The sequence below is a fragment of the Sciurus carolinensis genome, chromosome 16, assembly GCF_902686445.1.
Source record: "Sciurus carolinensis chromosome 16, mSciCar1.2, whole genome shotgun sequence".
Classification (NCBI taxonomy): Eukaryota; Metazoa; Chordata; class Mammalia; order Rodentia; family Sciuridae; genus Sciurus; species Sciurus carolinensis.
This window is the reverse complement of record NC_062228.1, coordinates 33,105,267-33,249,445: the sequence shown is the minus strand read 5'-3', so window position 1 is coordinate 33,249,445 and position 144,179 is coordinate 33,105,267. Positions and strand designations below refer to the sequence as shown.

Sequence of the window (144,179 nt, the reverse complement as noted above, 5' to 3'; positions counted from 1 at the left end):
TTAAATGTATCCTATGGTATTTAAAGATGAGATGCAGCTGGATGTGGCACGTGCTTGTAATCCCACCAACTCAGGAGGCTGAAGCAGGAGGACCATGAGTTCAAGGCCAGCCTCCGCAATGTAGTGAGGCCCTAAGCAACTTAGCAGGACCTGTCTCAAAATAAAAAATAAAAAGGCCTAGGGATGTGGTTTAGTGGTTAACCCCCTAAGTTCAATCTCTGGTAGCAAAAGAAGAAGAAGAAGGAGGCGGAGGAGGAAGAGGAGGAGGAGGAGGAGGAGTAACATTAATTATTGAATCTAGATACAGGAAGTATGGATGTTCACTCTACTACTTACTCAAATTCTTTCATTCCTTCTTTTTCTTTCTCTTTTTCTTTTTTGGGGCACCCAGCATGATGCTGTACCACAGAGCTATATCCCCAGCCCTTTTTATTTTATTTTGAGACAGGGTCTTGCTTTGTTCAAATTTCTTTATGTTGAAAATGCTTCCTAATAAAAGACAAGACTATAATAAAATAAAAAAAGGAGCTACAACACAGTATGGTACACAGAATAGGATCCTGGGACAGAGAAATGACATTAATGGGAAAATCAGTGGAGTCTAACTGCAATATAGTTAATATTACTGAACTAACATTCACTTCCTAGTTTTAACAGAGGTACCATGGTAGGTGTGGTGGCACATGCTCATAATCCCAATGACTTAGGAGGATGAGGCAGGAGGATCTCAAGTTCTGAGTCAGACTAGACAAGACCCTGTCTCAGAAAAAAGTTATGGGGAGGGATCTGCTGAGGATGTAGCTCTGTGGTAAACTGCCCCTGGGTTCAATTCCCAGGACTACAAAGAAAAAAAGAAAGACAGGAAGAAAAGATGATAACGATCAAGCAAAGCTGGGTAAAGAAAACTTCCTGTACTATCTCTGCAAATTTTCTATAATCCTAAAATTACTTTAGATTTGCATAAACCTAAAATCTTTTATAAATCTGAAAAGAAATTTAAAAAAATTTGTTTAGTTGTCAATGGACCTTTATTTATATGTGATGCTGAGAATCAAACGCAGTGCCTCACACGTGCTAGGCAAGTGCTCTACCCCTGAGCCACAACCCCAGCCCCTAAAAAGAAAAAAAATTTTTTCTGGTACCAGGGATTGAACCCAGGGGCACCCAACCACTGAGTCACATCCCCCGCCCCATTCTGTATTTTATTTAGAGACGGGGTCTCACTGAGTTGCTTAGGGCCTCGCTAAGTTGCTGAGGCTGGCTTCGAACTCCTCCTGTCTAAGCTCCTGAGCTGCTGGGATTACAGGCGTGTGCCACTGCATCTGGCTAAAAGAAATTTTTAATAAGGGACAACCAGTATGTAAAAGCTAGAACTTTTAAATGTTTTAATACTCATGGCATTGAATAACTTTAAGGTCCAATGTCTACAACAATGACCTCCCATGAATATCTAGTTTGACAACAAGAGATCACAAAGGTAAAAAAGTCTCCGTTGGATCCTGTAGAAGAGGGAAGCCACATTTGCCCCAGGGCTTCAGTGCTGCAGGCCAGGGAGAGGACTTGATCCTTGGAGGAGGGCGAAGATACCATCTGGGTCGCAGCAGGTTGTTCTCCAGGCTCAGCGGCTCCTCCCTTAGTCCAGCAAAGACCCAGGTTGAACTGCCCTCTTGTGCAGCCCAGACTGCTAAAGAAGAGTAAAGAGGAAGAGGAACACAGCAGGGTTACTTCCTGTACCAGCAGCCAGTTGGATCCAAGTAGTGAGCCACACCAGTCTTTTCATGTGGAATGGGATTCACCCAGTTCCAGCACTAGCAGACAGGTATCTGTGTAATTCTTGGAGTCTAAAATATTCTCATCATATTTTCTCATTTAATCCTGGGTGACAGACCTCATTTTACAGAGGAGGAACATGGGACATCCTTCCCAACCCTACCTTCAATGAGTCACAAACACTTCTCCTGCAGGTTCCTCCCTAAAAGTGGATCATGGTGCCTCTCCCCTCCAGTTCCTGAACGCTTGACTTCCCGCGAAGCTGGCTCTTGCATTAGCTTCTGCAGCTTCACCTAGACCCATGCTAACTAGGATTGTTTTAGTCAGCTTTTTTGTTGCTGTGACCAAAAGACCTGACAAGAACAACGTAGAAGAGGAAAAGTTTATTTTGGCTCCAGGCTTCCCAGGTTCCGTCCATGGTCGGTGACTCCATTCCTCTGTGCCAGAGGTGAGGCTGAACATGGAGGAGGAAGGGCATGGAGGAGGACAGCAGCTCAGGACGTGGCAACAGGAAGCAGAGAGAGCTGTGCTCACCAAGGGCAAAATATAAACTCCAAAGTCACGGCCAGTGACCTGCTTTTTCCAGTCACACCCTACCCACCTTCAGTATCCACCCAGCTAATCCATATCAGTGGATTAATCCACTGATTAGGTTACACCTTCCATGATCTAATCACTTCATATCTGAAAATTCTTGCATCGTCTCACATGAGCTCTGGGGGGACCCCTCATATCTAAGCCATAACAATGACCACTCCCTCCAGTCCTTATGCTGTGACGTATCAGAGAAGGTGACTGAGGTGAAGGTGCCTTGGGTCTTCAGTCAAAGTGATTGGAAGGATATGAACGAAACCCAAGCAAAAATCTAAGTTCTTCCTTGTAAGTAAAACCAACTGAATGACATTTATGTACCACAGGGACTGTGTGGTGACTAAGAGCACAGGGACATGGTCCTGGCCCCACCAGGTACTTCTGTGTGACCGTGGTCAGATTGATACTTCTGTGACTGGGGCCTCTAGAAATGGAGGTGATCGTGGTTCCTAGCTCACAGAGCTGTCGTGAGTGCCAGGTGCACCACAAGATTCAATGCACGCTAGCGATGACGAGTGTGTCTTGTCCCAGTAGCTTCTTTCTTTCTTTCTTTCTTTCTTTCTTTCTTTCTTTCTTTCTTTCTTTCTTTCTTTCTTTCTTTCTCTTTCTTTCTCTCTCTCTCTCTCTCTCTCTCTCTCTCTCTCTCTCTCTCTCTCTCTCTCTCTTTCTTTCTTTCTTCTTTTCCCCCAACTATTAGTCCTGGAATTTGCAGGGTTCGAGGATACTTCAGAAACCACAGAGACCCATCTTAGGGGTAAGAAAAGTCTTTCAAATTTTCCTGAAGGTCACTCTAGTCTGACCGATGAGGACCTTCTGAATGGCAGGGATTCTCTGGGTCCCCGGAAGGGTGGGAGTCGCTAACCTGTGCTCGTTCTGGGTCTTGTCACCATTCTGTGAATGCACACCCTTTAAGTCAATCTGTATCTCACAGAAGAACATTTGACTACAAAGTAGAACTTAAGACTTCAAAATAGCATTAAATATCATGAAAAATATGTCACTTGCACAAAAAACAGAGAGCTACAAAGGCCCCCTTTCCACGGCATGCAGTGGCACACTCCTGTGACCCCAGCCACTTGGAAGGCTGAGGCAGGAGGATTCCTAGTTTAAAGTCAACCTCAGCAATTTAGCAAGGCCCTAAGCAACTCCACAAAAATTTGTCTCAAAATAAAAATTAAAAAACAGACTGGGAATGTGTCTCAGTGGTTAAACACCCCTGGATTCAATCCTTGGTACCCAAACAAAACAAACAAAAACACAAAAGAAACAAAGAGGAACGCCGGGCAGGACCTTCATCCAGGCTTTGCAGGCGCAAGCCACTAGAAATGAAGTCCGTGAAACACCTGCTGTTCGCCTCCCACCCCCCACGCAGGAGAACCCCTCAAGCTCCAGCCCACCACCCTGGGCCACCACCAAGGAAGCTCGGTCCTGTGCCTTGGGGCAGCCTGGAGGCCTGAGGTCCATTTCTGCACTGAGTACAGAAGAGAGCTGCCAGGTCCCCACCAGGACGGGAGAAGTGAGGCAGCCTCTGCCTCTGTGCCAGCTGTGCTCCAGGACCAGTGGGGACAGGCAGCACCTTCAGTATGACAGAGCGGACCCCGTCCACCTGCCAGGCAGGAGGGGCATTGGGCTGAGTCAGGCACACTTGCTGAGCACTTCAGGATCCACAGACCCAGGGCTCAAAGATACTGCCCTTGCCAGCCCTCTCAGTCCTTCAGAATAGGTCCAGGAGAGGGTTTCTAGTAGGGTTAGTGTGCCACCAACATCCCCTGATCCATAGTAATCACCCCTCTCTTTTTCTTCTGCACAGTATGGTGATGGAACCTAGGGATGCTCTACCACTGAGCTACACCCTAAATTGTGCAGGCTGGCCTCCATCCTCCAGTCTCAGCCTCCCAAATTGCTGGGATTATAGGAGTGGGCCATGGTCCCAGCAGTAATCCCCATTTTATTCAGGGGTGTGCAAGCCTTATGTGACTGAGGCAGGTAATGGTATCTGGCAAGAATTTGCTAACATTGGTGTGTGTGTGTGTGTGGTTTCCTTCTATTTTATAGCAATTAGCAATGACATCCATTTATGAAAGAGGGATAATATTTTCTTCTCAAGTACATTTGCAACTTTAAAAAAGAAGCCAGGGGGTGGAAAAGATTAAGAAAGAATAGATTTTTCTCTGATGAAAACGTAACATGCCTTTGTGTACTTTGCTACCGCTCCTGATGCCTTGATGGCCTCCGACTGTGCTGTTATGGCCGCCATTGGCACAGGTGACCCTGGTCATTCAAATGAACTAAAATTAAGTGAAATTAAAAATCCAGATCCTCGGTCACATTAGCCTCATTCAAGTGCCCGATAGCCACACGTGGCTGCTGGCTGCTGTGCTGGGGGTGCAGCCACAGACTGTCTCCTTCGTCACGGCAAGTCCTAGGAACAGCGCTGGCGGAAGCACTCACAGCTCACCCAGCACCTCCCTCGGCAGTGGGGCTTAAAGACCTGGCTTTGCCCATGTAGCGGACACCAGGCAGGCACGGGGAGGTGGACATCCCAAAGCAGCAGGCCTCTTGGAGGGGACTTCTTGGAGCAGGGGAGGGGGAAAGGAATGGGGTTGACCAGTCCTGCAGAGAACAAACCCAAAACACAAGCAGGAAGACACAGGATGAACCCAGTTCTAGTTGCCCTCCCCAGGGTGATCTTTCCTAACCTTCAGAAAGAGGCGAGGCAAGGAGTAACCTGCCACTCCCCCGGCCCAACCTGGGCTCCAAAAACCTCTACCGAGTCTTCTTTGGATCTGAGTACTTCCTCAATGGCCTAGTTCAAGGCTTAGCACACAGAGACCAAACAGGTCTGCTGTCAGGTGGTGGCCAGCTAAGAATGATTTCCCATTTTTAAATGGTTATGTTTTAAACAGTTATATAAGTATGTACATAATATCCTGAATTTTCCTTCTTGGCCTACAAAGCCTAAGATACTTACTATCTGAACTTTTAAAAAGAAGTTTGCAAACCCCGGTCTAGTCGAGGACTGTTCCAGTGTCCTGGTCCTCTACCCTCCCCTTCTCATAAGCGGGTTTTGTTCTAAATGTTCTGCTTTGAAGCTATTTTGACACTTGGAAAACATTCTTAAACATCCAAAGCAGCGAGGTTCCCAGCAGGTCACAAAGGCTGACCCAAAACATACCTGAAGCACTGCATCCCTGAGAAGCTCACATCCATCCATCCGTCCGTCCATCCACTGTCCTCAGTGGCCTGGCACACTGTCCAGCACCTGTAGCCACCCCTCTTGGACAGCAGGCCGTCCTGCAAGCCCTCACCTTGCTGCACAGGAGGCTTCCGGAGAGCTCATGCCAAGGCCCTGAATAGCAGCGAGCCCTTGGTGAGGGTCTGGGAGGGTCCGTTTTATACGTGTGGTGAGACGGGAAGTCAGTCAGAGGGCAGAGATTTCCTCCCATTTCCCATAAGAACTCTGGCAGCCACACTGGGTTTGTGGGTGAACCAAGAAGGGGTCTGAGGGCTGGGGAGATAGCTCAGCTGGTAGAGTGCTTGCCTTGCAAGCACAAGGCCCTGAGTTCGATCCCCAGTACCGAAAAAAAAAAAAAAAAAAAAGAAAAAAAGAAGGGGTCTGAGGAAGCAGATACACCCACGCTGAGGGAGTTCTGGAATCCACTGGGAGTCAGGAGGCTGGGCTTTGGGGCGCTGGGGGAGAGGCTGAGCACAGCAGAGAAAGGGAGGTGCAGTGTGGAAGCACATGCTGTGGGGAGAACAGGGAGGTGGACCGAGGCTCTCGCTCATCCTGAAAGTCAGGGAGGGAGGGAGGCCTAGAAATGTGCACCCTAGGGAAATGGATCTTCCCTACAGACCCACCCTGCTGATAAAAGACATGCACATGTAGCTTCCAGAAAAAGAGGCCTCGCTCCCTGTATTTCTATCTACAATAATAGTGAAGGTAGAAATGCAGGCATAGGAAAGAATGTTTTGGCTAAAATAATCCCTGCTCACAAAAGGTCAAAACAATATTAGACTCTTATGCACAAAGGTATCCCCAGGGGGCCGAGGGTGCGGCTCAGCGGTACAGCATCCGCCCAGCACGTACAAGGCCCTGAGTTCCAGCCCCAGCACCATTAAAAACCAACAAACAAAAAGACACCCCCAAATTTAAATTTTATTTACGTTCTGGGTGAGAGGCTACCTTTGCACCAAGACTTCTTTGGCAACTTCCTTTTTAACATGGCAGGTCGAAAAACATGCTCTGGTTGGCCTTCCCCACTCCCACTACAGGAGAGGCTCTGAGGGTTAAGAGGCCAACAAGTTTTAGGAGACGGAAGCCCAGAGGGAACACTGACCAAGAAGAGGAAACTGCTGGGCATCTACAGGGGGCAGCAGAAACTCTACCCGCAAGGGCCAGGAAAGACTCAGTCGCCGGGCAAACCAGGTCCCACAGGGTGCAAGTGAGGCTCAGGGCTGAAACTGGGCTTGATTGACCGCTGGACCCCAGGTGGTCGTACTTCACCCAGGCCTCCTCCCAGAGGGCAGACGTGGGGGTCTGAGACACCCATTTGAGCAACCGGATCCAGTTAGGCCTCAAGTCAGCCAACTCAGAATTTCCAGTTCTGTGAGCCAATCCAGTCTCTTGTTTTAAGCCAACTTGATTCGAGCTCCTGTCGCTTACAACAGAAAAAGTCCGTGGTAACACAACCTCATTTTAGGCAGATGTAACTAATCAGGAAAAAAGTCTCAAAAACCACTGGATTAGGGCTGGGGAGATAGCTCAGTTGGTAGAGTGCTTGCCTTGCAAGCACAAGATCCTGGGTTCAATCCCCAGCACCGCAAACAAAACAAAACAAAACCCACTGGCTTCTGGAGGCACAAATTGAGAACTGAGTTTAAGTGATTCAAACCATGGCCACAACCCTGAGTAAAGGGTTCCTGGAAGTATTTCCCGGCTATAAAACTCAGGAGGGCTGGGCACCTGCCTGAAATCCCAGCAGCCCAGAAGGCTGAGGCAGGAGGATCGCGAGTTCAAAGCCAGCCTCAGCAATTAATGAGGCCCTAAGCAACTCAACAAGACCCTGTCTCTAAATAAAATATAAAAAGGTCTGGGGATGTGGCTCAGTGGTCAAGTGCCCCTGGGCTTAATCCCTGGTGCCGTAAATAAAGAAATAAAAACCCAGGCAGTTCATGCAAGGGGGCTGGCACTGCTGAAAGGGAAAATTTGTCACTTCTGTCCTCTGAGATTGGAACATTCATTAAAACTGCGATAAGGGGCTGGGGGTGTGGCTCAGTAGTGACAAGACACACTGCCACTGCCCCAAACTGTCCCGCTGGCTCAGAGAGCACCAGAGGAGCACCGAGCTGCTGGGCTGTCTTATTCCTAGAGGCAAGAACTGACCAGGTGGTGGAAGGTGTTTCCCCCTACCTGACACCTCACAACAGGGACTTTGCCCGATCTCAGGAAGCTGCACCCAGGAAGGATTCTCAGCAGGGGCTGGAAGAAGAGGAGGCAGCTTGGCCCCAGGGGACGGTCCTGCTTTGAAATGAGGCAGGATCTCAGCTGGCAGAAGGTTCCAGAGGCTCACAGCCTGGAGAAGTGGACAGTGGTCAGCAGAGCCTGTAATTGAGGCCAGAGAGCTACACAGAGACTGCCTCGGGCTCTTCAAGAAGGAGCTTCACTTTAACTTGTTTCAGAAAGATCTTTTCCCTTTTACTGACTTAGAAGGTTCTATAATCAAAACGAAACTAGACTTGTGTTTTAAGTTCATAGGTTCCTCCCTGCCACCCGCTGCCCAGGAAAAGAGTATAATAAGTGTACAAAAATAAAACACGTTCTATAGTTTGTAAGATGAATGCTTTCTTTAAAGCTTCAACATATCTTAGGTGTGTTACACAGTCTGCTACTTTTTCCTTAAAGGCACAAGCGGTTGATTATTCTTTAGTCTCACCTTCTTCTCTCAAAACAAGCAATTGCAAAAGTCACTTTTTTAGGAGTTAGGTTTGTTCCTGGAATGCTCTTTAAAATCTTCAAGATGAAGAACTGCTTCTTCAACTCACCATACACTTAAAAAGCAATCTTACAAATGTTTCAACTAACAACAACAACAACAAGAAGTTAAAACTAGAACCAGGAAAGTAAGCTAGCAGAAAGTTGGAATATTTCCTATACATCTGTCTGTGTACAGAGGTCATTCTATTGACTTATTAAAAACCTGATTCAAAAGAAAATTTAGAGCGAGGCGTGGTGGTGTACATTTGTAATCCCAGCAACTTGGGATGTTGAGACAGGAGGATCACAAGTTCAAGACCAGCCTCTGCAACTAAGTGAGACCTTGTCTCAAAAAATAAGGACTAGAGGGGCTGAGGTTGTAGCTCAGTGGTACAGCACTCGCCTAACACGTGTGAGGTACTGGGTTTAATCCTTAGCACCACATATAAATAAATAAAATAAAGGTATTATATCCATCTATGACTAAAAAAATATTTTTTAAAAAAGGACTAGAGATTTAGGTCAATGGTAGAGCAGCCCCCTGAGTTCAATCCCTAGTCAGAAAAAGGAAGGAAGGAAGGAAGATGGAAGGAAGGAAAGAAGGAAGGAAGGAAAGAAAGAAAGGAAATCTAACCTTATAAGAAGCACATTAGTTTATAAAGGTTGAAAGTTAATGTGGTGTATTCGTATCTAAACATGTTCAAATCAGTTACTTTTGATTGCAGACATATTACAGATGCATAAACTCTCACTAAATAAAAATATGTAGTTTTCATTTATACACAAATTTGCAGAAAAAGGATTACCTGGGATTTAAAATGGAGAAGGAAAAGGGACAGTGCCCAATGCTTTCCAGGTGTTCCTTCCTGGCCTTCAGGTCATCTGTGATCAGGTTCAACTGGTCCCTAAACACACTCTCTATGTCACTTAACAGGAAGAGAAGACATCGAATGCCGGAAGGCCCAGGGTGGCTAGGCCAGGAAGTCATCTACCAGGTTAGCAGCCCTCTGAGAAATTCTAGAGCTTCTTCAGTGAAAAGTCTCTTAAATTCTTTAGCCACTAACCCGAGTGCATCCTCTAGGGGCATGTGACTCTGATATACTAGTGACAAGAAAGAGCCTGCTTTATCACACAAGTGCTCTGAGTTTTAAAGAAACATATTTACAGGAAGATAAGGAAAGGCCATCAGAAAACTGTTAATCTAACTGTGAGTCGTTGAAGCTGGTCTCAGCTTTCCGTACAGAAGTGATTGACTGTTGATCTGAGTGACTAGAACCCTCTACAGCAGGAGTTCCATTGGATTTCAAAAATCAAACATTACTTCCTGTTTCAAAACTACAATGGGCGGTAGGAGGGGTTGCAGAGGAAGATGGGATACATAGGTGTCAACCAAAAGTCCTAGGTCTAAAGAAGGACGCGACGTCATTTCAAGTAACAAGAACAAAACAAAATAAAAAACTCTAACGGCAAAGGTGTTTTATTTGGCTCCAGCATCAGGGTGCATGACAGGGACCAACAATGATTGACAAAGAAACAGTCATGGATGTGGAAGCCTTTGGAACGGAGCAGGGTTTAGGAAAAGGAGCACCAAGGAGCTGCTGGTCTCCATTGCAAACTTGCTGGGCTAACTCTCTTTTGAGGGTTTTTTTTTTATTTCTTTCTTTCTTGGTGGTATTGGGGATGCCAGCCAGGGCTTTTTTTTTTTTTTTTTTTTTTTTTTTTTTTGGTACGGGGGATTGAATCCAGGGGCACTCAACCACTGAGCCACACCCCCAGCCCTTTTTTATATTTTATTTAGAGACAGGGTCTCACTGAATTGCTTGTGGCCTTGCTCAATTGTTGAGGCTGACTTTGATCTCTTGATCCTCTTGCTTCAGCCTCCAGAAATCAAGCAAGTGCTCTACCACTGAGCTACATCCCCAGCCCTCATTTCTTTGACTCTGTATGTGCACTGCACTGAGAAGACACAGGACAGACACGCTGGCACCCAGGGCTTCCAGGATCTGCTGCTGCTGGGGAGATAGCTCAGCTGGTAGAGTGCTTGCCTTGCAAGCACAAGGCTCTGAGTTCGATCCCCAGTACCGCAAAAAAACAAAACAAACAAACAAACAAACAAAAAAAACAGGATCTGCTGCTGCTGAGCTTAAGGAGTAACCTACATCCTCTGTGCGGGTCTGCTGTCTTCAGCCAGGCTCTGCAGAATCTTAAACACTATCCTATAAAAAGCCTTTCTGGATCAGGTCAGGAGCGTTCCAGGTATGAAATGTTGCATAGAAAACAAATTCTAGACACCAAGAGCGGCTTTCCCATGACTTCATGGATGTAGTCAATGCGCAGATGTCTTCTTATTTCTCCCAGGTCTAGCTGCTGAGAATAAGACTTAATAAAAGTTTAATCTTAGATGGGAGCCCCCCTACCCTGCTTCACCATATATTGTCAGGCTCTGAACAAATTCAGAACCCAGGGGGCTTTATGGAGATGCAATGGAGATGACGGCATTTGGCTAAATCTTAAGCTGTGTTTATTAAGGTTACGTTTAGGAGAAAGTACGAATATATATTTGCCTTCAGGCTCTGAAGTTTCATTGTTTGACTATTTTAAATATTTGTCTCGGCACAGAAGCAGCTCCATATACTTCTGAATAAAGGCTGCTCACAAAGAATGAAATGAACTGTTGGCTAGAAAGCATCGTGAGAGCACAGCTAAGACTAAATTTGCTCAAACAGATGTAGCTTATAGGAGAAACGAAAGTATTCTTTTTATTTATTAGCTGAATTCGATAATTAAATTCATGGATAACAAATGAAATCTGTCCCTATTAAAACCATTCTGGACATGAAAAAGAAACTATTTTCTGAATTTGTACTACGTTCAAAATAGATTACAACCTTTTTTTAGAGTGCTGCTTTTTAAAGGTATATTAGTATTCAACAAATTATTCAACCTACTTCTTTTAGTGATGATTTCCGAAATGATCTTGCATGAATGTAAACACTTAACTAGATGTAATTAGTCCTTCCCACAAATGGTTCAAATGAAACTGGTCCCCTCCCCCACCCCAGGAGATTGAGATTTGTAATTATTTTAAGTATGTGTTCTTTTACACTCTGAGAATTTATGTCCTACATAAATGTGTTTAGGCTTAGACATTAGTCACTTATTGGCTTAGAAAAACCATAACTTCACTCTTGAGTGTGGCATTGAGGTGGGTGTGGGGCCAGGTAGAAACAAAACACACAAAATGGTCAGAATCAAGGTGCCCTGGCTTTCCCAAGATGACGGGAAGCAAGCGCCCATCACTTTTCTCTTTTCAGACCCAATGTGGTAGCTGGCTTTAGAGTATCAGGCCTGTATTCATTTCTCTGCGGGCTCTAGAAGCTATAGGCATGAAATAAATTCAGCGACTAGTGCTCCATGGGTCTCTGCTCAAGAGAAAGTTCTCCCAAGTTAGCCATGAGCATCCAGTGCTGCTGGGATTGATGGCCCAGGCCCGGTGCAGAAGGCTGACAGTCTGCCTGCTGCTTAGCCGGGCAGGGGAAGGAAGCAGGGTTCACCTGAAACCTTGCACGGAGCCTGGCACGCAGGAGGCAACGTGCCTGGACTGGACAGGACCATACCAGGAGCTTGTGGAAAGCAGAGGGGACTAGGAAACTCATGCTGGTCTGAGTGAGGGCAGATGCAAAGCTGGCTCTCTGCCAGGCAGCCCCCGCCCCCCTTGGTTCAAGTGCCTAGAGCTGGGAAGGATGCCGTGGAAGGAAGAACGGAAACCGCCAATCCAATCCTGAGGAAAAGAGGAAGGGAGGGCTCAGATGTATGCCCGATTCTGTCATTCTAGGCAGAAAGAGACTGTTCATTTTTGTGCATTCTCATGAACCTAAGAATAAGGAAGTGAATGAGACAACATAGGAATGGCAACATTTATTTAAAAGAAAAAGAAAAAGGAGTGTGAAAAAAAGGTTTGGAAAAGTGTCCCCCAAAGGCCCATGTGCTAAATGTTTGGTCCCAGCCTTGTGGTATTGGGAGACAGAGGAACCTTTAACAGGGGGGTCTAGTGGGAGGGAGCTCTGTCACTAGGAGTATGCCTTTGAAAGAGACATTGGGACCTTGACACTTCTCTCTCTCTCTCTCTCTCTCTCTCTCTCTCTCTCTCTCTCTCTCTCTCTTCCTGGCTGCCATGAAGTGACAGCACCCTCTGACACATGCTTCCACCCTGATATGCTGCCTCACCATGAAACCAAAAGCAAAGGAATCACCTGAACCAGGACAGAAACCTCCAAAACTATGAGCCAAAATAAACCTTTTCTCTTTTTAATTTGATTATCTCAGGTATTTTGTCATACTAATGGAAAGATGACTATCATCAAGTCTAAGAGAACATGGGGAAGGATGAAGATAGTCTTTGAGATTTACCATCAAGGGTACAAAAGCTAGTGGTGAAATTTGGTCATAAACTCCATAGAAGAGAACAGAATAGGTTCTACATATTTTGGGTGAGATGTGATTGATTTTTGAGGCAGGGTCTCCCACACTGTTGCCCAGGTTGGTCTCAAACTCCTGGGCTCAGGCAATCCCCCCAAGTAGTGGGACACTGGGTGTTTACCATGGCACCTGGCTGTGTTTTAGAGTCTTAAGAGGTGATGAAGATGATTAAGGTTTCCATTGTTGATGATACACAGGAGAGCACATTGTGATGCCAATTCAACTGGATTCAGTTTGTTATTGACAAATATGATCCTTCAGAGTGTGTCTACAGAGAAAAACATGTTTCAAGCAGTATCTACTTGAAGCAGTCTCCAGTGATAGGTCTAGATCAATCTACTCTTTTTTTAGAATTTATTTATTTATTTATTTATTTATTTATTTATTTATTTATGGTGGTGCTGGGGATTGAACCCAGGGCCTTAGGCATGCTAGGCAAGCACTCTACCAACTGAGCTATATCCTCAGCCCCCTCAATCTGCTCTTACTTTTGACGGACTCATGAAGCAGGATTATGGTCCAAGAGGAACGTTTTACAATGGACTGTTTGATGAGAATATGAAATGGAGAACCATTATCTTTAACTTCCTGCAGTGCACAGTGAGGCCTGACTCAGGGTGATCATTTCCAACGCGAGGCCCTGATCTCACAAGTGATGACCTATGGCTGCTGCATATTCCTGTAAACACACATGGGCACAGGCACGCACACACAAGAAAAAGGCAGGTTACTTTCAATCAATAAAAGAAACAAAACCTATGTCACCAATTAGCTGCTATGTAGATACCATTTGGTTTTGGGTTTTGGTACTGGGTATTGAACCCGGAAACAGTTTACCACTAAGCAACATGACCAGCCCATTTAATTTTTTGTTCTGAGACAGGGTCTCACTGAGTTGCTGAGGTTGGTCTCGAACTTGCAATCCTCCTGCCTTAGCTTCCCGTGTTGCTGGGAATACAGGCATGTGCTGGTATGCCCCACCTGTTACTTTAAGGCACCACAGATTTAAGTAAGTAAAGAGTAAGGTAGTATTTTTACTGTATTTAGGTAAGTAAAGTACAAGCTGCTATATATATATATCTCTTTAAATCATTCAAGTCCCACTCAGACATGTCAAAAACCTTGTATACTAGGTTATTTGTCTAATGGAATCAGTTAAGAGAAACTGGAGAAAATGCTGACAAAGAGGAATTTTGCTTTTGACAAGCTGTAGCGTCCACATATGGTTGAACATGGACAGACTGTCATGCAGAGGCAGGGCGCGTTTTGTTGGGCACCACACACTGGGTGAGCACCATGAAGGTCTTTTTCGAGATGGAACATTCCAGAGCTATCGGTTGAAGTCATTTGAATTGAAAGACCACAGGAAAAAAATGCAAAGTCATTTTAAAGATGAGACAGTTACGTTCTGAAAACTGAGAAGGTGCTCACCTCCAGGGGGTTTCTAGGAGAGACCCACACTTGTGTCACTGCCACCAAGATGCCTCCCTTCGACTGACAGTTGGATGACACTGGAGTTAGCCAGCATCGACCCTTCTATAAGTGATCTTGGATCAAAACCTGAAGTCATCTCATGTCATTTCCTCAGTCCTCCAGTCTCGGGAACCTCCCTAGGACTCTCCGTTGGGCTGAGCTGCCACACCCGCCCCATGCTGGCTTCAAGGCTGAAAGCCCTCCACCGTGTCTTCCGTCCTGCTCTTCTTCCCAAACACTAATCCATCCCCTCCAGTCTCTGAGTAATCTTATTAAAAGTATTACTTCCCAAAATGCCAGAGTAACTGCTCAGCATCCTAAACTCCTTACTCTAGCGTTCATAATCCTGGCAAGACCCCTTGGCTTCAGTCTATCTTAATAGGCTCTGCGACTTACTGCACTTCAAAAATCCAATTCTCTTGCCAAATGTGATTTCTTGTGATCCCTGGACAATCGACTTTCCCCACACTTTTCTTCCAGGTGTTTGTTATCCACTTACCAGTCCTCACCTTAAACCCCCAACTCAAGAGACATCCTTCCCTGGAACCTCCCTGACTCATCTCCTGGGACCCCAAATTAGGATAATCCACTCTTCATACGGATAGTCCACTTACAGTGGGAAAACCTCTTAACATGTTCAGTCTTCCACTTGTTATTTATGTACGTGTTTTATTTCATCAGACTGCATGTCCTACAAATAGGAGCTGGCGCTCCGTTATGTGCTTTACTGTGTCTAGCACTGAGCTTCCCATCTAACAAGCGCATGTTAATTGCATGGCTGAGATTGAAAAATCAACATGATGACAGGAAAATATGGATGACTTCAGAAAACAAACCCGAGAGGAAAATGAGAAAAACAAGACATGGCTCATAGTTACTGAGTGACAGCCCATGATTCAAAATCATTACAAAAATAATTCACATTGGATGACATGATTTGAAAATTAATTACTGTATTGCAGCATAAAGGAATGTGTTAGCAACCAATTTATCACCGTGGATCTTTTCTACATCAAAGTGAAGACAGAGCAAGCCGCACGCCTGGGTTGTGGAACCCCCGGCAGCTGCAGATTGCACAGTGGCTGAGGCGCCCTGGTGACTCCACTCTACAGTCCTGATCCGGCGCTCGCTGCCAGAACTGACTCACTAGGCAAGGCTGGACGGCAGCTGCAGGGTAGTTTCTATGTGCCACCCCAGATGGAGGGGAGAAGAAATGCAGTCTCCGCCACTCCTGTCCACTACCAAAGAGTGCCCTCCGATGGATGCCAGTTGGCCTGACTTTGGAGATGGGAAGGGGCAAGGGCATCCGGGTGGTGTACGTCCAGCGGCAACTGGAGTCCATCACCATTCCAAAAGAAGCACGAGACGCTACTGGTCAGATGTGATGCTCGCTAGGAGTTTTGAGAAAGCTAATCTATGCAAAGATTAATGCAGTGACCCCAGCTGATGCAGGGGATTGTATCAAATGCCAAGGAAATAGGTTCCTATGCATGCTGAGTTTTTACTGTCTCTGGGTTCAAAATCAGTTTAAATTACTACATGATCAAATTAATCCAGGGCATGTCTAGATGTCTTTCAATTATTGAAGGGAAATTCCATCATTCTGTACCGTAAAAGGAACTGTCCTCTTCTCCCTTCTCAATGCTGTGGCTGACCTCATTTCTTCTAGTACTAGTCTCCCAAGGTCCAACCCAAATATCCTCCAAATGAGATGGAGTATCATTTTGCTTTCCAGAACTCTTAGAGAAAAGATGTTACTGGCAACCTAAGCAGACTTTCGTAAAGGGGATAGTGCTGGATAAATATTTTGAGTCATCTTATGATTACAGATTCTCATTTAAAAAAAAATTGAGAAAGCCCAATGCTGCTTTAAAGCACCATGTTTTGCGCGTGCCTGGGCTCCGACGCTGGAGTCCTCAGTTCTCTTTGCATCTGGTCACTCAGTGTGCACCTAACTCGGAGGAAGTGTACCGCCTCCCACCAACCGTGTGTCTACCTGCAGACTCTGCCAAGTGCTAGGAAACCTGACCGAATCCAGAGGTGCAGTTAGTCTCGCACATGACGTCTCTGCCTGTCCTCAAGATGGAGAGAGAAGCAAATCAGCAATCTAGCCCCACACTGTAAGTGCCAGCTAAGGGTGTGTGAAACTGGGGCACCATGTGGGGACTGACAGAGGAGCAGGCACAATCTGAAGGGCAGGAGCTGTAGGGAATGACTCCCAGGGGACCAGGCTACCAGTGGATGGAAGCAGCCCGCATGAGGTGGGTAGGTGGGGAAGAGGGAGGAGACGTTCCAGACAGGAGGGAGAAGCAGCCCAGACCAGGACTGATGGGAATTGAAGAAGTAGGTAAGAAATGACAGGACCCTTCTCTAGAGGGTCAGTGAAGCCAGCACAGAACATTAGGCTCTCAGCACCCGGAGACAGGGCTTTTCTCTCCTCTGTTCACTGAGGCATCCCCAGAACCTAGAACTGTACCCAGCTCTGCGTGAACATAGTACCCACTTCCCACCCCCAAAATATCTTCCCCCACCCCTGGTTATAAAATTGATACACATTCATTATAAAAAAAATAAATAAATAAGCAATAGAGAAAAGCTGAAGAAGAAAATGACCCTTAGAAATGTCACCTCTAAGTGGGCGAATAGCTCATCCAGAAATGTCACCTCTAAGCCAAGTATGGTGGTGCATGCCTGTAATCCCAGCAACTAGGGAGGCTGAGGCAGGAGGATTGTGAGTTCAAAGCCAGCCTCAGCAATTTAGCGAGGCTCTACACAACTCAGTGAGAACCTGTCTCTAAACAAAGTACAAACAATAGGTTTGGGGAGGTGGCTCAGTGGTTGAGTGCTCCTGAGTTCAATCCCCAGCATAAAAAAAAAAAAAGAGAGATGTCACCTCTGGAGCCAAGGTTGTAACTCAGTGGTGGAGCTCTTGCCTCACACGTGTGAGGCACTGGGTTTGATCCTCAGCACCACATAAAAATAAATTAAATAAAAATAAAAGGTATTGTGACCATCTACAACTACATACATCTACATATGTATATATGTATGTATGTATGTATGTATGTAAAATGTCACCTCTGCCTCCGGTGTGGACAACCCGACAGCGTTGTTCTTGCAGTTCCCAATACAAGACGTTAACAGCACTTCTGGCGTCCCAGATCTCAGGGACTTACTTACTGAAGACTGAACTCTTAGTTACTTGCTCTGTCTGTGCACAGTTTCATTCAAGGAGCTAAAAAGAAATAAAGCTACTTCTGCTTTTTGTCGGTGGAGACAATAATGCAATCCGAAATCCTCTCTTGATTCTACACTTTCTGAAGCATTTGATGAGAAAGTGCTAGAAAAACTCCTCTTTCCGGGCCTCCCTGCCTCTGGCACCCTCTGAAGAACGTTGGTGTTGTGCTTTTGCACAGCGGAACAGCTGAGAAGCACTGAAGGCTTTCAGGGTCTGCTTCCTAAAAGGTAAAAGACAGCACTTCTACAAGAACAGACAGGAAACGCCAAGTAGAATCTTGACAGAACTCTCACCTGACACTGCTGGGAGCGCTCACGCCTGCCTTTGTCCCCTCTTCAGTTATCGGCCACCTCCCACCACAATTCTTCAATGCTGTTGGAAGCATAAAAATATTTTCTCAAATATTATGCAGCTCTATTTTCCTTCTGATTGTGCCCCCCAAGGCCAGAAATCAAATATCAGATCATGTGACACAAGCTACATCTGAGGTCTCCTAAAAGGAAGACTGTCACTCAGTAATCTGTTCTCATTTTAGAAAATTATTCTAGAATTTTCTGCCCTTTCCCATTCATTTCTCCTTGAGTGCTATGATCAAAAGTACAAATGGAGTCACTGACACTTGTCAAGTAAGTCTCTGAGAGAGACAGACAGACAAAATAGACTCTTATTTAAGAATATTAGAAAACTTTATCGGAAGTGTTCATCTTTAAAAGAAGGGTGCTCATTTCTGAAGGCCTTCATTATGCTCTCTTTTCTGCAGTACTGGGAGTTGAACACAGGGTGTCCTGCATGCCAGGCAAGTTTTCTACCACCGAGCTACACCCCCAACCCAGGCCTTCATTATAAATAGGTAAAACTGAATCCACGGGATCTGTTCCCTTTAGTCCTAAACACTCCTCCGTGCCTGTGAGCAAGCAATTTTCCCTTGGCAAAGGCATGCAAAATAGCGCACAGATGCTGGGTAATCTATTAGCCATCTAAAGTAGTCCCCTTTGCTGTGATTTAACAGGAGAAAGAGGGAATGAGATGCACTCTGTCCCCTAAATCAGGCATTTTTACGGCAGCTCCCCAGTATCTAGACACCAATGCTTCTGTCCACAAGGAACGTCCTGTCAGGGAGAGAAGCACCTCGGCAGGAAGCAATTAGCTGGGTTCCACAAGAGGCCTCGTGCTGCGTGGTGAAGGGCCACAGAAGCTACTTTGTCAAACCGAAACTAGCAAGCTGCCAGCGAGCATCAATCCCTTGGCTTCCCCTTCCTGATTTCTGTTCGGGTTCTGGTCCGCATGCACCCTCCTGGCAGACTTTCCTGTGCAACACTTTTGCCTGCATCCGTGGCTCCCCCTCCTCTCTGAGGATCCTGAGCTCCGCGGGGCACCGCCCTCTCCCACGTGGGCTGTCCCCTTGTCTACCTCTTTGCCGGACACTGGCCATGGGTTCCAGTGGCCACTCTTTGAGCAACCAGCTTCCTATAACCCTTGCTATGCTTCGTTCTTGCTGGCTTTCCTCCTACCTTCTATTCTTTGTTTCTTTAGTGCTGGGGATGAGTGCCAGGGGCTCATGCATGACAGGCAGGGGACCTTGAATGCATTGCTTAAACATCGTCATGCCTCAGTTTCCTCATTCTTGTTTTTTTTTTTTTTTTGGGGGGGGTGCTGGGGATCGAACCCAGGGCCTTGTGCTTACAAGGCAAGCACTCTACCGTCTGAGCTATCTCCCCAGGCCCTCAGTTTCCTCATTTTTAAAATGGGGATTAATAATAGAACCCAACACTTGGTGTTGCTAAAAAGGATTCAGGGAATTAATACAGGTGAAGAAGCCCGTAGAAGGGTGGGCGCCTGCTGCAGAGTAGCCCTCAATGGATGCCTGCCATTATTATCCGTCTCTGCCTTGCGGTTTCTTTCAGACCAGGACGAAGAAAATCTCTCCTTGAGAAGATCACCTAGAGGGGCAGGCATACTAGTCTCATTTTCAGGAAATGTTACCTGAGAGAAACTAACCTCCATTAACAGTCACTCCTGAATTCTATATTTCCATGAGCTTCCGCCGTTGAGGAAAGCATTTTTCAATTCTGAATTATTAATTTAATCTGACACAAATCTCATCTTTAATGCAGGCAAGAGGGAGGCCCTGTCAAGGCTCATATATAGAAAAATCAATTCAAATACATTTCAAGGAAAACTGCTTTTACCAAAACTACAGAGAAAGATCCAAGGCGAGGGGCTCGAACTGCCACGTTGATTTACCTATTCAGTCACTTAGAAGAACGCTGCTGAATGTAAACGTAAATGAAATACAGCAGCCTTCCAAAGTGATGTCCTCGCTCTGGAATACCACACAGTGGTTAAGAACAACGAAGCAGAATAATCCTCCATGACATACTGTTAAGTGAAAGAAACACATTCCAGAACAATATGTCAGTGTGAGTTAAAAACCAAACTAAAAAAAAAAAAAAAAAAAAAAAAAAAACCAAAAAACCCAGGAGAAATGGCACCCACCGTGGTCCCAGTGAATGGGGAAGTTTAGATGGGAGGATCCCTTGAGCCCAGGAGTTCAAGGCCAGCTGGGCAACATAGTGAGAACTCAAACCAAAAAAAGAACACCATAGCCAGTCAAGGTGGTGCATGCCTGTAATCCCAGGGGCTGGGGGCAGCGGGTGGGGGATTGAGGCAGGAGGTTGGAAGGTTCAAAGCCCGCCTCAGCAACTTAGCGAGGCTGTAAGCAACCTAGTGAGACCCTGTCTCAAAATAAAAAATCAGAAGTGTTGGGATGTGGCTTGGTGGTAAAGTGCCTTTAGGTTCAATCCCTGGAATCAATCAATCAATCAATCAATCAATAAATGCCATCAAACACAACAACGAAACAAAAGAAGAGGAAAACCCGGAAGAATCTGAAAAGGATTTTCCCATAATTGCTACATACTTTCACAGGTCATTTTTTAAATGACTGATATTTATATTTGGCTCCAAAGGACTGATTTGTTTTGTAATAAAATATATTTGCATGATTAGATGATGACACAAAAGAATGTGTGGAAGAAGGAGGTCAGGGGCCTCCCCCAATGTAAGAACACACAACGGGGGTTTCTCCCCAAGAGCAGCTAAAAAACTCCCCAGAGGAAGGCTGGTGGCGAAGCCCTTCTATCCAGAGGTCTCTATTAGTTACTAGAGTCCAAATGACTAGACAAAGGCAGAAGTTAAAGCAGAGGGACTTAATGCAATGGACTTGACCTGAGGGATTTCCCAAAAGCAAATAATAATAACACCAATTTCAGCAAACATCTATGTCTGCACAGTAAGAATGCATTTGCATTACTATGAAAGCTTTTAGCAAATTGAGCCACGACAATAAAATCTTACCTTAGCAGGTCTTCACCTTCCTTTAAGTAGCCCTCTTGGGGAGAATAAGAAGTTGGCAGAAAAGGTTTATATGACTTATTGCTAAAAAAAAAAAAAAAAAAGGAAGAAATAAAAAAAAAAGATAGAAAGAAAACAGACAAAATTACACTTAAGAAGAAATTATTTCTCATAGTTCATACATTAGTTTCCACAGCTCTGCTATACTCAAAGGTGATTAAATCTTCAGTTAAACTGAGGTTTCAAAAACTCGAACAATGACTTTCTTCGATTTTTTTTTTCCAGGACCTCTACTCTACTTTGTAATACCTATTTCTATTTTTGCTCAGTGTTTGGCTCCAATTGCTTTTGTAGAGGTGACAACTGAAGGAACAGCTTTGTCACAGGAAAAGACCATTCACCAATAGAAGGAACTTCTGCATAGTGAACCCGATTTGCCCCATTGAACTGAACTAAACCTAGAAGCACATATGTAATGCTGGCGATATTTGGCAATTATAAAAACAAGAAGCACTGGTTTTATTTGAAACTTCTTCTAAACAGATGCTCCACCAACCTCACCACAGATTTCTGTGAGTTACCTGCCATATTTTACCTTTATCCGATACTGACCCCATAAGGAGCTTGTGAAAAAAAAATCCTCGATGATCTGTGTGCATCAATCCCAAGCGCTAAGCATCCTCGAGTAAGACCACTGTTGTACTAAATATTAACACACCAAATACACCTGGATGCTCCTCATTTCAGCACTGTGTGATTAATGTAGGTCGAAATCTTAGACAAAAAGAAGAGAGAACCTAAGAAGAAACCCTCTACTCCAAATCGTTAGCTGGAGCAAGAGGGGGCTGAACAAGATGGGTTGCTAGGAATCTGGGCCGAGAGGGTTAAGGAGTTAGTAAAAGCTTTCCATTTCCAAAAAGGATGAGCGCAGATGCTCCACTCGACCCTCTTCTCAATGATCCTAGCCAAGTTTGAAGGCCATGAGAAGGAATGGCAGATGGTTCAATGTGAGTGAGTCAAAAGGAAGTTGCATTTGCCTTATTCAGCTTCCTAGCAACTAAACTAAATGATGCCAAGAAAGCCAGCCGGCTCTGAGGAGCAACACGGCAGGGTATTGGAAACCCAGCGGTCAGGCAGAGCAGAGAAGCCTCAAGACCCCCACCCCGCAAAACAGTCCTGTGCCCACCAACACCCGCCCTTCCTGTCCCCGCCTGGTTCCAGCGCCAGCATACCTGACCGTACTGATGCCAATCACCTGGCTGCTCATTTCAGGATAACCTTTCGAATTCCAGTGACATCCATTGAACAGTATCCTGGCCCAGTATCAAAGAATAACGCCCCCTGCTCCCTGGGAGAAGGCCCACGCTGTCCAACACACTTGAGCCAGTTGGACGAAGGACTCCGCAAGTCAAAAGGCAGCCTCCTTGCCACCTAAGGTCAAACTCGGCGGCCCAAACGGTGGCACACACTGGCCTGGACACCAGAAGCCTGGCATCCCTCTTGGAGCCATGCTGTGTTCCTGTTCTCCTGCTTTAAAACAAATGAAGCGGCCACTGAGGAGCCTGGGGATTCCCGATAGGCCGCACCAAGGAGTCACACCGCGGTGGGTGCTGCCCTGGTGGGGGCATGTGGACACGCACGTGGATACCCCCCACTACAGCCAAGTGGTCAAGCCAGCGTCACCCTGTGCCTGGGAATGCCTCTGGATTTTGCCACATTATCATGAATCCCTTCTAAGGGATGGCGCCAGTAAAACTTCAGTTCCTCTCCTCCTCCTCACGGTGGGCCAATCCCCGTCCAGGAGAAAACAGAACTTACAGTCACAAATCTAACTTGGGAGATGAACGCATCATCCCAGGTGCACGGTGGATGGAGATGTTTCGATGCATTATACTTAAGCATTATAACAACAGCGCAAGTCGGGCAATCTCAACATCTCCACACACTTTTTAAAGGCAGATGAGGAAACCCAGTGATCTCCCACATAGCTAAGGTGTCAAGCCCAGATTCAAACCCAGGTGGGTCTGACTCTAAAACCTTGGATCCCTTTAACACCAGACAGTCCAGAAACTCTGGGCTTTACCCAGGGAAAAGCAGTGAAAGAAAGAAAATAAGAGCCAGGCACAGTGGCACACATGTGTACTCCCAGCAGCTCGGGAGGCTGAGGCAGGAGGATCACAAGTTCAAGGCCAGCCTCAGCAATTTAGTGAGACCCTGTCTCAAAATAAAAATTAAATAAGTTTAAAAAATATAGGCTGGGGATGTGACTCAGTGGTTAAGCACCCCTGAGTTTAATCCCTGGTATGAAAATAAATACAACAAAATAAGAGGGAGAAGGTACTGTCATTCTAAATTTTATGAAAAATGAGTGTATGCAGGCATAAAAAAATTCTCACCTGAAAAGCCTGAGGGAGGTCTCCAGAGTGACCCGGTACCCATTCATGCCTCTCCTGGCCACATTATAGCAAGTGATGAGACTTCTGGCCAACACCTCAGTAAGAGCAACTCGAAATTCAGGCCTCAAGACTGAGATGGAGGACATGGAACTTTGGGGCTTCTGGTGGGAACAAAATATGCTACCATCACCTCAGAAAAGTTCAGCAATTTCTTAAAAAGTAAAACATACACTTACTAGTCAGTCCACCCCTAGGTACTTACCCAATAAAAACAAAAGCTTGTTTTCTCTTTACTGTAATGAAATACTGGAGGCTAGGTAACTTCATAAAGAAAAGAGATTTATTTAGCTCAGTTTGAAAAGCTGAAAGTTCAACAGCATAGCTCCATGGCAAGGATCCCATAATAAATGGCAGGAGTAAGAGATCCTATGGTCCAAAGGGAATCCAGGGAGAGAGAGAGAGAGAGAGTCAAGGTTGAGCTCTAGCTCTCAGAACATCTTGCTTTTACCAGCATGCACTCCAGGAGAGTGCCGCCAGTGACCCAAGGGCTTCCCACCGAACCCCTTCCCTTGAGGATTCCACCTTCCAACATTGCCACCCGGGGAACCAAGCTTCCCACTCTTGAACCTTTGGGAGGCCCTCAAGCCATAGCCAAACCACAGCAAACATGCCACTCAGAGGCTGGGACGCGCCTGTGCTCAGCAGCTTTATTTGCAGGAGGCAAGACTGGAGAAAACACCCAGAATGTCCATCAACAGGTGAATGAAAAGACAAAGCATAGCGTATCCAGGTCCTGGTTGGCTCGGGCTGCCAAAACAAACACCGTAGACAGCGGCTTGAAAAACAGAAGTCCGTTTTCTCAGGATGCTGGTGAGGGCTGTGTTCCTGGTTTCTCACTGTGTCCTCACAGAGCAAAAGGATCTCTCTCTCTCTCTCTCCCTCTCCCCCTATCCTCCCCCATTTCTGATAAGGCCACCGATCCTGTAGGATTAGGACCCAACTTTATGACTTAATTCAATCTTAATTATCTCCTAAAATCCCTATCTCCAAATACAGTCACAGTGGGGATCAGGGGTAGGGGTAGGGGTGGGATGGGGACACAATTCAGTCCCTAATACTCCATCATGGAATACTACTCAGCCATAAAGAAGGGGACTGATTCACCCAACTTTATGGAGGAACCTCAAAATAATTATGCTGAAAGAAGCCAAGAACTACTCCCAAGAATATTGTCTGTAATATTTCATTTATATATTTTCAATAAAATGATATCTAATGTATATATAGATGTAAATTTACATGAAATTCTATAAAATGCAAACTAATTTTGTTGGGGGCTGTGCCAGCCAGAACGGCACCTGATCACATCGGCAGTGAGGAGGTTAATTGAAATAAGCGCACTCAGGTGATTTATCACTGGCCATATTCAGTTAAGTCCACGGCGCACAACGCGCACACAGGTGTACCTGAGCGTGCCTGCTTGGGTCTGCTCATTTTAACCCTTGCCGTGATGGGGCAGCTGGCTCCTCGCCTGATCACAACTGGCGTGGCCCGGCCCTCCGCCTCCTGGAGGGAATATAAGTGGGCGGAGGGCAGGGGCGCGAGAGTAAGAAAGTAAGTAAGGCGCGACAGTGAGGAGCAGCAGCAGACAGAGACAAGTGGCAAGGAGTAAGGCGCGACAGTAAGTAAGTAAGGAGCAAAAGTAAGGAGCACCAGCAAGCAGAGTAAGAGCAGCAGAAAGAAGCAGAGAAGCCATTAGCAGAAAGGAAGAAGAAGCGGCAAGCAGAAGCAGCGAGTAGGGGCAGCGGCGGAAGGCATATCGCAGAGCGGAGAATTGAAAATGCACCTTTAAGCAGAAGTAGCTATACTAAGAAGACATGGATTTCTGAAAGTGTAGTCTTTCTCTCTTAAGCAGAGTCTCTTTCTCTCCAATAAGCGAAGCCTCCTCTCTCTCTCTCTCTCTCTCTCTCTCTCTCTAAGAAAAGCCTTTCTTCCTCAATAGCCCAGGGAATAAGCGAATAAGCGAGAAAGCAGCCCACTTAAAGAAAGATAGAAGCAGTTCGTTTCCAGTCCACCACCGATAAAGACCCGCGCAAATTGTTGCTGCAGGCGGTGACAAATACCCACAGATTTGGCACTGCAAAGAGCCAGTGACAAATTTAAAGTGATAGAAGCAACAGATCAGTTGTGGTCTGGGGCTGGGGCAAGGAGAAGCTGGATTACACAGAGGTCCAAGGAAACTCTCCGAGGTGACAGATGTCCATTATCTTGATTGGAAAGATAGTTTTAACATCCAGAGGCCAAAACTCAAATTGGACATTTTAACATGCATGTCTTATTACTACAGAACCCTATCACAGAACAATAATTATAAAATTATAATTTTATAATTTAAAATTATAAAAAATAAAACTGAAAAAAACCCCACTCAAACCTCTTTCCTATTCTATTTTTTCCCTCCTTTGACATCAGTAATAGGTTTGAATGTGTTTCAATCTTTAATGATGGTCAGAAATAATTTAGATTCTGATGCAGTTACATGGAAAGAACCTTAGGTATCTCTGGAAAGAGAGTTCACTGAAACACTTCTCACAATTTCAAATTAAATGTACACGTCATTCCCAAAGCCTCCAGGAATGCTCGTATGATTATTTTTAACTTTTTGCTGTTGTATCTCAATTACTTCAACTTCTAAGACAGCTGATCTATTAAATTCTCAGGGTAGGACTCTCTGGGGATCCATTGAAAATTAAAAAGATTTTTAAGGATCTACTCTTAGAAGTTCCATCATAATTTCAAATTTCACTGAAAACAATTTGAATTTTAACACTCCTCTAGAGAAATTTCAGTCAAGCCTCCAGAAATAGCAAAGAGTATCATGGAACTGCCAAAGGGACACAGACCAAAGGAAGCCACAGGTTCCTGCCATAATCTAGAAAGCTGGGACTGGGACCCAGCTAAACAGTCATACCACCATGCCAGTTCCACTCCTAGGTATTTACCCAGTGGATGTATAAACTTATATCTGAAAAAAAATTTTTGCAAAACTAATTTTTGTAGCAGCTTTATTCATATGCAGAAACTAGAAGCAACCAACATACCCTTCAATGGGTGAAAGAATAAACAAACTGTGGTATATCCATTCAGTGGAATATTATGGACTGAAAAAGAAATGAGCTATATGCCACAAAAATGTTTTTAGTGCATGCTATAAAGTGAAAGAGGCCAATCCAAACAGACTACATATGATTCCAATCATACTGTATGATTCCAATTAGATGACAGTCTGGAAAAAGTAAAACTGTAAAGATGGGGGGAAGAGCAGTAAGTGGCTGCGGGGACTTGAGGGGAAGGAGAGGAATTGAATGGGTGTAATGGTTAATTTGAATTGTCATCTTGATTGGATTAAGAGATGCCAATGATTAAGAGGCTTCTGGGTGTGTCAATGAGGGCGTGTCTAGGAATGATTGGCATGTGGGATAGTGAACTGAAGTGGAGACCTCCCTAAGTGTGGGGAGCAACTGCCCAATAGGATGGTGGCTTGGATGGAATAAAAGTTGGAAGAACAAGGAAGTAGCAGCAGATGCAAGCTCGGCTCTTCTTGAACGGGTTCTTGATCGCTGCTTCGATTGCCTGAGGATATGGGACTCTCGCTTTTTCACTCTTCCAAAGCAGACTCTGCCAGTGATTCTCCAGGGAGTTTCCAGAAGCAGTCAGTCTCAGACTAGGGTAACACCGTTTATCCCTATTGTTCTGGGGCCTCTGCCTCTTGGACTGCACAGCTACTGGTTCCTCCAGCTCTCTAGCCTGAAGATGGCCATTGTGGACTATCCAGCATCTGGTCGTGTAAGCCAATTTAATAAATCCCCTTTTAATAATCATATGTCCTGTTGATTCTGTTCCTCTAGAGAACCCTGACTAATACAAATGGGTGAAGCACAGGGCTGTGGTTTGGATTTGCTTTGGGTGTGTCCTAAAAGGTTCATGTGTTGGGAGCCTGGTCTCCAGTGTGGCCCTGCTAACAGGGAGTGAGACCTTGAAAAGGTGGAACCTGGTGGGGCGTCCTTAGGTCACTGGTGGATTCAGGTAGCACTATGGGACTTCCAAGTTCCCAAGAGAGAGCTGTTTTAAGAGCAACCCCAACCACCGAATTTCTCTCTGGCTTCGATTACCTGAGGATATCGGACTCTCTTCTTGCCACCACCTGCCACCTGGGTTTTGTTTATTTGTTTGAGGTGCAAGGGATGGAACTCAGGGCCCTGCACGTGCTAGGCAAGAGTTCTACCCCTGAACTATACCCCGAGCCCTGCCATGAGGTCCTTAAGAGAGCCTCCATAACTATGAGCTAAATAAACCTCTTTTCTTTACTGTTAGTCTGCCTTAGGCATTTCATTATAGTAATAGAAAATGGACTCTAAACACAGGAATTTTTTAGGGTGATGAAATTATTCTGCAGGATGCAGCAATGATGGGCACGTGACACTATGCTGTTGCCAAGGCCCATTGACCTTTATAGCACAAAGACTGAATCTTGATGTATGTGAATTTTTTAAAAGTCATTTAGGAAATTAGGAGGATCCCAGGACAGAGAAATGAATGTGCAAAACAATTACAAAGTGTATTACAGATGTACGAAACAATCTCTGAGCAGGTGCAGGGAGGCGGGTGCTTCGCACACCTTTGTAGAAAAACCGACAGCAGGAGTTGGCCCAGAGGTGTAGTTTCCGGGCCTCTGCTTCAAAGCCCAACAATGTCCTCTGGTGATAACCTTCAGAAGCCTGTGAAAGGCGGGCTCTGGTGACCTGGGCTGTGCACCACAGGAAGAAGACCAGACCCACGACTTGGCCAGCATCTGACCCAAATGCCCAAGTCCTCAGGACGCAGACGGTTCCCGATGATCTGAAGCCTTGGTCCACCCTCAACCTTCACAAAAGCCACCTCTCTGACCTAATTCCCTGCCTTGACCTCACTCTCCCAACAGTCTCACATTGTCCTATGGGGCAGGGCCTGGCCCTTGCTGCCCCCTCTGTCATGATACCACATGGGATGCTCCTTCCCTTCCACCCCAGGCTCTGCCCAGATGTGATCTTCTCAGGAAAGCCTCCCACCTGCCCCTGCGCCTGTGCTCCCTGACCGCAGTACAGCTTCACTCAGTCTCTCTCTCTCTCTCTCTCTCTCTCTCTCTCACACACACACACACACACAATCACCGTCATCAACTGAGCCCATGCTTCGTTCAGATTTCCTGTTTCTACCTAGTAGTGTCTTTCTTCTCTGCCGGGATCCCATTTGGGGACATCCGTTACATTCAGTCACATGCTTCCTTATGGCAGCTTCCCGGGTGGCCCTGGTTTTGGATGACCTTGACCATCTTAGGGAGCACATGCTTGCTATCTCATCCCTGGAGGGGAGAAAATTCTGAGAGGACAGGGAGGTGTCTGTTCAGTGCTGTTCCCAGGAACCAGAACAGCGCTTGCCCATTGCGGGGTGCCCTGAGTAACGGTCGCGTGAAGGAGTCTGCTAAGGGGACCACTTAGACCTTCAGGTTTCCAAGCCCGTCCTTCTCACGTTGCACATGAAGACAGTTAGGTGTGCAGGGGTTAGCAATCTGCTGGTTAGAGGAATCAGAACTAGAACCTCCTCCACCTTCTGTGACTGCCACATCCAGAAAACCACACCTCGCCCGACCACGCCAGGACCCCGCGACCACCGCCGGTCTCAGGCTCAAGCTGCCCGCCAGGGAAGCTAGGGAGCTGATCCGCATTCTCAGCCACTCACAGCGTTCTCTGTGCAACACAGTTTATTTGGGTCACTGACTTGAATATTTTATTTCATTTTGTCATTATTTTATAAATATAAGTGGAAAAACAGAAGAAAGGATATGCTGACGCTAGTCATTGGGAGAAGTCGTCCAGGGAATGCAGAGGATAAGCAAGAATCAGATCTTTCTGGTCAAATCAGATGCTGCTGAGGCCCTGGCGGATCAGCGGAACCTGTACCAAGCGCTGGGAACCCTGCCCAGGGCTGGGTATAAATGGATAAGGGTGCGGATACCATTCCTTCCCATCCTCTGAACCCCCATCGCGTAAGATGGAGAGACAGGTCTACTTTTTTTTTTTGGCGGTGCTGGGGATTGAACCCAGGGCCTTGTGCTTGCAAGGCAGGCACTCTACCAACTGAGCTATCTCCCCAGCCCATGGTCTATTTTTTATGGTACTTCTCAGGACTGCTCTTTGTACCTGTGGGGCAATCTTTTTAATATGCACCTTAAGGACACCTGGTGAGCTGGGAATCCAATTCATTAACAGATAAAAAATTGCTGAGCATCTAAAATCTACTAAGCATGTGCTCCAAAGTGCATCCTTTCTTGCTCACCCGATTCCTAGTTCCCAGCACCGGCCAAATGAATATTCACAGAACACGTGAAAAGGGTTCCCTTCTCCAACAAGAGAGTATTCCCCCAGTGCTAGCCCCACTGGCCTCAAGACAAGTCCACATAGTCCTCTAAAATTCTAGCCTTCAGAAAAAGCACAGATACCATCAAATTTACAAAGCTAGCCCAGACCCTGATCTCAATCATATTATATACCAGAATCCAGAAGTGTTCTTAGTGGGAATTTTAATACCTTTCTCCCCCAAACTAATACAAATAGTGAAAACCGTTGCAAGAGTTTTTTTCTTTTTTTTTTTTTTTAATTTGAAGGAGAAAAAAATGAAACCTTTCTAATTTTTATCAGAAATGAACAACATGGAAAGCATCAGTGTGATCAGACTAATCCTTTGTAGTAAAAGCAGAGAGATCTTAAACATCAGAAGAGCTTGTTCCTGGGCTGGGGCTGGGGCTCAGTGGTACAGCACTTGCCTAGCATGTGTGAGTCACTGGGTTCCATCCTTAGCACCACATTAAAAAAATAAAATAAAATAAACGTATTGTGACCATCTACAACAACAACAACTAAAAGAGCCAGCGACTACACCCTTCTCTGCTCTGTCACACTCACACGGGGAATGTGACTTGAGTCTTCAGCAACTTCCTGTAAGGTAAAATTTCTAAGTGTCACTCTAAATATTCAGGTTATTCCACTCAGGTTGAACTGTGTCCCCCCCTCCAGAAGACGTTGAAGTCCTATCCCCTGGTATCTGGGAATGTGACCTTACAGTAATCCCCACTTGCCTGTGAGAGATCCATTCCAAGACCCCTAGTGGATGCCTGAGACTGAGGATGGTAGTGAACTCCATGTGTACGTATGTACATTCCCATAAATTTCGTTTGTAAATTAGATATGGTAAGAGATTAACAACTGTTCTAGTCAGCTTTTTTTGCTGCTGTGACCCAAAGACTTGACCAGAACAATTTTGAGGAAAAGTTCATTTGGGGCTCATGGATTCAGAGACCTTAGTCCATAGAGGGTTGATTCCATTCCTGAAGGCAGAACATCATGGTGGAAGGGTGTGGAACAGGAAAGCAGTCAAGACATGGAACGAGGAGGCAGAGAGAGGCAGAAAGAGAGAAAAAGAGAGAGAGAGAGAGAGAGAGAGAGAGAGAGATCTCCTCACCATGACAAAATATAAACCCCAAAGGCACACCCCCAATGACCCACCTCCTCCAGGTACACCCTACCTGCCCCCAGTTACCACCCAGTTTCAATCCCTATCGGGGGACTAATGCACTGGTTGGGTTAAACTCTCACAACCCAATCATTTCACCTCTAAACTTTCTTGCTTTGTCTCGCACTTGAGCTTTGGGGGGACACGACATCTATACCATAATAACAACAGTAACTAATAATAAAAATAGAACAATTTTAACAATATGCTGTAATAAAAGTTGTGTGAATGTGATCTCTCTCTCTCTCTCTCTCTTTCTCTCTCTCTCAAAATACCTTATCGTACTTTCACCTTTTCAATTAAAGGAGGGAGGTCTTTTACAACTTCTCTATGACATATCTGAGTTGCCAGCATCACTACTCATGTTTTGGGGTCAATAGTGACTAAAATAAGGATTACTTGAACACAAGCACTGCAGTACTGCAACAATTGACCTGATAACTGAGACAGCTGCTTGGTTACTATTGGGGGGTAGTGTATTCAGTGTGGAACACTGCACAAGGGGATGATTCATGCCCTGGATGAGACAGAGCAGGAAGGGTGGGATCTCACCACACCTCTCAGAAGGTCGCACAACTTAAACTTATGAATTGTTTTCTTCTGGAATAGTCGCTTTAGTATTTTTCATTCATGGACAACTGTGAGTAACTTAAACTACAGAAAGCAAATCACAGATAATGACCATGGGAAGCACACCGATATTTGAAAATAAGATCTTTACAGATGTAAGTAAGTTAAAACAAGGTCCTTCTAGATTAGGGTGGGTCCCAGTGTAAGGACTAATGTCACTAGGAAATCTGGACACAGAAACAGGTGGAGAACACTATGTGACAGTAGAGGCAGATTCTGGAGGGAGGCAACCGTGAGCCAGGGGGCACTAAGGATAGCTGGCATCAGCCAGAAGCTAGGAAAGAGGAGGAAACAGATTCTCCCAAGGGAACTGGTCCTGCCAACACCCTGATTTCCGACTTCTAACTTCCAGAATGGTGAGAGAAGACATTTCTATTGTGATGTGCCACCCAGTTATGGTTGCCCTAGGAAACCAATGTACAAATAACTAATTCTTTCAGGGTCCTGTGGGTATTTGAAAAAAGATACTAAAATGAGACTGGAGGAACAGAGGGTCTGAATACCATGTTCTTCAAAACAGTTAGTATTAACTGAACAGTTGCTTCGGCATGCTTGACTTACAAACTCTCCTTGCATGAATCAACGTAACTAGAAATGTTTATGTATACAGAAATATACGTGTGTACATACACACACCGACCATATTCAGATTAACCTAATGAAGAAAATCTCATTCCAGGGCACTGAAAAGTATTTGAGGAATACACACCAGGGAATTTGTCTTGATGGACAATTTCTGATTCTCTAACTTCTGATGCCCAAAGATTTCCCAGGGAAACTCTTATCACTGTAGTTTTAGGATGGGCAGTGTAAAAAACCACACCTGCTGAAGAGGTCCCCCGAGATGTCTTGACTTTGGTAATGGTCCCCACAGCTCCTCAGCTTTGCAAGTTCAGAAGCCTCATATTTTCTCAAATCAGGCAGGTGTGATCAAGTCCAGGAAACCAATTCACACGAACCCCAGCCCATAGAGGTAGATTGCCAAAACAAAGGACCAACCTATCAATTTTCAACAAACTTTTCAGTACCCAGAAGACTCTAGGTAGTGGTACCTAGAGGTCCCTCCCTACTTCCTGATAACAAATTATCAAAAACTAAAATGAAAATTGGGAGATGACTTGGTTAACACATAGCAAGAAGTCATTGGTCCAAGCTAGAACCCAGAACATTCTACCTCCCGGACCAATACAAGACTTAACTAGGACAGTATGATGTGTTCGTATCCACTATTCCAGCTCTTCACACCACCAACCCAGGGGCCCACTTTGTCACCTGTGGTTTCCAGGTGAGAAACTAATGCTGAGAGAGGAAACAGGGTAGTTGATTCATTAAGTAAACAAACACTAAGGAAGTTCAAGATCACAAGGTAAACAGCAGGCAGCACTTAACTCCAAACTTCTGACCCTCAATCAAATGTTCTCTTCACTATAAGCCACTGAAATTTTGAAACTTGACTTTCCAGAATTCTAGACTATTCACATCTGCCAGACGGTATGTATCTTTCTCAGAAAATGGTGCATAAATATAGAAAGGCTGCTATGCCCAGGGCCTTCATTATGCTCTAGATTACATGCAGATGTCAGTACATTAATACATTTCCAACAGCTCAGACGAATTTTAGGTAAGAAGATCACAGGTGACCTCATTTTAGTTTCTTCAAAGAGACTTGGAAGGTGCTCCACTCTCTTTGGACTCTTAACTTCCATCAACAACACATTTATTAATTTTGCATGTGAAATCTTAAACATTTGATGTTGACCTTACTAGCTTAAACCATAGCTCTCTCCAAACCCTAGCAATACAGCAGTTAAGACTTTGCTGCCCACTTAATATATAATAAATAAATGTCTACTTTATCCCATCCTGCTGTCTTGGTGACATTTCTCAAATGTGGGGATTACTGTAGCCATTATATAGATTTAATGCAATTGCTATTAAAATCCCAATGACGTTTTTCATGGAACTAGAAAAAGCAATCATGAAATTCATGTGGAAAAATAAAAGATCCAGAATAGCCAAAGCAACCCTTAGCAAGAAGAGTGAAGCAGGAGGCATCACAATACCAGACCTCAAACTATACTACAGAGCTGTACTAATAAAAACAGCATGGTATTGGCACCAAAATAGACATGTAGACCAATGGTACAGAATAGAAGACACAGAGACAAACCCACATAAATACAGTTATATCATACCAGACAACGGTGCCAAAAACATACACTGGAGAAAAGACAGCCTATTCAACAAATGGTGCTGGGAAAATTTGAAAGTCACATGTAACAAAATGCAGTTAAACTCCTATCTCTTACCCTGCAATACTCAAAGTGAATCAAAAGACTTAGGCACTAGAACAGAGACCCTGAACCTAATAGAAGAAAAGTAGGCCCAAAGAAGTAGTCTAGCTAATAAATAATGGAAGGATAATAGTATGAAGCATCATCATGTCAACCTAGGACATAATTTCCTCAACAAGACTCCTAAAGTGCAAAAAGTAAAATCAAGAATCAATAAATCAATAAATGGGATGGATTCAGACTACAAAACTTCTTCTCAGTAAAGGAAACAATCAGTAATGTGAAGAGAGAACCTACAGAATGGGAGAAAATCTTTACCACATGCACCTCAGATAGAGCATTAATCTTCAGAATATATAAAGAACTCAAAAATTAACACCAAAAAAAAATAATAATAAAACAACAAATAACCCAATCAAAAAATTGGCTAAGGAACTGAACAGACACTTCACAGAAGAAATATGATCGATCAGTAAATATATGAAAAAATGTTCAACATCTTTAGAAATTAGAAAAGTGCAAATCAAAACTACACTAAGATTTTATCTCACCCCTGTCAGAATGGCAGTTATTATGAATAAAAGCAACAATAAATGATGGTGAGATTGTGGGGAAAAGGTACACTCATACATTGCTGGTGGGAATGCAAATTCATGCAACAATTATGGAAAGCAGTATGGAGATTCCTCAGAAAACTTTGAATGGAACCACCATTTGACCCAGTTATCCCACTCCTCAATTTGTACCCAAAGGACTTAAAATCAACTTATTACAGTAATACAGCCACATCAATGTTCATAGCAGCTCAAACTCACAATAGCTAAACTATGGAACCAACCTAGGTGCCCTTCAACAGATTAAAAAAGTGTGGTGTATATACACAATGGAATATTACTCAGCTTTAAAGAAGAATGAAATGATGGCATTTTCTGGTAAATGGATAGAGCCAGAGAACATCATGCTAAGCAAAATAAGCCAATCCCCAAAACACCAAAGACCAAATGTTTTCTCTGATATGCGGATGCTAATTCACAATGCAGGGGTGGGGGTGCTAGGGAAGAATAGAGTTACTTTAAATTAGGTAGAGGGGAGTGAAAGGAGGGGAGGGGATATTGGGGTGGAAAGGATAGGATAATGAATCAGACATTATTACCCCATGTGCATATATAACTATACAACCAGAATAAGAAATTATACTCCATCTGTGTATGATGTATCAAAGTGCAGTGGTTAAGTGCCTCAGGGTTCAATCCTTGGTACTGGGGGGGGGGGGGGGCGGAATCTGGATACATACACAAAATAGACAAACTCCTAGATTCTGTCCTACCAAGATCCAACAAATTCTGGAATTCAAACCACCAAGACTGACTCACAGAGAAATAAGAAGTCTGAATAAATTCATAACTAGTAAGATGATTGGATCGTTAATTGAAAAATTCCCAAGAAAGAACAGACTGTAACCAGATGACTTCTCTGGTAAATTCTACCAAATGTTTAAAGAAAAATTAACAAGAATCTTTCTCAAACACTTTCAAAAGCTGAACACTTCCCAGCTCATAATATGAGACCAGCATTACCCTGACACCAAAACCAGAAGAAGACATGATAAGAAAACTATAGACCAATCTGCCCTATGAATATTTTAAAAAAATTTTTTTAGTTGTCAATGGATCTCTCTTTTAATTTATTTATATGTGGTGCTGGGTATCAAACCCAGGACCTCACTCATGCCAGGCAAGTGTGCTACCACTGAGCCCCAACTACAGCTCCTGCCCTATGAATATTGATGCAAAAATCTTCAACACAATATTAGGAAACAGAATTGAACAGTTCATTAAGAAAATTTGATACCTTAATAAAGAGGCCTTCATTTCTGGAATGCAAGGATGGTTTAATAAATGAAAATCAATCAATGTAATACATCATCATAAAAGTATGAACAAAAAAATCCACATGATCATCTTGGTTGATGCAGAAACGGGCAACAATCAAAATAGCATGACATAAAGGCAATACATAACACAAGAGAGCAGAAGATAGCCCAGAAGTATATTCTTACATATATGGTCAAGTGATTTTTGATAAGGTGTTAAGGCAAGTCAATGGCGAAAGGAAGTTTTTTTCAACAAATGGGAAAACTGTATATACACATTTGCAAATATGAATTCTGCATTTTTACCCCTTATGAGACTGGGCCAGCATGATGTCCACACCTGAATCCATAGGTCTGTGAATTTGTTAACTTACCTGGCAAAAGGAACTTGAGGTGTCGTGAAGGTTATGGACATTGAGTGGAGGGACTGTCCTGGATATCAGGTTGGACCTAATCTAACCACACAGGTCCTTAAAAGCAGAAAACCTCTCCAGGTTGCAAGCAAAGAGATGAGTTGGCAGAGGAGGGGAGAGCTGAAGTGTGAGACAAACATCCCATTGGTGGCTTTAAAGATGGAAGAAGAGGGGGGAAGCCAAGGAATGTAAGTGACATGTAGACCAAACCACAGGTGACAGCTGGCAAGGACATGGAGACCTTAGTCCTACAACCACAGGGAAGTGAATTCTGCCAAGGAGTTGAAGGAGGAAGAAGGTGGGTTCTCTCCTACAGCCCCTCCAGGAAGGAATGGCCTGCTTACACCTTGATTTCAGCCTCATGAGACTCACAGAACTGTAAGATGATAAATTTGTGTTCTTTTAAGCTATTAAATCTGTGGCAATATATTATTACAGCAGTAGAAAACAAATGCATGGTCCAAATGCCTACGGTTTTGAATACTTCTATATACCTTGCAGCTTATTTCCTACTCTCCTTTGTTATTAGGCTGCTTACGCAGTGTGTGTGTGTGTGTGTGTGTGTGTGTGTGTGTGTGTGCAAATAAACATTCATTCTCTCACTCAACACCAACAAGAGTACCTGCTCTGTACAACCAGACAACCAGCTAAACACCAGGAAGATACTGGGACCAGTCTGAGAGTCCAGTATGTGTTTCCAGACCTACAGCGGCACCCACCCACACTGGCTTTTATTACAAGTAACCTGACCGCTACCAGGAAGAGCCAGCCGGATGTCCCCTGCTGGCTGCAGCTGTGCTCAGCAGGCTGCAAGGTTTCCCGGAGCAAATGGCACCACCCATTTGCTGGTGCAAGACTCTTAAAATGGTTCTAAGACTCATACGTGAGTCACCTGAGCTATGTCCTTAAAAATGCAGCTCCCTGGACCCTAGACCTTGAAAAATAGCAGGGATTGGGCTCAGGAAATTTTCATTTTTAAGAAACTCTTCCAAGTGTTTCGTAGGCATCCTATAGTTTGAGAAGCATGACCACAGTGGGGCAGGGGGCCCAACTCAGGCTCTTGGGGAGCAACTAGGTTCTAAGTGAGGACCACAGAGCTTGTAAATAACGTATAAAAGCAAAAGCAAAGAGGTGGAGTATAATTATTTGATGATATCTACTTTGGCATGTGCAGAGGTGAATGTTAATGAGCATTCATAAGAAATGAAGTTTGCAAACTCTCTTCAAATAGGCAAAAATGGAGACTTTGTCTACAAATTTGCCAACAATATAATAAAAATTTTAAAGAAAATACGTCAAGGGCTGGGGATGTAGCTCAGTGGTAGAGCTCTTGCCTAGCATGCATGAGGCCCTGTGTTCAATCCCTAGTACTCTGAAACAAAAACAAAACAAAAAATCAAACTGTTAACCCTGGCAAAAGCTTAGGAGTGGTGTAGAGGGAAAATCATGTACTGCTTTTATATCGTCTATTTAGTGCTGCAACTCCTTATGAGTCCATAATTATTCCAGAATAAAAAGTTTTTTAAAATGTGTATTACTTTTGCCATCAGGAAAGAATTTTAAAAGATGTCAGTTTTCTAATTGTACAAACTAAAAATGAAATCAGCAAAATTGCCAAAATTAAATTTTGATATGTGCATTCTTGTCTTCACCTAAAAACCAAAACACACATTTAAAGAATATGTCACAGGCTGGAGTTTTGGCTCAGTGGTAGTGTACTCGACTAGCATATGTGAGACCCTGGGTTCCATCCTCAGCACCACATAAAAATAAAATGAAGGTATTGTGTCCACCTACAAATAAAAAATGTATTTAAGAGAATAAACTGCAGAATTAAAAAAAAAAAAAAAGAATATGTCGCTTTACCTTTTAGCTATTGAATGTCTTCTATGTTATCTTCTATGGAACCTGGCCAATGAAGACATCTGAAGTCCTAGGGAAATAATATTTTTTAGGATTAAATTAGAAAACCATTTTAACAGTATCAGCAGCACTGTGAAACTTTATAAGCAGCAATGCTTGCTTCCCACAGCCTCTCCTATCCCATTATAGCCAACTTCCAAGCAAACACACAACACAGAGACACCCTACCAACTCTACTTCTCTCTTGGACGCAGGGATCCAGAACTGAGGATGTAACTCAGTAGTAGAGCACTTGCCTATGAAGCAAGCATGAGACTCTGGGTTCAAATCTCAGCACCATGAGAAAGGGAAAAAGAAGTTTAGGTCAAGAAATATCTAAGGGCCGGGTGTGGGAGCGCACACCTATAATCCTAGCAACTCCGGAGGCTGAGGCAGGAGGATTGAAAGTTCAAGGCTAGCCTCAGCAACTCAGTGAGACCCTGTCTTAAAATAAAAAACAAAAAGTGCTGGGATGGAGCTCAGTGGTGAAGGGCCCCTGGTTTCAATCCCTGGTACCAAGGAGGGGTGGGAAATTTAAGGAAAATCAAGGAAACATGGGCAGGATGTCCCAAGGATTGGAAAAGAGGTAAGGAAGAACTAAAAAAATCACCATGGAAATATGTAAATTAAAGAAAAAAACACCCTAGGGTGGAGAAGTGCTGCCTGGCATGCCAAGGCCCTGGGTCCGAACCCCAACACGGCAAAAAATAATAATAAACTTTTTAAAAAACATGGGTTTTATTTCACTGATTACAATTCCCCTTTGATGCCTGTCCCTTCCTCCAGCAGCACCACGTATCTAGCATCTCTGCTACCAAATAAAGGAGACAGAAAAAAGGCAAAATACCTGGTATCTGGGGATATAGCAGATGCATGTTTTTTTCCTTAATGAATTGATTTATTAACTAACCTCCTGAAAGATGTTGAGCTCTTTAAGACTAAAAGGCAGAAACAATAAAGCTCAAAATGAAAGGGGAAAAAAGAAACACTAAGTTAAGGAACATTTTTTATTGAGATACAACTCACTTTTAAAAGGTGAATTTTATGGTATCTGCTCTTTAGCACATCCTCAAAGTTGTGCAATCACCCCCCAAAAAGTCCAATAGCAATCACTCTCAGCCTCTGACAACCACTAATGTACTTTTGGTCTCTTGAATTTGTCTACTCTGGATATGTCATGCAAGTGGAACAAGCAAAATGTCCTCTTTCATGTCACCTTCTTTGGTTTAACACATCTTCCAGCTGATCCACATTGTGGGTGTGTTAGCTTCCCATTACTGTGACATAATACCTGAGATAATCAGCCTAAAGGAAGAAAGGTTTATTTGGGCTCATGGTTTCAGTAGTTGCTTAGCTCTACTGTGGTGGGCCTGTGGTGGCATAGTCCATCATGTCGGGAGCACATGATGGAAGGGGCCTCTTCACCTCATGACGGTCTGGAAATAGAAAGAAATAGGAAATGTGGGGCTTCCAATATCACTTTAAGGACACACCCCCAGGAACTGCTAGGCCACACCTTCCAAGTGTTCCACAACCTCCCAATAGCACCACAGGCTAGGGACCAATCAACATGGCCTTCAGGGAACATTCAAAATCTACAGAGCAGAACATGTCATGCCTTCCTTTTAAAGGCTACAATTTCATTATAAGGATATACCACACTTCGTTTATCCACCCACCAATGGGTAGTCATTTGGTTGTTTCCACTTTTGCTATTATGAATAAAAGCCATTATGAATAAAAGTCATTATGAACATCTGTAGGACAATTCTTTTCTTTTTCCTAGTAACAAGGATTTAACCCAGGGGCATTTGACCACTGAGCTACATCCCCAGTCCTTTCTATTTTTTATTTTGAGTCAGGGTCCTGCTAAATTGTTTAGGCCATGCTAAATTGGCGAGGCTGGCTTTGAACTCATGATCCTCCTGCCATGAGCTCAGGATCGGCTGGGATTACAGGCATGTACCGCCAAACCCAGTTGTTTTTTTTTTTTTTTTTGGTGCTGGGGATTGAACCCAGGCCCTCCTGCTTGCAAGGCAAGCACTCTATCAACTGAGCTATATCCCCAGCCCCTGTAGCACACTTCTTTGGGCACACATGAGCTTTCAATTCTCTTGGATATACATTAAGCAGAACTCTGGATCACGTATTAACTGTATGTTTGACTTTTTTTTTTTTTTTTTTCTGGTACCAGGGATTGAACCCAGGGGCACTTAGCCACAGAGCCCTAGCCCTTATGTTTGACTTTTTGAGAAATTACCAGACTGTTTTTCACAAGGGCTATGCCATTTTACATTCTCACTAGCAATATATGAGGACTCCAATTTCTCCACATCTTTGGCAACACTTATTGTCTGTTTTACCATTACTGTTAGCAAATGCTTGGTGTTGCTGTAAAACTCATATGTTGAAACCTAATCTCCGAGGTGATGTTATTGAGAGGTATGTCTTCGGGCGGTGATGAAGAGATGATTGGGATCAGTTCCCTAAAGAGACGCCAGAGAACCAGTAGCCCCTTAAGCATGGGAGAATACAGTGGGAAGGTACCATCTATGAACCAGGAAAACAGGCCCTTTCCAGACCCTGTGTGTGTGCTGGTACCTCCTTATTGGACTTGCCAGCCTCCATTCATGTGGAAAATAAATGTTTGTTGTTTACAAGCTACCCAGCTTGCAGTATATTGTTATGGAAGGTCATATTATCATTATTATTTTTGTCATTGTTATTATTATTACAATCTTAGCAGGTATAAAGTGATAGCTCATTGTGGTCTTAATGTGAATTTCTCTAGCAACTAATAATGTTGAGCATCTTTTCATGTGTTTATTGGCTGTTTGCATATCTATCTTCTTTAGAGAAACTTTTTACCTTTTTTTTTTTTTTTTTTTGAAACAGGGATTGAATCCAGGGGTGTTTTACCTCAGTCACATCCCCAGTCCTTTTTATTTTGAGACAGGGTCTCACTAAGTTGCCCAGGTTAGCCTTAAACTTGCAATCCTCCTGCCTCAGCCTCCCAAGTTGCTGGGATTACAGGTGTGCACCACCACACCCTGCTTTTGCCCATTTTTAATTAGGGTTGTTTTCTTTTTGTTGTTAAGTTTTAAGAATTCCTTGTATTTTGGATGCTAGACCCTCTTTAGATATAATATTGACAAGTAAATATTTTTTCACAGTCTATAAGTTACCTTTTTACTTTCTCGATAGTGCCCTTTGAAGGCTAGTATTTAAAATTTTGATGAAATTCAGTTTATTTACTTTTTCTTTGGCTGCTTATAATTTAGGTGTCATATACAAGAAAACACTGTCTAATCTGAGGTCACAAAGATTTACAGCTCTATATTCTTAACTTAAATTTTTGGTCTGATTTTTAAAGACCTAAAATGAAGAATATAAGTGAAAGCCTTTTTTAGGTCCTTGAGGCCTTAGAGCACCATTTTCTTAACTGTCAACTCTCCCCTCTAACCTCCTGGGAACTCTGGAGTTTGCTCAGGGCCTTTGCACATGCTGATACTTCCACCAGAAATGTCTACTCGTGCACCACCCTCCATTCACACCTTCTTTCAACTCAGTTAAGTCTCATCTCCTCAGAAGGGTCTTCCCAACCCTTCTGATAATGCAGGGCACTTCCTCTTCTAAGAGTTCATGCTACCGAAGTTTCACATACCTCTTCCCTTACTACTAAAAATTGGAAAATTGCTCATGTGACTATTTAATTAGCATTATCTCCTCCACTGGACCAAATGCTCCAGGAGGGGAGAAATGACCTATTTCTTTGCTTGCCATGACTTCTAAGTGCCAAATGCAGCCCCCGGTGGATAGCAGGCACTTACACAATTGTTGTTGAATGAATGAATGAATGAATATAGTTTTAGGTAATGAAACAAAAGGTCATGTCCAAGGTTGTTTTGGGGAGAGATGAAGGAACACAGAGGTGCCTAAGGGTCTGGAAACGGCAACACCTGAGCTGAATTTTGATGGGCAGTCTGGAAGTGGGCACATAGGCCTCAGGGTAGGAAGACCTTCTGTGAGGTTCAGGAGCACGCGTCCCAAGACGACCATCAATGCCGACCATCCGTGTCCATCACTGCTCTTTCCGAACCCACCACGCCAGCAGGTTTAAAAAGAAGGGGCACCGTCTCCTTCCCCTCTCCCTTTGCACTTTTCGTTACCCCACTGTGCAAAAGAAAGACCCGCCTGTCACTGCTCAGAATCTTATCTGTGTATGCAACTTCAGAGCAAGATTAAAGAAAGTGGAGAAGGCAGAATAAAGCAAAGACATTCAACAAGAAATACTGCCAGGAACAGAGTCTTATTTCATCCAGTTTCCATGGCATGAAGGTCCATCCACCTTGGAAGACTGGAACATTCATCATGGGGATGGACACTAATGAGTCTGTTTCAGTTAAACATAAGATTGCACCATACACAAAAATCAGCTAAAAATGCATCTTTGTGCTGGGTGCTGTGGCCCATGCCTGTAATCCTGGGGACTCAGGAGGCTGAGACAAGAGGATCACAAAGTTTGAGGCCAGTCTCAGAAATTTAGTGAGACCCTGTCTCAACATTTTAAAAAGAAAAGGGCAGGGGATGTGGCTCAGTGCCAACCCTGGGTTCTATTCCCAGTACTACAAAATAAGTAAATGAATTATAGATCTAAATGAAATAGTCAAACCTCTTTCATTAATATTCATAAATATTCATAACTAGGTGTAATGGTTAATTTGAAATGTCAACATGATTGAATTAAGAGATGCCGATGATTAAGAGGCTTCTGGGTGTGTCAATGAGGGCGTGTCTAGGAATGATTGGCATGTGGGATAGTGAACTGAAGTGGAGACCCTCCCTAAGCATGGGCGGCACTGTCCAATAGGTTGGTGACTTGGATGGAATCAAAGTTGGAAGAACAAGGAAGCAGATGCAGATGCAAGCTCGGCTCTTCTTGAACGGGTTCTTGATTGCTGCTTGGATGTCAGAGGATATCCGACTCTCGCTTCTTCACTTGTCCAAAGCGGACTCTGCCAGTGATTCTCCAAGGAGTTTCCAGAAGCTTTGGTCTTGGACTAGGGTAGCACTGTTGATCCTTCTTGTTCTGGGGCTTCCACCTCTTTAACTGCGCAGCTGCTGCTGGTTCTTCCAACTCTCCAGCTGCAGATGGCCATTGTGGACTAGCGGATGTGGCTCGGTGGTAGAGTGCCCCTGGGTTTAATGTCCAGTACAAAAAAAAGTCAGCCTTCTGGATTTGGCAGTGAGGCCCAAGTTAGCCAGTTAGGTGCTTTGCCAGACAATTTTATAAACTAAATGAACTCAATCTGCAACTTAGATTTTGCTCAAAATATAAAACATGTATACAGTAAACAAAATAGCTTGGTAAGGATATCCTCTGCAACTCTTTGGAAGTATAATGAAAAATACTTCAGTTGTCAATTTACAAATTACAAAGGGGAAATTCATTTCTCTAACAGGAGCTTGGGAACAGGGGCACCCCCATCAGTCCACTGTCACAGAACTGGCAAAATGAGACCTCATCCTGGGAGCCACTGGCGGATCATATGCCTGAGAGCACAGGCTGCAGATTCTAGTGCATTCTGAACACTGCGGGCAGCCAGCGCTGAATTGCACGCTTCCTCTTTCTGCTCTCGTTCTCCATCCTGGAAAGGCCATGACCAGAGGCTTCCACCTTGCAAAACAGCCTTAGCCTCGGCCGCCTCTGAGAGTGGAACAAAATACAAAGATAACAAAACAAATTTATTTTCATTGGGGGGGGTGCTTTCAAGAACCCAGGTCTTTCAAGAGTAGTACTGACTTGATTGATTTCCTCAGGCCTTCAGCTCCCAAACAAACTATGCTTGTTAAAATTACTCTTTAAGACTGAGCAGAACCCTCAAGCTCATCCAAGAGTAGCCAACACTGGCCTCAGACTCCCCAGCTCAGGCATGGTGCTAGGTGCTGGTTCAGGGTGTGCAAAGCTATCCTTGCTCTGAACTTTGTTCTGTCCCACTTTCCTGGAAAATAATTCTGTGTGTGTGTGTGCGTGTGTGTGTGTGTGTGTGTGTGTGTGTGTGTGTGTGTATTACTGGGGATCAAACCATTCCCAATCCTTTCTTATATTTATTTTGAGACAGGGTCTCACTAAGTTGCTCAGGCAGGACTCAAATTTGCGATCCTCCTGCCTTAGCCTCCCAAGTCACTTGGATTAGAGGTGTGTGCCACCATGCCATGTGTGTTCGCCCTTCCCCTTCTCCACCCTTCCCTCCTTCCTTCCTTCCTCTCTTCCTTTCTCAGTTTGGAACCCAGGGCTTCACACATGCACTCTACCCTGATCCACCCCACCCAGCCCTTCTTTTCTGGGTAACTTTTCCCCTTCTGTCTTTCGCAGTCACTCCTTTCTCTTCTTTCCCTTCCTTTCATTTCCTTTGTCTTTCTTTTTTATTTTTTTGCAATCAGATCACTCTTTCATTCATTCAACACTCAATATTTATGTGCCAGCCAAGCAGGAGTAGTGGTGCACACCTGTGATCCCAGCTGCTTGGGAGGCAGAGACAGGAGGAGCGCAGGTTAGAGGTCAGCCTGGGCAACGTGGCAAGACTCTGTCTCAAAATAAAAAATAAAAGGGGCTGGGAATGTAGTTCAGTGGTAAGCACCCCAAGTTCATTCCTAGCACCAAAATTAAATTGTGTATATGTGTGTATGAATGCACGCAAAACCAGTTCAAAACGTTGAGCATATGTCAAAGAAAACAAAATTTCTACACCTATCAGCTGATGTTCTGATGGAGAGAGATGACAACAGAGCCACGGCCACCACCCACCATTGCTAGAGCTCTTACATCACTCCCCAGGACACAAAGACAGACAAATGTACACATGCTCAAGTTTTGCAAAGCAATGCTTCCCTTGAAGACTCTCAGTTCCTCAAAAGACTGCCAGAAATCAAGCAAAGGTAGCTTGGTTAGATCTTCTGCAGTCAAGGAGAAACCATATCTTGCCAATCTTAGCAGTTTCTCAGAAGTGGGGGGAGCAAGGAGGAACAATTTATAGGGCTGGGTCTGGGCTCCAGTGGTTCACGGCAGGTCTTTCATGGCAGGAATTCATTGGCTTTGGCCAAATTTCGTTGCATAATATTTTAGGATAGGTGAACACAGCAAGGCCTGGGTCTTAAAGCAAGTCTTAATAAGTAAAACTGCTGTTTGATAGGCAGCTATTTTCCCCAGGAGCTATCTATTGCCCTGATAGGAGAGCTCATTCAGCAAACCATCCAGACAAATTGGTTTGGATGAATTCCCTACAGCAAACAGTTGAGTTATTCACCGGTTTACCGCCCTATCTTACAGCACACAATGTCATTACTGCTGTACTCTACAGATCAAAGCAACAGCCAAGATTCAAGGGAAGGAAACGTACACCCTGCGCCTTGAGGTAAGGGTTGTCAAAGACTCTGGGGCCATCTTGAATTCTCCACACACTGGGGTTATTTGGAAAATGAAGGGTTCTTTTTCCTGATTAAAGGAAAGAGGGACCAGGAGGAGGAAGCCCGTGTGATCTGGCAGCTACCCCCACTTCCTGCTTGAAACCTGAATGTAAACTTTTTTGTGTTTGTGTGGACACTGGTTCCCAGGATTGGGACTAGTCTCCCTAAACACTCTCATTTCTTGGGAATCATATTGTAAGATGGGTTAGGCTGCAGATTCTATGATTACATTAACCTTCGAAGAAAGGGGTCTGGCTTATTCCTGCCCCTGCCACATTCTCATGTCTAAAGGGTGTTTCGCTGGGTCTGGTTGTGGAATGGGCGCAATGCAAGGAAGACCACGAGGCAAAATGGAAACACCCAGAGCCATCTGTTCCTTTTGCTTTCGTTTTGTTTTGGTTGTTTACTGCTTTGTTGTTGTGATCCTAGTGACTCGCGATCAGTTTTTCCCCTAAGGATTGGCTATTGAACCAGCTATTTGTAACCAGTTATAAATACTACACCCAGAAAAAAAAGCGATGAAGTTCTTAAACTTGGGAGAAAGGTCAACATACAAGAAATTCTTTCCATCTTTACCATAAAGTAAGAGGACAGACAACACAGAGCAGGGCGGCAGAATAAGCCAAGGAAAATTTTAAAAGCCCAATGGGAATGGCCAGGTGAGGCTTTGATCCAGAATTGTGCATTCAAGCTATGTTGCATATACTCAAACTAATAGTCTTACATAGACTATAACACACACACACACCTGTCCGTTTCTAGAGGAATCTGAGCATCCTCCAGTGCTCTAATAGTCAGAGGCTGAAACCATCTTCCCAGCTGAGAGACGTGAATCTGGGGATGGATACCCTGGAGTCTGGCTGCTGTGAAGTTCTCAAAAGCACCTGATGGGTTAAGGTGACTCTGACCCCTTTCTCCCGGCTCCTCCCTTCTAAGCAGAACTGTAATCCCTGGAGATGACAAAAGAGGCAGCCAATGGAGAACTCTGAAATGGTAAGGTGGCCAGCTGTTGCAGTTCCTCCCAAACGCAACCTGAACCTGGGGTTTCCCAGCCTAAGACTTGCTACAGAAAATAGCTCAGGTGAGCTCATTTCTCTCCCAGACTGAGCAGGTCAACCTCAAACGACCTCAAGTGAGTCAAATGCACCAGCAAGCGGGTAGATGGGTCCCCAACAAGTGACCAGGTCTTATTGGTTTGAATATGCCCTGTCCTCCCACAGTTCATGTGCTAGAAGCTTGATCTTCAGTATGGTGGTGTTGAGTTTTTTTTTGGGGGGGGTGCTGGGGATCGAACCCAGGGCCTTGTGCTTACAAGGCAAGTACTCTACTGACTGAGTTATCTCCCCAGCCCCGGTGTTGAGTTAATGGAAACTGTAAGAGATGGGAAGTAGTTCGATCTCATGGAAGTAGTTCGATCCCGGGGTATATTCTCATGAATGGATTAGGGCTATCTTGCAGGCAAGAGTCAGGTCTCTCAGATCTCACAGGAGTGGATTCATTCCCTCCAGAGCAGGTTGTTTATTAAAAAAAAAAAAAAGCTACCCTGGCTACTCTCTGCTTCCTGATGCACATGTGCTCCTTTCTGCTTATGTGTGCAACGTCCACCTCTCCACCACGCTCAGGGGACCCTCGTCAGATACGAGTACCATGTCGTTTGTACTTTCCAGACAGCAGAATCATAAGCCAAATGAACCTTTTCTCTTAATACTTTATACCCTGAGGTTACACAGAACCTCGGGTATTCTGTTAGAGCAATGCAAAATGGACTAAGGCAGGTCGGCATTCACTTTCTCCTCTGAGCCTGAGACTTGCCCTCGTGGTCAAGAGATACCAAAGCATCCAGGAAGAACAGGAAGGAGGGACCAGTCACACACACACACATGCAGTCTGATACAGGAAGCCTCTTTGTCCCAGAGAAACTAAGACTCCATTCCCCTACAGACACACATCTGGGCAAGAATGAGCTAGAGGGACCCAGCCACAAAAGCAGCTATCTCTGGAAGCCTCTGATCCTGTGGGTCTGATACCCCCCCACCCCTGATCAGAAGAAACACTGAGACAGCTGGGGATCTTTGGCAAGGGGATCCTAGCACAGCACACCCCAGCTCAGAAGATACTGTAGCACCCACAAGCAGGCAGTGTCCCCACCAGGTGACCAACTAGGAACGCCTTTGTTCCATGAGCTGAGATGTCCCTCTTCTGTCCCCACAGGCCACACCAGTAGACACTAGAGGCAGCTCCAGTGGCAAAGAAAACCAAGCCGGTCTCTAAGACATGGAAAATAAGATCATGGTTGAAACCACAGCCCATAAAAGTAGGCCAGGACCTGAGTATTAAACACGAAGAGGGGTGACTGCCTGCTGAAGAAAAGATTTAAGTAGGACCTAGAGGATTCTAATACCATCTCTAGTTTACAATGCAAGGTCACCTGTCATACTAGGAACCAAGAAAGGTCATTTGAATGAGAAATGACCTAGAGGGCGGCTGCATTTCACATTGCTCCAGGACGCAGGATTCAAAAGAGGAGATAGTGAGAGACTTGGGACCAACTCAAAGCCACCGGGTGAGTCTCTCCCATTGGGGAGGCGTCCCGGATGGGGCGGTAGCCCTGGAACGCAGGGAATTTGTGAAGTCGAGTTGCTCGGCGAGACACCCCTCCCCCCGCTGGAGCAGTAAACACAGACAACTGGGATCATTGTAGAGGAGGCGGCTCAGCACAGCGCTTGGACTCGGAGCAACCACAGGGGCTCCAGGCGGCTGCCTGAGGAGGAGCTGCATGGTGAGCTGTTTAGACTCAGAGTGACCGCTTCTGAACACTGGGGGGTTGTCCGGAGGAGAGGAGAAGCAGGGCAGGTCGCTTGGTCTAGGAGTGACTGCATCAGAGCCACAGGCGGTTGCCAGAGGAGGAGCTGCATCGTGAGCTGTTTGGACTCAGAACAACCGCTTCTGAACACCCGGGGGGCTGCCCGGAGGAAGAGGAGAAGCGCGGTGGGTCGCTTGGTCTAGGAGTGACTGCATCAGAGCCACAGGCGGTTGCCAGAGGAGGAGGCGACTGGTGAGTTGATTGCCCTCAAAGCGACCGCTCCTAAACACCGGTGGCCTGCCTGGAGGAGGAGCGCGGTGGGTCACTTGGTCTCAGAGCCACCGCTCCTGAACACCCGGGGGGCTACCCCGAGGAGAAGGAGGAGGAACAGGGCGGGTCACTTGGGCTTGGAGTGACTGCCTAGGGCTACGGGCGGTTGGCGGGAGGAGGAGACATGAAGTGAGTTGCTTGGACTCCTAGTGACTGCGTCGGAAACCGGGCCGCTGTCCAGAGAAGGAGGTGTGTGGCGGGTCTCTGGGTATCGGAGCTATTGTACGGGGCTCCAGGTGGTGGCTCAGGGGAGGGGCCGCATAGCCAGGCGATTAGGTGCAGAGCAGAGTCCCAGGAGCTAGGTGGCTTTCTTGCTGGAAGAGCCGCACAGAGACACGCCTAGGGGCAGAGTGAAGTTTCCAGGACTGCGGGCAGATTATCTGGGAGAGGCAGCCTAAGGAGACTCGCCTGCAGAGGGTGAGGCTCCCAGGCCCAGGAGGTAGGTCCGGGCCCCTGGGATCATTGCAGAGGAAGACAGCCCAGCCCAGGCGGTAGTTGTAGATTGAGGGGAACCTCTAGGAGGGGAACTGACCAGCGAGATGTCCCCACTGAGTGAGTCTTCCCTGCTGGGAGAGGTTTTCCCACAGGGACGGTTAAACCAGAGACACAGGCACAAACAGGCCTTGCCTCAGCCCGCAGCCTAATTCCCCGTTGGATGACCATTGGTCAACAAGTGGAGGCACCTCTGACCACTAGCAGGGAATATATGCCACCTGAGGGTCACCACCCTAGAGAGGCAGCTTCTTTGTGGAGCTCCACATTATCAACTTCCTCCAAGACTTCAGGCTACTGAAGGATAAGAGGGGATATACTAGCAATCTTCAGGGACATTATAAGTCGATAGAGGAAATCTGCAATATCTTAATGACCCACTGATTCCTGAACAATATGAGAAAACAAGGGAAGAAAATGCCCCAAACAAATCTAGATGTTACATCAATAGAATCCAACGACAGCATGGCAGAAGAAATGACAGAAAGGGAGTTCAGAATGTACATAATTAAAATGATTAGGGAAGCAAACGATGAGATGAAAGAGCAAATGCAGGCATTGAATGATGAGATGAAAGAGCAAATGCAGGCATTGAACGATCGCACCAATCGACAGTTAACAGAGCAAATTCAGGAAGCAAAAGATCATTTCAATAAAGAGTTAGAGATATTGAAAAAAAACCAAACAGAAATCCTTGAAATGAAGGAAACAATAAACCAAATTAAGAACTCCATAGAAAGCATAACCAATAGGATAGAACACCTGGAAGACAGAACCTCAGATATTGAAGACAAAATATTTAACCTCAAAAACAAAGTTGAACAAACAGAGAAGATGGTAAGAAATCATGAACAGAATCTCCAAGAACTATGGGATATCATGAAAAGGCCAAATTTGAGAATTATTGGGATTGAGGAAGGCTTAGAGAAACAAACCAAAGGAATGAACAATCTATTCAATGAAATAATATCAGAAAATTTCCCAAATCTGAAGAATGAAATGGAAAATCAAGTCCAAGAGGCTTATAGGACTCCAAATACACAAAATTACAACAAACCCACACCAAGGCACATTACAATGAAAATACCTAACATACAAAATAAAGACAGAATTTTAAAGGCTGTGAGAGAAAAGAACCAAATTTACATTCAGGGGGAAACCAATACGGATATCAGCAGATTTTTCAATCCAGATCCTAAAAGCTAGAAGGGCCTGGAACAACATTTTTCAAGCTCTGAAAGAAAATGGATGCCAACCAAGAATCTTATACCCAGCAAAACTTACCTTCATATTTGACGATGAAATAAAATCTTTCCATGACAAACAAAAGCTAAAAGAATTTACAAAAAGAAAGCCAGCATTACAGAACATTCTCAGCAAAATATTTCATGAGGAAGAAATAAAAAACAAAGAAGCAAATCAGCAAAGGGAGGAATTATCCTAAAGGAACTGTCAAATAAAGGAGGAACCAAGATGCGTCAAAAAATAAATAAATAAATAAATAAAATTTTAAATATGAACCAAATGACCGGGAATACAAATCATATCTCAATAATAACCCTGAATGTTAATGGCCTGAATTCATCAATCAAAAGACATAGACTGGCAGATTGGATTAAAAAGAAAGATCCAACAGTATGTTGCCTGCAAGAGACTCACCTCATAGAAAAAGATACCCATAGACTAAAGGTGAAAGGATGGGGAAAAACATACCATGCACATGGACTCAGCAAAAAAGCTGGAGTATCCATCCTCATTTCAGATAATGTGGACTTCAAGCCAATGTTAATCAGAAGGGATAAAGAAGGACATTTCATACTGCTTAAGGGAAGCATAAATCAGCAAGATATAACAATCATAAACATCTATGCCCCAAACAGTGGCTCATCCATGTATGTTAAACAAATCCTTCTCAATTTTAGAAACCAAATAGACCATAGCACAATAATACTAGGTGATTTTAACACGCCTCTCTCACCACTGGACAGATCTTCCAAACAAAAATTGAACAAAGAAACCATAGATCTCAATAACACAATCAATAATTTAGACTTAACAGACATTTATAGAATATACCATCCAACCAAGAGCGAATACACTTTCTTCTCAGCAGCACATGGATCCTTCTCTAAAATAGACCATATATTATGCCACAAAGCTAATGTCAGCAAATACAAGAAGATAGAGACACTACTTTGTATTCTATCAGATCATAATGGATTGAAGTTACAAATTAATGAAAGAGTAAAAAACAGAAACTACTCCAACACCTGGAGATTAAACAATATGCTATTATATGATGAATGGATAACAGAAGATATTAGGAAGGAAATTAAAAAATTCTTAGAGGTAAACGAGAACAAAGAAACATCATATCAAAATCTCTGGGACACTATGAAAGCAGTACTTAGAGGAAGATTTATTTCATGGAGCGCATTTAATAAGAGAAGTAAAACTCAAAAAATAAACGACCTAACACTACAGCTCAAAACCCTAGAAAAAGAAGAACAGATCAACACCAAAAGTAGTAGAAGACAGGAAATAGTCAAACTCAGAGCTGAAATCAACGAAATTGAAACAAAAGAAACAATACAAAAAAATTGACAAAATAAATAGTTGGTTCTTCGAAAAAATAAACAAAATTGATAAACCTTTAGCCACACTAACAAAGACGAGAGAAAATCCAAATCACTAAAATTCAGAACGAACAAGGAAATATCACAACAGACACGACTGAAATACAAAACATAATTAGAAGCTATTTTGAAAATCTATACTCCAACAAAATAGAAAATTTCGAAGACATCAACAGGTTTCTAGAGACATATGAATTGCCTAAACTGAACGAGGAGGACATACACAATTTAAATAGACCAATTTCAAGTAATGAAATAGAAGAAGTCATCAAAAGCCTACCAACAAAGAAAAGTCCAGGACCAGATGGGTTCTCAGCCGAGTTCTACAAAACTTTTAAAGAAGAGCTCATTCCAATACTTCTCAAAGTATTCCATGAAATAGAAGAGGAGGGAACCCTCCCAAACTCATTCTATGAAGCCAATATTACCCTGATACCTAAACCAGACAGAGACACATCGAGGAAAGAAAATTTCAGACCAATATCCTTAATGAACATCGACGCAAAAATTCTCAACAAAATTTTAGCAAATCGCATACAAAAACATATTAAAAAGATAGTGCACCATGATCAAGTGGGTTTCATCCCAGGGATGCAAGGTTGGTTCAACATCAGGAAATCAATAAATGTCATTCACCATATCAATAGACTTAAAGTCAAGAATCACATGATTATTTCGATAGATGCAGAAAAAGCATTTGATAAAATACAGCATCCCTTCATGCTCAAAACACTAGAAAAAATAGGGATAGTGGGAACATTCCTTAACATTGTAAAGGCCATCTATGCTAAGCCCATGGCTAATATCATTCTAAATGGTGAAAAACTGAAAGCATTCCCTCTAAAAACTGGAAAAAGGCAGGGATACCCTCTTTCACCACTTCTATTCAATATCGTCCTTGCAACTCTAGCCAGAGCAATTAGACAGACCAAAGAAATTAAAGGGATACGAATAGGAAAAGAAGAACTCAAACTATCCCTATTTGCTGATGCTATGATGGTATACTTAGAGGAACCAGGAAATTCCACCAGAAAACTTTTAGATCTCATAAGTGAATTCAGTAAAGTAGCGGGATATAAGATCAATGCACATAAATCTAAGGCATTTCTATACATAAGTGATGAATCTTCAGAAAGAGAAATTAGGAAAACTACCCCATTCACAATAGCATCGAAAAAAATAAAATACTTGGGAATCAATCTCACAAAAGAGGTGAAAGACCTCTACAATGAGAACTACAGAACACTAAAGAAAGAAATTCAAGAAAACCTTAGAAGATGGAAAGATCTCCCATGTTCTTGGATAGGCAGAATTAATATTGTCAAAATGGCCATACTACCAAAAGTGCTATACAGATTCAATGCAATTCCAATTAAAATCCCAATGATGTACCTTACAGAAATAGAGCAAGAAATTATGAAATTCATCTGGAAGAATAAAAAACCCAGAATAGCTAAAGCAATCCTTGGCAGAAAGAGTGAAGCAGGGGGTATGTAATACCAGATCTTCAACTCTACTACAAAGCAATAGTAACAAAAACGGCATGGTATTGGTACCAAAATAGAAAGGTGGATCAATGGTACAGAATAGAGGACACGGACACAAACCCAAATAAATACAATTTTCTCATACTAGACAAAGGGGCCAAAAATATGCAATGGAGAAAAGATAGCCTCTTCAATAAATGGTGCTGGGAGAATTGGAAATCCATATGCAACAGAATGAAACTAAACCCATATCTCTCACCATGCACGAAACTAAACTCAAAATGGATTAAGGACCTCGGAACCAGACCAGAGACCTTGCATCTTATAGAAGAAAAAGTAGGTCCAGAGCTTCAACATGTCGGCTTAGGACCAGACTTCCTCAACAGGACTCCCATAGCACAAGAAATAAAAGCAAGAATTAATAACTGGGATAGATTCAAACTAAAAAGCTTTCTCTCAGCAAAGGAAACTATCAGCAATGTGAAGAAAGAGCCTACAGAGTGGGAGAAAATCTTTGCCAATCATACTTCAGATAGAGCACTAATCTCCAGAATCTATAAAGAACTCAAAAAACTCTACACCAAGAATGCAAATAATCTAATCGACAAATGGGCTAAGGAAATGAATAGACACTTCACAGAAGATCTAGAAGCAATCAACAAACATTTGGAAAAAATGTTCAACATCTCTAGTAATAAGAGAAATGCAAATCAAAACCACCCTAGGATTCCATCTCACCCCAATTAGAATGGCGATTATCAAGAATACAAGCAACAACAGGTGTTGGCGAGGATGTGGGGAGAAAGGTACACTCATACATTGCTGGTGGGGCTGCAAATTAGTGCAGCCACTCTGGAAAGCAGTATGGAGACTCCTTAGAAAACTTGGAATGGAACCACCATTTGACCCAGCTATCCCACTCCTTGGCCTATACCCAAACGACTTAAAATCAGCATATTACAGAGATACAGCCTCATCAATGTTCATAGCTGCTCACTTCACAATAGCCAGATTGTGGAACCAACCTAGATGTCCTTCAATTGATGAATGGATAAAGAAAATGTGGTATATATATACAATGGAATATTACTCTGCCATAAAGAATGATAAAGTTATAGCATTTGCAGGCAAATGGATGAAACTGGAGAATATCATGCTAGGTGAGATAAGCCAATCTCAAAAAACCAAAGGAAGAATGATATCGCTAATAAGTGGATGATGACACATAATGGGGGGTGGGAGGGGTTAGTGTTAGGGTTAGAGTTAGGTTTAGGGAGGGGGGCAAGAATGGAGGAAGGAATGACTGTATAGAGGGAAAAGAGGGGTGGGAGGGGTGGGAGGGGTGGGAGGGGTGGGGGGGAAGGGAAAAAAAAATAACAGAATGAATCAAACAACATTACCCTATGTAAATTTATGATTACACAAATGGTATGCCTTACACCATGTACAAACAGAGAAACAACATGTATCCCATTTGTTTACAATAATAAAAAAATAAATAAATAAATAAATAAATAAATAAATAAAATCATCAGCTGACATCAGCATTGAGGTGAATCACATGTTGGAATTATCTGACAAGGGTATTTAGGCAGCCAAGATAAAGACCTGTCAACTAAAAATTCTCTTAAAATAAATGAGAAAATGTTAAAAATCTCAGCAAAGAAATAGAAGTTATAAAAAACCAAACGGGCTCCCTTCTAGATATGTACACAGAAGGAAAAGCCGAGAGTGGCGTGGTGGCCTTGTGCGCATACACGGTATGTCACCACCCCATCTCCTGGGCTCTTCGTCTTGCAACTCTGAAACTCTGGAAGCATTGAACAGTAGCTCCGCGGTCCTCTCCCTGCCCTGGTAACCGCCATTCTACCTTCTTGATTTTTGTTCTGTTTTGTTTTGTTTTCTGCTACTGGGGATTTAATCCAGAGGCACTTTACCACCGAGCCACATCCCCAACCTTTTTTTTTTTTCAAATTTTTAAAAATATTTCTTTTTTAGTTGTTGATGGACCTTTATATTTTATTCATTTCTTTATATGTGGTGCTGAGATTCGAACCCACTGCCCTACACATGTGAGGCAAGCACTCTACCACTGAGTCACAACCCCAGCCCTTTTTATTTTGCATTTTGAGATAGTGTCTTCCTGAGTGGCTTGGGGCCTTGATAAGTTGCTCAGGTTGGCCTTGAACTTGAGATCCTCCTGCCTCAGCGTCCCACGCTGGGGGTTACAGGCGTGCGCTACCATGCCTGGCTCATTCTACTTTCTGTCTCTATAAATTTGACCACTCGGAACACTTCATGTAACGGGAATCATGCAATGATTGGCCTTTTGTATGTGGCTGATTTCAGCATAACATTCTGGATATGGTTCAACTGTATTGTAACCTGTGTCAGAATTTCCTTCCTTTTAAAGGTGAATAATATTCCATTGTGTGTGTCGCTATGGAATGGAAGTTCTTGTGCTCTGCCCCCCAAAACACCAAAGTAATATGTGGACACGCTAACCCTCAGTGTGACTGTATTTGGAGATGGGGCTCATGGGGTTACATGCGGTCACAGGCTGGAGCCCTACTTGAATAGGAGCAGTGTCCTTAAAAGACACACCAGAGAGCTTTTGCTGTCTCCTCTCTCTCTCCCTGTGTATGCACCAAAGAAAGGCCACTTGAGGACATAGAGAGAAAGCCATCGCAAGCCAGTAAAAGGGCCTGCACCAGAAAATGAATCAGTGGGAGATTTCATCTTGGACTTCCAGGCTCAAGAAATGTGAAAAAGTGAATTTCTGTTTTTTTAAGTCACCCGGACTATGGTATTTTCTTGCGGAAGCCAGAACAGACCATTACAGGCGCATGGTCCACATTTTGAATATCGTCATCGGTTGATGGACACTTGAGCCACTTCTACTCTTTTAGTTATTGTGAATAATGCTGAGGTCAATATGGTTGTGGGAAATAGCTCTCTGGGACCCAGGCTTCAGTTCTTTTGCATGCGGACCTACAAGTGGTGTGACTGAATCAAGCAGTGGTTCCCACTTTCTCATGTGAGTCCCTGCCATACCATTTCCCTCAGTAGCTGCACCATTTTATGTTCTCACCAAATGTGCACAAGGGGTTCCAGTTCCTCCACAACATTTGGTGTTTTCTGTTTATTTTTGCTTTGGTTGTATGGGAGATTGAACTCAGGGGGCCTCAGCCACTGAATCACATCCCCAGCTCTTTATTTTATCTTTTAAATAGGGTCTTATCAAGTTGTTGAGACTGGCCTCAAATTAGTGATCCTCCTGCCTCAGCCTCCGGAGTAGTTGGAATTACAGGTATGCACCACCCCATCTGGGTTTTTGTTTGTTTGTTTGTTTGTGGTGGTGCTGGGGATTGAACCCAGGGCCTTGTGCATGCGAAGCAAGCATGCTAACTGAGCTATATCCCCAGTCCCTGGTTTTACTTTTTACTTTTAGACAGGGTCTTGTTAACTTGTCCCGGCTGGCCTCAAACTCACCATCCTCCTGCCTCAACTCCCATGTTTTCTGTTTGTTGTTGTTGTTGTTTTAATTTGGGGCATGATGGTTTGGATCTAAAATGTCAACTCCAAATTCATGTGGTGGAGGCTTGGAGACCCTGTTCATAGGTGGGGACTCTGGGAAGTGAGTGGACCAAGAGCACTCTAACCTCTTTGATGAATTAACTCATTGATAAATTCCTTCCTTAATGGCTATTGAAAGGTGGTGGACACTTTACCAGTTGGAGGACATAGGTCACTGGGTGTGCCTTCAAAGGGCATATTTTGTCCCCAGCCCTTCCTCCCACCTTTCTGAGGAGACCAGCTCTGCCACTTTCTCCCACCATGTTGTTCTTCCTCACCAAAGACCCACAGGGATGGGGCCACTGACATGAACTGAAACCTCTGATTCGGTGAGCTAAAATAAATCTTTCCTTATTTTAAGTTGATTTCCTCAGACATTGCTATCACAGTGACAGAAAGTTGACTCACAGTTACCATCCTAGTGGGTGTGAGGTGGTATCTCCTTTTGGCTTTGATTTGCATTTCCATATTGAGTAATGGTATTATGACTCTTTTCAAATGCTTATTGACCATTGATATATCCTCTTTGAAGAGATTACTTGTCCTTTGCCCATTTTCTGATTGTGTTGTCTCTTTCCGTTGTTAAGTTATAGCAGTTCATATATTTTGGATATCAGTACCTTATCAGATATACGATTTGCAAAATTTTTTCCACCTTTTTTATTGGTACATTATAGTTGTACATAATGATGGAATTTGTTGTTACATATTCGTATATGCACACCCTATAACAATATAATTTGGTCAATATCACTCCCCAGTGCTTGCCCCCACACTCCTCTGGCTGCCTGGTCCCTTTCCTCTACTGATCTCCTTTTAATTTTCATGAGATCCCCCACATTTTTTTCCTTTACCTCTTTAGCGTCCACAAATGAGAGAAAACAAAAACCCTTGACCTTCTGTGTTTGACTTATTTCACTTAACATAATGGTCTCAAGTTCCATTTCCTGCAAATGACATAATTTCATTTTTCTTTATAACTGAGTAAAATTCCATCGTGTATACACACCACATTTACTTTACCCAGTCATCTATTGATAGACACCTAGGCTGGTTCCATATTTGGGCTTTTGTGAATTGTGCTGCTATAAACATGGGTATTCATGTATCACTGTAGTAGAATTACTTTAATTCTTTTTCTTTTTTAAACATTGTTTTAGTTGTCAGTGGACCTTTATTTTACTTACTTATATGTGGTGCTGAGACTCGAACCCAGTGCCTCACACATGCTAGGCAAGTGCTCTACCACTGAGCCACAACCCCTGCCCTACTTTAATTCTTTCTTTATTTATTTTGGTACTGAGGATTGAACCCAGGGGCGCTTAACCCCTGAACCACATGGCCAGCCTTTTTGTTTATGTTTTATTTGGAGACGCGGCCTTGCTAAGTTGTTGAAGCTGACTTTGACATTCAAGCCTCCTGAGTCACTGGGATTACAGGCCTGTGCCACCGCGCCTGGCTGATTTCATCCTTCTTCATATGGATAACCACGGTTCCTAGCACCATTTATGAAAAAGACTGTCTTTTCTCCAATCCTTTTTGGCACCTTTGTCAGGGATCAGGGGACTGTAGATGTGTGGGTTTGTCTCTGTGTCTTCTATTCTAGTTCCATTGGTCTTCTGTCTGTTTTTATGCCAGTACCATGTAGTTTTTGTTTCTGTAGTTCTGTAATACAATTTGAAGTCAGGTGGCTCCAGCATTGTTTTCGTTGTTGTTTGTTTGTTTGTTTTTTGCTTAAAACTGCTTTGGCTATTCTGGGTTTTTTATTCTTCCGAATAAATTTTTGGACTGTTTTTTTCTAGTTCTGTGAAGAATGTCATTGGTATTTTGATGGGATTGCATTAAATCTGTATGTTGCTTTTGGTAGGATGGCAATTTAACAGTATTAATTCTGCTTATTCATGAACATGGAAGGTCTTTTTAACTTCTGAGATCTTCAATTTCTTTTTTTTTATTTGCATATTTATTTATTTATAAATTACATTCATGATTACTTCATTTTACATACTCTAAAACATACTCTAAGAAATCCTGAGAGGGTGAAATAGACATAAAATAAGCAATAACTTTTTTTAGATTTCTATTTTTAGTTTATTTGTTATAGTATACATAAGGGACAGTATAATCATATATAGTACTTATAAAACTTAAATTTCTTTCTTAAAAGTTCTATAGTTTTCATTGTAGAGGTCTCTCACTCCTTGGTTGGATTTATTCCTAGTTTGTTGAGGCTCTTTGAATGGAATTGTTTTCCTGATTTCTTTTTCCAATGTATTGTTGATAACATTGGTAGCTTTGATTTTTGTATGTTGATTTTGTAACCTGCTACTTTGATTTGCAAATATTTTTCTCCTTCCATAAGCTACCTCTTTGATTAGGTGTGTCCATTGAGGCACAGAAAAAAAATTTTATTTTGATGTAGTCCAATTTATCTATTTTCTCTTTCTTTTGTAAGGTTTTGCCTAACATGCCTAGGTCTCAGAAAATCTTTATCCACAGCTCTCTGCTTAGACCAATCTAATGTCAGAGGCTGGCTACAGAGGGTTCGCTTCTGAGGCAGCTAGGCTTGGGAGATTTCTAGCCAGCAGGAAAGGAAGGGAAACAGGTCAGGGAGGGAGGTGGGGTCGGGGTAGAGGAGGAACACAGAAGGAAGGATAGTGTAGTGAAGGTCTCTAGGCTCAAGATGTGATTGGGGTGGACAGGACTGAAAAAGGACAAGTCTTAAATTTTTCACATTTTTCATTTGCCTTGACCAAGAAATCTTTTAAGGAAGCAATTTTGAAATCTTGGCTTCTTTTGGAAGCTTCCTCATAACAATGCAAAACAAATGGAAGTGGTTAGATGATAGGGTTTTATTCCCTTTGGGTTCTGAGATCCTTTGTGCATGGGGGCAGGTTGCTGGGAATCCAACCCAGGGCTTCACATGTGCTAAGCCCGTACTCTGCACTGAGCTACACCTCCAGCCTGGACCCCTTTTTATTCTAAGTTCCCTAAGAGCCCACTGAAATTCTGAAGTCCCTGGGTAAACTTAAACCACTTAGAAAGACAAGCATGGAAAATAGTTATGTTGTGTACGCGTGTAGCTGAAGACGACCAATCTCTTAGATTGAGACAGGCACAACGGTCATAGTCAGGTTGCTTTGGATCTCTTGTCAAGGCCCAGTTTAATGATTGGCTACTCTGAACTCAGATTCATCAATTATTCATCTCCGGGAGAATAAAAGGCTTGGAAAGAAGATATTTCCCAGAACCAGATTCTCATGTAAAATCAAGATAAGACTTGGGAAAATTCTCATGAGGTTTTCACAGGTAAACTAAGACAAAAATTGACCTGTAAGGATGCCATCTCACCAAGACCTTGTCAACTTGTCAGCCCTTCTGGACAGCATGAGAACAGAATTATCAGACCTATGTCCATCCTCTTTTTTTTTTTTTCTTTTGGGTGCTGGGGATCGAACCTAGGGCCTTGGGCTTACAAGGCAAGCACTCTACCGACTGAGCTATCTCTCCAGCCCCTGTCCATCCTCTTACTTATCAACTTTCTCTTATAGGTTCACAAAAAATTATGGGAGTGGGCTCAGTGGTGCATCCCTGTAATTCTAGCAGCTCGGGAGGCTGAGGCAGGAGGATCTTGAGTTCAAAGCCAGCCTCAGCAAAAGCGAGGTGGGTGCTAAGCAACTCAGTGAGACCCTTTCTCTAAATAAAATACAAAATAGGACTGGGGATGTGGCTCAGTGGTTGAGTGCCCCTGAGTTCAATCCCTGGTACTCCCCAAAAATAAAATATAAAATAACAAATTTTTTTAAAAAGTCTGGGATGTAACTCAAAGGCACAGCACTCCTGGGTTCAATCCCCAGTACTACAAAAAGGAAAAGAATAAATGTGACAAGATAGTAATAACAGTAAAATTGTTAGTAAGAAGGAAGGTTTCTACCAAGGAGAAAAGGTTCAAATGGGGGTCAAATGCTCACATAATTCTATCAAAATGAATTCTATTGTCATGTTTAACTAAAAAGAACCAATAAAATAAAACTTCTAAAACAGTTTCCTCATTCCAATGAGACAAAATAAGCTCAACATTTAGGAACTCAACAACAAGAAATCAGAGTTCAAATCCATTGTGATACACAGCTGTCAAGATTGGAAATACTCCTGAGAAGCAGAGACCTGGGGGAGTACATTGCTCCTTGGTTGAGAGTCTGAAATTCTGCTGGAAATTCCAGAATTATTGAATGACAGCTCTTGAAATGACCATCAGGAGGATTGCAAGTTCAAAGTCAGCCTCAGCAACTTGGTGAGGCCCTCAGCAACTTTGGGAGATCCTGTCTCAAAATAAAAAAATGTTTGTAAAGGACTGAGGATGTGACTTAGTGGTTAAGTGCCCCTGGTTTTAATCCCTATGAAAACAAAAGCAAAAACCAAAGAAACCTAGTACAGCTGGGTACAGAGTCGCACACTTTAAGATCCCAGTAAATCGGTAGGTTGAGGCAGGAGGATCACAAGTTTGAGATCAGCCTCAACGTTTTAGCAAAGCCCTAGGCAGCTTAATAAGACCTGTCTCAAAATAAAAAATCAAAAAATGACTGGGTATATAGTTCAGTGTTCAAGCACCCTGGGTTCAGTCCACAGTACAAAAATAAATAAATAAATAAAATAAAGAAAAACCTAGTGGTTGGCTGGGGATGTAGCTCAGAGGTAGAAGCCTTGCCTAATGTGTGCGGGGCTCTGGGTTTATTCCCAACACAGCAAAAAGAGGGGAGACAGAGACAAAGAGAGGGAGGGAAAGTGAAAAGCTTTTACCAAGTTACCATCAGGGAAGGGAAAAGGTCTAACTTACATCTTAAATATACAATATGGTGACTGAGGACGTAGCTCAAGTGGTAGAGCATTTGCCTAGCATGTGTGAGGGCCTGGGTTTGATGCTCAGAACAGCATCAACGAAGCAAAAAGAAAAAAAAAATCCTACCGTTGGATGAAAATGACAAATCATTTCTGAAAGACTTTAAAGAAGATCTAAATAAATGAGGTTACTGATGAAATAATCAATATCATGGAGAGGTCGACTCCCTGAAACAATATCCAGGGTCGATGCAACTCCTAAGTTTTGACAGAGCTTTTAATAAAACTTACCCAGCTGAGTCTAAAGTGGATACGGAAGAACAGAGGGCCATGATTACTCAAGACACTCCTTAGCAGTGTGGTGTTAGACAGGGACAGACACACGGACAAAGGGAAACACGGATGGTGCAGAAATGGACCTACACCCTTGGAGGTAATGCTTTTGCAGCACTAATGTGTAGGGCACTTGGCGCACGTCACCCCACACAGCCCTCAGGCAATCCCGTGAGCCAGCTCCTCTGGGAATAAGTGAGCCACAGGAAGGTCAGGGAACGGACCTGGATCACAGGGCTGATAAGTGGCACAGTACCGTCCAGCTGCAGAGACCCTGTGTCTGGGAGAGTGATAAAACCAGATGTGTGGAGCTCCGCCTGCCGCCCACTCACCTGAGCTAGTGTGTTTAGGCCGAGCCACCTCAGAGCACTTCAACCTCGGCAGGGTTTCCTGGGACTCCCGGTCCCCTGTCCCTGGGAGGGGCAACCTCCTAGAGGGTGCCTGCCAATGAGAAGTAATGCCAAGCAGGAGTATTATGTAAAAGAAGTCCAGGAAGCTGCAAGCCGCCTCCTCCTCAGCAGCCTGCAGCTCAGAATAAGCTTTTTTAATTTTTAACTAGGAAAGTCATTGAATTTTACTAGGTGACATCCGTGATTTTTTTTATCATGGTGAATATACATAACATAAAATATATACATAAATCTTACCATACTTTTCGAATTTTTAAAACCTAAACAATTTTCATTTTTATTCAAATTTATTTTTAAGCTAGTACTGAAAAATCATACATATTTGTGGGCAACGTTTATTTTTTACTTTTGGTTTTGTTTTTTGCAGTACTAGGCATTGAACCCAGGGATGCTTTATCACTGAGCTATAACCCCAGCCCTTTTGACTGTTTATTTTGAGACAGGGTCTCACTAGTCACCAAGTCTTGTGGTCCTCAGCCTCCCCAGTTGCTGGGATTACAGGTGTATACCATCACGCATAGCCAACACTTGATGTTTCGATGAATGTATACAGGTATAGTATTTGAATTAGGTTAAATGTGACTATTTCCTCACATTTATTTTTGTAAAAAACTTTCAAAATTCTTTCTTCTAGCTTTTTGAAATGGACAGTATATTATTGTTATTTACGATCACCCTCGGGTGCAATAGCACACGAGAGCTTCTTGCTCCTAACTGTGACTTAGTGCCCATTGCACAACCTACCTCACCCTCACCTTTCCCAGCCTCTGCTAACCATCATTCTGCTCTCAGCTTTGATATACGATCAATTTTTTTTAAGTCCACATATTGGTGAAATCATGCACAGCATTTGTCTTTCTGTGCCTTATTTCACATTACATAATGATCTCCAGTTCCATCCATGTTGTTGCAAATGACAGGATTTCATCCTTTTTTTTTTTAGTTTTTTAAAAATATTTTTAGTTGTAGATGGACACAATACCTTTAATTTATTTATATGTGTTGCTAAAGATCAAACCCAGTGACTCACACCTGCGAGGCAAGCGCTCTACTGCTGAACCACGACCCTAGCCCACGATTTCATTCTTTTTTTATGACCAAATAGTATTCCATTGTACGTAGGTACCACGTTTTCTTTATTCATTCATCCATTGATGGACAATTAGGTTGCTTCCATTTCTTGGCTGTTGTGAGTGGTGCTGTAACAAACATGGGAATGCAGATGTCTCTTTGTCATACTGCCTTCACTTCCTTTGGAGATAGACCCAGGAGTGGGATTGCTGGGTCATATGGTAGTTCTATTTTTATATTTGTTTGTTTGTTTGTTTTTGCAGTCCTGAGGATCAAACCCAGGGCCTCAGGCTTACTAGGCAAACCCTCTACGCCTGAGTTACATCCTCAGGCCTATGTGTAACTTTCTGAGGAAACTCTGTGCTGCTTTCTGGAGTGGCTATGCTACTTTACACTCCCACCAACAGTGTGCAAGGAAGGGTTCCCTCTCCTGCGCATCCTCACCAGCCCTTGTCTTTAGGTTCTGGTAATAGCCATTCTTGCTGGGGTGAGGTGGTATCTTTGTGGTTCTCAACTACATCCCTGAAGATTAGTGACGATGTTGAATATTCATCTTAACCATTTTTTTTCTTTTTCAAAATTTATGTTTTTATTAGTACTTTCTAGTTTTAAATAATGGTGGGGTTCATTCTGGCATATTTATAAATGCCTATAACATAATTTGCTCCATTTTGACCCCCAGTACTATCCCTTCCCTTCCCTCCTCTCTCCCTTGATCCCCTACTGCTACTCTAATGGCATTCTTTCTATTAATTTTTTAATTGATGCATTATAGTTATACATAAAAATTGAATTCATCACCTAACCATTTTTAAGTATGGATTCAGTGATATTAATTACATTCACATCCTTGTGTGGTCATCAAGTTCCTGAGGGAAGTGAAATAGATCTTTGCCTTGAAGCAGCCCATATTCTAGTTGGAGAGACAGATATTCAACATGGAACAAATAATGTGATTCTATCACATATTCTCAGGGAGTAGGGGGAAATGGAACCGGGCAATCCTTGCAGATAATATGAAGCACTCACTATGTTCTAGAAATGATCGAGGGCCTGGCCAGGAATCTCTCATGGTGTCCCTTCCACAATCCTTTGAGGATGGCACCTGTCTATTTTGTGGGAGAGAAAAGTGAGGCACGGAGCCCTTCAAATTCCACAGTGAGCAGGCGGGAGGAACCGGGGGGCCAGACAGTGGTGGCAGAGGAAGTACTGAAGCTGGGGCCATCCAATGCCCCTTTGAGGAGGATGCCTGAGCTGAAGTCTAGTTGCAGGAACAAGCCAGGGCAAAGGGGCGCCAAATAGAGCAAACATCCAGAGACAAGTATGGCTCTTTCAACAAATTCATGGGGTTGGAGCCAAGCAAGTCTGGGCGGGGGGTGGGGGGGGATTCACAGGGCAGGTAGGAGCAAAGCCTATAGGCCTCGTGCAGAGTGACCAGCTGTCCTGGTTATCCCAGGAAAACTTGGTCACTTTGCAAGCTCAGATAGTATTCAGATTTTATCCAAAGTGCAAAGAAAACAATGGGAAGGTCTTACCTGAGGGGGGATAGGAGGTCACTGTATGGAGGAGGACTAGCAGAGGGACAAGAGGCAGCGTGAGGAGATGATTAAGAGGCTCTTGGAGTCTTCTAGGCAATGGGGAATAACGGAGGCCTAGACTGAGGTGACCATGGTGGAGGTGGGCAGTGGCAAGCTCTGGGATTCACTTGGGTGTAAGGTGACAGAACATGATGGATGCGATAATGCATGCAAGGTTAAGAAGAGGAATTCTTCCTAGAGGCTGGGTTTAGAGGAGAAGCAACTTAAGCACCATGTCCTTTGAGACAGAGCACCCCCCCCCCCAACAATGAGGGAGGAAGATCATGACTCCTAGTTCCCGCCCTCTGGGACATTGGTCCACTCGCCCATCACAATCCCCTCAGCAAGAGGAAGGCTCTGTCTCATCACCGGGACCGACAACAGGGCCCCTCCCTGGTAAGGAGAGGTGGGACCCAGCTGCAGGAGGAATAGGGCATCTTATTTGAAGTAGGAGCACTTTTAACCCACGTGCCTTAAATCCACCCTACACTCATGCCCTTCCGGCCCAGCACAGGTTTTCTGTTAACAGCCAAGCAGTGCTTTGGATATGAACAATCTGGGCCCAGGTTGACTTTCATGGGGATTTGTTTTGAAATCTGAAGCAAAGTTTCTGACAGAAACAAAGTCTGATTCCACTGATCAATTGGACAATAAGAACTAGCTCTGCCAATCACAGTCGATGGTGAACAGTGTTTATACATTAAATGAGCAAAATTCGCTCCTTCAAGCTTTTTTTTTCCCCCCTGATGCTGGGGATTGAACCCAAGGCCTTGTGCTTGCAAGGCAAGCACTCTACCAACTGAGCTATCCCCTCCTTCAAGCTTTTGATGAAAATATAAGACATGTATGTGATAAGACTGGGTTATAGCTGAGCGGTAGAGTGCTTGCGTGTGCAAGGCCCACATGCTCAGAAGCAGTTGGGAACACTGTCATATTGTGACTTAAATGCATCTTTGCTAACAGTTTTTTTTTTTTTTTTTTTTTTTTTTTTTTTTTTTTTGCTAACAGTTTTTGAAAGATAAAAAGCATTCATCTTATGATTTTTTTTTTTTTCAGTGCTGGTTATAGAACCCAGGACCTTGTACATGCTAGGTAAACACTCTATCACTGAGCTATGTCCCCAGCCCTTACCCATTTTTAAATGTACCAGTGGGGTTGGGGATATAGCTCAGTTGGTAGCGTGCTCGCCTCGCATGCATAAGGCCTTGCGTTCAAACCCCAGCAACACACACACACAAAAAAAAACCAGACCAAATGTACCAGTATTAAATGCATTTATATGGTGCAACCATCACTACTCTTTATAAGAGGTATTGGTTTGAACTTAACAACTGCATGAGACCCAACAGACCAAAATGGAGTCACTCCTGCTAAAGTTTCATGTCACCAAACCAAAACAAGTTGGTTCTCTGACCTTCTGAAAAATCAGGAGAATGAGAGATAACAGCCATACCAGCAAGCAAGAAAGTTTTAGTGGGCATGATAAGTCCTCTCTACTTGAACCTTTCGAAGGATAACAACTTCTAAATAACCAATCTAGTTTTTGCTTTCTATTTCTGCTTTTCTCAGTCCTTTTCTGTCTATAAAACCAAACTCCTCTGCTCAGCTCAGCAGAACACTCGTTCTATTTTACAGAATGAAGTATTCCCCTAGTCTAGAACCATGAATAAAAACCCATAAAGATCTTGAAATTTGTTATAACTTTGTCTTTTAATACCACCGTCCAACCAGAGAAACTGAAAGTCTACAGCTATTCAACAATAACTCTTCTCCTCTTGTTCAGCCCCTGGCAACCCTTATTCTGCTTCCTATCTTCATGAATTTGACGACTCTTAAAGTACTTGGCGCAAAAAGCCTCACACAGTATTTGTCCCCTTATGACTGGATTATTTCACTGAGCTCAAAGTCCTCAAGTTTCGTCCATGTCCTGGTGTCTCTGGAAAAGAGGTGTCTCCAAAGAAGGGTCTAGGGAGTTCTCAGAGAGAAGGCGGAAGTCGACTTAGAACCAGTGGGGTCCTTGGTTTACCTGACAGAAGAGAAATTCAGCATGCACCAGTCAGAGGTGTAGACAGAGGTTTACTTAGGAAAGTAGATTACTGTTCAAGGGAGAATAGGGGCAATCTCAAGAGAGAGATGCCTTTGAGGGTAAAGAAAGGAAAATACACATTCAAGGGAGAATGAGGGCTTTCTCTACGTTGAGAGATGCATTTGAGAGGTTCCAGGCTCTTCTTTTAAAGGTAACATGGTGAGGGATGGGTATGGGAAGGTATGTAGGAAAGATATTAGTCTGGTGATTTCAAGAGGATTTATGGTGGTCTGGCCAATCTCAGGATCCTTGGGCTTCATTATCTGATCAATCGGTAATGCTACAAAGTCCCCTAAATTATAAGTTCCCCAAGATATTGTATCTTTCTTCCCTTAATCTATTTGCTGGGGGGAGAGTAATTAACAGTGTACAGGTGGATTTACTGAATTCCCAGGAACTTGGGAGTAACAGACCCTGGAAAAGAGACTGGCTTAGGGAATCCCAGACCTGGAAAATTCCGTGGAACTCCTGAATTCAATCTCATTTCCTTTATGTCTCCTCTCTATCTATATATTATTCCTTCTATCTTACCTCACTCAGTAGCATCTGTCAAGACTTCTTTTTATTGCTAAATGATATTCCATCACATGGGAATCCATTCATTGACTTGCAGACACTTGTTCCACTTTTTTACTATTTGAAATAATGCTACTATGAGCATTCACATATTAGTCTTTTTTGTTTGTTTACTTTTGTCAGCACTGGAGATTGAACCCAGGAACACTCTACCACTGAGACACACCCCTGGTCCCTTTTTACTTTTTACTTTGAAACAGGGTCCCACTAAGTTGCCCAAGCTGGCCTTGAACTTGCGATCCTCCTGTCTTAGAGTCACTAGGATTATAGGCTTGTGCCACCACGCCTGGCACATGTAAGTCTTGGTATGAATGTATGCTTCATTTTTCATAGGTAGATAGGAGTTGAATTGCTGGGTCACTTGGTGATTTTATGCTTAACTTTTTAAGAAACTGCCAAATTGTTTTCCAATGAGGCTACACCATTTTAAATTACTAAATGCAATACTTAAGAATTCCTATTTATAAATATCCTCCACAACATTTGCTGTTTCCTGTTATTTTCTATTGTTACTATAATACTCATCCTAATAGATATTAAGTGGCATTTCGCTGTGTTGGAATTTGATTTGCATCTCCCTGATGGCTAATGATGTTGAGCCTCTTTTCATCTGATTGTTGGTCTTTTATATAGCTTCTTTGAAGAAATATTTATTCAGATTCTTTATGTTTTAATTGGGTTACTTGTCTTTTCATTGTCGAGTTGTATGAGGGCTTCTTTTCTTTTTTTTTTTTTAATACATTCTGAAGGAGTCCCCTATCAGATACATGATTTTCAAATGTATTCTCAGATTTTGTGATTTCTCTTTTCATTTTCTCAGTGATATCCTCTGAGGCACAAGAGTTCTTAAATTTTTTTCTAGTACTATGTATCGAACCAGGGATGGTCTTCTACTGAACTACATCCCCCTGTTACTTTTTTAAAATGATTTTTTAAAATATTATTTTAGTTGAAGATGGACTCAATATATTTATTTTTATGTGGTGCCGAGGCAAGTGCTCTACCACTGAGCCACAACCCCAGCCCCCAGCCCCCAGCCCCCACCCCCCATGCCCGTTTACTTTTATTTTGAGACAGTTTCTCACTAAATTGCCCAGGCTGGCCTCGAACTTGCGGTCTTCCTGCCTCAGCCTCTCCAAACACTGGGATTGCAGGCATGCACCACAGTGTCTGGCAAGTTTTTAACTTTGTTGAAGTTCAATTCGTACATTTTTCTTTTGCTCCCTCACTTTTGACATTGTATAAAAGCTTTGCCCAGGGGCTGGGGAGATAGCTCAGTGGGTAGAATGCTTGCCTTGTGCTGCAACACAAGGCCCTGGGTTCGATCCCCAGCACCCCCCCCCAAAAAAAAAAAAAAAAAGATGTATTCCTGAGTTTTCTTCTGAATGATTTATAGTTTTAACTCCTACTTGATCCATTGGGCATCAATTTTTGGGTACAGCGTGAGGAAGGGGTACAACTTCATTCTTTTGCATGTGGACGTTCAGTTGTCCCAATATCAGCTGTTGAAAGGACTATTCTTTCCCCACCGACTTATCGCTACACTCTTCTCAAAAATTAGTTGATCGTAAATACAGAGTTCATTTCTAGACCCTCAAGTCCACGTCATTGATCTGTATGTCCCATTACAGGCCAGCACCACAGTCTTGATTACTATAACTTTGCAGTAAGTTTTGAAATTGAGAAGTGTGAGTCTTCCAACTTCATTTTTCTTTTCTAAAATCATTTTGGCTATTTCAGGTCCCTTGCAAGTCCACATGAAATTTAGGATCAACTTGTCAATTTCTACAAAACGAACAAACAAAAAATCTTAGATTTTAATTGGGATTGCATTGACTCTGTAGATCACTTTGGGGAGCACTGCCATCTTAATAATGTTGTCTTCTAATCTATGAATGTGATCTGCCTTTATGTTTACTTAGGAATGTTCATTTTTCTATGTAATTATAATATTTTTATAGTTTTGCCTTCTTTTGCTAAATTTATTTATTTATTTTCAATACTGGGTTTTAAACTTAGGGTGCTCTGTCACTGAGCTACATCCCTGGTGCTTTTTATCTTTCATTTTGAGACAGGGCCTCATTAAATTACCCAGGCTGACCTCAAACTTGAAATCCTCCTGCCTCAGTCTCCTGAGTCATTGGGATTACAGCATGGCCACCACTAAATTTATTCTTAAGTGGTTTATTCTCAGTGATGATATGATAAGAATTGCTCCTAATTTCATTTTTGGAATGTTCATTGCTTGTATAGAGAAATGTCACAGATTTTTGTGTGTTGATCTTGTACCCTGCAACTTTGCAAGTTCATTTGCTAGTTCTAATGGTTTATTTGCAAATTTCTTGCGTTTTATACAAAAGAGCACATCATTTACAGAGTTTTAATTTTTTCTTTCTGATCTGAATCCTCTGATCCATTTTCTTGCCTAAATACCCTGGCAAGAACCTCCAGTACAATGTTGAACAATAGTGGTAAGAGTGGATAATCTTGTCTTGTTCCTAATCTTAGAGGAAGGCATCCAGTCTTACACCACTAAGTGTCATGCTAGGGGCTGGGGTTGTAGCTCAGTGGTAGAGTGCTTGCTTAGCATGTGTAAGGTACTGGATTCAATCCTGAGCATTATATAAAAAAATAAACTAATTAAATAAAGGTATTTTGTCCATTTATAACTTTAAAAAAATTTTTTAAGTGTGATGCTATCTATGGTTTTATAGATGTCCTTTATCATGTAGAAGAATTTCCCTCCCATTCCTACTTTGTCGAGTGTTTTTTAGTCATGAAAATTTGAATTTCATCAAATGATTTTTCTGCAATTAATTGTGAGATCTTCCCCCATTTTAAAATTAAAGAAATGATTTACAAGCCATAAAATTAACCCTTCTAAAGTGTACAATTTAGTGGTTTTAAGTATAATTATAAAGTTGTGCAATCATCATGCCTATATAATTCCTGAACATTTGCATTACCCTGGGAAGAAATCCACTACTCTTGGCCAGATGTTCCCCATTTTCTTTTTCTCCAAATTCCTGGCAACCATGAGTCCACCATCTCTGTAGATTTACCTACTCTGGATATTTCACATAAATGGAAACATAGAGTGTGTTGTCTTTTACATTCGACTGCTTTCACATAACATGCTTCCAAGGTTCATCCATTTAGCAACATTTATTAGAACTTCGTTCCTTTTTATTATCTAATGATATTCTAGGGCCTAACCCTCTTTTGTTCATCCCTTCATTAGTTGCTGAACATTTTAGTTGTTTCCATCCTTTGTCTTTTTGAGGAACTGCCAAACTGTTTTCCAAAGTGGCTGCACCATTTTAAATTCACACTAGAAATGTATGAATGCCCCAAATTCTTGACATCCTTATCAAATCATGGAATTCTTGTCCTTTCTTCTGTTGCAGTATTGCATTGACTAATTTTCTGATCCTAAACCAACTTTGCATTCCTGTAACAAATCACACTTCATTGTGGTGTGTGATCCTGTTTCTATATTGCTAAGGTTGATTTGCTAAGGGTTTTTAAGGGGTTTTTATCTATATTCATAGGAGATAATCACGTATTTTTAAAGGGATGATGGTAGATATTAAATTGCCATAGTGTTTAGATGCCATTGAGTACTTGAGTACTTGAAATCACTTTATTTCTGAAAGTCAATATCTACCCTGCACCAGAAATCACATCTTTTTATAAGTTTTGAAACCCATGATGAAATTTTTAGATGTTATCTAAAAAATGTGTGAGGAGTCTGTCAACATTATTATTATTATTTTTTTTTTTTTTTGCGGTGTTGGGGATTGAACCCAGGGCCTTGTGCTTGCAAGGCCCAACTGAGCTATCTCCCCAGCCCTGTCAACATTATTTTATTTAGTTATTTATCTGCAGCATTGGGGATTGAACCCAGGTTTGTTGGTTGGTTTTTTTTTTTTTTTAACCACTGAGCCACACTCCTATCCCTTTTTATTCTTTATTTTGAGACAGGGTCTCAATAAGTTGCTGAGGGCCTGGTTAAGTTGCTGAGTAACCTTGAAATTTCCATCTGCTTGCCTCAGCCTCCTGAGTCAAGGAGATTACAGGTGTATACCACCATGCCCAGCTTTCAAAATTATTTTAGGAGAAAAATAGTAGGAAAAGCATAGTCATGTTATGGGGCACAACTTAAGAACAGAGCAACCACCACTGAGAAGTCCAAATTTGAGTCTTTATTAAGCCAGCCGGCTGACTGTCTCATACAATGCCCCAAAAATGGCTACTGGGAGAACAGCCCCGACCATAGGGTTGTAGGGGTTCTTATACCAAAAATCACATCAATCATAAGTGTCTGTTGCTGTGATTCGAAATTACAAACTAACATCATGAGATCATCAACAGAGGGGGAAGTGGGCCAAAACGACCCTTACCTAGGTACAAACTGAAGAATGGTTACTAACATCCACACAATCACCGTTCACATGGTACATTGTTTAGGAGCAATAGGAATCAAAAGAGAGCAATTTTTCATTACATACGAATTGTCATATTGTATTGCTAACCATGTCACACTAAGCAGCCAATGATGGACACAGAGGCTGGGTGCTCCCATGGGAGAAACTAAGAAATTGTTGATGGGTACAGAGGCGGGGTGTTCCCATGGGAGAAGCTTACTTCCTACATAACATGGAGCCTCAGAACAAAATGGAGTCTGTCCAGTCATTTCCCCCACAGTCTGGCCTATAACATTCCCATGGAGCCAGATCTGTCAGCCCATCACAGTCATAGTATATGCTTTGGAGGGTTCTAAGTTGAAGAGAGAAATGCTATATTTTTAGTGTTTTACAAACCACTATTGGGAATGGGATCTATACAGTGGCGTGGACGGGATCGTAGCAGTGGAGGTGGGGAGAAATGATGGAATATTAATGTGTGTTGAGGGTTGAGCCTGCTGATCCTCTGTACCACGTGGAAAATGGAAATGGAGAATAACTCCGGCTACAGGGTTTGGGGACTAATCAGCTCATTTGCTCATCTATACTTATCTGGGAAGGGGTTTGATAGCACCCCTTGGCTCACAGAGCTCCTGAACTATCAAAAGCAGAGTGCCAGACCCCCCATGAAAGATCACAAACTTTAGCTACTTCTTCAGACATCCCTCTTAGAAGTCAATTTTCATCTTATCATGTGTTTAAGGTCTTTGGTGTTCTGTCTTTGTGTGTGTGTGTGTGTGTGTGTGTGTGTGTATACACATGTTACTGGGATTGAATCCAGGGGCACTCCAACATTGAGCTACATGCCCAGTCCTTCTTATTTTATATTTTGAGACAGGGTCCCTTTAAGTTGCCCAGGCTGGCCCTGAACTTGCCTCAACTTCTCCAGTCCCTGGGATTACAGGCAGGTGCCATCATGCCTCACACATCTTCTGGTTTTATACTAAACTCTACTTGTATCAACAGTAGGAATGATTGTTATAGAATCTTGCAACCTCCATTCACATCCCAGGGCCTGGAACAATCCTTAAATACTTGTTAATATCATCTAGTGAAATCCCATCAATATAATGTTTCTACAAACCTGTTCCCTTTGGTCTCCCCATTGCCGTAGGTTCCAAATTCCTTAGCTGGACTCTGAGGTTCTATTTTTCTCTTCTCCTCCCTTACTCAAGTCCTATGATCCACACAGACAGAGGCCCATGACAGGCTAATAATATGCACCTCTTCAAAGGTTATGTTCGACATTTATTCGAGCACAGTTGAAAACAAAGAATGGAGAGGGAAGAGGCCAGGAGGTAGCCCTACCTCTTCCCTCTCTTGTCACAGGCTCTTGCTCAAAATTTGCACACCCACTCAGGCAAGCAAAAGCCCTGCAAAGATCAGAACTGCCTCTTTTGAAGGCAAGTTAGCAAACCTCCCACTTATCCTTTCCTCAGTTTGTCTCACTGCTCACATCCCCAGCAAAAGTCTGTCATAAAACAGATGTTCAATGGCCATTCTCTAAGCACTGCTGGGTGCCAAAGGGAAATGTGATGAATTGGACTTGGGGAGAAATGGAACATTGAGCAAGAAGTCAAAAGGGGTAGTTTGACTTAGGGCCTCCATTCAGGCTATGATGGGTAATTGCCAAGATCAGGGCTCATTTTTGCTTTTCTCAGCGGTAAAATTGGCCTATGAATACCTGCCTTTCAAACTTTCAAAAAACTTTTGTTTACTGGAACCCTGAGTTAGGTATATATGCTTTACATTTTGATAGGAACATAATGACCGTGTGCATGTGCACACAGCTGAAACAAAAGACCGTGAAACTAAATTTATCCTCATTTCCAATGATGTTACTTTTAAATTTTAGTTTAGTTCATTAAAAAATAATGGTTATGAATCATTAAATGGTTTTTATGACCTTATGGGTCTTGATCCACAGTTTTAAAAATATCACAGTGGAAGTTTAAATGAGATAATGCATGTAAAGGGTTTTGGTCCAGAGGCAGTCTCCCTAAATGGAAAAGTCTGAAAAGAGCTACAGTAGAGGAACCTACCAAATGAAGTAATAGGGGGTATGTCAATGAATGTTGCTGGCAAGTGAGGAAGAAGAAGGTTGAGAGTGAATAAAATACACAAAATACCAATAGTGAAAAAAAAATGCCTGCTGCATAAAAAAACCTTCTTAGCCCTCATCTTTGCATGGCTGGATACCTCTCTGCCATCTTCGTGTTCTCAGCTCAAATGTCCCTACCCCATGAAGCCCTCCCGGAATACTACTACAGTTAACCTTCTTTATCTCATTGAATCTTATTCCCCTGCTATTTCCTTCAAAAAAACTATCCCTATCTGAAATCAATTACTTCTTTGTAAGTTTATTGCTTGCTATAACTCTTACACTTTGAGGGCAGAAATCTCGTCTATCTTGCTCATAATTGTATAAAGTGCCTAGCACGTCATGCAATAAATAATTCTTTAATGAATGAATCATCACCAGGAAATAAGCATGAATGCACCGTAATAAAAAGTAAGTACTCGATCTCGTATAGATCGTTTTTAAAGTTATAGATATTGAGACTTCCTTATGGTTTATAAAAGATAGATGACGTCAGAAGGGAGAGAAATGCTTAAGGGACCAAGGAAAGAGGTGCCATAATTAAGAGAATCCACTATTTGGGGTTCTAGCTAATACCGTACGTATCTGATTTCCCCTTGAGCTCCTTGAGGGGAGGGACAACCTGTAGATTTCTGTATTCATCGATACCGACCAGAATACTGCCCGGAAGGTAGTGGGCGCTCAATCGCCATTTGATGAATGAAAGAAGCAAGCAGGGAATTATCAATGCGTGCACCAAAGAACGAAATGAATCGGGTAACTTGCAGTTCCTCCCCAGGGCAGGAGGCGGCATCCGCGTTACATCAGTCCGGCCTCCAGCAGTTCTTGGCCCCTCCGGCTGACCGTCCAACGCTGGATTCTCGAGGCTAGTGCGAAAATTAACCAATGGGAAATTGTCTTAGTTGGCGAGTCCAGCAGAGGTGTCCAATGAGCGCAGCGGATCTAACTAAGGGGCGGTGCAACGGGGAGGGGTAGAGGGGAGCGGTTAGAGGTGGGAGTTGGCGCTGTGGGCCGGGCGGGGGCCGCGGGGCTGAGATGCGGACGGGGCCGCGGCGGTGACCGGAGTTGCCGCCCGAAATGAACTCGCTGGAGCAGGCGGAAGGTAAGGTGGATCGCCTGGGACAGTCCTGGGGCTCCTGCCGGTAGCCAGCGGGGCTTCGGGGGGCCGGCGTCGCGGAGACCCCGCCCCGGGCAGAGGAGGCCGCGGAGGATGGAGTGATGCGGCCCAGAGCTTGGTGGGGGTGCGCGGGGGCCGGCCCGGTAGCCTCACGGCGGGGGCGGCGCGTCAGCTCTCTCCTCCCCCGCGCCCCCTCGCACCCCCTCACTCTCGCCACTCCCGCCCGAGCCGCGGAGCTCCTGCAGGACTGCAATTTTATTTTCTATCTGTTAGCAAACGCTTGCTCCTCGCAGGTTACAGAGTGCTGATTCCTTTTCATTTCGTACCTGGTACCCCGACGAATTGAATCCCTAATTCGTTCCGGTAGCTGTCGGGGTTAGGAAGTGCTTCTAGGTCTTAAGTCTAGAAACACCAATGTGGAAATGAAACCTTACTGTTTTTGAAAGCAAATACCTCGGGCGCTCCTGCCTTAGAGCAAGGTGTAGGCGCTTTGATGGTGCCACCAAGATCACCTTGTAACCCTTTCAGAGGGCTAACGGCCAGCGTATTTACACACACACGTATCAATAAATCTAGTAAAGAAATAGAGTTAGAAGGTGCAGTTGGGTAATTGCAGTCAAATAGACCTCGAAGACTTTGATGTTCTAGTAGAAAGTTCTTGGTTCCAACAGAATTAGAACTCGACTCCTTTTTAATCCTTTTATTTGCAGCCTCCAAAATTGGGTTTTGGTGCCGGCTGAAGTTGCTGATTTTCCACATACCAGTTTCTGAAGCTTCTAAAAGTGAACCAGCCAGTTTCCTCATATATGAAATTGGAAAGCCAATTTTTTTTTTGTCACGTTGTTAAAACTGTTACAGTTAAATAAACAATGCAGTGATACACATAAGTTGGTGTAAGATCTGAAGCACTTAAGTCTAACACTTCTTTTTCATAGATTCAAATTAGAGTGACTAATTAGAGAACTGAAATCTTTTTACCTAGATCTCAAGGCTTTCGAGAGGAGACTTACTGAATATATTCATTGCTTGCAACCTGCCACTGGTCGTTGGAGAAGTAAGTTCCCCAGTGTTTTTTATGGGAGGATAAACTGACAGTTGATCTTTTGTCCCTTATTAGGACTGATTTGCTTTTACATAAAACTTTTGATTAACAAATGCTTGCTTTACTAATCCATTAGATTTCTCTTTATATAATTTTAAATTTTATTTAACACCACAAACAATGCATTACAAAAAAATCTTTAAGAAAAGGAGCATTATAACTGGCTACCCTAAAAGAACAACCTATTTTCTATGGATGAATTTTTATTTTTCCATAAAAATACATATTTTAATTTTTTATTAAAAAGATAGTATAACTTAGATAACACAAGTAATAAAAATTTCAGTAACTCTGTTTAGCAGTTTTGCAGTTTGTCTACAAACTATTGAAATAAAATTTAAGAAAAGTCAGCTGGGTGCAGTGAAGTGCACTTTATAATCCCAGCTACCAAGGGAGGCAGAGACAGGAGAATTCAAAGTTCAAAGCTAGCAACTTCATGAGAACCTGTCTCAAAATGGAAAGGGCTGGGACTATCGCTCAGGGATAGACTGTTCCTGGGTTCAATCCCCAGCACTCAAAAAAAAAAAAAAAAATTGCTGGATGGAGTGACACACACCTGTAATCCCAGCAACTCAAGAGTCTGAGGCAGGAGGATCACATTTGGAGGCCAGCCTCAGCAACTTAGTAAGACCTTATCTCAAAATAAAATAAAAAGGGCAGGGAATGTAGCCCAGTGGTTGAGTGCCCCAGTTTCAATCCCCAGTACTAGAAAAAGAAAAATCTCATTTTGGCTGAGGTTATAGCTCAGTGATAGAGTATGTGCTTAGTTTGTGCTAGGCCTTCAGTTTGGTCCTCGGCATCAGAAAATTTAAAATCATAATATTTAGTATGTGTCTGCAAAGGTTATAAAATTCGTAGTTGAATTTTACAGCATAATTGTACTGCTTTGGAGCCTGACCCAGAAAAGCAATTAACATTATTACTATCTATTCATAAATATGAGTGCTGCAAAATGTTATTTGAATGAATTACAGTTACTGCCCCATGGAAATACGAACAAATACACAAGTGATGAGATAGCAAACAAAAAGCTTTGCTAACTTGTATTGGGACCAGTTTTTTTTTTTTTTTTTTTCAACAGGCTCTCATGTTATCCAGACTGGTCTCAACTTATGGGTTCAAGTGATCCTCCTGTCTCTGCCTCTTCTGTAACTGGGATTATAGGAACATGCCACCATGCTGGCTGTGGACCAGTCTTAATCCATTAAGTTCTGAGTTTTCAAATTCTATAAAGGGCCATGGGACATAATGAGCTAATACCTTGGATATTCATGATTGAAATTTAATTCCTGCCTAGAAGGAAGTATAGTAGCACACATTGAAGTCATACTTTTTTTATGGTGGTACTGGGGATGGAACCCAGGGCCTCAAGCATGTTAGGCAAGTGCTCTACTTCTGCACCCCAAGGACATAATTCATTTCTAGTGTAACTTAGTTTGCAGGACCAAAAATTTTGAAAATGTTGAAGTTAAGGATTTTTTCCCCCATAGGTCAGAGTTTTTTGTGAAATTTTTATTAGCTGTATTTTGTGAGATTTTAATCATACACCTCAATTCTGATTGGTCAGAATCTATAAGTAATGATTTTATCATATTCTCTGGTTTACCTAGGAATTGCTCCCCCCAATTTCACTGTTATTTGAGAATCTTTTAAAATGTGTATGTTGCTGCTGTTTTATAAAAATGTGATTTAATGAACACACTTTACTTTTTCTGTGACATGTGTCTCAATGCCTAAATATAAATGACAGCAGCTTGGTTAATGCACCAATCAAATCTTTCTGTATTTTAATTTTGGTTTTACTTATTTTAAGAAAATTGTGTAAAATTGTATATTTGTTTCTGGAAATATAGAATTATAAGAAGTTGAGTTTAATTAGAACAAATTTTAAAACTCCACATTACAAAAGAAATTGAGTTTTGTTTGTTCTTAGCTCAGAACATACTTTTGAGATTTTGATTCTGTTACTAGTTTTTTCAGTGATTTACCTCTTCCAATTCTGGGATGTTTTTTTACTCTTTGAAACTTGATCTACACATTTGAAAATTATGTGCATCCTAACTAAAAGACATGCAGCTGTCCTCATCTCCAGAATATAAACTAGGTCTTCATGCCCTTTTACAGTTTTTAGTAACACCATTCATTCTTAAGTTTTATTTATGATCTATTTAGAATTTCTAAAATAATTCTAGCTTAGTAGGAAGAAATAAAACTTTTACAAGTTCTAGCTGTAATTTCTACCCTCACTTTGCTTTAAGTCCTTAAGGAAAATCTGATACTGATTGGTCTGCTCTACGCTGACTCCATACTTCTAACACTGACCTTTGTTAATTCAGCAGCAGGCAGTTGTCTGCAAGGCAGAACCCTTTAAACAGAATTCTCAGTGCTTTCAAAAAGGAGTCTTTGTTTGGCTTGTTTACATTAAAAAACGAGAGGTTTTTGGTTGTTTTGTTTATCAGATCTGCAAAATCAACACAAAGCACAGTGAAAGTTATGTAACAGAATCTTACATTGATTCTTACATCTGTATTCTTGATTTTGATTTCATTAATCTTCATTCTCATAAATTCTAACTAATAAGGGAGTCGGTACCATTATCCATTACTGAGGTTCAGAATGTTTAAGAGAAGGTCATGTGGCAACTCCTAATTCTTGAATCCTGTCAATGAATTTTCCATTTAATAAAGTGCTACATTCTTTGGCTGTTATTTATTAGGAGCTGGTGGTTGTAGTATCAAATATTAAGGGTGCATTTGCTTACTAATTTCGTGTTTATCTTTCATCAGTGCTTCTTATAGTGGTATCTGTCTGTACAGCTACTGGTGCCTGGAACTGGTTAATAGATCCTGAGACACAAAAGGTAGAAGTTTTGTTTTAAAATATTTAGTAGATTAAATGAGATAATGGATATAGCAGTTCTTCGTTAATTGTAAAGTATTATTCATATGCTACCTGTAACTACTACTAATGATATTAATCATTTTATTAAAAATATGTCCTACATTAATTTGCTTAAGGAAAACTTTGACTGATTGTTATGAATTATTTTTACAAGGGAAAAGACCTAAGAAGTGTTACTCCATTTGTTATTTCTCAGTTCACTTCTGAATTTGTGAACAGATTTAACATTTTTTTACATATCTCATTTTTGTTTATTGTAATGTGAACATTATTTAGTGTCCTCAGTGCCAGCTTTTACGAATTATAATATTTTCTTCTGAGTTATCAATTAATACTTTTCTTCATCCATAAAGCATATGAGGTGATTTTATAGGAATCATGACAGAATAGCAAACTGTAAATGTGATTAAAAACCAAAATAGACCAGGAAGTCAAAACCAGGAAGGAAGCCAGGTTATTGGTATATAGCCTATGTAGCCCAGTATAGTTACCAGAATTGAGTTATCGATTATCTGAGTTACCTAATGAATGAAGTCACAGGTTAATTCTATGCTTTTCATTGTGAGGAGAACACATACCAGTCCTTGAGCTAGTAAAGTTTTTCTTTCTTGGCATTTATCTGTTAAAGAATTTCCTGCTTGGAGTTTAATATAGGAAATGCCAAGAGATCTCCCATTGGGCACTGTGCAGGAACATTTCTACGCCAAATGCAATAACAGATTTCATAATGTTATTTCTTGAAGCATTCTTTGATGAAAGCTGATAAAATGTTTCTCAAATTTCTGCCTCTTTCTCTACTATCTTGTGCCTTAGTTTCAAACTTGGGCTTTTTTAATAGAGAAGCAGTGGTCTTCAATTTTTCATGAACTTTTTCCCCCAGTGCAGGATTTATTTAGGTAGTAACAATGTTATAATGTTCACAAATCTTAAAAATCCATTCCCCCCTTTTTAATTAAAAAAAAAAAAAACTCTTTTCAGTTGTAGGTGGACACAGTACCTTTATTTAATTATTTTTTTTAATGTGCTGAGGATCAAACCCATGGTAGACAAGCATTCTACAACTGAGCTACACCCCCAGCCTCTTCCCCTCCCCTTTTTTAATACATATATTTTTTAGTTGTCAATGGACCTTTTTATTTTATTTATTCATATCTGGTGCTGAGAATTGAACCTAGTGCCTCACACATGCTACTCTACCACTGAGCTGTAACTCCCAACCCCCCCCTTTTAACCTCTAATTAGAATACTACTTTTTACCATTTTAAATATAAACTTTTAGGTTATACAGTAGAAAAGCATAGGAGTTAAGACTTTTTGTCATCAGATGACTAGGGTTTATTTACCATGTAGTTTCCCTGACTATCCACCAAAGGGGATATATAAAAGAATAAGGAAGCAAGGGAGGTTGGTGATGGAATTTTATGTTAATAGAGGGGTTTTATGGCAGACAGGAAACTCTCATGTGTGTTCATTTATAAAATTCTGATCTTAAGGCTGCGTTTGGTACTCATCTTTAGGGCGAGAGTAGAAAGGCTGGCAAGAAGATTGAAAAAGATCTACCTTGGGAAATGAGTCTGACTTCTAATTGGGAAAAATATAAGCTGATTTCAACTAGTTGAGATCTTAATAAAACACAGAATTAAATGTAATTTGAAATAGGACCAAAACTATGTAGTTAATATAATTTTCTAAATTAGGTGAGAATATAACCATTAGCCTTAGGGTTGACTCTTTTTATTTCAGTATTTAATAACCCCAGACCTGACAAGAGTCTTAACCAGCAATTGTGACTGAAGCAGGAGTTGAGTCGCAGAAGCCAGATGCTAGCTAGAAGAGACTATGGAGGAAAAAGGAATACAGCAGATGACTAGTCAAAGGGGATAGCTGCTGTTTAGATGCAGTCGATTGTTACTATGGAGGAAAGGAGGCTAAGACCGATTGACATAATTAAAAAATAAAGCACCGTATCTTATCTGCTAACATTATTCAAACCACACAGCTGGCTTATCAGAAGCAAAACTGTCCTCAGAGGTTTTAGGAAAACATTCCTGTGGGCATATTAGCCTTTCTTTAAGATCTAATCTTTTGGGGAATTTCTTCCCTCCTGATATTTTTAGCTTTTCATTTCTTTATTTGGCAGATTTATTTAAATAATGCCTTGATGAACTATCTACCTGATGCTCTTCTCTGTCTTGAAACATGCATAGGTGTTTACTTCTCTGTCTTAAAACAGGACACTTCTTCCTATGTTCATATAAGAATATATCACCAGTGAAACTTCATATCTTGTACAACCACAAGAATGGGATCCTAATTAGAATAAGTTATACTCCATGTATGTGTGATATATCAGATACACCCTATTGCCAAGTATATCTAAAAAGAACAAATTAAAAAAATAGGACACAACTCTTGGTGTAAGGGTGGAGTAGGGATGTGCTTAGCTTGATACTGTTGGTCCCATCTGGTTACTGGTCCCATTTGATTTCTCCCAAATGTTCTAAATGCTTGTCCTCTCTCTAGTCAGTCTGTTTTATTCCCCATTCATCTATTTCGTGTCTACTTTTATTCTAATCACAGGTCCTGAACTCTTGTCCCTCTGCATATCTTAGAATTGTGTATTGTCCTATTTTCTACCATCTTCCTGTTATACTCAGATCTAAAAAACCCTTTCTTTCTCTTGAATTTAGTTTTATTCAGATAGCTATGAATTGTTCTTCCCTACTTGAATGTTCTGTGACCTTTAAAATCTCAGTAGCTTCAAAAGCAAACCTGTTTTGCCTGGAGGAAGAATGGTGTTGCTGGAGCTGAGCCTTATAAGGGTTTGTGTGCAGGAGTTACAGATGGGAAAGGTAGCATGTGTGGGGAAGTGTGGCAGGACCAGATTATGACAGAGGTGGCCTGATTTTTAAGGAAATGTTTTTACCATGGTGTATATATACCATATTTTCTTTATCCATTCATCTTCTTTATCCATCCATTGTTTACAGGAAAGGTATCTAAGTCACCTTTAACTACAGGCCTCATTCATCTTCATTCACTGAACACAGAGTTCAGTAATATTTGTAGTAGGGTTGTTTTTGATAATAGGAATGAATTTGTAATGGTTTAGGTATTTGAAGTAAATGGAGTTATTTGAAATGAATGGAGTAGGTGTTGCTGTATTGTCTTGCTATATTAAAGGTATAAGATGTACATCATTTTTAGTTTTACAGGATAGCAATAGAGAACTAGGATTATTGGACTTCAAATTCTTGTACTTTAGATAATAAAAATACTATATTTATTTATGTACAGGTGGGGAGGTTGCGATCAGTATCTGAAGATTTAACATTTTTATATTTCACACTTTTCTTTTACAGGTGTCCTTCTTCACATCATTATGGAATCATCCATTTTTCACAATTAGCTGTATCACTCTAATAGGCTTGTTCTTTGCTGGAATACACAAGAGAGTAGTTGCACCGTCAATGTATCCTTTATCACAGATTGGCTTTATTCTCTGAACAAAACTTAAAGCACCTTCTCAGTTATGTAGGTGCTTGTTAGACGCTTACTTTTAAAATGAGAAATTTTCCTTTGACCACATTTATTCAGTATAGCTGCTCGATGTCGAACAGTATTAGCAGAGTACAATATGTCTTGTGATGATGTAAGTATTTTTTTTGTTAGAAAATTATAGACCTGCATGAAAGAACTGAAATGTTTAGCTTTAGAAAAAGATATTTTATTAATAATAAATTGTCTCTGTGAAATTAATAGAATGTCTCTTTTATAGTGTTGATTCTAAGACACAAGTTTTCTACATTTAATATCCCTACAATTGAGGTACATCTAATAATAGTATCTAATAGTTAAATTGGCAGAGTCGACAATCTTTATTAATGGCATGAAGTCATGATGTGTCCTTAAAATTGAAGCCATCCTAGATTCAATAAAATATGACAAATATTGGTCATAAACAGCTCAACACATGTTGGTTTATAAACTTTTATCTTGTGGTATTCAGTATCTTTGCAAAATAAAGACCTAGATTAATTTGTAGACTATGGATATATGGCCTACAATGTTTTAAAAAGTAGATCATGTACCAGTACATTACAAGTGTCCAAGTTTTGATTGTTACCTTCTATTTACTTATTTATAAAAGTATTTTTACCTCCATTTAAAAAATATTAAATGAATAATACCTGTTCATTGTATAAAATTAGAATAAAAACTAAAAGAAGCATTAAGGGACTGGGAATGTAACTCAGTGGGAGATCACTTGCCTGGCATGTGTGAGGCCCTGGGTTCCATTCTCAGCACCACAAAAAGGAAAAACGAATTAAAGTAAGAAACAGCTGGATCAATAGAAAAGAATAAAAACTGAACACATAGATTTTTAGAATTAGAGGATAAAAGTATTTCAAATTAAGAGAGAAAGAATTGGCTGTTCATTTGGAATAAAATGAATTTAGTTCTCCCCTTGCATCAGTTAAAAAAAAAAAAAAACTAAATTCCATAGAGATTTAAGTCTTAAATATGTTTAAAAAGACATTGGTAACCAGTCACAGTGGAACATTCCCATAATCCCATCTACTTGGGAGACTGAGGCAGGAGGATTGCTTGAGCCTAGGAATTTGGGTTGGCAGCATAGCTATACCTCATCTCCTAAATAGAGTAGTAAAAGACTGGAAAGCCCCATTTTTAGTCAGGGAAATGCAAAGTAAAGCTGTGAGTTTCCATTTGTTTTACCTGTCTAATTGACAAAAGTTAAATACCTTGATAACTCTACTACTCATGGTAAAATGAATGTACCTATATATTGCTGTGTTGGGAATATAAATTGGTACAGCTATATTGGACAGCAACTTTTCATTATTGTTATAAATTGTAATGTGCAGCCTCAGTCCTCCAGATGTATCCATTCTACCTCTGGATTACCCATCTGGTGGGGAACCATCACACTTGGAAAGAAGGAAGCAAATACAAGGTTGTTAATTGTAACATCCTTTACAGTACTGAAAAAATGGAAACAGTCTTTATATTTCTTAACAGGGAGTGGTAAAAATTGTGATGTAGTCATGTCTAAGAAAACGAAGTAAATCTGTGGGAGATTTCCAAAACAGAATGTTAAGCAGAAAAAGCAAATTACCAAACAATATGTAGAGTATGATACCATATTTTTTAAAATTTTATTTATGGAAATGTTCAAATGTAATTAAAGAGAAAAGTATAGTATAGTGAACGTCCCTGTATCCAGTGTCAGTAATCAACTCATAGCCATTCCTATTTTGTGTTCCTTTGTCTACATTCCTCTTCTGATTACTTTGAAACAAATCCCAAGTGATACATTTGACCTGTAATTATTTCCACACATTGGATACCAAATTTTTATTATTTATATATGTGAATGTAAATCCATAGAAAAATTATTTGGAAGAATCCATGCTAAAATTAGTTTCTGGAGAGAGAACTAGAATTTGAGTTACAGTGGCTTTAGCTTATCTGTATTGTTTGATTTTTTTTCTTTTTTGATAATGAGATTGCATTAATTAATCTTATGATTACAAATAGATTTAAAATAGGCTAACCCCATGGATAAACAAATAGGGGTATATTCATGCAATGAAATTCTACTTAGTATTTAAAAGGAACAAATTGTGAAACATGAACGAACATGGATGAAACTCAGAAACACACTGAAAGAAGCAGATACAAAAGAAGATACTGTGATCCACTTTATTGAAAGATCAAAAAGACAGGCCAAGCAGGAAGTGGTTCTGTCCCTGCGGAGTAGGGAATGGAAACCATTGGCTGGAATAAGGCACAGAGGATTTTTCTGGGTAGTGATGTTCCATAGCCTGCTCAGAGTGGTGGCTACATGAGCATCATGTTTGTCAGAACTCAGAACTGTACATGATAGGGGTATTTTCTTTCTGCGTTTTTTGTTTGGTTGGTTTTTGTCATTGTTGATTTTGTGTGTACATGGTGAGCCTAAAACCATTGAGCTCTACTCTCAGCCCTGTGCACTTTCTTGCATCAAAATTATACCTGAGTAAAATGTGGGAAAAGTATTCTAAGATATCAAGGAATTACCAAAAACAAAACAACCAAAATTTGAGTGAAAGAATCAAGAGATAACCAGAATTCTGACAACACTTTTGAACTGAAGAAAAAATAATTAAAACCACCTGAAATCTCACCAGCCAAAGATAACCACCATGTTTTGTATCCTGTATCTTCTCATTGACTTGTGGGGGGTGCTGGGGGTTCCTAATTAAACCTGGTCTTATGCATGTGAGTAACCACTCTTCCACTGAGCTAAAAATCCCCAGCCCTCTTGTTGACATTAAAAAGGAATATGTTCTAGATTTTTCAAACTTGCTTCTTTCACCACCAGTGATTGGGCACTAACCACATGCAAGGTCCCTTATTTGTGATTTTCCATTTTGTTTATTTGCATATTGTCCCATTTTTATGAATCATAATTTAATCCCTTATTGGTCAGACAGTTGTTTACCTGCTTTCCATACTATATGTGTTCGTGAAGACAGGGGACTTCCAGTTCATTACTGAATCCCAGCACTTCACACAGGGCCTGGCACATAGTATGTGCTTGATAAATTATTTTTAATACTTCTTTTTTAATATTTATTTTTTAGTTGTAGGTGGACACACTATCTTTATTTTTATGTGGTGCTGAGGATCAAACTCAGGGCCTCACTTGTGGTAGGTGAGCACTCTACCACTCAGCCACAACCCGAGCCCCAATAAATGTTGAATAAGTCCATTAATAATACTGTGAATGTCCTTGCACTTGAATGTAGTTTCCATCAGATAAATTCCTAGGATTGTTTGGATTGTATAGCTTGCACTTAATTATTTTTATTTATTTTTTTTTTGTAAACTTGACTCAGCTTACACAGAGTTTTATCAGCATAATGAACAACAGCAGTGTATAAATGTTCATTGTTCTAACCATTCACTTACTTTTTTAATGTGAGGAAATTAAAACTTTTTTTTTTTTCCGCAGTGCTGGGGATTGAACCCAGGGCCTTGTGTTCACAAGGCAAGCACTCTACCAACTGAGCTATATCCCCAGCCCACTAAAACTTTTATGTTAGAAAGAGAAATGTTTTTTGTGTTGTAGATTTTGGTAAGAAGCCTAAATCTGTGCATTTTATCAGGTGAATTGATTGACTGATTTCTAGGTAACCAGCGGGCAGGTAGTTCAAGTAAAAATGTATGCATTTTATTTTTTGTTTCTGATGCTCAAAATTGAACCCAGAGCTTCATGCATGCTAAGTATGCTCTCTACCCCTGAGTTACACCTCCAACTCTGTGCATGTGTGTTAAAGTAATAATTCAGTCCACACAAAGGAAGCTTGGAAAATATAACTGTTAATTGTTTAATCTTGACCAAGTATAGCAAAGTATTCTGATTCCCTGCAAATGTCCTTTAAAGCTTATAAATAAGTGGTGGTGTGTTAATAGAACTGTATTGAAAAAAATTATTTTTCTTTTTTACAGACAGGAAAACTAATTTTGAAACCTAGGCCTCATGTTCAATGACAATCTGCACTCATTGTTATAGGACCTAAAACAGTCTTTTCTTCAAATAAGTGATACAGCAAAAAGCCATAAAGGATTCCTTTTGCAGTTGGATATGTGAAGGTTATAGAACAACTGACAAGAAGTGTGCAATATATACCCAGATTATCCTGATGATGGTGATGACTCAAGTTTTATCAGTGCTTTGGTACCTTTGATTACCTGTGTTCAGTATTAGTGTCACTTTAGTACTTCAGCACCTGCAAAGATTTTTGCAGATGAAGTATGTATGTATGTTACTAAGTTAAACTTAGAAACAGAACCTCATTCAGTTTTTATAATGTATTTTTGCAAACTACTGTAAATAGCAAATCAATGCCAATGTTAAAGAGGAAAATGTTGTGTGGACTTTGTTCTCCTGCACCAGTATTTCAGGAACATCTGCTTGCCATCCCCACAGCTCTTCAAAACCAGCTATTATGTGTGCCTTTCATTCTTATCTCCTCTTTTAATTGTACTGTAGGAAAAACATTGGATTCCGCTTAGACTGAGGAAAACTCATCTCCATTATGTTGTAAGAAATTATAGATGTTTTGACAATTTTTGTTAAACCAGATACTGAACTCTAGCAACTATTGTCATATTTTTCAGTTCGTTGTTTTCATTTAATGCTTAATATCCTTTATATTTTTTTAAGAATTTTAAGAACACCCCAAAGTCTTCTGAATGTATGATTTTAGTTATAAATTATGTATTGTTTGGGGATTTGGTAGTCATTGTTTTAGATAATTGGATCGAATGCTGTGGTGGATATATTGTTACACTAGTTCTACACAGGTGTGACTGAGTGTCCTGCTCCATCCCCAGGATAACAGGAGCAGTGCCACAAACTAGAGTCTACAATTCTCACTGTTTAGAGAGCGTTAATGACATACTGTGTATGTATAACAGCCACATGTACCATAATAACCCTTAAAATTAAACTATTGGGATTGCTGTAAATATTTTAAAGTACTGGAGGTGCCTTTTACCTGTTTAATAGAAGATTTTGAAAGTTTAAATTATTTCATGAGCAATCTTTTAAATTTCATTTAACATAAAGCTGAAATTTCAATAATAAGACAAAAACTTTTTAACAAGGCTGCCATTTAACTTAAATGTGTTCATCTTGGCTTTCACATGTAAAAAATTTATTCTTTGAACCGCAGCAATAAAACCCTCTGCTCCTAAGAAGTCTTAGAGGGTATTCTATATATTCTGCTTTGTTTTATTTTCTGTAAATTTTGTAGGTAAATATGTGCATAAAATAAATACTTTATATATAAACTAGTGATTAGACTTTTTTCTTCACTTTATTATAAGTGTGATACTCTGAAAATAATTTTTTAAAACATACTCTGTGGATCAGATACAGGCTAATTCCAAACAAGATAATTTAACTCTGTATCCAGTAGAGCAAATGTTAAGTAGTAATTGTAGGTACCTAATTTATTAGGTTATGGTTACCTTTAATATGTCTTATTAATCATGACCTAGTAACATTGGCTTGCAATCAGAAAGTACAGGTTTTTTCATGTTGCTTTTTAAAAACTTGGATTGCTAGTTTCTTCCAAAACTATAAAACTGAAGAGGGATTTTATAGGTCCTTAATTTTTTTGAGTTATGAACTCTTGAATATTTAACAAAACCTTGACTTCTCTCCTCTAGAAAAAATATGCCTGTATACACGCATACACTTTGCATGCACTTGAAGAGTATTTTCTAATACCAGACTACAGAGTTCATTGGCTGGGGAAAAAAAAAAAAAAAGTGTTACTCTTCCAGAGATTTTCATCACTTCACTTCACTTCTCCCAGAACATCTTATTTTCTTTAAAAAAAAAAAAAAAAAAATCTTTGCTCCTTCTGAAATGGTCTAAGGAACTTTGCCACATTTATTTCTAACCACCACCTCCATCCTCTCACCTCCCCTTCCACACTGTTGGTAGAGTTACAATTGAACAATTCTTTATTTTACAGGTAGGGAAAGCAATCTCGGACATGCAGTGACATGACCTAGTAAAGACAGTCAAGCCAGGCGTGGTGGCACTCATCTGTAATCCCAGCAATTTGGGAGGTTGAGGCAGGAGGATGGAAAGTTCCAGGGCAACCTCAGCAACTTAGTGAGGCCCTGTTTCAAAATAAAAACAACAACCAAAAGGCTGTAATCCCACCCCACCCCACCCTGCCAAACAAGAGCCAGCATCAAAATTCAAATCTCTTGACTCATAGAATATGTGTGTGGAAATTTAATTTAAGAGCCATTATAATATGGTTAAAGAGTATAGAGTTATAGGTCAGATTGTCTGGGTTTTGAATTAGGTTTGCTGCTTGCTAAATTTCTAACTGGAGGCAAATTATGTAACCTTGGCTTCCTTGTTTATTAAATGGCCATAATACCAATATCCTAGATAAAAGAAGATGATATATAGTAGATAGGTCTAATGCCAGTCTTCCAGGTTTATTCTGAGTATTGAAGTTTTCATTCACGTAAAACACTTAAAGCCATGTGGCTGCAGAGTCCATTTTCATAAGATTAGTTACACCAAATCATCAAAGTAAAAATATTAAAAATCATTGTTGCAACTCCGCAACATTTTAATTGCAATAACCAAGAGAAAGTTCTGCTTTTTAAAGACACATGAAGCATCATGATCAGTTAACATTTAGCAATTAACATCATGGGTGCAAAAAAATCTGCTTAAAATCATCGATGGAATGCTTTACACCTTCCACAGAACAGAAACTAAGAATAACTTGTTATACAATTAGTCATAAATACAGTCCTCAGGGGTTTTTGCCAATATATGTGAGCATTGTCTAAAACGTGTTTTCTGTAGCAGCGAGGCCCTGCCACCCCTGTGCTTAGCTGAGTTTACGAAGTGCTCTAACCTGTAGTTTCACTGGCACTTCTTTGGCTCCCCTCCCCTGCTAGTCTTTGTTTCCTGGCAGTAATTAAAACCTGTCACTTCACGGCTACTGCACCTGCCCACCAGAGACCTTGGTTTCATGGTTTGACAAAGTGTTGACCTCCACCTCTGTAGAGGCCAGAGCTGCTCCCAATTTCCTTTGTGTGTTCAAAAATTTTAAGATTGTTGTAACTGCCAAAATCATTGCATGCAGTGTTCACCACCTCCAAACTGCTTCTGTCACTGTCAAATCCATTGTAGTCACCCCTACTGCCACCATATCTAGCCCATCATGGCTGGCACCAAATCTACCACAGCCACTGAAGTTTCTGCTACTAATAATTTTGAAGACAAAATTATTGTCTTCAAAACCACCTCCGAGACCATCACCAAAGTTTTCAGAAGCACTTTGACCTCTTTGGCCAGGCAAAGCATTAACCATTTCACTTGGCAGGGCTCTCCTCACTTCCTAGTTGTGACCCAGACTCCACAGTATATTTCCGAGTGACAACAATCTAGCATGATGGTCATCCAAGGTTTCTGCTGCCTCAGTCATGACTTAATCACTTCTATTTTCTCATAGTGTTCAAAATAATCTTGTAGGTGTTGTTCTCCAGTGTCATCTTTAATGCCACCAACAAAGACTGTTTTCACTGTTAAATGGCCCTTGGTCTTTGAGAATCTTTGATTCCACACTCTTCCACCTACCTTGTGAGGTCTTATTTTCATACTGCATCCATGCCCTCTACAGTGGCAGAGGGGACAAATCCAAAGCCACAGGAACACTTGGTGTTTGGACCTTTCATTACCATGTAGTCCAAGAGTGTTATCCATTACTGAGAATGGCTTCTCAGACTCATCAGTTGTTTGAAAGTTCAGCCCTCCAATGAAGAGCTTCCACAGCGGTTCCTGCTCTTGAGGAGACTTGACAGACCTGCGGACAGTGCTTTGGGACACTTCAACAATGCTTCCTCTGGCATCCATGGGCCGGAAGCTCTGCTTACCTTTTAAACTAAGCAAATTCCTGCCTACTGGATTAGATGAATATTTGGCCGCTAATAATGAAGAAACTGAAATGGTATTTAGGTGTCTAGGTAACCCCAGGTAACCTCATTGAAAGCAGTCAAGCTGGTGACTACCTGGCAGTGCTGCTTTTTGAGGGGTTTTCCTCCTTTACAGCTGGCTTCTTACATGGCGTTTTGCAGACTAAGATTGCTCATGACAAATGCTCTGCCTTCATCAGTAACTAAACTGTCTCCTTGTCTCTCCTGATGTTTCGAGTACAACTGATGTTTGCTATGTAAGTTTGTGTGAGAGGCAAAACAGTTAAGGATGTTTGTTACTAAGTTTTGATTTGGTTTGGTTTGGTGGTACTGGGGATTGAACCCAGGAGTGCTCTATCACTGAGCTATACTCCTAACCCTTTTTATTTTTTATTTTGAGACAGGATCTTGCTAAGTTGCTGAGGCTGGCCTGCAACTTGTGATCCTCCTGATTACACCCGTGTGATCTTTTCCCCTAAGAGATTCCTTATGTTCTAAAGCTGATTACACACTCCAGGTGGCCCTGTCACTGTGTGCCTGCCTGTTTCCTTGCTGTTTTATTAGGGACTTAACATTCATTGTGAATCCAGATGTTTGACATTGGTTTCTGTCTGCGCCCAGCCCCTCTTGAGCAGCCTCACTAGGTTTGGGAAATGCCAGCAGTCAGTCCAGTCTCCCCGTGATAAATGGAAAACTTCTCAGCTCCCCTGCATTTGGGGCACAGGCTTATTGCTGGGCACTCAGTGATGTTCAGTGATGGTGCCATCGCTTTCCTCCTCAAACCACTTGTATGGCAGGGGTTTGGACTATTTTTTCTGGGAGTTTACCCTTGAGCCAATCTTTTTAGGCCCCAAAATTCTAAGGTACCCAATATGCTTCAAAAAAATCTGTTTAATCAGGCAAAACTTCCCTTGTTCACCTGATTGCTGGAATATTACAACAGAAGCAGTGTTCCAAGAAACATACTTTTTAATTTTAATATTTTTATTAGAACTTTATATGTAGTAGTTTGGTTCATTCCAAAAAACTCATACATGCCATGAGATTCGATTTCAGTTCATGATCCCCCATTTTCCCCTTCCATCCTCCCTCCCCTCTCCTATTCTCTTTCCTCTACGCTTCTAGGCACAAGGACTACTCTTCAAGGAGCCCTGAACTGTGTGCAAAGTAGGAAGCTGCTTCCAAACCAGCCCAGCTCTTATCTGAGTTAGCAGGTTTAGGGATGCATGTGATGGAGCAGCCCAGGCTTGGCACATGGACTTGGATTACAGTCCTGGTTTCATCCAGCAAACACTTGGGCAAGTGACTTGTTCTCTCTGAACCCTAATTTTCCCTTCAGAATTGTCTTAAGTGCTAAATGAAATAGTACATGTAAGAAATATAATTTTCTTCTTTTCAATTGCACATTTTTATGTTGAGTCCCTATTCTAGGTTCTGGTCACATATATATCATCTGTGGTTTGAATAAGTGTCCCCCAAGACCCATATATTGAAAGCATGGTCCCAGTTCATGGTGCTATTAAGAGGTGGTAGAACCTTTAAGACATAGGGCCTAGGGGGAGTTCTCCCAGTCACTGGGAGCATGCCCTTGATGGGGGCATTAGAATCCAACCCTTCCTTCTCTCCTTTGCATCCTGGTAAGCAGCATTTCGTTCCACTACATACTCCTTGCCACAATGTGCTGCCTCGCCACAAGTCCCAAAGCAACAAAGCCAATCGGTCACAGACTGACACCTACAAAACTGTGTGTTAAAATAAACCTGTCTTTGTTTAAGTACATTAGCTCAGGTATTTTGTTATAGTAACAGAAAGTGGTCTTTAGCACCCAGGAATACCTGGCATGCGGAAAATGCTAATTACTGTTAGTTGAATGAATGAATGAATCTTGACTGGTATTGAAACTGTTCGTATATAAATACACTAAGTCATAAATTTTATTATATGGGGATTCTTTTTGTGTAGGGGGGTTACTGGGGATTTAAGCCAGGGCCTTGTACATGCTAGGCAAGCACTTAACCACTGAGCTACATCCCCAGTCCTTTTTATTTTGAGACAGGGTCTCACTGAGTTTCCCAGGCTGGCCTTCAACTTGTGATCCTCCTGTCTCAGTTTCCCAAGTAACCGCACTTGGCTTGTATGTGTGTGTGTGTGGGGGGGGGGGGTTCTTAAAAGATTTGTAATTTACATAACAGTAGGAAAAATGAAATAAATCTGTAAGTTCATTCAGAAAATCAAAAGAAATATATCCTTACTAGAAGTCGATTTTTAAATTTAAATATTTCTATAATTATCTATTAATATCAGACTTTCTTCCCCCTGCTCTGCCCTAAACACCATTTTAAAAAGCAAACAAGGGCTGGGGTTGTGGCTCAGTGGTAGAGCACTTGCCTCGCACGAGTGAAGTACTGGGTTTGATCCTCAACACCACACAAAATGAATAAATAAAATAAAGGTATTGTGACCATCTACAACGAAAAAAAATTTTTAAAAAAGCAAACAGCAAAACGTTATAGAAATTTCTAAACACATGTAAAAATAGGGTAGTATACTGGGCCCCCCAACAATTATCAACACATAGCCAGTCTTGTTTCTTATATGCACCCTAAGTTTACTTAACTCCCACAGTCCCACAAAGGATTCATTTGAAACACATCCCAGACTTCATTTCATTCAGAAATATTTCAGCGACTATCTCCAAAAGATAAGGACTCTTTCACCATAATCACAATAACTATCACATATAAAAAATAATAATTTTATACCTTCAAATATTCAGCTCAAACTTCCCCAACTATCTCATAAATCTGCTTTTCTCTGCGCTGAGGATCAAAACCAGGTCTTTGCACATACTAAGCACATGCTGTACCATTGAGTTATACTCCCAGCCATAAATATCTATTTTACAGTTGACTTGTTTGAATTAAGATCCAGATAAAGGAAACTCACATAGTAACAGTTTGGGGAAACACATCCTAGGAGCTAGGTTTTTGAAATCTCTGTATCTGATGACATTTATGCATAGGGAACACTTTTTCAATAAGTCATGTTCAGTGACTTCTGCCAAGAGCTCTACAGTAAACCAGCATTCTGGTGATGGTGAACTTCACTACCGCCCCGCCTCTTAATGTACTAACAGTCACACAGAAAATGGGGAATCCAACTCAGAAGCCACAAAGTCCAGGGTGAGTGCCCTACAGCATCTTTAGAGAGCACCCAGTCCAGTAAGAGTGACTCAGAAGGGAGACTGACCACTGGGAAGACCCTGGAATGGATATATGTGAAAGTATAGAATATACTGTTGATAGATAAAGATGTTGGACGTTTGGGGAAGAAAAAATACATTGGTGAGAAACCAGGATAATGAAAAAAGTCAATTATTAACTTCAAGAAAAATGAAAGGTTGTGCAGGAAAGGGACTGTAGTTTGGTGGGCTTCTTAGTTCAAAAGTGAGTAATACCTGCCTTACCCTCCTAATTCAAACAGTGACCATCTAATCAGGAATTCTGGCTGGGTGTAGCAATGTGCACCCCTAATTCCAGCCCTTTAGGAGGCTGAGGCAAGAGAACAGACCAAGCCCAGGAACTGGGCACCAGCCTGGGCAATGCAAAGACACCCTGTCTCAAAAAAAACAATAAAAAACCCACACAAACAAAATAAAATTCACTTTGACATAAGCAAATGGAAAATCTGTACTCAAACTCTGAAGCGTGACAGTGTCAGTAAATTCTTTGTCATTTACAAAGCATATACTCTTAGGAAAATTACTTCACTTCTCCTGAGCCTCAGTTCCCTCTATCGTGGGGATGTTGATATTGCATGGAATTGTTGGTGGCTTCAAGAACTTAGGACAGGCAAAGCCCTTAGAGCAGTGTCTGGCACACAGTGAGGGATCCATAGATACTAACCAGGATGCTTACTCTCCAGATAGAGAATGGAGGCCATTATAATTATCAGTGAATCTGGAGAACCAATCAAAACAGGGATAGATTCTGTGAGTTTCTTTTAATCAGCTTTGGGTCTGGAGTGTAACTCAGTGGTAGAGCACTAGCCTACTATGAGCAAGGCTGTGGGTTCAATTCCAGCATGAAATACACACAATCAACTTTATTTAGGTTAATTTATATATAATGCATCCATCCCAATTGTACAGTTTGATGTATTTTAATAAATATAGTACCCATGTACTATACTTACTTAAGTATACTTAAGTCTGTACTTACTGTACTGTGCTTACTATCTGTACTTACTATCTGTACTATCGGTACTTACTGTACTATACTTACTCTTACATAAGTAAGGTACAGAACATTTCTATCGCCTCAAATGATTCCTGTGTCAAGTTCTGTCCCCAACCCCTGGCCCCAGGCAACTTCTGCCCTGCTTCTGACTGTACAGATTACAAAATTAGTCTTTTCCAGGGTTCCATATAAATGAAATTTTAGTATAATTATACAATACTGTAATCCTTTCAGTCTTCTTTTTCCCAACATGTTTTTGAGATTTTATCTGTGTAATACATGTTAGTAACTTGTTCCTATTCATTTAAAAATTTTGTTTATTTGTTGATGGGCATGTGAGCTGTTTTCAGTTTCAGGCTATGAATAAAACTTCTATGAACTGTCTTGTACAAATCTGCATGGATATATTCACCTTTCTTGGGATTACCTTGGAATGGAATTGCTGGGTCATAGGCTAAGTGTATGTAGCTTTTGTTGTTGTTGTTTATTTATTTGTGTATTTGGTACTAGGGATGGAACCAGCTCCTTTCTTACCTTAGCGCCTTTCTTACCACTGAGCCACATTCCCAGCCTGTGTATGTAGCTTTATAAGAAACCGCCAAACTGAAGGCCCTGGGTTCGATCCCCAGCACCCCCCCCCAAAAAAAAAAAAAAAAAAAAAAAAAGAAAGAAAGAAACCGCCAAACTGTTTCCTGAGACAATTGTATCACTTCATCACATTTCCGCGTTGGAGAATTCCAGTTGCTACACACCAGTCAAGATGGCCGGAATGAGGAAGACTGACAATACCAGCATTGATGAGGATGTGGAACAGCTTTTAAAAGTGTTTTCTCAGCACTCCAGAGCAAAAGAAGCTAAGACCTGATTTGGTCCTAACTACTTAAGGTTTGTCATTTTCCAGAGGGTAGGTGAGTTAGGATTTGGGGCAATTCCAATTAGGAATAAATCCCACCAAGCAGATGCAACTTGACCATCCTAGGTATTCTTTTTTACAGTGTCCATTTTGGGTCAAACAGTCAGAAAAACAGGTTAAGACATGAAGATTTTACAAAAAAAAAAAAAAAAAAAATTGACCTGACTCATTTCAAGTAATGACCACTAGATATCAGCTTTTTAAAAAAACAACTTAAAATATTAGTACTCTGTTTGAAGAAAAATTTAACTCGTTGGTATAAAATAAAGACTTGAAAGGTTACATCAACAACTGGTGTATTTTTGTCACTTCTGTTATTGGTTAAATGAGTAAAGCAGCAATTTAAGTATGAAATTTTTATAGAGAGGTTATGTATTTCTTTAGCAAGTGTAATGTGACATCAGCAATTGATCCTTTAGAAGTTACTTAACTTTGCTAGTTTTAACACATTTGATACAGATTTCATAGGTAGTCAATTCATAAAGTTTTATACTATTTGAGATGCAGAGAACAAGCTGTTCTTACCTTTGTTTTTAATTGAAAATTTGATAGAACTTGGTATTGATCTGTCATAGGAGGTTATGCAAAAACAGAAGCATATAATTTCTTACAGTTATTTATAAAAAATTGAAATGAAGGGATGGGAGTGCAGCTCAGGAGAAGAGCTCACGCTTAGTGTGCAGGAGGTCCTGGGTTCAATCCCTAGCACCAAAAACAAAACAAAAACCTAAAGCACTATTAGCCCATTGAACAGTAAAAATAAGTAAAGCAAATACTGAAATATAGTAATCTTCCTTAGCTGACCAAGGCTGGTATATCAAGTCTTGATATAAAACAAGATGGGAAGGTTCCAGTTCTTCATTGAAGAGCTAGGACTACCTCAACTGAGTGGGTTTATTAGGATTGAGCAGGGGCAATAAAAATCTGCAAATAGGAAGGAAATGCTGTCCCCCAGAAGCAAAGAAAATAAACTTTGGTGCACACCTGTAATCCCAGCAACTCGGAAGTCTGAGATACGAAGATGGCAAGTTCAAGGCCAACCTGGGCAATGTAGCAAAGACACTGTCTCAAAAAAAAAAAAAAAAAAAAAAATTGGGGGTAGAATTTTATAACTCTACAAATGTAAGATTGTTTTATCATGTGGAACTCTTGTGGTATAGCTAATTTGAAGACGATACCCGACCATATCTGATTTAATGACATTGACATTAACAAAAAAGTACCAAATGCTTATTCTAGACCCAGAAATCATGGGAGGAGCCCTACATTTTATAGCAGAGTCTTGTGAGCACCACAAGCTGACTGATCATGGGTGAGATGTGGGTAATAGGAAAGGCAGGAGAATGTGTAGAGGAGGCAAGCATTATATTTTCTTTAAAAATCTATTTCATGGTTTTAAAAATTATATAAATACCATCTGCTCATTCTAGAAAACCCAGAAAATTCACAGGTCAATAATAAGATTTTTCTTTTTAAATCTCCTTTAAGGCTGGACATGATGATGTATACCCGTAATCTCAGAAAGTGGAACCGCAGGGAAGGTGAGGACGACAGGCCTGGGCCTGGCACCGACATCCTTTTTGTTTGTATCTACCTTCCCTCCCACCTTAAGTCCTTCCAACTGTAAACAGATGTGAGATTGTATACTAGGAAAGTGGGAATGATCAGTGTCAGAGGGAGCTCCCCAGTTCCCCAAGCTTAGGAAGAGAATGGTCCAAATGTGTTTTGGGAAGACTGAGGAGGCTCCCCAGGCTGGAGGTGAGGCCTTGGCCTGATGTAGCAGGGTGCTATGGCCCCCTGGATAGTACAGCCACAAAAGGGACTGTCAGAAGTTTTTAGGAAATGTTCAGAGGATATTCTAAGGTTACATCACAAACATGTGAAGGGAGAGAAACAGAAGTCTAGGAGAGTATTTAGTTTTCCCCCAATACTGAGGATTGAACCAGGTCAAGAGCGCTCTACTACTGAGCTACATCATAGCCCTTTTTAGTTTTTATTTTAATACAGGGTCTCACTAAGCTGGCTTTGAACTTGCCATCCTCCTGCCTCAGCCTTCCAAGTAGCTTTGATTACCCGGGTGCACCACGATACCAGGGGCCAGTTAAAGTTTCTGAACCATTTTTTTCTTGCTTATCCCCACAGAGAAATAGGAGGAATCTGTTTTTTTTTTTTTTTTTTTTTTTTTTTATTGTAAACAAATGGGATACATGTTGTTTCTCTGTCTGTACATGGCGTAAAGGCATACCATTTGTGTAATCATAAATTTACATAGGGTAATGTTGTTTGATTCATTCTGCCTTTTTTTCCCTTCCCCCCCTCCCCTCCCACCCTTCCCCTCCATCTATACAGTCCTTCCTTCCTCCATTCCTGCCCCCGTCCCTAAAACCAACTCCAACCCCAAGGGAATCTGGTTTTATCTCATCAAAATTCTTATCATTTCACTCCATCTAAATTAGATTGCCTTACACTCTCCTGATTTATGTAGTCTCCATTCATTAAAGAAATTGTATGCCAATTTTGTGCCAGGCCCTGAGCTACTGTTGGAAATACAGTGATGAGTGGCACTGTCCATCTTGTCCTTAGAGAAGGTTGGTGTTAAGCTAGTATTCGTAACTGTTAAACTGATAACTACACAAAGAAACTGTATATCATAACTGTAATCTTGACCTGTGCTTTGTAGCAAAGGGACAAGGTATAAACTGTCTGAAGAGAGACCTGTTCCTGACTACAAAATCAGAGATGCCTGTGAAGAAGTGACCCTGTGTTCCCTAGTTCGTGGGGTGGGGCTGGGGATTGCGCAAAGTCCTGAAGACCGGTAGAGAAGCCCTACAGAGTAGGTACAGAAATGGAGATGAAGCAGGAGGGGTGAGAACCTGCAGCTCAGCTAAGATTTTGATCATTGTCGTAAGAGAAAGGGAAGCCGTTGAAAGATTTTAAGCAAAGGAGTGAAAATAACAAAAAAGGTGGAAGGATATTTTTATTAAAATGTCACAAAAGTTACTGTGTGGATGGCGGATGGGCAGGGTGGAAGAGGAGAGACCAATACCCCTTGTGGTCAAGATAACTGAAAACAGTAGTTTGAACTAGAGAGGTGCAGGAGAACCTGTAGGTAAGAGAGAGAGCTAAGGGGAAAACACCTACCAACATTTATTTTGGTAGCTCCAAAGTTTCCTTACATCTAAAGTGGATCTTTGATAGACCTGAGTTTCTGTATGGGAACTGCACCTCTAGAATTATTTTCTGAAATATGTTATAGAAATTAACGTTTATTTCCTTTGGTAGACAGTCAACTCCTAGAGGACAGGATTACGCGAGATGGAACTTTTCTCTTCCAGACAGAGCTGACTTAAAAGCTATGCATTTATTGGATGGAGGCGGGGACCGTGTTAAAATTCTCCGGCAAATGCACAGGACTCCGCCTCCTGCCAGGGCTGACCCGGCCCACGCTCTCTTTCACGCCTGCGCAATCCCCGTGCCAGCCCCCTCCTCGCCGCCAACGCGATGCACGCATGCGCACTCCGTCTCCATGTGTGCTCGGACCGTCACCCGGCCCAGCTAAGCAGACACACGAGTCCCCCTCAGCGACGAGGCCTTATCACGAGCTCGGCAGCCCCCATAGCCTGCTGTGGCCTCCCGTTCTCGGTCTGTCCCCACAGCCTGCGTCGCCATGGGAAAGAGCCGGACGAAACGCTTCAAGCGACCTCAGTTTTCCCCTACCGGCAACTGTCAGGCCGAGGCGGCAGCAGCAGAGAACGGGACTGGAGAGGAAAATGACGACGGACCGGCGGCAGAGCTGCTGGAAAAGGTGAGGCGAAAGCACAGCCAGACCCGGGGTGTGGGTACTGGGCATCGAGCTTCGGCGCAGAGCTCCGGGCGCGCGTGCGCACTGCACCCCATGACACCTTGCTCCTGTCCCGCAGCTCCAGCACCCGACCGCCGAGGTTCGCGAGTGCGCCTGCGCGGGGCTGGCCCGGCTGGTGCAGCAGCAGCCGGTGCTCCCGGATCTAGCTCGCCGCGATGCTGTGCGCCGACTCGGGCCGCTGCTGCTGGACCCCAGCCTGGCTGTCAGGGAGACAGCGGCCGGTGCGCTGAGGTGAGCCGGTAGAGGGTCCGGGGTGGTGCCCACCGCTACTGTCCTCTGAGCCTGGGCTGTCGCTGCGGTCAGCCAGCGTTTTCTGTATGCCTGGCACGCACTCTCCTCGATTCATCCTCAGGGAGCTTGGGAGAGCGAAAAACTTGCCCCAGGTCTCACAGTGGCAGGAAATATGGGAATGTGATCCCAGGCTCCAGACTTCGGAGGACCCCAGGACCTCCGCATTACATCTGTCCGTTGGCTGCTTCACCTGCTGCAGTCACCTGTCCAGGCTCCTTGCCTTCAAACCTGGTGCACATTTCCCCCTCTCCTTGAAACCCGCCCCCCCACCCCCCATAGAATCCCTCGGTTGGATGATCTCTTCCAGTCTGTGCTAGGAATTGGTCTAAGTGCAGGCAGGACGTCAGCATGACAGCCAAGATCCTATCTTTGCAGAAGCTATGTTCATGGGGAGAGAAAACTAGCAAAACCATAAACAGATAATATTGGATAGAAGTGCTCTGCAAAAACAAGAGAGCGATGATTTGGGGGTGGGAAGTTTAAGTTGGGTGCTTTCTAGATGACATTTGTGAACTGAGACCTGAAGAATGAGAGAGCTAGGCATGAGAAAATAGGGGAAAGAATATTCCCCATGGAAGGAACAGCAACAGCAAAGTGAGGCAGCACACGGCTTGACTGATGTGGTTAAAGAGCAGCAAGGTTAGTGGGGCTGAGTAGAGTAGGAGTGGGGAATTGTAGGAGCTGGGGCGGGAGAGATGAATAAGGTGTTGGAAATTGTGGACTGAAGGACTTAACTCTAAGCAGGGGAGTGACATGGTCTGATTTACCTTTGGTGACTGTGTAGAGAATGGACTATAGAGGGGGCAAGAGGAGAAGTAATTATTTGTTGCTCTTCCCTCTCCTCTCCTTGTGTGTGTATTATTTATGTTTCCATCACTGACATAGTAATTTTGTATCACATGCCTATGTGCCAGGCACTGGCTAGGGTCTGGGCATGGGATAATGAGGAAGACAGACATTAATTTCTGTCCTTAATGAATCTTAATGTCTGTTGAGGGAGACAAGCATTAGCCAAACCATTACATTACGTATGTAATTCCAGCCAATAGTAAGTACAGAAGATGCTTTGAGAAGATATAACTAGTAGTTCAGGGAAGAAGATCCTGAGCCAATGATGTTTGAGGTGAGATTGTGGGATGAATGGGAATGGACCACTTGATAGAGGATGCTTGAACATCCTTCTACGTCTGGGGAGAAAGTGGCGTGTGGAAAGCCCTACCATTCCCCCTAATACAAACTGGGAGCACGTGGAAGATTTTGGGGGCATCTTTTGACTTGTCTCCATGTTTTTAGAGCTAATACAGAGCTGTGCATTCAGAAGGCAGACAGTGTTTTCTCAATTAAAATTAGTCAGGGCTACTTCAGACTATGTCTTTCCCAGTAGCCTCACCTGCTCTTGCTGTCCTTGTGGTCTACTTTTGGTAGTGCTGGGGATGGAACCCAGAGCATCACATATGACAAGTAAATATTCTGCCATTAAGCCACACCCCCAGCCACTCTCGCAGTCTTGATTCCAAGAAGTGGTCCCTTCGTACAAGACGTGATATAGTCACATTAAATAGGAAAAGTCTTCTCCCTCTCCCTTTCCTTTAGCCAAGCATGTGTGTGCTACCTCTGCTAAATCATGAAATAGCAAAGTCCTTAGTTTACATGTAATGGAATAAGGACCAGAACAGGTAGAAATCTATGGACTGGTTTTTCAGCATATGACAGAAATAATAAAGATTTCCTTTGACAAAACATAGGTATAATTAAAGATAGAAATAAGTTTGAGAGCTTAATAGTATTGTGTAACTTGTGATCTGAAAGTAAAATATGTCTTAAACTTCTTATGTAGAAATCTCAGTGCTTGTGGAGGCTTTGAAGTTTGTGATGACATGGTAACTAAGGACGTCATGACTCCTCTGGTGGCACTGCTAAAAGAGGTATGCAGTTCTTAAGGTACCCAAATGGCAGCTTCCAAACGTAGCTTTCTGAAGGCACACTTAGATGAACTTTTTGTTTTGTTTTACTTTGTTTTTTAGTACTTTGGTGTTCTTTGTCTTGCCTTAAAACATCCTACAGAAATTACATTTTCCTGGCAACACTGAGCCACTCTCGTCATTGATCCCAATCTCTCTTATTTTGACCCCACTTCCTTATATTTATATGATAGTTGGAATTGACCTTCCTAAAACTATGCAGACTTGAGCCAGGCACGGTGGCACATGCCTGTAATCCCAGTGGCTTGGGAGGCTGAGGCAGGAGGATCGAAAGTTCAAAGCCAGCCTCAGCAAAGGTGAGGCGCTAAGCAACTCAGTGAGACCCTGTCTTTAAATAAAATATAAAATAGGGCTGGGGATGTGGTTCAGTGGGCAAGGGCCCCTGAGTTCAATCCCCGATACCAAAAAAAAAAAAAAAAAGAAAGAAAGAAAGAAACTATGCAGACACCATTCTTTAGACTTTAAATTTCATACAATGAAAATAATTACTATTTGTTGATTGCTTATTTATGCACCAGGTATTGTTTTTATATTATGCATATTTAATTTAATCCTTGCAGCAATTCCTATGAGATAGGATTTTTATTTTTTCTTACAGTGCTGGGTATCAAACCCAGGGCCAGTGCATGCTAGGCAAGTACCCTGCTAGTGAACTATACCCCCAGCCTGCAATAGTATATTAGTCAGCTTTTTGTTGTTGTGACCAAAGTACCTGACAAGAACAACTTAGAGGAAGAAAAGTTGATTTTGGCTCTTGGTTTAGAGATTCAGTCCAGGGTCAGCTGACTTTGTTGTTCTGGGCCAGAACATCATGCCTATAGTGACTGCTCAGTCCATTCAAGTTAGTATGGACTGATTAGCATATAGCTTTCATAATCCAGTCATTTAACCTCTGAATATTCCCGAATTAACACAGAAGTTTTGGGGACACACCTAATTCCAAACCATAACAGGCAGGTATTATTTTCCTCATAGATGACAACCAGGACATAGACCTTATGAATTTGTGAAGATCATGTTGAATTCTTATGCCTAATGTCACACCATTCTTACCACATGATATAGTTTGGTGGTTAAGGAGTGTCCACTCTTGAGCACCCACATGCTCACACGCTCTCTCACTCACCCAGAGCCTTGTGCCTACTAGACAAGTGCTCTACCACTGAGCTACACCCCCAGCCCACTATTCTCTATTGACTGGTGACTTTCATTTAAGGCTACTTAAAAGATATCCAGTTTTGATGCCGGGCATCAGTGCTATTTCTGTTAGATCAGTGATTCTCAACTGGGGGTGATTTTGCTTCAAAGGGGACATTTGGCAATTTCTGGAGACATTTCTGATTGTCACAGTTTGGGGGTAAGGGATGTTGCTGACCCTCCTTCAACACAGGGGGCAGTCCTTTCACAATAATGATTATCTGACCCAAATATTTGAGTGATAAAGAAGACCTAGATTGAGACGCTCTTGTCATAAACTGTGGTTCCAGAGGGGCAGTCCTTGCAGAGTGGTGAAGAGTGCCGGCTCTGGGGACAGTAAGGCCTGCACTGCAGGTGGCTTCACCGCATGCGAGGCTGAACCTTCAGCAGCCTCCCAGGCCGCATTTCCTAGTCATCTGATGAGATCAGGCATGATGGTTCAGCCACCTGTGGGTTCACTGGGATTAAAGGACTAAATACGTCAAGTGCTTAGAATGGTGTGTCAGGAGGTGCTCTGTAGATGTTAGCTCTTAACAATTCTTTGTCTTTCTTACTGTTTTTTCACATTAGCTAAAATACTTTATCTTGGTTTGTACTTGCATTTTAAAATGTGAAATGCTTTGTTTACCCAGTTTGTGTAATAATTTAAGAACCTCTTATCTGTATTTCTTGCCAAAGGGATGCAAGTTTATGGGAAGGGTAGTATTTCTGAAAATTCGATAGGCTTGTTAACCACTGTAATTTCTGATATTTCATTTTTGTGTTTCTTCACTATCATTAGCTTTTTTGTTTAATTATTCTTTTGAACCAGGGTGCTAATCATGATATTTGGTTGCAGTGTAGTGCTGGACTGGATTCAAATGAGATGTCTCCACAGGAGAAAAAAGATCAGAGGAGCAGTGCTATTGAGAACATAGCCAATGAGGCTGTGAACGTACTGTGGAATATATGGTAAGATGCTTTTCAAGTGTGGCCTCCTGCTACAAGGCTGCTCGGCTGCTGCTCGTTCTGTTAAACTACAGGACCCTATGCTCCCCTGGATCGGCCAGTAAATCCAGGATGTTGGTGCTTGGTAGGAGGCAGTATCGGTTGACCTGAGATAACCCTCCTGCCCTCCTTTTCCTCATAGCTTCAATGCACCATTTTTCATTTTATACCTCTTCCCTCCAGTTGCTGCTACTGACTAAAATAAGAGGAATCATCACCATTAGCACCCGATATTCCTCCTCTCCGTCAGCTCATGTCTGAAAGTGTCACCCCAGTGCCTACCTGCTTTGGTGTCAGGAATGAGAGGAGGGCCACAACTTTGGTGCTTGACTCCTCTTCCCTGGCAGTGGTCATTTGAGTGTGAAGTATATACCCAAGAAGAGTCCCTTGACCCCAGTAGGAAGAAGGCCACTTTCCATTTTGTGATTTTATTGAGTGGACCTGCAGCTAGGAATGGAAATGGCTAGAAACATAACCTGATTTACTTTTTTCTCCACTTTTTTATGTCCACAAACATAGCAGGTTTCTACCATAGTTCCTTATTTTCAGAAAGACATGGATGTTTCTTAGAATACGACATTAAGTCGGATCCTGAAAAGCTAACTACATAGCAATCTGAGCTTGGCCTGTGATTTCATTGTAAACTGTCAAGTGCACCCCAACAGAAATACTGGGTGATCAGATGTGAAAAAATGGCATTTGAACAAACTTGATGGAGGTTCTTTTTCTGTGCATCAGATAGCTTAATGATTGATTGATGCTGGGAACTGAGCCCAGGACCTTGAGCATGCTAAGCGTGCACAGTACCCAGGAGGTATACCTCCAACCCCTGTCAATCATTGACATGGAAATGTTTTTTAAGAATTTCTTAGAAAAGAACCTGAATATATCTCCAAAGTGATTTCTCTTTCTCGAACACCTATGAGCCCTGTCTTTATCATTTTGCAATAGAGATAATTACTCTCAAAAATAATTACATTCAAATTAACATAGCTGTTAATATTTTTGTTTCACAGATTATATTTCACATTATCTTTATTCACGTATGCCTTGTTTTCCTCACTTGACTTCAGTGCCACAATAATTAGAGGGAGGGAGGTAAATAAGAGAGACAGACAGAACATGTTTTTCCTTGGAGAACAGATTTAATGTAATAATGCAGTCAGCTCTGTTGGCTCTATCAGTGTGTCATGTGTGTATGTGGTACGTATGGAGGAAATGGGTAAGATTATTATAATCAACTCTGTTTACCCTGTATTTAGTATGTATGTTCATTAGTGAGATCGATAGCTCTCTGATTCTTTTATTAAAAGGAAGTATAATTTCAAATGTAATTATTTATTAGAGTAATTATCTCTTGCAGATTGCATATTGCATTTGATGAAATTATAATTTTACAAGAAATGGATAAAATATAAATTTCTCTTAAATCTGGGTTTTCTATGTGAAAAGAAGCCTTTTGTCCTTACTCAAACTTCTTTTTATTGTGCTGGAGTGGAAAGAATAGCAGGCTGGACCCAGGGAACCTAGGTACTGGGCCTGCCTCCGCCACTATCTTCAGATAGATCTCTTTACCTTTTAGACCCTGGGTTTTCTCATCTGTAAAATGGAGAGTTGAATTAAATGATTTCTAAGAGCTCCTCCAGTCTAAACTTCTATAAGGAAACTGCCATGGTCAAGAGATTGACTAAAAGGTCCCATCTTGATGGAAAAAAACTAGATGGCTAGTTCTCATGGGCAGTAAATATTAATGGGTATTTGTTACTTCCATCTATCAAAGTGGTGGATTTTGACTCCAGCTCCTTGGTTCTGTTTTTCTGTGTGTGGGTTTCTGTGGTTGATTTCATAATGTTAAAATGTGAATAGTAAAACTTTTTTTTCCCCCTTCAATTTAGTGAATGCAGTAGTAGAGCAGTATCTATATTCAACAAAGAAGGGTGTTTGGAGATTGTATTAAAGTATTTAAGTAGGTTTTCCACCAATGTTGACCTGGCTATTTCAGTAGGTAAGTGAAGAAAAGGTGATGATTTATTAAGTATGTGTGTAGCTTTATTCAAAAATTTGTATTCAGACATAGCATGCTTATTCTATAGGAGCAATTTTTGTCTCATTGTATATAAATGTGTAGCAGAGGAATCCTCTGAATCTTTTAAAATCTGTCATTAATCCTTTACTTACTCATAATTCTGCCTTTTGCTCTGAAAGGAAGGAAGGTAATTATTTGACTATATGTGGTTTGTGACTGTTATTGCTTAGAAGCCTTTATTAAATTTTGAAGTTTTATCTCCAGTTATGAAAAACGGTAACCCACAACTTCCAGGCCTTTGATCCAAAGTTAATTGGTACCTAAACTTAGTTAAATGTATGGAGCACTGTCTCACACTCCAGGCAGAAAATTGATAACCAGCACTTTTTTTGAGAGACCGAGGAAAAGAAGTGAGTGAGCTTATCCAGCAACTTCAACTGCCTCAGTTCCCCCACCTTCTCTGTGTTGAACTAGAGCCAGCAGGGACCCTTGGCCCAGCAGGGGAAGGAGGCTGAAACCAGAGGTTGGGCAGCTATTCAGAATTCTGGGTGAGAGCTGAGAGAGAGCTGATGAAGAGCTTTGCAGGTGTTTAGCTGTCCTTTTATTGAACTCTGCTTTTCTCCTGGCAAGGAACGGATTCCCCTTGCCTCTGCTTCTCCTGGCTCTAATGGGTACCTTTTTTTTTTAATACTGGAAATTGAACCCAGAGGTGCTTTACCACTGAGCTACATCCCAGCCCTTTTTAGTTTTTATGCCAGGGTCTCACTTTTTTGCTTAGGTCATTGCTAAATTGTTGAGGTTAACCTTGAACTTTCAATCCTCCTATCTCAGCCTCCTAAATCACTGGATTATAGGCATGCATCACCATGCCTCACTCTAAGAAAAAAGAAGAGGAGGGAAAGAGTATAATAAATACTGCTGGAAAAATTTTAGAGATCAATTTCTCAAAATGGAATCTTGCAGAGGTAGTTTTATAAGTAAACGAGGATTTCAAAAACAGTTAAAACTTTTTTTGGGAAATCTATAACTTAATCTCAGGATGGTTTTTATTATAAGAGAATTTTAGGAAAATTAATTTATAGTTTTTGAAAGAAAAGCTATTTATGTATCTTTACTCTTGTAGAGTTTTTGCTTGTTTGTTTAATTCTTTTCCTAGTGAGTTTTTTTGAATGGGTTGGAGTAAAGTTACTTTGTATTTTATTATAGTGTTTTCTTTTTGTATTTACCTAGGTTCATGATTGTTCAAAAAAATGTCCTTACTTTTGTTTTGAAAGTTAAACAAGGCTTACATATAATAAGGTGAACTTACAAGATCCCATCCTGTATGTTAATATAGCTTCTTTTGAACTTGTATTATGGTAGCAGTCATGGCTTACCTTGCCTTTTTGCTAAAGTGAACATAATTGATCTCATAATGACAAGAAAAACACATTTGGATGTAATAGTATGTATATAATATGTGGATTTTTATGCAAATGTATTTTGAGAACCAAATCAGATCACAGTCATAGTAACTGTTTTGATTACTTTGAATGGGCACAATTACTTGGGAATTCTTAGATGTGGGAAAAATTTATTTATAGGGAATAAAATATCTCAAAGAAAGGAAATTTGAGCTTGCCACCTCTTGTGCTTCAGCGAGTACTTTTGTCAAACCTTTCACGCAATCCCAATTACTATATTTTCAGTTAATTTTCTGTAATATGCAAGTTGTAATCCATTGTTGTTTTAACACAAGGGAAGAAGTGCTAAATGAAATATACATCAATTAATGTTTTACCCATCTCTTAATTTGCTCATATTTTTATGAAAAATGACTTTTTCCCCTAAAGAACTATCATTTCACTAGAAATCACCTTAGCTTTTAAGGTCATGATGAATTGAAAGGAAGCCAGAGTTTCCCAAAATTTAGGGCTTGTTCTCAGCTGCAGAGCTACAAGAGTTTGGTCCATAGATTGGCCTTTGGTCCATAACTGTCTGCTACTGGGCCATGATAAGTACATAAATTGATGTTAAATCATTAGAAACATTTGCCACATTTAAGAGCATTTTAAATTTTATTTAATAAAAGTATGTCTCAGTATTTCAAGATGCACCTTTTTGATGAGTTATACTGGCTTAAATTAATCCTGACCATAATTCACTTGTTTTTAAGTATTGGATTTTTGTCTTCTAGCACACTGCTTGCAGACAGTGACTGAAGATAACCCAGAGCTCCTAAAATCTTTCAGTGCTGCAGGGTTGCAGGTGCTGGAATCGGCAATGCTCTGTCCTGTCAGTTCCATGGAATACGCTCTATTAAAGACTTTGGTAGCAGGTAACCTTTAGCCAAATGAGACAGTGTGCTTTTCTGGTAACTTTTAATAAATAGAGGTGGGAACCAAAGTTCAGTCTGTCCTTCATTTCACCACATCAGGGTTTTCTGTTCTTATGTCTGTCCTGAAATTATAAGTTTAAGTGGAGACCCTTAACTCAGGTAGTTGCCCATAGTTATGAAGTCTTTTAGAATAGATGTGTTTCAATTGTAACAAACTGTTGTTGTCTGATAGAGACATGCTGTGGTCAGGACCTCCTCTTACTTATGAACCTATGAGTTCAGAGATTGACTCTAGATATCCAAGACACAGTCACTTATTTTTTCATGAGTTCTTCCTCCCCAGCCCTTTTCATCCCAGTATCTTGGAATACAAAAATAAGAACTGACTGATGGTCTGTGTGGTATGAATATATTTCATACAACTTTGTATGTGCTTCCTCTTGCCCTTTGGGTTTGCAGATGTCATTTTATCTTGAGAGGTTTTGTTGTGGGTTTTTAATTTTTTTCCCCCAGTTCTGGAAATTAACTACATCCCCAACACTTTTTATTTTATTACATTATTATTTTTTTTAAATATTTTTTTGTTGGTGGATATATACCTTTATTTTATTTATATGTGGTGCTAAGGATCGAACCCAGTGCTTCACAGGTGCTAGGCAAGCGCTCTACTGCTAAGCCACGACCCCAGGCCCCCTTTTTATTTTTATTTTGAGGGCAGGGTCTTGCTAAGTTGCCGAGGCTGGCCTCCAACTTGCAATTCTTCTGCCTCGTGCTCCTCTGCAGTCACTTTTTAAAAACATTCATCTGCCTACTCAATGGTAGCTCCTGTTCTGTTTTGATAAGCAAAATGTCAGGAAAGTGCTCTCTAGTTCGTGTGTGAGATCTTGGAATCGTAGTGCATTCCATCCACTCTTGGAATAGAGAGAGCTTCCGAGCAGAGCAACCTAGGTTAAGGTGAAAGAAAACAAGGCAACTCACATTTTCATTTTAAAAGAAACTTGATAGGTCTGTATTAGAGAAAGGTCTTGGTGCCAAGACAGGAAGTGATTGCGAAGGGGTGTGACAAAGTGTGCCGCCTCTGTGGGGTACCTTTGAAGTTAATACAGCTGAACAAAGGGACTGGGGTCAAGACATTTTGAAATGACACCTGAACCTAAAGAACCAGCCAAAGAACCAGACACTGGGCTTACTATATAAGATTTCACAGTTGCCTTCATCCCTGTGCTCACTTCTTCCCAGGCACAATCTGGAACCTGAAGGACATCATTCCATCCAAGAGTCAGGCAGAAATCATAAACGCCACACTAAAGATCTTATCCGAAGTTTTGGAAATGGATGCTGGTGAAATAGTTATTCGGATGAAGGAGGCTGAAACTCAAAGATTAAAAACTGCTGCCGAGACCGAGGAGATATTAAAGAATGTTAATGGTGATGATTTGATTGAAGATGATGAAATGGAAGAAATTCCTCATAAAAGAAAAGTCAGAAGGAAAAATTTCGTTTCCGATTTACTTCCAGTAAGTCAGATTGATGCTCCAAAACATGGATTAATATGGCTGTTTCCTTTCAACAGGTATCCTTAACTTTATAGAAAAAATGCTATAGCAGAATGAACTATAGAAAGTGAATTTCAGTAAAAATTATATTTTCCCATTGATTCTCATTAGAACATTAGAAGTCTCTCCCAAAGAGGTAAAAAATCTTTTGTCTAAAATGAAATCTGTATATTGGAGAAAAGTCTCGGGTGAGACAGACCAATCCTTCTGGAATGCTTCAGAAATAACTCAGTTGTCACCGGGCCCAGTGGTGCACACCTATAATCCTAGTTACTTGGTAGGCAGAGGTCTGGGGATTGCAAGTTCAAGGCTAGCTGCAGCACCTAATGAGGCCCAAAGCAGCTTAGTTAGGTCCTGTCTCAAAAGAAAAAGTAAAAAGGGACTGGGATGTGGCTCAGTGTTCAGGGGCCCCTGGGTTCAATCCCCAGTACAGAAAAAAAAAAAAAAAAGTCGTCTTCCTAAATCTTGTCTCTCTCGCTTTGGTTCTGTGTTGTCTTCCAGACTGTCTTCAAATTAAAGGAATTTGTGCTTTGCTCAGTTTGTCCCTTGCGTTCCCGTCTTTCTTGTGTAAGTGTTTAGTCTTAGCGGAGTGACAAGTTAAACCTTTACCCACTCCTGCTGAGCGGAGGTCGGATGACTGTGGTGTGCCTGTACTGGAGGGCGTGATGTCACACGGAGGGCGAGTCTGGGGTTCAGGAATCATTTCAGCCGGGACAGACCTTCAGCAGACTTTGGGAGAACATTTACCCAGAGGAGGAGAGAAAATGGCCGGGAGGACAGAGGGTCGAGCTTTATTCATGCGGGTGCTCATGTGCTGTGCTCCTAATGCGTGATGATGGATGGTGAAGACAGGGTTCCCGTCTTCAGGGACCTCTGCTCCCTGTCAGAAGACAGATGCACACATCTGTGGTTGTGAGGCTGTGCCGAGAACGGTGCCAGGACCAGGCCTAGATTTCCATGGAGTGGTTTCTGTAGATGTGGCACATGCAGCTCATCCCTGACTGGAGAGCAGAGGAGGAGGCTGCTGAGAAGGCTTTGGGGACAGAGTGCTTTCTTAGAAGGCAGGATAAGAAGCAGCCTGGCGAAGGCCCCTGGCAGGGAGTGGGAGGATGGCATTCTGGTGTGCTTCTGTCCGTCTCCAGCCTGGCTTCCCAGGGACTCCTTAGGGAAGTAAATACTATTACATAGAGCATTTAAAAAAAATTTTTTTATACATATTTTTAGTTGTTGATGGACCTTTATTTTTTTCATTTATTTATACATGGTACTGAGAATCAAGCCCAGTCCCTCACACATGTGAGGCAAGCACTCTACCACTGAGCCGCAACCCCAACCTGTGAGCATTTATTTTTTAAGTACTTTTTTTTTTTTTTTTTTAAATAGACTAGAGAGCATGCTTCCCATGTTCAAGGTCCTGAGTTCACCAAAAAAAAAAAAAAAAAAAAGTTTTGTGCTTATAGCAGTGTTTACTTGTAGCAAACCTTGCTTTTTAAAGTCTTAACCCACCTGAATGGCCTGGTTGATTAACATGCTGACCGTAGTCAGCCAATGTTGGAGTGCCAGTGGGGTGCTAGCATCACGCTCACACGTGCCAGGAATACAGATTTGGAGTCCGCTTTGGTCCTTCACACTGCCTAGTGGCTTCTGCTGTGGAGTGTTTTGAAATTAACACCCTTAATCACATCATTTAATTGGCATAGCCACAAATAAATGCAGTTTAACTTAAGTTGTTCTTATTTAACACATGCAAAAGTAGGGTACCCCCTTTCCACTCCCACAGTTACCATGTATCCTGTTGTAGTCTGTTTCCTTTTGTCTGTTTCCCACTCACTCTCTCCTTTCTCTGTGGTTACTTGGAAGCAAATCTCAGATGTCATAACATTTCATCTCGATTGATTCTTTGTGTCAACTTGATAACAATAAGAAGCAGAGAAATGTTCTGAGCAGCAATTACATAAAGTGGAACCGAATTTTCTTCTAAGCCTGATCTTCAGGCATTTTAAGTGCATAAGAACAGCAACAAGTTTATTTAGCTTGAGTCTACTCTGATGAAGGTTTGTTTAGTTGAGTATCACACACACAAAGCAAAGAGGAAGGATTTTTATATGCATTGTTAGTAGTAATAAATGGAATGCAAATGTAGGAATTCATGAGTTACATCCATTAAATTAGAAAATTGCTGCTTTGTGTGCGTGTGTGTGAGTGAATGTGTGTGCATGTGGTGTTAGGGGTTGAATTTGGGGACTTGCAGGTGCCAGAAAAGCACTCTTATTACTGAGCTACATCTCCAGACCTTTTTTTAAAATTTTATTCTGAGACAGGTCTCACTAAGTGGCCTAGGTTGTCCTCAGACTTGCAGTCCTCCTGCCTCAGCCTCCTGAGTAACTGGAATTACAGGTGTGTGCCACTCTGCCTGACCCCCTCCCTTTCTTTAAAAGAATATAGTTCAAAGTGCAGTTAAATTCTTGGACTAAGAAGTTGTTAGTGAGGTTTTAAATGAATGGGAGCATTCTGGAAAGCAAAATGGGACGGTATGATAGCACTTATCAATGTGTTTTTACCCTTGGGCCTAGTACATCTGAGGAATCATGATATCAAAGTACTTTTGGCCATCCACATCCACAGGGGATCGGTTTCAGGACCCTGCTTGGATTTCAAAATCCTCCAGTACTCAAGTTCTGTTATAAAATGGTGTAATAGCACACAACCTACGCATATCCTCCCATATGCTTTAAATAATCCCCTAGATTCCTTGTACCATTCAGTGCAGTGTAAATAATTTTTATGTTCTATTGCTTAGGGAATAATGACAAGGGAAAAGTCTGTACTTGTTCAGTAAAGTACAGTTTTTTCCCCAAATAATTTTGATCCAAAATTGGTTAGGCAGGCACAACGTCATGTGCCCATAGTCCCAGCTACTTAGAAGACTGAGGCAAGAGGATCAGTGGGCCCGGGTAGCATAGTGAGAATCTATCAGAGAGAGAGAGAGAGAGAAAGATAGAGAGAGGGAGGGAATGAAGGAAGGACAAATTTGGTTAAATCTTCAGAGGTAGAACTGAGAATATGAGGAGCTATTGTAATCTGAAATATTTGGTACTAGTGAACTGCTTAGTGAATCACAGTGTATCCATTTAATGGAAGGTTATACAGTCATGAAGATGATGATTACAACACTGAAGAAATTTGGAAACATTTAGACATAAAATATACATTGTTTTTAGTGGATGTGGTCTTCTGGAATATCTTTGTGTCTATTTCACTTTTCCATTGGTGATTTAAGAATTTAGGTCATATAAATACATAAATTTAAATACTCATTTTAAGAAATATTAATTGGTGAAGTTAAATTGATGCCATATATTTTCAGAGAAAAGTGTCCTCCTCTTTTTTCAATCTTAAAGGAATATTTATTTTCATCTTCCAAAAATAGCCAGGAAGCAAGCCTATGTGCTCCTTAACCAAGCTCTGTTTGTCATATAAGGACTTGTTAGCAGTGTTTATTAATGCAGTCTTTCAAGAAGTCAGTGTCTTAAAGCTGGTTTGCTGTGTTTAAGTGTCTGGTGTCTAAAATGAACTTTTGTTTTAATCTTAGTGTGTTTGACTTCTTAACACATTAGATTAAGTTTCAGGGTGAATTTAGTTCAAAATTCCTGAATACCTATCTGTTCTCTCCAGTTCACTAAGCAACGCTTTAGAGAATAACCATGCAGATAGATGGAATCCCAGTTAACAGCGGCATGCTTGACTGTGCCAAGAGGAATTAAAATGCTTGTTTGTACTGTGTGCACTTCATAGCTTTTCCTCTACCTACCCCACCCCCATATGCTCCATTCCAAGTGCAAAAATCTTCTAGCAGGCTTTAGCTAAGAAAATTCATGCCAAAATAATTTGCCGCACCCCCCCCCCCCATTTTTTTTAAAGCCCACTGACAAGGAACTGAGAGAAACCATAGCAGTGCTGACAGCTCAGCAGACGGCTCTGGAAGTTGTTGTCAACATGTGCTGCAGTGAAGGTTTGCTCCCGGTTTAAGTGTAGACCTTCCCCCCGGGCTGAGGGCAGCTTCCGTGGGGATTTCCTTTAGCTTCCCAACTACGTGTGGCTTGCACTCTTCCTAGATCCCTCTGACGACGAGTGGGAAGAGCTTTCCAGCAGTGATGAGAGCGACACGTTCATGGAGAATTCCCTCAGCGAGTGTGGTGGGCAGCTGCTGTCCCCACTCTGCCTCTCCCATGAGACTCACACCGCTCTCACCAACTGTCTCATCCCAAAGAAGGTGATCTACTTTCATCTAGGTTTGTGACCGAGCACGGGCAGCTCTCCATCTGTGTGCAAAACAAGCACACAGGTCTAGCTTGTAGGTGATGGTACCATTTGGGTCATAAAACAGAACCAAAGCCTGGAAATAGGCCTTGATCACACCTGAGCATTTCACTTGGAAGTTATAGGTAGACATTTTATGAACATTTCGTGTGAAACAGACATTATTATCTTGTGTATGTATGACGGCGTGACCGATGTGATCCTGCGACATGTACAATCAGAAGAATGGGAGATGACATTCTATTTATATATGATCTATCAAAATGTATAAATGCCTTCTACTGTCATATACAACTAATTAGAACAAATAAAATTAAAAAATTCAAAGAAATCAAAGATACTCCAAAAACAAAAAAGAAATCGTGTGGAAGATGACTACTTTCTGACCTTTGCCCTACTGCCTTTTTCAAACCTAGGTTTTTGAGAAAACTGCCTTTCCAAACAGTGTTGCAGTTGACATATGTTCTAGGAACCCTACTTGGAAACCTTTGATTAAAAAGTAAGAACTTTTCTATTTTCAAAATTGTTGGTCATTATGTAAAATGTTGAAACATTAAATGAAAAACGCTAAAAAAAGAAAAAAATGCTAACTCCTCCCAAGACCCAGAAGTTCCGTATGGCTCAGGAAAGGAGGTGCACGTCAGAACCCTTTTGTGCATGAGCATTTTGATTGGCAGATTAACAATCTACCTTATAATTCTTTGTGACCTGCCTACAGACCCTCTTATACTTGCAGATAGTCCCAGTCAGACCCTGAAGCTTAGGTTAAGTTAACACTGAACTCTGATGGATACATTTTAAAGAGACAGCATCGTTTCTCTTCCTTTTCAGAATGAACACTATACAGTGCAGAGCCCTCATGTGTCTTCAGAGTCTGGTGTCCCTCCTGGACGTGGACCACCTCGGAGGACCCCCAGCCCTTCAGACACTCGCACAGCACCTGTCACAACTACTTTTTTCTCATCCAGGTAAATATTTAGGAATTTATGGGAAAGACTACCGGGAGAGAGCAGGAGTTTTAAGGGGCAGACACGTGGACTTTGTGATCGCGTGTTGTTTATCATCAATCCTGCAGAAACCTTTCCAGTCACTAGCCCTTGTGTATTTATGGTCGCCAGTGGTACAGAGTCAAAACAAGGTGTGCCAGGGCTGGGGAGATGGCTCAGTCAGTAGAGTACTTGCTTTGCAAGCACAAGGCCCTGGGTTCAATCCCCGGCACCGCATTAAAAAAAAAAAAAAACCAAGGTGTGCCAGCAGGTGTGCGAGGTATGTTTTCCTTTCTTATTAAAATTATTTGCATCCAATCAGAACAATTAAGGCTGAAATCATAAATAACGTCAGGTCCTGTTTAAGAAATTTTGGTAATTCTCTATCCTTTGCTTTTTTTTTTCTTAATTATAAGAATTTAATTTTGATTGGGTAGTATACGTACTGTATGTAGAAAAAAATTCAAAAATTATTAGCGGATGTAAAGTGGACAGTGTCACTCCTGTGTCCCAGCCAGTTCCTCTCCCAGAATCAAGTCACCAGTGTCTTACATTTGCTTCCAGAGAGATTCTCTGGAGATCTGATAGCCTTGGAAAGGAAAGGGGTGGGAAATGGTATGAAATCATACATAGTTCTACACTAGCTTCGTCTAATCTGTATCTTTCACCAAACATTTTTGCAGAGTAGGAGTTGAACCTTTTAAATAACAGGTCTCTGATAACGGATTACTTTCCTTTGTACTCAGAAACCTAGACAGGATAACATACTAACATACCACAGTAAACCTTTCTCTCTCTTTTTTTTTTTTTTTGGTGGAACATGCCTTGCATGTGCTGGGCAAGCTCTCTACCACTGAGAAAAATCCTCAGCCTAACTTTTTTTTTTTTTTTTTTTTTAATTTAACAGAGTCTAACTGATCCAATAATGAATTGGGTAGCCCTTTGACCAGGACACATTCTGTTATGACTCCCTTATTGTTTTGTTTGTTTTTTGATACTGAGAATTGAACCCATGGACACCCACTGAGCCACGTCCCCAGCCCTTTTTATCTTTTTATTTTGGGACAGGGTCTCGCTAAGTTGCTGATGCTAACTTTGAATTTGTGATCCTCCTGCCTCAGTCTCCCCAGTCATTGGGATTGCAGGCATGCGCCACCACACTCCACTGTTTTTTTTAAATGACCTGTCTGTACAGGCTTTGATACATGTTCTTTTAACATATTTTCATAGTTTATTTTAGTAGAGTCACATTTTAATTCGATCACATTAAGCTGTAGGAGCTCGAACAATCCGACTGCAGAGTGGAGAATAGAGGGCCCTCGTCAGCCTGAGCAGGCCCAGCCATGACTGTAGCTTCGTATATCTCTCCCAGCCTTCATAGAAACCTTGCATGCGGTGGGAGAAACTTTCACTGGCCTTTGCTGGCACTCTGCACCCAGCAGTCCAGCAAGATGTCCTGTGGGGTGGGAAGGGGGAACCTGTCCTGCTGGTGCCCTCAACCACCCACCCTCCCATGGTCTGAGGCAGGGCCAGGGCTGAACGGGGAAGTCCACAGCCAGGGCCTCAGGTGATCAGTATGTACCCAAGACTTTTACTGCTCCTAAGCCCTGCCCAACCCCAGATCTACAAGCTGCCCATCTCTTGCCTTCAGGCCATTTCTCAGTCCAACAGAGGTGCCACAGTCCCATCCCCAGCCAGCAGGAGGAGTTTATTTCACGTGAAGTAAATGTACCTATTCTCCGCCTCAGCCGTACAGGAGCACTTGGATGGGTTTCTCCTGGCTCGTCTGACTGCTTGCTCTCACTGGGGCCGCACATTTATTACTGCAGAGATCACAGGAAAACCACACCAAGCTCAGTCCTGGAGAAGGAAGGGAATGTTTCTGAATTGTGGGAAAATATAAATAAGCACTTCGGTCTTAAATTAATTCCAGTTTCATGGCTATTCTTGACATAATCATTTTTTAAAAATCGGTTCAGAAATGTATTGTGCTGCTAGGTTAAGAACATTTTAATGTTTCCTGAGAGCTACGATGTTATTTTTATAGAAATCACCTCCTGCAGGTCACTATCACCGCAGTAGTTTTGAAAAGCTCTCTATCTAATGATGTGGGCTCTGTTATTTCCAGTGATTTGTTATCTTAATTGACTTCCCATGGACGAAAGGGTTTGGACTGCAAACAGGGGGAAGGTTGTTGCTAGGGATAGAATGCCATTAAAATGTCTCTGGACTGTCCACATTGCTTAGGGTCTATCCTTGTATCTTGTCTGTGGCTTTTGTATCTCTTAACATTGGTATGCAGAGAAATGGAGTTAAGAGATGGCTCAAAAATAATAATGGAACTGGGTGCAGTTGCACATGCCTGTGATCCCAGCAGCTCAGGAGGCTGAGGCAGGAAGATCACAAGTTCAAGGCCAGCCTCGGCAACTTAGCGAGCACTAAGCAATTCAGTGAGACCCTTTTTCTAATAAAAATATTAAAAAGGACTGGGAATATGGCCCAGTTGTTGAGCACCCCTGGATGCAATCCCTGGTGCCCAAAACAAACAAATGAACAAATAACATTGTTATGAATAGTTCGGCAGTGGCACTTGTTTGTGGAGCTTGCGTTCTGCATAATGTTTAATGTCATTTCAGCTATAAAGAGAAAATGAACAGCAGAGTGGTGTGATGGGCTGCATTAAGCAAGTGCAGGAGGCCTCTCGGAGGAGTAACATGTGAGCTGAGACCAAAGTGAAGTGACCGGGTTCAATACCATCAGGCAGGACTTCATCCCAGACTTGTCTGGTCCTAATGCTGTCCTGTTCTATGTCCTGTGATAATTACAGGAAATCCTCTACTTTGGTGCATAATATGTATCTGAAAATGAAAGAACCAATAAATACAATAAGCTTTCATTAAAATTTGTGGCAAGGAGCCAAACATGGTGTTGCTCACCTGTAATCCCAGTGACTTGGGAGGCTGAGGCAAGAGGATTGCAAGTTCGAGGACAGCCTCCACAACTTAGTAAGGACCTAAGCAACTTAGTAAATGCTGTCTCAAAATAAAAAATAAAATAGGCTGAAGATAGCTCAGTGGCAGAGTGCCCCTTGGTTCAATCTCCAGTACCCCTGCAAAAGAAAAAATTAGTGGGAAGCCATCTCTTTGTCTCTCACCCAGGCAACCTAAAAGGGGATCAGAACTGGGACAGGTCCTGGGCACCACAGGATGGAAAGCCAGAGTTTCTGTTGCTACAGAATAGATTACCCCAAAATGCTGTGACTTAAAACAACAATAATCAAGCTGGGTATGGTGGCCCACGAGTTCAAGACAACATAGTGAGCTCCTGACTCAAAAAATCAAATGACCAACTATTAGTTCACAGTTTCTCTCAGTCACTAATTTAGACAGGGTACAGTGGGCATTGTTTGTCTCTATGGTGTCTAAAGCAGTGATTCTCAACAGAGACAATTTTGCGTCCCCATCTACAGGGACATTGGCAATGTCTGGAGGTATTTTGGATTGTTAACAGCTTGGAAGTTGCTGGTGGCATCTAAACTGTGTAGTCAAGGGATGTGGTAAACTTCCTGCAATGCACAGGAGACCCCTGTACCTACATGACAGAGCATTAATGATCCTGCCTGGAGTATCAGTAGTACTGAGATTGAGAAATGCTAATCCAGGACCTCTGCTAGAAACCTTGAGGGCTCAGGGCCAGCGTCATCTGAAGTTTTGTTCACTCATCTGAAAATTGGTGCTGGAACTGTCAGGCAGGACACCCACAAGTGACCCCTTCATGTGACCCAGGCTTCTTCACAACATGATGGCCCAGCTCCAAGGGTTAGAATTGAAGGAGAAAAAGGTCATAAAAGCAAATGACTTCCTTCTGGCACACGCCTGTCGATTTGCTTTTACGCCCTAGCCTGTCATTTGTCTGTTTCATTTGTCGCGAAGTCACAGAGGCCCACCCAGATTCAGAGAGTGGAGAAATAGCTCCACATCTTTATTGGAAGTGGCAAGGTTCCAGAAGATCATACAGAACTGGAAATACTGCTGTAGCCATTTTTGGAGAGTACAGTCTACAACACCAAGTAAATTGCTTTCCCTTCCCACCAAAGAGGCCAGGGAGCCAGCTTACGTGGGCAACCCTCAGTGGCCCTGCTTTGACTGTCTTGGCACAGTTCTGTGTGGCTGCTCTTGGGTTTATCCTGTATAGGAAGAAGGGACAGTTAGAAAAGAGTGGTAACGAGGAGCAAGAATGGGAAGGGGGAGCTGGGTCTGTGACGTCCAGGTAGGCAGGGCGACCGGGCCTTGCCCGAGCAGCAGTTCTCTCCACGGTGGGCGCATTGGACAAGGAAGCACTCTGGTTCAGGACGCGACTGTACCGCAGGCGTGCCCAGCACCGTGATGGAGCTCTGCAAAGAGTGGGACTCAGTCCACAGCACCGGCCCAGGTTCATCACATGCTAGAGTGTGGGTCACATGAAACCCCCAGCCCACAGTTGAGGACTGTCTGTGGTAAACACACCCTTGTTGTGACTTTCCACAGTCATTGTTCAGATTTGGTGCACACTTTAGATCTGGGCTTAAATACCAAGAATATTTGTATTAATCAAAGTAGATGAATATTTAACATGCTCTGTTTTGATCCTGTTTCTTTTTCTACAAAATAGCTTGTCTTGGAGAAAGAGAAGACATAACATTTTATCTTTGTGTTTTAGATTTTGCTAAACATGCTGACTTTCTAGAAGCCATAAGCGGTGCCTTACGGGCCCTTTTGCAAACAATGGCCTCCAAGAACATTCCTCAGGTAAGAGTTTTAAGCTTTTTGGGGGCTGCAATAGTGGCTCAGTGGTAGAGCACTTGCCTAGCACATGTGAGGCTCTGGGTTTGATCCTCAGCACCACATGAAAATAAATAAATAAACAAAGGCATTGTGTCCATCTAAAACTAAAAAAAATTATTTAAAGTTTTAAGCTATTTTATGTGAAACTTGAAAAGATTCTGTATTGTGGGTGGAGTAAAATTAATTTTTTAAAAAATGCTTACTTCTATTACAATAGGAATGCGTGGTCTTTGTTAAAAGAAAACAGAAATGCTTGAAATAGAAAGTGAAACTCTCCCTTCTGTGAGCAACACACATGGGTGCTTTTTTTATTGATACAAGTTCTTATTGCATATATATGTTGTAAATCTTTTATCTGAATACCGTTGGCTTTCTTTTTTTTTTTTTCTTTTGTGGTAGTGTGGATTAAACTCAGAATCGTATGCATGCTAGGCAAGTGCTCTACTACTGAACTAACTATATCTCCAACCCTTCTTATTTTTTTGTTTTGAGACAGGGCCTAAGTTGCCCAGGCTGGCCTCAAACGTTGCAATTCACCTGTCTCAGCCTCTCTAGTAACTGGAGTTATAAGCATATACCACTATGCCCAACTCCTTTAAAAATATTTTGTTACAGAAAGTTTTAGGTGTCTCCTCCTGACCCTCTATAGTAATCCATCTACACCTCTTTGTCATGTGTTTTATCATTTTTATTTATCACTTTTCATTAAGGGAAATTTCAGACATTCCTACAAGCAGACAAATTCTCTGAAGCCACATGCACCATCACTTAGTTTCAACAAGTTATCATCTAATGTCCCAAGGTAGAAGATTAAGATTAATTAGTGGATTCACTTAATGTTTTTAGTATCCAGTGATTACAGTTGCCTAGATTATTTTTTGAGGGGTTACAAAGTGGAGATATCCTAATTTTGTCCTTCCTTTCACATGTATTAACTGGAGTTCTTCTTTAAATAAGAATTTTCTATCTTGTCAGCTATTTAGTAACTTTGAAATAGTTTGTACAAAAAAAGAAAAAGAAAAAATAGAGATAACTGTATGATTGACCCCTGACCCTTTTTTTCCAGAATGGTGAACGAATGCTTTAGCACTCTAGACACCACCAGCAAAGCTTCTTTCTTTCTTTTTTTTTCTCTTTATCTTTGTGTGTATGTGCATGTTAGCGACTGAACCCAGGCCTTCACACAGGCTTCTTTTTTAGTATCACTGTGAGCTCAGGATTTTTAAAGTATGGATTTATATTTCTTTCTTTTATGCAGAAACTGACCCATCTTTACATAATAGGAATCCCTTCAGATTGATTTCTGTGTCTCTTTGACATGGACTCTACATCCAAATCTACATCTAGATTTTTTCTTTTTATTAGTTTTTGCTTTTCAGGTTAAAGACGATGTCCCAGGCTCAACTTGTGATTTTCTTGCTTAAAACTTGGAAATATTTCTTCTAAAAGCTCTGATTTCTTTTTGGAAAGCTGAATTTTGGAGGGTTTATGGCCACCATATTGTCATTGCTTCTAGGCCTTTTTGTTGAAATAGGTGTGTTTTAGGAAGAGCAAAATAAAGTTCACACTCTTATTTCTAAATTAAAGAAGGACACTGTGTTTTTGCTTAATGTGTGCGCACGTGTGTGTGTGTGTGTGTGTGTGTGTGTTTGTATGTGTTGGCGGTGCTAGGAATTCAACCCAAAGCCTTATTCATGCTATGAAAACGCTGTACCTCTGACGTATCTCCCCACCCCTAGATTACTGTGTTTTAAAGTTGCTTGAAAGAATTCTGTGTATGCTTGTAATAAGTTAGCTGTAGTTTTCACTTTTAAAAATAAGTGGGGGATGGGTGTGTGTGTGCGTGTGCACCGGTGTGTGTGAGGCACAGGGGATTAAGCCCAGGCATACTGTACCACTGAGCTACATTGCCAACCCTTTTTATTTTTTATTTTGAGATAGGGTTTCACTTAAGTTTCCCCGAGCTGGCCTTGAACTTGCAATTCTCCTACTTCAGTCTCCCAAGTAGCTAGAATTACAGGCATGCATCCCTTTGCCCAGAAAAAAGGAATTACTTTTTTGTTAGCTTTTTTTTTTCTTTTTTTAATCATACAAAATATTTGCATGGTTTCAGAGTTAAAATTGTGAAACTAGATATATTCAGAGAAAAATTTATATATATATATATATATATATATATATATATATATAATGTAATATACACTTTTAACTCATTATTTCCCATCATAGATATAGGACACCTATAAAAACTTAACTTGTGCAAATTTACTAGTGTCTTATAAAATTGTAGAAGTTTATAGATGTCCTTCATATAGGACAGTGGGACATAATGGATTAAGAAGGAGTAGAAGGCCAGCATGGTGGCCCAAACCTGCAGATCCAAAGGCTGAGGGAGGAAGATTGCAAGTTTGAGGCCAGCCTTGGAATTTTAGGGAGACTCTATCTCAAAATTTTTTTAAAAGTAAAAAGTTGGAAGATGTAACTCAGTGGTAGACCGTCCTTGGATTTAATCACCAGTACTGCAAAAAAAAAGGGGGGGAGTAAAATTCAAATATATTCAGATATATGCTATTTCATGTATATTATGGATAAACCTTGAAGATGTTAAAAAAAAAGCACATCAATTACAAAAAGAAAAATACTATGTGAGTGTTCTTATGTGAGGTACCCAGACTAGCTAATCATAGACAAGAAAGTAAAACAGTGGTTACCAGAGAGTGGGGCAGGAGAGGGTCAGTGCTTGGTGGGTTCAGTTTCAGTTTGGAAGGTGATAAAATGGCAAAGCTGGACCGTAGTGATGGGTGCACATAATGTGTGCTTACCACCACAGGAGTGTCCATGTAAAAATGGATAAAGTGGTCTGGGCTGGGGGCATAGCTCAGTGGTGGAATATGTGCCTAGTATGTTCTACCTTTTTAGTCTTTATCACTCTGGGTTTTTTTTTTAAATACCTTAATTGTTTTGCTTATTAAGAAAGTATATATTTCTCACCTCTTTTCTTCAAGGTGGTGACATTTCTTTCTTTTATTTTCTTCTTATCATTATGATATAGATTTTTCTCATTTTTTTGAAATTTATTTAGTTGTTGATAGACCTTTATTTTTATTTATTTATATGAGGGGCTGAGAATCGATCCCAGTGCCTCACATGCTAGGCGAGTGCTCTTGCACTGAGCCACAACCCCAGCCCTCACGTCTTCTTTACAACTTTATAATACTGCACAGTGTAGATGGCCCATGTCCCCTCGTCCTGTCTTCCCTTGACAGACATTTGAGTTGTTTCCAGTCATTTGCTATTACAAGAAGAACTACCGTGCCCTTGTACCCTTGTACGTATTATTTTGCCATTGTGTTTTTGGGTAGAGTTCTAGAAGTGGGCTTGCTGATCAGTGAATAGCCTTTGTAACTGGGCTATGTATTGCCACAGCCCTTCCTTAGGCTGTGAGCCATTTTTGTGTCCCTACCAGCAGTGCTTGGGCATACCCAGCTTGCCATAGCCTTACCAGCCCAGAGTGGTCAGAATGCTGAATTTTCACCTGTTTGAAAGATGAGAAATTATACCTCAATTTTAATATGCATCTCTCACCGGGATAATGAGCAAGTTGACTGTTTTCCTGTGCTTTAGGACCTGTGCATTTCTTTTTCTGTGACTGCTTCTGTCTTTTGCCCATTTTTCTGTGGGGTTGGTGCTTTTTGTCCTTTGTGTGTAAAGGCAAGTTCTAGGGTCTGAACTGAAATAGAAGCTTGGAAAAGGGGCCCATCAACCTGTTTTAAACTGTTTCCCAGTGATTCTCATGCATGCTAACCTTTGAGAACCACTGTTTAACTATTCTCCCTCTTTTTTAAGTCCTCTGGTTATTAACCTGTCACTGGTCACAGTACATAGTCATATTCTGTCTCCCGGAGCACAATTCTCTCCTTGGAGATTCCTGTGGTGGGTACTGTTCATTGTAATCCCAGGCAACTTCCAGCTATGCTTAGCTGATTCTCCTAATAGTGATTCTCCCTTTTCTCTGGTGAACTTGTCTTTGGTCCTATCTCAATCCCTCCAAAGCCACCCTCTAGAGCAGTGCTTCCCAAACCTTATCAGAGTTTAATGGGAATGATGTTTTGCTGTTAAATATAGCAGGTGCTTTTGATTTCATGGTACTTTGTATTCTTTATTATTTAAAAAGATTTCTTTGTATATTTGAGAATTTTCTTAAAGAACATAATTTTTGCCCTCACTTTTTATAAAATGGAAATGTTAATATTACACAATCTGCCATATGACTTTTGGTGGGGATCAGATAACCTTAGACTATAGGGCCTACAGGAATACAAGGTATTTTTATTGATTTTTTTTCATGGTATACAGGTGTCATTTTACTGGATTAGTCTGATGATTTTAAAAAAATTAGTTAATGCTCAGTTAATAGTAATCTTTCATATACGTCAAGATCCTGAATTATCAGGTTAGTTGTTGTTTTAGTCAGTTTTTTCATTGCTGTGATGACCAAAAGACCTGATGAGAACAATTTTAGAGAAGGAAGTTTATTTGGCACACATGGTTTTAGAGGTCTCAGTCCATAGACTGCCAACTCCATTGTTCCGAGCCCAAAGTGTGGTAGAGGAAAGTGACTCAGAACATGGCACCAGGAAACAGAGAGAGACTCCCCTCACCATGGACAAAATATATACCCCAGAGATAAGCCTCCAATGACTCACCTCCTCCAGACACACCTTACGTGCACATAGTTACCACCCAGTTAATCCCTAGCAGGGGATTAATGCACTAATTAGGTTAAAATGCCCATAACCCAATATTTTGCCTCTAAACTTTCTTGCATTGTCTCACATATGAGCTTTTGGGGAACATCTCATATTTAAACTACAATGACTTTATGCTATGCATGAACATAAAGTATTCAAACAAGAAGAACCCTGACTTTCCCATGCTTTACAAGGAGAAGAAACCAAGGACTTGGTTTGCTGAGTGACAGCACCCACCCTGGAATTCAGCTTTCCTGCTTCCTGTCCGGTTCTTTACCTTGTTGGTTTGTACACATTCCATAGTTTCTTTATGAATCACCTGGTCGTGGTGCAGCTTGTCTTTATGATTCACGCAGCCTCATCCAAGCTATGGGGAATCCCATAGTGCACGCAGTTTTTGTCTTATAGTATTTTCTGAGCAACCTGGCATGTTGTCTGTTACCTTCAGAGTAGGCAGAAGCAATGCAGACGATTGAGAAATGAGTTTGAGATTTTAGAATGGTTTGGTATTTTTATAAATAATAACTAGTGAGTGTTTAGTATGCATTATTTAACCCCTGTCACAACTGTGATGAATACTTTTATCATTCCCATTTTACCGATGGGAAAATGGATGCCAAGTGGGAGTGAAGCTAGGATTTGAGCCCAGGATGTCTGACTCCAGAGCCAAACTCTTCATCACGACACTGTGCTGCTTCTTGTAAGAGACAACAGTCACACTCTTTCATGGTACTTGTGCCAAATGCGTGTTCATGTTAGATTTAACTCCTAGACTGTAATCCCAGCAACAGGGAGGCTGAGGCAGGAGGATCACAAGTTCAAGACCAGCCTGGGCAATTTGGAAGACCCTGTATCAAAATAAAGACTAAAAAGGACTGGAGATGCAGCTCAGTGGTAGAGTACCCCTGGGTTTAGTTCTCAATACTGAAAAAAAAAAAATTACCACACTTGATAGAAGCACTATGTAATATACAGTCTTCAGTGACAAAATCCAAGTTCTTACCTTATATAGGTTCAGCCTATTTTTTTAAAACCTGTGTGATTCTGTTATACTTTCAAAACCTTTATGATCATCATTAGAAAGAAATTAGGATTTCAGTCTGTGTACATATGGAATGAACATCTTCAAATAAAATGAACAGGACCTGAAGCCCCTTTCGTAGATTGGATAATGACAGTGGCATGAGCAGGCTTGTCTTGGTTCAGCGTTGCTGGCTGTATTTGGGAATGGTTAGAATACATACTGACTTCTCTGCCAGGCATCTCTACCGCTCTCAGCACCACACCGCTGTAGAAGGGGTGCCTGTCAGTCCTCCCTTCACTTGCTGCTGGAACCGGTTGAGTTTAACTCTCTAAACACTCTCTTCTGCTCTCCCAACAGTGCATGACACCTGATCAGCTGATGACACTATGCAAGGCAGGCATTCACAGTAGTAACGTCGGGGTCAGAGTGAATGCCGTTAGCATTTTAGGAATCACAGGCAGCGTCCTCGCCAGAGAAGCTGGTACACTTGAAACTCTTAAGGTAAATCAATTTGCTTCTAAACTAAAAAATTAGAAATGGGAGAAGCATAACCGTTGATGTGGAATTTTTTAAAACTTCTGTGAGCATGATAAGATATCATATTAGGAAGTTGCTAGGTTATATTATTAGAATGTGCTGTTTGACTTGCTCTAACTACACGTATTAGCTAAGTACATAAAACATTGAGCCTCGTTTTGTCATTTAACTTTACTCTGGAGGTACTTTTTTGGAAATAAATTTGTCTTCAGTGAAGACCAAATGCAGAATTTTTAAAGATGCCATTTGTCTTTGCTGTGGGTTTGCATGTTTTATTCTCCTGCTGATGAAAATTCACCCAATACATGAAATACAAATAATTAATCACTGAGAAATACAAAATAATTAATCACTCCACAAATTATAAGCAGCAACTCAGGTAGTACCAGTCCACTAGGAATTCCCTGGACATGTTTGCTTTTAGCACTTGGTCTCAACGCAGTTGCTCAGGAACTGCACTGCTAGAGGTACGCATCACTGTGACTCAACGGTCAACAGTAGTGAAATAACCCTTCATTTTACTCACAGCTGGAGTGCTGATTGTTAATGAACCAGTTATTATAAAGCACCTCTTAACCTCTAAAAATTTTGTAGTGATGACTAATTATTTTAGGCATCCTTTTGGAAAAATGATACATGCACATAACAAGAAATTTCAAAAAGTATAAAAGTATATCCTGAAAAGATTGGCCTCCACTCCTAAATATCCAGTCCCCCATTTGCTTCTGGAGGGGCAGCCACTGTCATCTGTCCTGTGTCATGCCAGAGATGTCTGATGAATGTGAGAGAGAGCATGGCTGTGTGGCATGCGTGTGCAACGTACAGATGAAGTGTGGGTGTGGGATTGTTCCCTCACCCATAAAGACCGCTTGCCAAGGTCCACTCTAGTGGAACAGCAAGTTTTTCTCAAATATAAAATTTTAAAGTGTTCTTATTCAGTCATGTTTCCAAACATGGGAGTAGGGGTTAAAGAAAAAATACAATGAATTGTGTGCCCATGGCAGATTTAACAGTTAATATTCCATCCTGTGCACATCACGTAGTTTCTTTGCTGCACGTGTTAAAGTAAATTAAAGACATTTTGGTATTTGGCCCCTCTGGTTCAGTAAGCATCTATTAAAAATAGGGATAGTATCTTATGTAACTGCCATTATCGTGACTTATACAGTTAACAGTTGTTTCTTAATATATCTGATATCTGGCCCATGTTCATAATTTTCCAGTTGTCCCAGAGATACCTATTTAGTTTGTCTGAACCAGTAAATTCCACAAATTATATTTGGTTTGGGGTCTTCTCTGTCTCTCTCAATCCAGAACAGTTCTCCCATCTGTTCTCAGCTCCTGGATCCATTGTCCATACAGTGTTCAGCCTTCTGCATTCATCCGATTGTTTCTTCATGGGAAACAATTCTTTCTTCATCCTGTGTATTTCCTGGAAGTTAGAGCTAAAGCTGGATTCTATTCACATGAATCGTTTTTAATAAGACCTCTTCATAGGTGGTGCTGTGGGCTTTGTGTTACACTCTAGAATATTAAATCTAAGCACCACCTTAGAGGTTTTGTTTACCTTGTCTGTTTAGATGAGAAAACTGAAGCCGGGAGAGGTTAACTGACTGTCCAGCAGTCACCCTGTTACTGATGGCTCAGCTGGACTTGGAACTCAGTATTCTGAGCATTTCTGTCCCCTCCCCATAAAGCTGGATTGTGCATCACCCTTGAGGCATAAAGGGTGATACAGAGCAGACAAAATAGAGGAAGATTACCTTGGAGCAGTTCTTTGCAGATTGGGAATGGTGTGTTCGTTAGCTAGGTTCTTGTGGGAGAAGGAGGAAAGAGTGGATCCTAAAAATCGACCCATAAATACAGCAAAATGAAATGAAGTGTTGCATTATTTTTTTAATTATCCTAGTGTTTTTCAGATTCTTTTAAAAGCAGATTTTTTTCATTACAGATAAGATTTCTATGTATGTATCTATTGTATGTATTTTAACACCATAGATAATCCTATTTGAGGGAGAGAGGGAGAAAATTTAATGATTTTCAAAATCAGTTTTTTATATGGATCTTAGTTTACTTAGAAACATGAACTATAAGGTGTTTCTCTTGCCAGTGTTATACTTGGTATATTTATAAGTTTTTGTCAAGTGTTTGGTCCTTTAAAAGTTTCATTTCCCCCCTGACATTTTTACATAAGATAGTATTTATGAATTATTGCCACATTTGAAGTTAGCATTCATTTTGGAGACTGACCTTATTCATATTGTAATGTGTTTGCTGCTTCCAGACCATCGGGTGCTTTCTACTTGAGGTTGCCACCAAAGATCCTTCCCTTGTGGTAGCAGGAGAAGCTTTGGATGCGCTCTTCGATGTTTTTGCAGATGGTGAAGAAGCTGAAAAAGCCTCAATTCAAATTAAATTGTTATCAACTCTGAAAGAATTCCAGCCAGTCTTCAAAATGAAGGTTTGTGGCTGTTTCATTTATAAGTGCATGGGTCTCGTTGTTCTCTGGGAAAGAGGGTGTGTGTAGTTAGCACCATACAATTTAGAGGCCTGCGCCTGTCGAATTCCTGTAAATCTCAGTGATTAACATTGCAGTTCATCCCCAGTACTTTGTGAAATGCTTCTTGACTGAGTCATAGCTCCACAGTGACTGTTGAATCACTGTAATTGGAGCCAGAATGACATCTGACAAGTTCCTCATTTCTTTAACACTTTAGTAATGTTAAAAGTACTTTATATAGCTAGGAGCGGTGGCACACGGCTGTTCCCCCAGCTACTTGGGAGGCTGAGGCAGGAGGATTGCCAAATTTGAGGCCAGTGTGGGTAGCTTGGCAAGACCCTAGCTCAGAACAACTTTTTTTTTTTTTTTTTTTTTTTTTTTGCAGTACTGGGGATCAAACTCAGGGCCTTGCGCTTGCGCGGCAAATACTCTACCAGCTGAGCTATCTCCCCAGCCCCAAGACCCTAGCTCAAAAAAACTTGTTTTGCCAAAGACCAGGGGCCGTAGCTCACTGGTAGAGCACTTGTCAAGCATGTGAGGCTCTCGGTTCAACTCCTAGCACTGCAAAGAAAGCGGGGAGGGTCTTCACATATGTGTATGCTGTAGCCGATAGCTACCGAAGCACTTTCATGTACGTTTTAAGTGTATTTTCTATCATACAGCACTTCATATCTTGATTTCATTGTTATGGATATTTCCTTTTGAAAAAGAGGCAAACTCCAGATCCTCCTAACCTGGAGAATGTAGCTGCTACTACCTTTGTTAGCCTTTGTATTTATTTACTGTTTGTATCACAAACAACAAGCCTAACTTTAAGTTGAAAATTATTTGAAAAACCTTTGAGGGGAATAGGTAGGACAGCAGCCAGGATCCTGTGTGCGTGCGCACGCGCTAGAGATCCAACCTGGAGCCTGGCTCAGATTGGCAAGCCCCCACTCTCCCACTGAGCTGCATCTCCACCCTGTAGGAATTTTACAAACAAGCTGAATCATGAGTCCATCTCTTTATCTAAATCTCAATTTTAAAATTATGTAATTCTGAGAAATACGAATATTTATCATGGTATATGTATATTTTTTTCTCTTTCATAGTGCTAGGGATCAAATTCAAGGCCTCAAGCATGCTAGGCAAGAATTCTACCCCTGAGCTACATCCTCCGCCCAATATTTTAGATTTTAAAGTAGACATTTGCTTCCGTCTGTTCAATCTGTGGTTCAGATCGATTTTACTACTTAGTCTACTTTGCTGTGGTAATCATTATTTTCACTGTGTCTTTTCTCAAAGGTATAGAGCCCTAATGAAATTTTTTTGTTAGCTGGAAGCCTAACCTACAGTTTGGGGGTTTTGTTGTTGTTGTTTTGTTTTGCAGTGCTGGGAGTCGAACCCAGGGTCTCATGCATGTGAGGCAAGTGCTCCCCAGCCCTGGCCTATAGTTGTCTATATGAATCCCTTTTGTGGAAAATGGAGCCACAATTGCATTAAAAACTATTTAGTACCTATGTAACCTCAAGTTGCATTTTAATATAATGCCGCACATTCTATTAAGAACTTCTTTAGAGCAGTGTTTATCAGAGGTGCCCTCTTTGAGGTACCAGCAGCACCAGTATCACCTGGTACCTCACTGGGAATGTAGATTTTCAGCTCCACCCCCAGACCTTCTGCATCAGAAACTCAGTGGATGGCCCACCAACCCATTTTTTAACAAATCTTACAGGTGATACTGTTTCACACTAAAACTTGAAAGCCACTGGTCTAGACTAGAGGTGAGATATAATTCACATGCCATACAATTCACTTTTTAAAGTCTACAACTTGGTTATTTTTGTAACTATCATTTTAAAGATGTAGGTTTTCAATTATCTTTCTTCCTTCATGTACTATATTCTACTTACTTTGGAAGTAAAACTGTTTCACCAAATTCTTGCAGTGTTCTTATTCCAAAAGTGGTCAAATATACCCCAAATGAAATACTTTATAAATAACTTCTTTTTCACAGATACGAAAAGAAGGGAGAGGTAAATACAGTCCAGATCAGCTCTGTGTTCTCGACAATGTGAAGATGAATTTGAGAAGATTTGTTGCTTATCAAGAAACTGTTGAGAAAAGACTCACTTCTTGAACCACCAGAAGAGATCCAAGCTGGAGATGTAGCTCAGTATCGAGCACCTGCTTAGCACATGCAAGGGCCTGGGTTCCATCCCTCGCACTGCAGAGAGAGAAGGACAAGTTCTTCCCCAAAGTATTTTTTGCTGAAAATACTATGTGTTTCTTAGAGACCTTTTTTAATGCCTTTACTCTGAACATCAATTTGAGGTTCGTAAAAACTTCAAACCCTATCAGGAGCTCCTGTTCAAGCCTTGGGATCCCTGTGGCATTTCTAGTGCTCTCACTGTTGTCTCCAGTGTATTGTAATCACTCAAAACAAAAAATGGAAATGCAGCTCAGTCTCAGGTGGTTCTTAACTACTCGGTGAACAGGAAAGAAACCTCAATCACATTGTCCTTGAATTTTGCAAGAAAGGAAAGTCCAAATTATTGCTTGGATTTTTTAAAAGTCAGTATCATTTTATATGAACTGAATCTTTAACTGAAATATGAAGACAAGCTTTGCAAAGTATTTTTTTGGTGTGAAGTACTGTATACCAAGTATGAACCTTTTGTGAAGAAGTAAATGAGTTGAATTTGTATGTCACTACTCAGAAGATTATACTAACAAGCTAAATGAGGTAATCACCATCCTCTAAACAGGCGGGTCTGATCAGCTATTGTTTTGTAACCTCGCCCCTTGATTTAATTTGATATAGAATGAGAACTGGTAGAAAATATTTTTTAATAAATAACTTTTTAATTGAAAGCTTTGTGTCTTACAAAACCTTTTTTACAGTCTTTTGTTTCACTAAATATTCCTATTCCTGGGTGGTTTCCTTGCTAACAAGTATTACTTCAAGTATATGAGACATGAAAAAAGACTTACAACAGGACTTCCCAGCATTACCTCTCAGTGTCCTTGAGTGACAGGGTCACAACAGAGGATGGAGATGGAAATTTCAGGAAATTTCAACACGCGTCATTGAGAGGGCTCCTGGCCCATCTCCATCATCCAGCCATTTGCCTGATCAGAAGAGTTGAGATTTGAAAATTTAGCATTTGCCCTGATACAAAGATCATTACCCAATATAAGACCTAATTTCTCCCCTACTTCTATAGCTGCCTGAAAATGAGCTCATGGTGTTTTATTTCATGTACACTGTGGCAAACCTTAAGTTTTTGCCTAAGACCGAGGCAGGAGGATTCCAAGTTCAAAGCCAGCCTCAGCAACTCAGCTAGGCCCTAAACAACTTAGCAAGACCTTATCTCAAAATAAAACAGAAAAAGAGATAGGGATGTGGCTCGGTGGTTAAGGGCTCCTGGGTTCAATCCCTGGTATAAAATTAAAAACAACAACAACAAAAAAAAAACAACAAGTTTTTGCCTGTCTGGTATAGATTGTTGGGGAGTCAAGATGTTTCCCAGCTGTAAAAGTCACTGAGCCTATGAGACCAAGTAAAAATGAACAGATTCTCTATGTGGGTGGGAGAATGGAAATGGCTTACCATGCACAAAAGTTCCTCTTGCTTTGTTATGTTTCTGGATTAAGAATCATGGGTGCATGTGAGTTTAGTGATCATTGCAGCCCATTATTGACCTAAGCTTTTTATCAGATGTTCTTTGAGGGAAAGTCTTCCAGTGAAGAAAAGTTTCCAAGTTCTTCCTGCTTCAAATACTTATAGAATATCATTTTCAAGGAGAATAAAATGTCCAACTCTCTTCCTTCCCACACTTTGCAATCTATAATCTGTGTGCAGACTTTTATCACGGACAGGGCCTAGTACACATTAGGCTTTCAATATGTGTTGAATGAATCAATGTTAGTGATTTTCAGTTTTATAGAGCAATCACTGAATCATCCAGAACAGTATAGATAAGTTATTATGTTGAAAATGTGTCATCCTCAAAAAAACTTTGGATTCTAAGGCATGGATAGTTTGATTTATATAGCTGCCATTCAGTTTTGCCACCCTTAAAAACAGGGGAAATGGCCAGGTGTGGTGGCACATGCCTGTAATCCCAGCATCTGGGGAGGCTGAGGCAGGAGGATCAAGAGTTCAAAGCCAGCCTCAGCAAAAGTGAAGCCCTAAGCAAATCAGTGAGACCCTGACTCTAAATAAAATACAAAATAGGGCTGGGGATGTGGCTCAGTGGTTTAGTGCCCCTGAGTTCAATCCCTGGTACCAAAAAAAGAAAAGAAAAAAAAAAAAAATACAGGGAAAATGGGAAAGCAAACATTGAATATAATCTGCAGTTTTAACTGCTTACATAATAGCTTAGTAAGTCACGCAAGTGTTGTGCATTGGGTAATAGAGACTATAGTCTTTCCTAGAGGAAAAAAGTCTGCTTTAAAATATACTTGTTTCAGGGACTGGGGATGTGGTTCAGCGGTAGAAATGCTTGTCTACCATGTGTGAAGCCCTGAGTTTAAACCCCAGCACTGCCCCACCCAAAATTATATTTATTTGGAAATCACACAGAACAGTACACTAGAAATACACACTATTTAAGTATTGGAGTAGGAACTCTATGGTGAAATTCTTTGTTTTAGAACATTTTTTAAAATACAGAGTCTTACTGGGTGGTCCAGGCTGGCCATGGGCTCAAACCATTCTCCTTCCTCAACCTCCCCAGTAGCTGGGCCTGTAGGCAGGCACCACTGCACCTGGCCAAGGATTTTGGTTTTTATTTTTCAACTGATAACATAAAAACATAAAATTACACATATTAACTATGTATATTCTTTAATACATGTAATTGTTTCCATATACATGTACATTGTGTATAGTTTAAGTCATGTTAAACATTTACTTCCTCCAGAAGTCCTTTCTTCTGGCTTCTTGAAATGTTAGGATGCAGGGACGTGTCATCTGTAGTCCCCTGCTGTGCAGTAGCCCACCAGAACTCCCTGCTCCTCTCTGATCAACCTTCCCCATCCCCTTCACCCCTCCACTCTCCACAGCCTCTGGTGACGACCATCCTACTCTCAGACTCCATGAGATCAGCTTTGAAGAATTCTACGTCAGGGAGATCATGCCATACTTGTCTTTCTGTGCCTGGCTCATTCCACATAATGATCTCCCAGTTCCATCAATGATGTTGCAAGCGACAGGATTCCTTTCCATTCTTTTTTAAGACTGGATACTGTTCCTTTGTGTATAGATAGCATGTTTTATTTATCAGTTGATGGACACTTAGTTGTTTCCATTTCTTGACTTGTGAATAGTGCGACAGTGATCATGGAAGTGCAGACGTCTCTCATGCTGGTTTCATTTCCTTTGGATATTTACCCAGCAGGGGGATTGCTGGATCATGTGGTGGTAGTTTTTTTTTGTTGTTGTTGTGGTTTTAATTGTGTGCAGAGCCTCCATACCATTTTCCACAGTGCCTATAGCAATTGACACTCGTACCAAGAGTGTGCAAGGAAGGGTTTCCTCTGCATCCTCGCCAGCACTTGTGTAGTCTTTAGGGTAGGACCTGTTCTTACTGGGGTGAAGTGATGTTGTGTTTTTGCATTGCATTTCCCTGATGATTAGTGATATTGAACACTTTTTCATATTCACAGTTGTAATGTGTCCCTTCTCATATACCAGTTGTCCTTTGTATGTCCTCTTTTAAGAACCATCTATTTAGATCTCTTAGTTTATAAATATTTTCTCCCATTCTGTAGGTTGTCTTGTCATCAGGTTCGGTTTCCTTTGATATAGAGAAGTTTTTTTGTTTGCTGTAATGTCATTTGTCTACTTTTGCTTTTGTTTCCTGTACTTTTGGGGTCTTATCAAAAAAAAAATTTTTTTTTTTTTTGCCTGTTCCCAATGTCCTGAAGCATCCCCCATGTTTCTTCTGGAAGATTTATAGTTTTAGGTCTTGGACAGCTAATTCTTTAAAACATTTCCAGTTGACTTTTGTAACTGGTGAGAGGGTCTGGTTTTGTTCTTCTGCCTCTGGATGTCCATTATCCTAGTACCACTTACTGAGAAGACCCTCCTTCTCTAATGCTTGCCGCTGGCATTTTTGTCCACAGTCAGTTGACTGTGGGTGATGGGTTTACTCTTAGGCTCCAAGAGCTGTCTGTCTATTTTTATGCCAGCTTCATGCTCTTTTTGATCACTACAGCTAATAGCAGTGTCATGCCAGCTAATGGAATGCCTTCTGCTTTGTTCTTTTTGCTCAAGATGACTTAGGATCTTTAGAGTTTATTGTATAAATTTTCTGATATGAATTTTAGGATTTTTTTTTTCTGGTTATGAAGAACATCATTGGTATGTTGATAGGAATGACTTCAAATCTGTTGGCCACTTTGGGTAGAATGGACATTTTAACAATATTGATTCTTCCAATTCATGAACATGGGATGCCTTTCTGCTTTTTTTTGGTTCCTTATCAGTTTCTCTTATCGGTTTGTTGTTGTTGTTGTTGTTGTTGTTGTTTGTTTTTTACTTTATTATTTTTTTATGTGGTGCTGAGGATGGAACCCAGTGCCTCACACATGCGAGGCAAGCACTCTACCACTGAGCCACAACCCCAGCCCCTCATTAGAATTTTAAAATTTTCATCATAGAGATCTTTTACTTCTTTAGTTAAATTTATTCCTAGATTTTTTGTAATTATTATAAATTAGATTGCTTTTTTGATTTCTATTTCACATAATTTGTTATTGGCATATAACAATGCTGCTGATTTTTGTATGTTGATTTTGTATCCTGTAACTCTGCTGAATTCATTTGTTCTAGTAGTATCTTGGTGGAGTTTTAGGGTTTTCTGTATATAAGTTATGTCATCTGCAAACAGTGACGATTTACTTCCTTTTTTGGATGTCCTTTCTTTCTTTCTTTCTTTTGCCTGGTTGCTCTGGCTGGGACTTCTAGCCCTCTGCTAGGTGAATGGTGAAAGTGGGCATCTTGTCTCATTCTAGATCTTAGCCAGAAAGCTCCCAGCTTTTCCCCATTCCGCAGTATGTTGGCTCCTCCTTGCTTCCCTGGGATGAATCCCATTGGAGGGTGGTTTTTCTTTTTTCTTTTCTGGGCAGAAGATCAAACCCAGGGCCCTGTGCATGCTAGGCACGTGCTCTCCCGCTGAGGTACATCTCCAGTCCCTTGTGAGTAATCTTTTGAATGTGCTGTTGGATTTGGTTTGCGTATTTTGTTGAGGATTTTGCATTTGTGTCCATCAAGGACATTGGCCTGTAATATTCTTTCATCATTGTTGTTGTTTTATCCTTTTCTGGTTTTGGTTTCAGGGTAATAATGCTGACCTCAGATGTGTTTGGAAGATTCCTTTGTCTTCTATTTTTTTGGAATAGCTTAAGGAAAATTAGAATTCTTCTTTAAGTGCTTGGCAGATTTCGGCAGTGAGACCATCTGGTCCTGGGTTTTTCATTGATGGGACACTTTATTACTGATTCAATCTTGTTACTTGTTATTGGTCTGTTCAGGTGTTCTGTTTCCTCATGATTCAGTCTTGGTGAGGTTTATATGTCTAGAGGTTTGTCCATTTCTTCGAGGTCATCAAATATGTTGGCATATGGTTGTATGTAGTAATCTCTGATGATCTTTGTATTTCTGTGGTGTCAGTTGTAATGTGTCCCTTCTCATTTCTGATTATATATATATAGTTGTAGGTGAACATAATACCTTTATTTTATTTTTATGTGGTGCTGAGGATTAAACCCAGGGCCTCACATGTGCTAGGTGAGCGCTCTACCACTGAGCCACAACCCCAGCCCCTCTGATTTTATTTATTTGAATTTTCTCTCTTTTTAAAGTCTAGCTAAAGTTTTGTCTGTTCTGTTTATCTTTCAAAAACAAAACAGCTCTGTGTTTCATTGATCCATTGCGTTACTTTTTTGGTCTCATTTTTTTTTTTTAACTGGGTTCTGACCCAGTGTTGCTCCACCACTGAGCTGTATCACAGCACACCAGCACTTTTTATTTTCTCACTAGATTGCTAAGGCTTCCTGGAACTTGCAGTCCTCCTGCTTAACCTCCCAAGTAGCTGGAATTATAGGTGCATGCCACCACACCCAGATAGTTTCTGCATATCTGACATAAACATTGGTTGCTATAAACTTTACTCTTAGTACTGCTTTTGCTGTATGCCATAGATTTTAGTATGTTTCATCTCCATTTTCATTTGTTCAAGAAAATTTTAAATTTCCTTCTTGCTTTCCTCCTTGATCCATTGGTTGTTCAAAAGTAAGTTGGTGGGCTGAAACTGGCTCAGTGGCCGAGCACTTGCCTAGCACACGTGAGGCACTGGGTTCCATCCTCAGCACCACATACAAAACTAAAGTTATCATTAAAAAATCCACTTAGAAAAAATTAAACGGTTTAACTTCCATGTATTTGTGTAGTTTCCAAAGCTTTTCTTGTTAATGATTTCCAGTTGTATTACATTGTGTTCATAAAAAATAGTTGTTACGATTTTCATTTTTAAATATTTGTTGAGACTTGTTTCGTGGCCTGTCACATGATCTCTCTGTGTTCCGTGTGCTCAGAGTGCACATGAGGAAAGTGTGTATTCTGTATTCTGCTGTTTGGTGGAATGTTCTGTGGATGCCTGTGAGGTCCAGTTGGTCTAGGGTGCAGTTTAACTCTGCTGTTTGTTCGTTAATTTTCTGACTGGATGAATCCATTGCTGAAAGTGTAGTGTTGAAGTCCCCAACTATTGTTGAATTGAAGTCTGTCTGTCATTTTAGGTCTATGAATATTTGCTTTATATATATCTGGGTGCTCTGATATTCATATATTTTTAGAATTATTTCTTCTTACTCAATTGACCCCTTTACCCTTATATAATTATCTTTCTTGTCTCTTTTTACTGCTGTTGATTTAAAGTCCATTTTATTTGGCATAAAGATGGCTATACCTGCTTCCTCTTTGATTCCATCTGCAGGGAATATCTTACTCCCTGACTTCACTTTCAGCCTGTGTGCAAACTTAGAGGGGATTGAGTTTCTTACAGGCAACATAGAGTTGGGTCTTATTTTTTTTTTCTCCACTGGATCATTCTGTCTTTTGTTTTCCTTTCTTTTTTTTTTTTTTTGGCCATGCTGGGGATCAAACCCAGGGCCTCATGCTTGCAAGGCATGCACTCTACCAACTGAGCTATCTCCCCAGCCCCTTATTCTGTCTTTTAATTGGAGAATTTAATACACTTAGATCTAAGGTAATTATTAATAGGTAAGGTCTTACTACAGTCATTTTGTAACATGTTTCTGGCCAAAGATATTTTAAATATTCCACCTGCCATAGTATGTTTACCCAAGGAAATCAAAACCACTACCTTACTTTTATTTATTTATTTATTTATTTTTGGCTTTAAAATGGAAACACTTTATTTTCAAAGAGAATTTTTGATTTTTAAATTTCAGTCATTTAATTACTTTTTTTTTTTTTTTTTTTTTGCAGTTTTATCTTTTGTCTTTATTTAGTCTTTAAAAGAAATACCTTTGAACTGTGGAGATAGGGGAAAGCCCTTATCTCTTCAGCATTCCTGTTTACCCAGCTCTGTTGTGGGCTTGCTTTCTGCCTTTTTGAAATTGCATGAACCAATACTGATTGAATTGAATCCACATATAGAACACGAACCATTTCAGAACTCTCTGCCACATGCAGAAATCCTGTGGTAAAGTTATACAAGAGGATTTTAACGCATCCACTTTGGGAAGTCATTTTTATAAAGTATAGATTTTTAGTGTGTAAATTCTTTTTTTTTTTTCTTTTTTCCTTCTTCTTTTGAGACATCGGTCTCACTGTGGTCTGAATTGGCCTTGAACTCCCTGCCTCGGTCTCCTGAGTAGCTGGAATTACAGGTGCATGCTACCACCATGCCAGGCTCCATAGTGTATGTTTAGTTCAGATATTCTACCCCCTTCAAATAAAGTCTGTCCTCATCTCTGTCTTGTTAATGCTTAGATGTGAGCCTTCTGTTTTAAGTAGACTATGGCACTGTTAGACTGTCTGTCACCAAGGTAGTTCCTGGTCCTTTGGATGCCCATGTCCCAAGACTTGGAAAGTTGTGGATACAGTGCAGAGTTGTTGGGTTAGTTGAAATGTACATGGTAGCAACAAGAGGTCTGTGACTGTGCTGGTGTCTTCTTTTCTGAAGTATCCTTTTTCTTTTTTTCATTTTCTTTTCTTTCTTTTCTTTTTCTTTCTTTCTTTTTTTTTTTTTTTTTTTTTTTTTTTTTTTGGTGTGTGTGTGTGTGTGTGTGTGTGTGTGAGTGCGTGTACACTCATGCGCTGGGGGTTGAACCCAGCACCTTGTGCATGGTAAGCACACATCCTCGCTGAGCTATACCAATATCCCTGGGGCAGCTTCTTGGTAGACTATACCCATGACTGTACTGAATCCCTACTGAACTGTGTCCACATATCCTGCCCATTCAGAACCTTATTCTCCTGTCTTTTGCTTGATCTCAATTTTGTGAGCTCTATGCCTTGATAATAAACTCAATTCTTGTAGCCATGATGAATTTCTGCTGCTCGTGGCCAAAACCCTGATTAGTAAATAGCATTCTGGAACTTTTTCTGAATACATTCATGTCTTTATCTGCTTCATGTTGCTATGACAAAGTATCTGAAGCTGGGTAATTTATAAAGGAAAGATTTATTTAGGTCCACAATCATATTCTAAATTTGAGGGTATGCATGTGTTGATGGCCTTCTTGCTGGTAGGGTCCCAAGGCAAGATACAGGGAGTGTGTCTTAATTACTTCTTCAAGGTCCCACCACCTCCTAACACATTGGGGAATTAAGTCCAATACAAGTTTTGGCAAGGCCAAACCACATCTAAACCATAGCAGTCCACCTACACATGCGTGAATACATTGTATACATTGTTGTGGAAACAATGTTCTATAAATGGCTTTTCCCCCCCTTTAACAGTAATTTATGGATATAATACACATAAGAATCATGGTTAGGTCTTAGGATAGATCCTTTTTCCTTTACTGGAAATTTCTTCATCTCTACTTGCTATTTTGTTACATCTTAGCTTGATAGATTGAAGTGAACTTTGTTTTTCTAGACCTGTTCTTGAGACAGAACTTTGAAACATTCTTTTTTTTTTTTTTTTTTTGGTGATGCTGGGTTTGACCCTAGGTCCTTGTGCTTGTGAGGCCAGCACAGTGATACCAACTGAGCTATATCCCCAGCCCATTGAAACATTCTTTTTGAGCCTTACAGCAGTTTAAAGAATGGAACCTGGTGGAGTGGTGGGTAGAGGGCAAAGGGGGAGAGGTTTGCCTGTAATTCCAGTGGCTTGGGAGCCTGAGGCAGGAGGATTATGAGTTCAAACCCAGCCTCAGCAACTTAGCAAGGTGCTAAGTAACTCAGTGGGACCCTGGGAAGGACTGAGAATGTGGTTCAGTGGTTAAGTGCCCCTGGGTTCAATCCTCGTACCAAAAAAAAAAAAAAAAAGAATGAAATCTTCTCACTTATTGGACCTAATCCCAAACTTGCATTTTCAAAAGTCCTAAGAAATTACAAGAAATTATCAAAGATTCTTAGAAACCTAGTACTTACTTTACAATAGTTAATTCTTAACCTCTTTCAGGTCACTAATTATTCTGAGAAACTAATGAAAAGTCATGGACTCTCTTCCAGCACTAAACCCTGCAAAAGAATGGAATGCCGCATTCAGGACGATGGTCCTAACAGAGGAGGGGAACAGAGCAGGGACGGGGAGATGCGGGGTTTCAAATACAGCTCATCAGGTTTTATTTCTCAAAATGCGAAAACCTGAAACAAATACAGAAAATAGTTGCTCTTAATTAAATGGTGGGTATTTGTTGTTTTTATTTTTATGTTCGAAACATTTCATAACTTTGATGTTAAAATCACACCAGATCAGGGATAGAGATCGCAGCAGAACAGAGATTGGTCCTTGTCCAAGAAGAGCACCTGGCCGCCTCCTTGTCTCACCTCCCTTCCCGCCTCTCAGCCCAGAGGAGGCCAGTTCCACCCCACCCCCGCCCCACCACTTCCCTGGCCCTACATTCCGAGGTCCCAGTGGGAACTTTCCGTTTTAGCACTTACCTTACCTGCCTTTCTCTCTCATGCTAGACTGCTCCCTCCAGGAAGCTCCAAATTGGCTCTGCTGATTTTGCCCTTGGTCACGCTCTGAACTCTTCATGTTCCCAAGGGTCCCATCCTCATGGGAGAGGGTCCCCTTCCCCTCTCATTTCACTTTTTCTCTAATCCCTGTGTCCAGTGACCTCCTGTGAGTAAATGACTCCAAAGTCTACATTCCAGCCCATCTCCCCTGAGCACTGAGCACCCAAAAGTCCTTCCAAGGCCCACTGGTCCTTATCCCAAGGAATCCAGGAATCTCAAACGATGTCTTCAGCTTATTCTCAAACGATTCAGAAAAAGTAATGTTCATCTCTATGAGTATGTATATATGCGTACATATATGTATCTATATACATCACACACATGTAAACATACATCTTCTGTATATTCAATTGCATCTACAAATGTTCAGAATATATATATTTTTTCCAAACCCTTGAAAATGCAATAGACTATTAGCAAATTTCTCCATTCAACATTTGATTTTTTTTATAAAACAAAATTACCCCCATTTTACCTTCTCTCCACATTGTAATAAGAATGATCTTTCTCGAGTCAGACACAGTGGCGCATGCCTATAATCCCACCCTAGTGGGGCCGAGGCAGGAGGATCACAAATTCAAGACCAGCCTCAGCAATTTAGTGAGGCCCTAAGCAACTTAGCAAGACCCTGTCTCAAAATTAAAAAGTTAAAAGGGCTGGGAATGTAGCTCAATGGTAAAGAGCTTCAACACTCAGTACCAAAGAAATAATGATAACCTTTTTCAACTTTTAATCCACAAATAATCCACAATAAATTGCATATATTCATGATGTACAACCTGATATTCTAAAACATGTATACATTGTGGAATGGTAAATCAAACTAATTAACATATAAATTACCCTACTCATTTCTGGTGAGAACACTTAAAATCTACTCTCTAAGCAACGTTCAAGTACATGATACATTGCTATTCACTATAGTCACTGTGTTGTATAATAAATCTCCTGAACAAACTGGTAATCTTTTTGAAATATGCTTTCTTGCTTTTGCATTGTAGCTCTTCAGTGGTTCCCATTACCCACAAGATGAAGTTCAAAATTCTTTCCAGGACCTGCAAGTAGGAAAATCATAGGCCAGATTGCTTGAGATAGTGCAACTTTTTTTTTTTTTTTGGTGGTACTGGGGATTGAACCCAAGAGTACTCTACCAAAGAGCCACATTCCCAGCCATTATTATTATTATCATTATTATTATTACTATTTTAAAATTTTTTTTATTTTGAGACAAAGTCTTGTTAAGTTGCTGAGGCTGTCCTCAAACTTGGGATCCTCCTGCTTCGGCCTCCCAAGTCATTGGGATTACAGGTGTGCACCACTGCCCGGTTCAGCCCTTCTTCTACTCAGTTGTTTGGATGTATCATGCTCCTCCACACCCGTCTACCCACTGCCCGCCGTCTTTTCCCCCTTCTTCTAGTTAATTCCTATTTGTCCTTCAAAATTCAGCTGAAACAGCAATTCATAAGGGAACTTTCTCCGACTCCCCAGACAAGATCAGGAGTCAGTGTTCTGGACACTCACAGCATCAGGACTGCATTTACTGAAGCCCTAACTTTGTACCAGGCTCTCTGATAGACTCTGAGGACACCAAAACAGGCAATTGTCTATGCAGAGCTCATGGCTAGTGGGAGAGACATCATCAATGTAAAATAACAAAAGCAACAAGTGCTCCAAAGAAAGGGTACATGCTGCTCAAGCTATGAGAGAGGCTGGACCTAGTCAGGGAGGACAGGAAAGTCTTTCCTGGAGAAGTAACAGAAGCAGTGGACTTAGCAAAAAAGTAGCATGAAGGATTTCCAGGGAGAGCAGCATGTGCAAAGATCCTGGGGCTCCAGCCACGCGGCAAGATCAGAGGCCAAAGAAGCTTCAGGGAGTGGGAACGCACTACCGGGTACCCTTTATCCATTTCACTCATTGACCTCCAGGGCCTTGTCAGATGTTACATCTTTGTCCTAAAAGCAATGGAAATGTGAAGCCTTCAAAGTATTTTTAAACTTACATTTTGAAAACCTCTACCCCTGGCTGCAATGTGGAGAAAGGATTAGAGGAGAAGCAGGAAGTCAGAAGGGTACCAGGCCACTTGAGAGGTGGATGGCTTTGGTTCTAGTCACCGTAGTGTTGAACTGGAGGGATTCGACAGCGAGTGGGAAAGGTTCAGACCAGAGAGGGAGATGGTAAGACAGGGAAATGCCAAGGTTGACCCAGGTTTGTGGCTACACGGTACATTGGATGGTGTTCCATTTACCAAAATGAGAGGCAGTCGAAGCGAAGGAGAGTGGGGGAAGCTGGTGGACTGACTTTTGATATGTAGCTGTATCTGTGATAAAAGAAAGATTCCGAGATAGCCCAGGTTTAGTTACAAGGACCAGAAGCATAGCAGTGCACAACTGCAGGAAAATACAGTGAAAAGAAGGTTTAAGTTGAAACCTTGACTTGACCACCAACACCACTGCCTGTTTATGTAGGAACTTTCTGGACCTGACAGTTAACCCCAGCCATCCCCAAAGCAATGATGACTCCTACGCACGGACGCCCCGCTGTCCCCGGCTCTCCCTCTGTATTCCCCAGCCCCGTCCCTCGCCAGTGCAGAGCACAGCTTTCCTTCCCCAGAGCTTGCAGAACACGCTCTTCACGCTGGCCGAGGACATTCTGCCCCAGCTCCCTCGCCCTGCTGCTGGGAACTTGCAGAAACTTGCCCCAGGACCTAGTCCTCTTCCCAGGTCGCACTCCATAAACCCTTTTATTTCAGAAATTCCTTCCTCTCAGGAATTGT

The 144,179-nt window shown here is 41.5% G+C and overlaps 2 protein-coding genes and 1 non-coding gene across 4 annotated transcripts; 2 read left to right on the top strand and 1 right to left on the bottom strand.

Annotated features, from left to right (window-relative positions):
- Positions 1-75,216: 75,216 nt before the first annotated feature.
- Positions 75,217-88,232, top strand: Cnep1r1 (CTD nuclear envelope phosphatase 1 regulatory subunit 1). Its single transcript, XM_047529769.1, has 6 exons — positions 75,217-75,347; positions 76,345-76,416; positions 79,251-79,324; positions 82,728-82,837; positions 82,963-83,017; positions 86,881-88,232. Exons 1-6 carry the CDS (start codon positions 75,323-75,325, stop codon positions 86,920-86,922), a joined length of 378 nt encoding a protein of 125 aa, XP_047385725.1. The 5' UTR covers positions 75,217-75,322; the 3' UTR covers positions 86,923-88,232.
- Positions 88,233-99,554: 11,322 nt separating this feature from the next.
- On the top strand, positions 99,555-132,048 carry Heatr3 (HEAT repeat containing 3). 2 transcript variants are annotated; one of them, XM_047529098.1, is made up of 15 exons: positions 99,556-99,847; positions 99,963-100,135; positions 102,033-102,120; positions 104,213-104,325; positions 106,257-106,366; positions 108,564-108,704; positions 109,944-110,221; positions 114,182-114,272; positions 114,376-114,533; positions 114,997-115,079; positions 115,412-115,548; positions 120,265-120,353; positions 126,522-126,665; positions 128,986-129,162; positions 131,198-132,048. In XM_047529098.1, the coding sequence occupies exons 1-15, from the start codon at positions 99,710-99,712 to the stop codon at positions 131,318-131,320; spliced, it is 2,043 nt and encodes a 680-aa protein (XP_047385054.1). In that variant the 5' UTR covers positions 99,556-99,709; the 3' UTR covers positions 131,321-132,048. The 2 variants fall into 2 exon arrangements, with proteins under 2 accessions (XP_047385056.1, XP_047385054.1); XM_047529100.1 differs by lacking the exons at positions 114,182-114,272; positions 114,376-114,533 and having other exon boundaries at positions 99,555-99,847.
- A 6,283-nt stretch (positions 132,049-138,331) lies between these two features.
- Positions 138,332-138,408, bottom strand: Trnaa-ugc (transfer RNA alanine (anticodon UGC)). Its single transcript has one exon. It is a non-coding gene; the product is annotated as a tRNA-Ala (tRNA).
- Positions 138,409-144,179: the final 5,771 nt, after the last annotated feature.

Bases quoted from the DNA above. Each gene is read 5' to 3' on its own strand.
- Cnep1r1 (XM_047529769.1), top strand. From the start codon at position 75,323: ATGAACTCGCTGGAGCAGGCGGAAG. The intron at 76,417-79,250 runs GTAAGTTCCCCA...ATCTTTCATCAG, and splicing joins TGCCACTGGTCGTTGGAGAA to TGCTTCTTATAGTGGTATCT. The intron at 83,018-86,880 runs GTAAGTATTTTT...TCTTTTTTACAG, and splicing joins ACAATATGTCTTGTGATGAT to ACAGGAAAACTAATTTTGAA.
- Heatr3 (XM_047529098.1), top strand. From the start codon at position 99,710: ATGGGAAAGAGCCGGACGAAACGCTTCAAGCGACCTCAGTTTTCCCCT. The intron at 100,136-102,032 runs GTGAGCCGGTAG...CTTCTTATGTAG, and splicing joins ACAGCGGCCGGTGCGCTGAG to AAATCTCAGTGCTTGTGGAG. The intron at 114,273-114,375 runs GTTTGCTCCCGG...CACTCTTCCTAG, and splicing joins CAACATGTGCTGCAGTGAAG to ATCCCTCTGACGACGAGTGG.